The following is a 143507-nucleotide window of genomic DNA, read 5'->3' as shown; positions in this document are numbered from 1 at the left end:
AGCAGCTATTGAGTCTCATATTGGGTCATAAGATGTAGCAGCTATTGAGTCTCATATTGGGTCATAAGATGTAGCAGCTATTGAGTCTCATATTGGGCCCTAAGATGTAGCAGCTAGGGAGTCTCATATTGAGTCATAAGATGTAGCAGCTGTCAGGGGTTCACCTAGGGGTCATGATAGGGGTTGTACCACATGTTTGATGTATTATAGTAATTGATTATGCTTATGTTGTATTAATAGAAGGGGAGGGGTTATAAGACCCCTCCCTCCTTACATTTATAGCGTCCTAGACTACAGCATAACAATATATATACATTATGAGGTTTAATATTGTTCCACAGTACTTTTCTAGTTTCTGCCTCTTATAAAGAAACTGTCTGAGAAATGTGTGAATTCAGGGTGTCTGTGAGAAGAGCCTAAAAGATAAAAGAGATGCAGAGACACAGAACTTCCCAGGGAGTGTAAGAGATAAGAGACTAGTCAGACATTCCACTATAAATCAAATTGGGGAGTGGACATTTACTGCTAAGCTTTTAGATAACACTGAAACTCTATGTTTGTGTAGCTGTGGATGCATGGGCTTGGTCTCATGAGTAGAAGGTAATGATGTAGGCAGTGACATCACTAAGGCTGGACTTCGGGTTTAATAAAATAACTTGGACCCTTGACTATTTTGCAGAACTTACTCGGAAACATGTGTGCTATGTTCCTGTTGTCAACTTCTGTCTGCAATTGCATTAATAAAGGTTTTTGAATGATTTAATTAAAGATATTGTCATTTACATTTACATTTAAGTCATTTAGCAGACGCTCTTATCCAGAGCGACTTACAAATTGGTGCATTCACCTGTCACGCCCTGGCCTTAGTATTCTTTGTTTTCTTTATTATTTTAGTTAGGTCAGGGTGTGACATGGGGTAGTTGTCTTGTTTAACGTTTGTTGCTTGTCTGGGCACTTGCGTTATTTAGCTTCACGATCATTTGTTGTTTTGTTTGTTTGTAATAGTGTTTTCGTTTCATGTTCATCTTCGTTCGTTTAATTAAAAGAAGATGGCTTATTTTCCTCATGCTGCGTTTTGGTCCTCACTCTCTCAAGAAGACGATCGTGACAGAACTACCCACCACAACAGGACCAAGCGGATTGAGGAAGGAGGGAAGGAACTAAAGCAATGGAGAGAAGAGGAATGGAGTTGGGAGCAAATTTTCAATGGAGAAGGACCCTGGGCTAAGGTTGGTGTGAATCGCCGCTTGAGGGAGGAGAAGAAGGCAGCCACAGCCCAGGAGCGCTGGTATGAGGAGGCAGCACGTAAGAGAGGCTGGAAGCCCGAGAGGCTCACCCAAAAATTTCTTGGGGGGGGGGCTAAAGGGGAGTGTGGCGAAGCCGGGTTGGATACCTGAGCCAACTCCCCGGGCTTACCGTGGAGTAAGAGGGCGTCGTACTGGTCAGACACCGTGTTATGCGGTAAAGCGCACGGTGTCCCCAGTACGCGTGCTTAGCCCAGTGCGGGCTATTCCACCTTGCCGCACTGGGAGGGCTAGGTTGGGCATCGAGCCGGATGCCATGAAGCCGGCCCAACGTATCTGGCCTCCAGTACGTCTCCTCGGGCCAGTGTACATGGCACCAGCCTTACAGGTGGTGTCCCCGGTTCGCCTGCATAGCCCAGTGCGGGCTATTCCACCTCGCCGCACTGGCAGGGCTACGGGGACCATTCAACCTGGTAAGGTTGGGGAGGCTCGGTGCTCAAGAGCACGTGTCCTCCTTCACGGTCCGGTATATCCGGCGCCACCTTCCCACCCCAGTCCAGTACCACCAGTGCCTACACCACGCACCAGGCTTCCAGTGCATCTCCAGAGCCCTGTTCCTCTTCCACGCACTCTCCCTATGGTGCGTGTCTCCAGCCCAGTGCCTCCAGTTCCGGCACCACGCACCAAGCCTCCTGTGCGTCTCCAGAGCCCTGGACGCACTGTTCCTTCTCCCCGCACTCGCCCGGAGGTGCGTGTCCTTAGCCCGGTACCTCCAGTTCCGGTACCACGCACCAGGCCTACAGTGCGTCTCAGCCGGCCAGAGTCTGCCGTCTGCCCAGCGGCGCCTGAACTGCCCGTCTGCCCAGCGGCGCCTGAACTGCCCGTCTGCCCAGCGGCGCCTGAACTGCCCGTCTGCCCAGCGGCGCCTGAACTGCCCGTCTGCCCAGCGGCGCCTGAACTGCCCGTCTGCCCAGCGGCGCCTGAACTGCCCGTCTGCCCAGCGGCGCCTGAACTGCCCGTCTGCCCAGCGGCGCCTGAACTGCCCGTCTGCCCAGCGGCGCCTGAACTGCCCGTCTGCCCAGCGGCGTCTGAACTGCCCGTCTGCCATACGCCGTCTGAACTGTCCGTCTGCCATGAGCCTGCAAAGCCGCCCGTCTGCCATGAGCCTGCAAAGCCGCCCGTCTGCCATGAGCCTACAGAGCCGTCCGCCAGACAGGAGCCGCTAGAGCCGTCCGCCAGACAGGAGCCGCTAGAGCCTTCCGCCAGACCGGATCAGCCAGAGCCTTCCGCCAGACCGGATCAGCCAGAGCCTTCCGCCAGACCGGATCAGCCAGAGCCTTCCGCCAGACCGGATCAGCCAGAGCCTTCCGCCAGACCGGATCAGCCAGAGCCTTCCGCCAGACCGGATCAGCCAGAGCCTTCCGCCAGACCGGATCAGCCAGAGCCTTCCGCCAGACCGGATCAGCCAGAGTCGCCAGCCAGCCATGAGCAGCCAGAGTCGCCAGCCAGCCATGAGCAGCCAGAGTCGCCAGCCAGCCATGAGCAGCCAGAGTCGCCAGCCAGCCATGAGCAGCCAGAGTCGCCAGCCAGCCATGAGCAGCCAGAGTCGCCAGCCAGCCATGAGCAGCCAGAGTCGCCAGCCAGCCAGGATCTTCCGAAGCCGCCAGCCAGCCAGGATCTACCAGAGACACTGAAGCGGATATTGACAATGGTGGAGTGGGGGCCACGTCCCGCACCCGAGCCGCCGCCATATTAAGGCCCACCCCGGACCCTCCCTTTATTTGTCAGGTTTTGCGGTCGGAGTCCGCACCTTTTGGGGGGGGTACTGTCACGCCCTGGCCTTAGTATTCTTTGTTTTCTTTATTATTTTAGTTAGGTCAGGGTGTGACATGGGGTATGTTTGTGTTTTTGTCTTGTCTTGGGTGGTTGTAGTGTCTAGGGGGATTTGTTAGAGTGTATGGGTTTGTGTTGAGTGAATGTTTCTAGGGAAGTCTATGGTTGAGTGTATGTGTCTAGTTATGTCTATGGTTGCCTGAGTGGTTCTCAATCAGAGACAGATGTTTTTCATTTGTCTCTGATTGGGAGCCATATTTAAGGTGGCCATAGGCATCATGTATTTGTGGGTAATTGTCTATGTTCTATGTTGCATGTTTGCAACTAGTTTTTCATAGCTTCACGTTCGTCTGTTTGTTGTTTTGTTTCATTTTTCTTCTTATAATTAAAGAAGATGTATTTTGCACACGCTGCGCCTTGGTCATCTCTCTCCCTTTGACGATTGTGACACCACCTTATGATATCCAGTGGAACAACCACTTTACAATAGTGCATCTAACTCTTTTAAGGGGGGGGGGGGGGTTAGAAGGATTACTTTATCCTATCCTAGGTATTCCTTAAAGAGGTGGGGTTTCAGGTGTCTCCGGAAGGTGGTGATTGACTCCGCTGACCTGGCGTCGTGAGGGAGTTTGTTCCGCCATTGGGGTGCCAGAGCAGCGAACAGTTTTGACTGGGCTGAGCGGGAACTGTACTTCCTCAGAGGTAGGGAGGCGAGCAGGCCAGAGGTGGATGAACGCAGTGCCCTTGTTTGGGTGTAGGGCCTGATCAGAGCCTGAAGGTACGGAGGTGCCGTTCCCCTCACAGCTCCGTAGGCAAGCACCATGGTCTTGTAGCGGATGCGAGCTTCAACTGGAAGCCAGTGGAGAGAGCGGAGGAGCGGGGTGACGTGAGAGAACTTGGGAAGGTTGAACACCAGACGGGCTGCGGCGTTCTGGATGAGTTGTAGGGGTTTAATGGCACAGGCAGGGAGCCCAGCGTGGAGGCTAATTTCACCAATGAGCCAATGATTGACAAGGAACAAGGAAACAAACCCCAACACAGCTATGGAGTCTTATATTGGGTCATAAGATGTAGCAGCTATTGCAGTCGTGACTCTCTGAGAACAAAGTAGCACTACCATTTGACTGTTGTGTCTGTGGGTTTGTTGATATTAGGTAACCTCTCCTGCTGCTACGTCAAGAGTGACCCATATGCACGCAAAGCCTTGTGTCCAGACCCCAAACAGAACAAGAGAATGGAAGAGGGAGTGAGTTAGAGGGAAAGAGGGGGGCTAGAGGGAGAAAGGAGAAAGGGAGAGAGATGGTGAACTGAGCATTAAAGACGTTTATTTATACTACTATCTCCAAAGGGGCTCCTTTTCAGCTCCTTGTTGTTGGGTCACAAACAGGCACAGACTTGTATGGAGGCTGTTTCGATGAGTGCAGTGCAGTGTCTATTCACCCAGGGTTGCTGGGCACTATGGATGTTTCCATTAGGACAGCTGGGCTCTAAATGTAAACGGTCCTCCAGGAGGGGAGAACACCCAGGGACAGACGGGGTCAGGAATTACAGAGAGTGATACCTTCCACTGCTGCTACCAGCCAGCTCTCTGTGTATGCCCCACCATGGGAACCAGGAGGCATATGGGATGGCATACCTTAGCCTGGTCCCAGACCTGTTTGTGCTGTATAGCCAACTCGTCCTATGGTCAGCGCACACAGATCTGGGAGCAGGTGACATAGACAGACCTGGATTCAAATAGTATTGGTTTACTTTCAAAAACGTTGAGCTGTTTCCATTGTACTATTAAAAGGGTCGGGATTCAATCTGATCGCCACTTTTCGGCTATGCACCATTTAAAGGCAATTTAAACAACATTACCACAGTCTCTGAGATAGCATTCAAAGTAAACTTGGTCCGGATTGAATCCTTTCCATGGTCAATCAAGTGCAGCTCAATGATTGAAAAGAATACAGTCATGTAGTGACCTCACGGTAACGTCGGCAGCAGCATTCAGCAGCAGCATTCGGCAGCAGCATTCAGCAGCAGCATTCAGGAGCAGCATTCAGGAGCAGCATTCAGCAGCAGCATTCAGGAGCAGCATTCGGCAGCAGCATTCAGCAGCAGCATTCAGCAGCAGCATTCAGGAGCAGCATTCAGGAGCAGCATTCGGCAGCAGCATTCAGGAGCAGCATTCGGCGGCAGCATTCGGCGGCAGCATTCGGCGGTGGCATTCGGCGGCAGCATTCAGGAGCAGCATTCAGGAGCAGCATTCGGCAGCAGCATTCAGCAGCAGCATTCAGGAGCAGCATTCAGGAGCAGCATTCAGGAGCAGCATTCAGGAGCAGCATTCGGTGGCAGCATTCGGCGGCGGCATTCGGCGGTGGCATTCGGCGGCAGCATTCAGGAGCAGCATTCAGGAGCAGCATTCAGGCGCAGCATTCGGCAGCAGCATTCAGGAGCAGCATTCGGCAGCAGCATTCAGGAGCAGCATTCGGCAGCAGCATACAGCAGCAGCATACAGCAGCAGCATTCAAGAGCAGCATTCGGCAGCAGCATTCAGGAGCAGCATTCGGCAGAAGCATTCAGGAGCAGCATTCGGCAGCAGCATTCGGCAGCAGCATTCGGCAGCAGCATACAGCAGCAGGAGGTGGACGATGACGGATTAGAACACTGTGGAGGATACATGCTGTATTTTGTTGAAAATCTTCTTTTAAATGTAGAGAAATTAAAATTAAAATGTGGAGGGAGGGGGAGAAACGGCAGAAATCCAAGCTAAGCCAGTCACTATTGTACCCTTTTTGAACCGAACCAAACTGTGAAATCTTTCACCGTTGATGCCTTATGTATCAGTGATGTGGTTATTTAAGAGAATCAGGTCGGTGTGTTCTCACCGCGGCACCACCACTGTGACCACCACAACTCGCTGCGCCCCATCGACCCACAACACACCATGTGTGACAACCAACGCCAGTGACACCACCACATGGTGTGTTTCTCCCTGTCATGTCATGGAGGTGCTTTGTTTAATCCTAGTACGTCTGGTTCGTGCTGCCAGCCTGGCCTTAAACATCCTGGTTGTTTCAGTGAGTAGGCTGGTACTCTACTTGCACAACCCAGGGCCTGCAGCCTTGCACCACAACATGACTGTTAGATCAATAGGGGACAGTGTGGCTGCAGGACACGAATGGAAACACATTTATGCAATCAGGCAAAAATCCTTTTCTACTACTGCGTCAGTGAAACAAAGCCTGATGCAACAAAAATGGCAAATGAATAAGTCATACCCAGAATGTCCACATTTACATCCACAACTGAAGGAGAGAGTGTTTTTGCTTGATGACATTATGCCATACAGCATTATTCAATACCTCCATTGATAGCAAATGTGAAGCAAATGATGTGCTCTAATCATGTAGATTGTATTGGAAGGTATTTTGTATTTGTATAGATTTTATTGGCAGATATAGCCTCATGAGACCAAGCTAAAACAACTTTTGGAAGGTATTTTGTATTTGTATAGATTTTATTGGCAGATATAGCCTCATGAGACCAAGCTAAAAAAAGTTTTGAAATGTATTTCTTTTTAACATGACAGAAGTGTTAAGGTTGACAAAAAGATGCTACAAAGAAAAAAGTTTAATCTTATTTAATTTTATTGTACGTGCACTGTGGTGGACATCAGAGAACATGTGTACAGTACGTAAAAAATATAGTTAGCACATCCTGATGTCCACTACAGAGGGCATTCATTAACATGCTCTTATTTAGCTCTTATTTCATGTGAAGAAATTATCCCACTGCTCTGAACTCACCAAACTATTCCTGAGATTTACCTACTAGAAACTAGTAGGATTTTAAACTCAGAAAAAGGATATTTACAAAATGACACCAACTTACAATAGAATGTGCTAATTGTGATGGTAATTGTGATGGTAGTTGTGATGGTAGCCATTTTGAAGAACGAGGAAGAAAAGATGATCAAGGTGACATGCCCACACGTGTGATGTCATTGAAAAGTCCATAATGTCCTCTCAAAGGGACAACAGGACCTAACGCAGTGACATTTATTGTCTTAGAGATACGGGCCAATAACTAACGTCCATTACAGAGGACAAAAATGAATTGCTTAGTCTCAGGAGGATAGACAGCACAGAAGGTGAGCAGCGGGACCGGGGATCAAACCGCTGCCTCCAGGGTAATGTGCACTAGCACTAGACCAGCCCCTGGTAAAACCTAGAGGCATCATGAGGGCACTGTTTTGGGAAGAGCTTTACAGATTTTCTGATGTGCAAACCGACTAGCCAAAATCTGAAACTGACCCCAATTTAACCCTTAACCCTAACCCTAATCGTAACCTAACTTTAACCAATTCTGAAATTAAATCTCGGCTTGCATGTCAGAAAATTCGGTATAGCCCTTTCCCATTATTCATTCAGCAGTGGTGAGGAGGTGCAGCTGTTCTGCTCGTTAACCATCCTCCTCCATTACTCCTTCTCAACATAATACTCAATGAGACGATATTATATTTCACCTTCTTGGACCGTCTCGATTCTAAAATAATCCGGAAAATGTTCCAAGCTGCCTCGTAAACAACACACGTTTGGAACATCCTATATTTACCCTGTGCTTGTGTCACGTTTCTACCAGCTACCACCCTCCTCTCTTCCTTCCCTCCCTTATCAAGCTCTGGTGACCATTACACATCTCTAATTGGACCAATTATATTATTCTTGGCTCTGACACTCCAGCTCTCTCTCCCCCACCTTCCCTCCTCTTAGGCTGGTTGCCAATGGTTGTTGTCACATGTCAAAGAAATCCCTCCTAATTCCCCGGGAGGGTTTCGTGTATCTTCCATTGCCGTGCACAGTTCCCCATGTTAAACAGTGCCCAGCGCTGACGTTCACACACTCAACTGTGGTTGGTGTCCTGGTGTTTATGTAAAGGCGAATGAAGGCAGCAATGTAATTGATAGAACACAACTGGACTAGTTTTAAGAAGACAGCAAGAGCCCAAAGACCAGTTGTGTTTCTTTAGGGCTTGCAACAGAATATGTTTTAAAAAGTTTTACAACTGAAACGAAAAAGTGTGTTTCTTTTCCAAGTCCAAGTAGTCCTTTCCTGTTTCAGTCAGTTTTCTTCATTATGGTGCTTAATGAACATGACCTAAAATGGTAGATACACTATATATAGCTTTTTCTTTTTTCCCCTCTACGTTTCTTCCTAGGTTCCTGCCTTCTTAGGAGTTTTTCCTAGACACTGTGCTTCTGCCTCTGCATTGCTTGCTCTTTGGGGATTCAGGCTGGGTATCTGTACAGCAATATGTGACAACTGCTGATGTAAAAGGGCTTTATAAAATACATTTGATTGATTGATTGATTGATTTATTGATTGGTTGACATTACACCCTCTACAGCAAGTCAGATATTTCTGAGGCAGAATTTGGCACGTCTCTTAAGATGTCTCCATACCCTTTAGACAACATTGCAGTTAGCTTTTACTGTGCCAAGCTATCTAGATGTTTTATTCTGTCAGGGTGCTGAAATATACTGTCATCACATCTCTGGAAGGATGTTTCTATGGTGATTATCTGCTGAAGAGGGGATCCTGCCTACTCAGATGGCTCTCATCGATCTGTTTGTTTACAAACACAGTACCTGACACACACACACACACTCACACGCACGTACACACACACACGCAATCAAACACACTCATGCAATCAAACACACTCATGCAAGCAAGCATGCTCGCACCTACACACACATGCGCAAACACATACACACCCACAAGCACACACACCCACCTCCCTCTCATTGTGGCCTGTAGTAAACAGACAGGGACAGATGTCCTCCCTTGGCATGGTGATTTGTGGTGGGTGGCTGCCACCAAGGCATAATTACTGACTACGTCTTCTCTCCAGGCTCAGCTATCAAATCCACTAATCTCTCCAGGCTATCACTTTCTTTCACATCCACATTAAAACAGGGATTGTTTCTTTGAACCTTTGCAAATGAAGCCCAGAGCCTCTGTAATGAATGAAACAGCCTGTAAGACTAGACTATTTCCAGAAGTTTAATCAGGCAGACCACTTGAGACCCAGTTACACACAGGTATTTATTTACAACTTAGAGATCAAGCTATCAATGTTAAACAGCCAAGTAGTCTAGTCAGACTACACCTCTCTGGACCTGTCTTTCACCATATCCACGTACTCCTTGTTGGGCCCCAAACCCAGAGGCTCCAGTGCAGTAGGGCAGTGTACCAGTATAATCCCATCTGCCCTTTTCGGCTATGCAATGTTACCGCGGTCACGGAGATCGCATTTAAAGTAAAAGCTGCAGATGTCGGTTCAATTAGAAATTACCTTTAAATGTCAACCGCGCTGCAACGTGGATGTTCCACGGTCTGGACTGCATCCTGGACTTATACTTACATGTACACATATCAGAGGAGGCTGGTGGGGGGAGTTATAGGAGGACGGGCTCATTGTAATGGCTGGAATGGAATTAATGGAATGATATCAAACAAATTAACCAAATATTTGACACTGTTCCATTCATTCCATTCCAGCCATTACAATGAGCCCGTCCTCCTATAACTCCCCCCACCAGCCTCCTCTGAAACATATGGGTTACACCATGGCCAGGCTTGATGCATCTACTGAGACATTCAACCCTTTGACAGCCAGGAAATATCTCAAATAACTCTCCCACATGTTGTTTATGTAATGGCCTGATGTCGTCTCCCTGAGACGTCCTTTTGGTAGAGGACTTTCATTTATACACAGGGTTGGCTTTGTGTCCTAACCCTTTGATTTCAGAGGGACGGTACTCCCCTAGAGGCTTTGGAAATAAGGGATAACAGTTGGTAAGTACATTATACAAAGCCTATGGTGACCCCTGACCTTATTCCAACACATTTCAATGACATTACCATGGGCTTCTGTGGGAAAGCAAAGCAAAGACCAGTCCCCTCAAGGACAGTGGAAAATCTAAGATTTTGACTGTGAAACATTGACTGCACATAGGAACCTTTCCCACTGGAACAGCTTTGTACCACAATCAACGTGCCTGTATCACCTGCATGTGTGCATGTATCACCTGCATGTGTGTCTGTATCACCTGCATGTGTGTCTGTATCACCTGCATGTGTGTCTGTATCACCTGCATGTGTGCATGTATCACCTGCATGTGTGTCTGTATCACCTGCATGTGTGCATGTATCACCTGCACGTGTGTCTGTATCACCTGCATGTGTGTCTGTATCACCTGCATGTGTGTCTGTATCACCTGCATGTGTGTCTGTATCACCTGCATGTGTGTCTGTATCACCTGCATGTGTGCATGTATCACCTGCATGTGTGTCTGTATCACCTGCATGTGTGTCTGTATCACCTGCATGTGTGTCTGTATCACCTGCATGTGTGTCTGTATCACCTGCATGTGTGTCTGTATCACCTGCATGTGTGCATGTATCACCTGCATGTGTGTCTGTATCACCTGCATGTTTGCATGTATCACCTGCACGTGTGCCTGTATCACCTGCATGTGTGTCTGTATCACCTGCATGTGTGCCTGTGTGAATCTGCATGTGTGTCTGTATCACCTGCATGTGTGCCTGTGTGAATCTGCATGTGTGCCTGTGTGAATCTGCATGTGTGTCTGTATCACCTGCATGTGTGCCTGTGTGAATCTGCATGTGTGTCTGTATCACCTGCATGTGTGCCTGTGTGAATCTGCATGTGTGCCTGTGTGAATCTGCATGTGTGTCTGTATCACCTGCATGTGTGCCTGTGTGAATCTGCATGTGTGCCTGTGTGAATCTGCATGTGTGTCTGTATCACCTGCATGTGTGCCTGTATCACCTGCATGTGTGTCTGTATCACCTGCATGTGTGCCTGTGTGAATCTGCATGTGTGTCTGTATCACCTGCATGTGTGTCTGTATCACCTGCATGTGTGTCTGTATCACCTGCATGTGTGCCTGTATCACCTGCATGTGTGCCTGTGTGAATCTGCATGCATCAGTCAATTCATAAAGAACACTGACATTCAAATTCAAATTATTTTCAATGAGGAACATTTGGAATTTGATTTTTTTGTTTACTTTCTGAATTGACTGGAATGTAAATGGAATTGACCCCAACCCTGGCATGCAGCCACAGACATCATCAATCTAATGTATCTCTGCTCACTGATGACTACAATCCACCTGTCAGTTCTGGGAGGACGGTTGTTGACACCCAGCACTACTTCCTCTTCCACTCTCCTACTCTACTACTCTCTCTTCCACCCTTCTACTCCCTCTTCCACCCTCCTACTCTACTACTCTCTCTTCCACCCTCCTACTCCCTCTTCCACCCTCCTACTTCCTCTTCCACTCTCCTACTCTACTACTCTCTCTTCCACCCTCCTACTTCCTCTTCCACTCTCCTACTCTACTACTCTCTCTTCCACCCTCCTACTCCCTCTTCCACCCTCCTACTACCTCCTCCACCCTCCTACTACCTCTTCCACTCTCCTACTCTACTACTCCCTCTTCCACCCTCCTACTCCCTCTTCCACCCTTCTACTACTCTCTCTTCCACCTTCCTACTACCTCTTCCACCTTCCTACTACCTCTTCCACCCTCCTACTACCTCTTCCACCTTCCTACTACCTCTTCTACCCTCCTACTACCTCTTCCATCCTCCTACTACCTCTTCCACCTTCCTACTACCTCTTCCACCTTCCTACTACCTCTTCCACCTTTCTACTACCTCTTCCACCCTCCTACTACCTCTTCCACCCTCCTACTACCTCTTCCACCTTCCTACTACCTCTTCCACCCTCCTACTACCTATTCCACCCTCCTACTACCTCTTCCACCCTCCTACTACCTCTTCCACCCCCACTCTTCTACAACCTCTTCCACCATCCTACTACCTATTCCACCCTCCTACTACCTCTTCCACCCCCACCCTCCTACTCCCTCTTCCACCCTCCTACTATCTCTTCCACCCCCACTCTTCTACAACCTCTTCCACCATCCTACTACCTATTCCACCCTCCTACTACCTCTTCCACCCCCACCCTCCTACTCCCTCTTCCACCCTCCTACTCCCTCTTCCACCCTCCTACTCCCTCTTCCACTCTCCTACTACCTATTCCACCCTCCTACTACCTCTTCCACCTTCCTACTACCTCTTCCACCCTCCTACTACCTATTCCACCCTCCTACTACCTATTCCACCCTCCTACTACCTCTTCCACCCCCACCCTCCTACTCCCTCTTCCACTCTCCTACTACCTCTTCCACCATCCTACTACCTATTCCACCCCCCTACTACCTGTTCCACCTTCCTACTACCTCTTCCACCCCCACCCTCCTACTCCAAAACTCCCATTAATGGGCCCTGGTCAGAAGTAGTGCACTATATAGGTGAATAAGGTGTCATTTGGGCTGTAGATATAGATCCCCTGTAATCCCTGTTCCAAGTACATCCTGTGTCAGACTTGGCTGTCGATGCCATCCAGTGATGAAGTGCTGGTGAACAGAGATGCTTGCTCGGTAGATGAAGTGTTCCAGAAGGGTCTGTTGTAGCTCTGCCATCTAAGGGCACAGTGACACAAGGATAGGGGCTGCATTCCTTGGCAGGGCAGACTGAGAGGGAGGAGGCATGGGGAGAAACAGAGATCTCCCCAACTGCTGGCAGACAGACATGCTGACCATCCCCCTTGGGTGGAAGAATCTCTCTCTCTCTAACTACATTATTCCAATTAGTGACCTCTCTCATGTCCCTCGTTGTCTGTCCCCAAACCTCATCAGGCCAAGAGGTAATTACCGGAGGCACTGGGACCAACACTGGAACAAACACTGGGATGGGAAAACTGTCCTTTGTCTCTGGATCTAGTCTGTCTCTAATGAGTTGCTAGATCACATCCTAAAATAGAGCCTTCCAATGTCCCATGTTGTTGTTGTTGTAGTAAGGGGCAAAAGATCGTGAGACCTGGCATCAGATTAAGGCTCTAAACATGGAGTGTAACATATTGTACTTTGTCATACAATGTCCAATCCAGCTGAGTCTCTTATAGGGAGGTTCCCTGTTACTTTCAACCCCAAGCTCTGAGCAGGACTAGGCAGGATGAGACTAGCTTTGAGCAACACTAGACAGGATGAGACTGGTTCTAAGCAGGACTAGGCAGGATGAGACTAGCTTTGAGCAGGACTAGGCAGGATGAGACTAGCTTTGAGCAGCACTAGACAGGATTAGACTGGTTCTGAGCAGGACTAGACAGGATGAGACTGGCTCTGAGCAGAACTAGACACAGGATGAGACTGGCTCTGAGCAGGACTAGAGAGACAATAATCCTCTGGACTAATTTCTAATGCGGAGTGTAAATCATTAGGGGAAATGTGAGTTGAGCTGAACTTGAATCGGTAACACGTCGGACTGCCATCCCTCACCCCCACCCATTTACACCTGTTGTATTTGATGGCGTCATGAAAACAAGTTATTTTGAACCCACCCTCCCCTGACTGTCCCCCTGCATGTGATCTGGTGAATCTCTAAAGCCCAGGTCCAATCGTCTGGGTCATTAGGGCACGTAACAGAAAATGTGTTGAAGTGCTTTTGCAGCAGAAAATGAGCTCTTCTCATTGGACAAGTCCAGGTAGTCCCTCTCAGTTTCAGCCTGTTTTCTTCCATTTGGTGCCTAATGAAGACGATCCTGCAGCAATGTTCAGTAGGTTGCTGTTTATTACTTATTAACCTGCTCTCCAGGTGCCACCAGCACTCAACTCCATGACTTTACAGTGAATTATGGAGCACATATGTGCCCAAAACCTTCTCCCGTAGCCAGACAGATATGTTTGAAGGGAGAGAGAAGAGGGTGTGGAGGCAGTGGATGCTTTTTTCGACTCAATGTACATGAATAAAAACACAGGAAACACCTAGCAAATTCAGGAAATGATTTAGGGCCCGCTTCCTGTCTGTCTGCTGACTTTTTCCTATACAGATCTTGTCAATACAGAGCAACCATATATGGGGATACCCAACACACACTCACAGGTACACCTACATTTAGGCCTAAACACTCAATGCATCCTCTGGCAAGGCCTTAAACAACCTCTGTTATAAAACAGCGGTACCCTTCGGCACCAAGGTTACCTCTCCATTGAGGGATTTTTTTTTATTTTTTTTATTTTTTATTTAACCTTTATTTAACCAGGTAGGCAAATTGAGAACACGTTCTCATTTACAATTGCGACCTGGCCAAGATAAAGCAAAGCAGTTCGACACATACAACAACACATAGTTACACATGGAGTAAAACAAACATATAGTCAATAATACAGTGAAAAAAAAAAAATAAGTCTATATACAATGTGAGCAAGTGAGGTGAGATAAGGGAGGTGAAGGCAAACAAATATATGTATAAATAAATAAAAATATAAAAGGCCATGGAGGCGAAGTGAGTACAACACAGCAAGTAAAATAAAAACTAAAAAAAAACAATGGAATGGTTGGTTTGCAGTGGAAGAAAGTGCAAAGTAGAGACAGAAATAATGGGGTGCAAAGGAGCAAAATAAATTAATAAATAAATACAGTAGGTAAAGAGGTAGTTGTTTGGGCTAAATTGTAGATGGGTTATGTACAGGTGCAGTAATCTATGAGCTGCTCTGACAGCTGGTGCTTAAAGCTAGTGAGGGAGATAGGTGTTTCCAGTTTCAGAGATTTTTGTAGTTCGTTCCAGTCATTGGCAGCAGAGAACTGGAAGGAGAGGCGTCCAAAGGAAGAATTGGTTTTGGGGGTGACTAGAGAGATATACCTGCTGGAGCGCGTGCTACAGGTAGGTGCTGCTATGGTGACCAGCGAGCTGAGATAAGGGGGGACTTTACCTAGCAGGGTCTTGTAGATGACCTGGAACCAGTGGGTTTGGCGACGAGTATGAAGCGAGGGCCAGCCAACGAGAGTGTACAGGTCGCAGTGGTGGGTAGTATATGGGGCTTTGGTGACAAAACGGATGGCACTGTGATAGACTGCATCCAATTTATTGAGTAGGGTTTTGGAGGCTATTTTGTAAATGACATCACCGAAGTCGAGGATTGGTAGGATGGTCAGTTTTACAAGGGTATGTTTGGCAGCATGAGTAAAGGATGCTTTGTTGCGGAATAGGAAGCCAATTCTAGATTTGACTTTGGATTGGAGATGTTTGATGTGAGTCTGGAAGGAGAGTTTACAGTCTAACCAGACACCTAGGTATTTGTAGGTGTCCACATATTCTAAGTCAGAGCCGTCCAAAGTAGTGATGTTGGACAGGCGGGCAGGAGCAGGCAGCGATCGGTTGAAGAGCATGCATTTGGTTTTACTTGTATTTAAGAGCAGTTGGAGGCCACGGAAGGAGAGTTGTATGGCATTGAAGCTCGCCTGGAGGGTTGTTAACACAGTGTCAAAAGAAGGGCCAGAAGTATACAGAATAGTGTCGTCTGCGTAGAGGTGGATCAGAGAATCACCAGCAGCAAGAGCGACATCATTGATGTAAACAGAGAAGAGAGTCGGTCCAAGAATTGAACCCTGTGGCACCCCCATAGAGACTGCCAGAGGCCCGGACAACAGACCCTCCGATTTGACACACTGAACTCGATCAGAGAAGTAGTTGGTGAACCAGGCGAGGCAATCATTAGAGAAACCAAGGCTGTCGAGTCTGCCAATGAGGATGTGGTGATTGACAGAGTCAAAGGCCTTGGCCAGGTCAATGAATACGGCTGCACAGTATTGTTTCCTATCGATGGCGGTTACGATATCGTTTATGACCTTGAGCGTGGCTGAGGTGCACCCATGACCAGCTCTGAAACCAGATTGCATTGCGGAGAAGGTGTGGTGGGATTCGAAATGGTCGGTAATCTGTTTGTTGACTTGGCTTTCGAAGACCTTAGAAAGGCAGGGTAGGATAGATATAGGTCTGTAGCAGTTAGGGTCAAGGGTGTCCCCCCCTTTGAAGAGGGGGATAACCGCAGCTGCTTTCCAATCTTTGGGGATCTCAGACGACACGAAAGAGAGGTTGAAGAGGCTAGTAATAGGGGTGGCAACAATTTCAGCAGATAGTTTTAGAAAGAAAGGGTCCAGATTATCTAGCCCGGCTGATTTGAAAGGGTCCAGATTTTGCAGCTCATTTAGAACATCAGCTGTCTGTATTTGGGAGAAAGAGAAATGGGGAAGGCTTGGGCGAGTAGCAGAGGGGAGGGCAGTGCTGTTGTCCGAGGTAGGGGTAGCCAGGTGGAAAGCATGGCCAGCCGTAGAAAAATGCTTATTGAAATTCTCAATTATAGTGGATTTGTCGGTGGTGACAGTGTTTCCTATCTTCAGAGCGGTTGGAAGCTGGGAGGAGGTGTTCTTATTCTCCATGGACTTTACGGTGTCCCAGAACTTTTTTGAATTTGTGTTGCAGGAAGCAAATTTCTGCTTGAAAAAGCTAGCCTTGGCTGTTCTAACTGCCTGTGTATATTGGTTTCTGGCTTCCCTGAAAAGTTGCATATCACGGGGGCTGTTCGATGCTAATGCAGAACGCCATAGGATGTTTTTCTGTTGGTTAAGGGCAGTCAGGTCAGGAGAGAACCAAGGGCTATATCTGTTCCTGGTTCTAAATTTCTTGAATGGGGCATGCTTATTCAAAATGGTGAGGAAGGCATTTTAAAAAAATGACCAGGCATCCTCTACTGACGGGATGAGATCAATATCCTTCCAGGATACCCCGGCCAGGTCGATTAGAAAGGCCTGCTCGCTGAAGTGTTTCAGGGAGCGTTTGACAGTGATGAGTGGAGGTCGTTTGACCGCTGACCCATTACGGATGCAGGCAATGAGGCAGTGATCGCTGAGATCTTGGTTGAAAACAGCAGAGGTGTATTTGGAGGGCAAGTTTGTTAGGATGATATCTATGAGGGTACCCGTGTTTACGGAATTGGGGTGGTACCTGGTAGGTTCATTTATAATTTGTGTGAGATTGAGGGCATCAAGCTTAGATTGTAGGGTGGCTGGGGTGTTGAGCATGTTCAAATTTAGGTCGCCTAGCAGCACGAGCTCTGAAGATAGATGGGGGGCAATCAGTTCACATATAGTGTCCAGAGCACAGCTGGGGGCAGAGGGTGGTCTATAGCAGGCGGCAACGGTGAGAGACTTGTTTTTAGAGAGGTGGATTTTTAAAAGTAGAAGTTCAAATTGTTTGGGAACAGACCTGGATAGTATAACAGAACTCTGCAGGCAGTCTTTGCAGTAGATTGCAACACCGCCCCCTTTGGCCGTTCTATCTTGTCTGAAAATCTTGTAATTGGGGATGAAAATGTCTGAATTTTTGGTGGTCTTTCTAAGCCAGGATTCAGACACGGCTAAAACATCCGGGTTGGCAGAGTGTGCTAAAGCAGTGAACAAAACAAACTTAGGGAGGAGGCTTCTAATGTTAACATGCATGAAGCCAAGGCTATTACGGTTACAGAAGTCATCAAAAGAGAGCGCCTGGGGAATAGGAGTGGAGCCAGGTACTGCAGGGCCTGGATTCCCGTCTACATCACCAGAGGAACAGAGGAGGAGTAGGATAAGGGTACGGCTAAAAGCTATGAGAATTGGTCGCCTAGAGCTACTAGAGCAGAGAGTAAAAGGAGGTTTCTGGGGGCGATAAAATAGTTTAAAGGAATAATGTACAGACAAAGGTATGGTAGGATGTGAATACAGTGGAGGTAAACCTAGGTATTGAGTGATGATGAGAGAGATATTGTCTCTAGAAACATCATTGAAACCAGGTGATGTCATCGCATATGTGGGTGGTGGAACTGAGAGGTTAGATATGGTATAGAGAGCAGGGCTAGAATCTCTACAGTGAAATAAGCCAATAAACACTAACCAGAACAGCAATGGACAAGGCATATTTACATTAAGGAGAGGCATGCTAATCGAGTGATCAATAAGGGTCCAGTGAGTAGAGGTTGGTTGGGGTCGTGGCGATCCAGACAGCTGGCCGGGTATATGGCTATCGGTAGCAGCATAGGATGGAGGTCTGTTTGTAGATACTTCGTGCGTTTCCGTCGGTAGGTTAGTGGGGTTCCGTGTAGTGGGGTTCCGTGTGGTAGAGGGGATCAATCCAAATTGGCAAAATAGATATAGTGACCCAAGGAAAAAATTAAATAAATAAATAATAATAATAGTTGTCCAATATACTTATTCAAATAGCAGCCGATAAGACAGCTAACGATTAGCGGGCCTCAGATGAGCGTTCAGGTAACGTCGGGACGGAGGTGCCAGTTGGATAAATCCCTCGGGCAGATAACGTCGGCAGTCAGTCGCGGCAGTCAGTCGTGAAGGCCCGGTGGGGTTCCGTATCTGCAGCAGCAACAAAAGAAACGGGTCCGGATGGTGATGGAACTCCTCAGCTGGCTAGCTCCAGAATGATTAGAGTTTGCTCCGGGGTCGACGTAAGCCAATAGTCACACGGTTTGCAGCTAGCTAGCTGCGAAATCAAGGTACAAGTGTCCAGAGCCTGCGGCTGGAATCCGGGGAAACTGAGAGAAAAAGAGTCCCGGAATGCTCCGGTCCGAGTCGCGTTGCACAAAAGTGCCGGTAGATTATCGAGCTAAAGGAATAGCTGATGACCACTAAACGTGGGCAGCTGAAACACCAACGCTAGCCAGCAAACCGGCTAATTTCGGGGCAGCTACAGATTAGCTTCTGGCTAGCTATCGGAGTAGCTTCTGGTTAGCTTTCAGGCTAGCTTCTGAATTAGCCCCTGGCTAGCTTCCACGATGGATTTTCAGATTGAGGTAAATAATACTTTTTGTAATTGGTGAAGCGGGTTGCAGGAAAGCTTTTGCAGGAAAGCTTTTGTAGTTGAGTTCTTGGATAATAAAATAGATAAAAGATATGCGAAGAAAGGTGTAAATATATATATATACAGGACACGAACAATACGGAACAGAAAAAGACGTCTGAACTGCTAAGCCACCTTGGACGAGAGCTTTTGTAGTTGAGTTCTTGGATAATAAAATAGATAAAAGATATGCGAAGAAAGGTGTAAATATATATATATACAGGACACGAACAATACGGAACAGAAAAAGACGTCTGAACTGCTAAGCCACCTTGGACGATATTAACTCAAATGGACGTTGGCCCTTTTCTCCAGCAAAGCTCTTGAATTTCGTTGTCCTTATATAAGTGTTCGCTTTGGCAGACTTTTATTTTCCTAAAAAGAGTGTCTCCGCTTTGGCTGGTGGCCATGTCTTGGACCTCTCAACTCTTGAGCCGGGGGCTGCAGTCTCCTGGCATTGAGCTTCTGCAGTCTCCTGGCATTGAGCTTCTGCAGTCTCCTGGCATTGAGCTTCTGCAGTCTCCTGGCATTGAGCTTCTGCAGTCTCCTGGCATTGAGCTTCTGCAGTCTCCTGGCATTGAGCTTCCCCTTGGTGCCGTGAATAGATTGGATCTTTGACAGACACACATTCAGAGTGGAGTGGTCTGCACTGGACTGGTCAAGGGAAGTGATCATTTGTTAGATGTTGCATTGATAGTGAAAGAACTCAAGAAGAGCCACGGAAATGTGCTTTAGTGTTTCTTTTTATGAAGCCTCAAACTAATAGGCGTGCAACACAGTCCTCTTTTTGCCTCCATTAAGATGCAACATAAAGACAGACACCACTGCAATATCATCAGGTACATGCACATGTGTTATAATGAACAAGATAAATTAATATAACTAAATGGGGAAATTGGTGAACTCAGATTGAAAATTCATATCGCAGAGAACAATGAGGTTGTTCCCAAATCCTGTGTGTGTGTGTGTGTGTGTGTGTGTGTGTGTGTGTGTGTGTGTGTGTGTGTGTGTGTGTGTGTGTGTGTGTGTGTGAGAGAGAGAGAGAGAGAGAGAGAGAGAGAGAGAAGGGGCCCAGCTACCATCTTTCCTCTCCATCTTTGAAAAACTACATTTCATCGGGATGCATTCCTACAATACAGATATGAGCATGTGTAGACAACAACAGCACCCTATTTCCTGATCAAACATCCTATACAGCCTCTAGCAAGTACTGGAACACTGTTCTTCTTTAACATATCTAACCATTACAAATATTTATGGTACACAATGGAGAAGAAGAATGGAGCCGGCGGGACAAGTACACTGGAAAAGCACCACAGAGTGAGAGCAAGAGAAAGAGAGGAGAGTGAGAGGGGGAGAGGAGAGAGAGAGGGGGTGAGAAAGAGAGGAGAGAGAGGGGGAGAAAGAGAGGAGGGAGAGAAAAGGAGGAGAGGAGGGAGAGAGGGGGAGGAGGGGAGGAGGGAGAGAGGAGGATAAAGAGAGGAGAGGAGGGGAGAGGGAGAGAGGGGGATAAAGAGAGGAGAGGAGGGAGAGAGGGGGAGCGAAAGAGAGGAGAGCAGGGAGAGGGGGAGAAAGAGGAGAGGAGGGAGAGAGGGGGAAAGAGAGGAGGGAGAAAGAGAGAAGGGGGAGAAGAGAAAGGGGGAGAGGAGGGAGAGGGGGGATAAAGAGAGGAGAGGAGGGAGAGAGAGAAAGAGAGGAGAAGGGAGAGAGGTTAGAGAAAGAGAGTAGGGAGAAAGAGAGAAGAGGGGGAGAGAAAGAGGGAGAAAGAGAGAAGAGGAGGGAGGGGGAGAAGAGAAAGGGAGGAGAGGAGTGAGAGAGGGGGCAAGAGCGAGAGAGACTATTTCCTTACTTTATCTGAAGGATCAGACATCTTATATCTCTCCCATCTCAATCAAGGTGTGTGGTTTCAGGAAGGATGAACTTAAGTGGAACCCGTTAGTGACGCACAACTCAGGGTCAGGAGGCTTGAGCTTGATTGATGGAGGACCTGTCTCGATGGCAGGTCTAACGGTGACGGGCAAGACGCATGTTTAATTTAACCTTTATTTAGGCACGGAGTCCCATTGAGACCAAGGTCTCTTTTTCAAGAGTGCCCTGCATGACAGGACCAGCAGCAACTACACAATAAAAACAATTACACAATAAAAGTTAGAGACAGATACTTCAATCATGTATTGGAACAGTCACAACACTACTCTACTATTTATTGGACTACATGTGTACACTTCCTGGCAGTTTCCTGCAGGTCCTAGCATGAACTTCAGGTAACACTATACAGTAACAATATCCAATGCAGCCATTTTTATCTCAATATCAAATCATTTCTGGTTAACAATTAAGTACCTACCTTCAATTAAAATGGTAAAAAAATAAAATAAAATAGCTTCTAAGCAAAGAGTAATTTCTCAAGCAAGATTTTTGCAAGGACTGTCTGGGAGTTGTTGTGGGGAGGGGAAAACTGAAAATGTGCTGTTATTGGCACAGAGGTTTGGAACTCTTTTTTATTGGTCTATTGACTAATTGACCACATGGTGCTGTCACCAGGAAGGCCAAAACTCCCTCCCACCAAAACAGGCTGAAATGTCAGTTTATTGTATTATATATATTTTGTTAAACAGCTCTTACACTAAAAGGGCATTATATATTTCACAATATTATTCCAACCTCATAGTGTGTAAATATATATACAAAACAAATCTCATTGACTGCACTGTGTATTCATGTAGTGTATTCTTCACATAGCTCATAGTAATATATATATATATACTACTGTACATTGCATTGTATTTACACTTTATTTATACACTGGATTCTCAACATAGCTCACTGTAATATCTACTGCTGTACATACTCTTTGTATATATTTTGTGGTATAAACTGTTGCACAGTACACCAAAACCTGAACAACAGTCCAGTCCAGTAGTTGTACTTTCGGTTCGTCTATCAGATGTGTCTCACGTTTGGAAATCAACTGAATCTATTGAACTTATCAGAAAATGTGCTCAAGTTGATCATTATCTGAAGAGGCAACGGCACAGGAATGCCCGTCTGTGTGTGTGTGTATGTCTACCACCTTGTGTGGCCGTTAGCAATGCTAATGATAGGCTAACCTTTGTCAGGTAGATGGAAAGGGTTCCCGAAAAAAATTCTACATTAAAAGTTAACAAAGTAGCCTATACCTACCAGGCATAATCTTGATTATGTGCATCAATCCAGTGGCCCACAGAACCACCGCTAACTAAACAGTGCTAAGTGCATGTGCACTTTAATTAAAGGGAAACGTTTTTTTGGTGCCCTGACGTGGTTTAGGCATTGTTGCAGTTTCCCTGTGTCTGATGCCATTCTATTATTAGGAGCAGTCCTCCCCTCAGCAGCCTCCACTGGTATCGAGTATAATACACCTGGTATCCCCCTCAGCAGCCTCCACTGGTATCGAGTATAATAAACCTGGTATCCCCCTCAGCAGCCTCCACTGGTATCGCGTATAATAAACCTGGTATCCCCCTCAGCAGCCTCCACTGGTATCGAGTATAATACACCTGGTATCCCCCTCAGCAGCCTCCACTGGTATCGAGTATAATACACCTGGTATCCCCCTCAGCAGCCTCCACTGGTATCGAGTATAATAAACCTGGTATCCCCCTCAGCAGCCTCCACTGGTATCGAGTATAATACACCTGGTATCCCCCTCAGCAGCCTCCACTGGTATCGAGTATAATAAACCTGGTATCCCCCTCAGCAGCCTCCACTGGTATCGAGTATAATACACCTGGTATCCCCTCAGCAGCCTCCACTGGTATCGAGTATAATAAACCTGGTATCCCCCTCAGCAGCCTCCACTGGTATCGAGTATAATAAACCTGGTATCCCCCTCAGCAGCCTCCACTGGTATCGAGTATAATAAACCTGGTATCCCCCTCAGCAGCCTCCACTGGTATTGAGTATAATAAACCTGGTATCCCCTCAGCAGCCTCCACTGGTATAGAGTATAATAAACCTGGTATCCCCCTCAGCAGCCTCCACTGGTATCGAGTATAATAAACCTGGTATTCCCCTCAGCAGCCTCCACTGGTATCGAGTATAATACACCTGGTATCCCCCTCAGCAGCCTCCACTGGTATCGAGTATAATAAACCTGGTATCCCCTCAGCAGCCTCCACTGGTATAGAGTATAATAAACCTGGTATCCCCCTCAGCAGCCTCCACTGGTATAGAGTATAATAAACCTGGTATCCCCCTCAGCAGCCTCCACTGGTATTGAGTATAATAAACCTGGTATCCCCTCAGCAGCCTCCACTGGTATCGAGTATAATAAACCTGGTATCCCCCTCAGCAACCTCCACTGGTATCGAGTATAATAAACCTGGTATCCCCCTCAGCAGCCTCCACTGGTATCGAGTATAATAAACCTGGTATCCCCCTTAGCAGCCTCCACTGGTATCGAGTATAATAAACCTGGTATCCCCCTCAGCAGCCTCCACTGGTATCGAGTATAATAAACCTGGTATCCCCCTCAGCAGCCTCCACTGGTATCGAGTATAATAAACCTGGTATCCCCCTCAGCAAAACCTGGTATGGAAGTCAAAATTCTGGTATCGTGTCAACACTAGTATAGACGTATAGATTGCATTTGGATTACTGAGTGTTATTTGGGTTGTTAACTGGTCTCGTTCTGACATTTGACTTCTTGTTTGACATTTCTGCTGCACTGTTCGGAGCTAGTAACAAGCATTTGGCTGCACTCGCTATAACATCTGCTAAACTGTGTATGCGACCAATAAACTTTGATTTAATCACGATTCTACGATCCTGGTCAACGAATGATAAAACGGGACACTCAAGAAGTTTGGTGCGATAACAGTAATTGACAAGGACACATTTTATTTAAGAAGAAAGCATTTATTTTGTCTTCCCACAGTTCAAGTTTGTCATGCCACTGCGTCATTGGGTGGTTCTGTAGAGTGAATGAGAGAGGTAGACCATCAGTTCCATCCACCCAGTCATCCGCCTGTACAGTTCCATCCACCCAGTCATCACCCTGTACAGTTCCATCCACCAAGTCATCAGCCTGTACAGTTCCATCCACTGTCATCAGCCTGTACAGTTCCATCCACTGTCATCAGCCTGTACAGTTCCATCCATCCAGTCAGCCTGTACAGCTCCATCCACCCTGTACAGTTCCATCCACCCAGTCAGCCTGTACAGTTCCATCCACCCTGTACAGTTCCATCCACTGTCATCAGCCTGTACAGTTCCATCCACCCAGTCAGCCTGTACAGTTCCATCCACCCTGTATTACTCAATCTTCTCAACACATAAGGAATCAGTGTGTTGTGAGGAGCCTCTGTACTATTTGGAATAATCCCGCTCCACATCTAGATCCTTAAGCTTCACAAACTACAAAGTAACCCATAAAGAACTAACACCTTCAGTCGGATAGCCATGAACACATTGTGAATGGGCCCATCAAAAGGCCCATCAAGCTATGTTCTAATGTGTTGTTCACTGCTCTAGTCTGCTTTACGGAACTAAAAAGTGGAACGGAACTTTTCCGAGGATTACAGTGGCCCATTTTTAAGATGGCCGACAAGAAGAAAAAAAAAGGTCAAATCACAGCAGCTCTTTATTTGCTTTCCCTTCTTTACTCACATATTATAAATACTCCTCATCCACCAACTTTGATAAGAAGCCCACTACAATGTATGTCAGAGAGGCTGAGAGAAGACCGGATAGGCTTACCAGTTACAGACCAGGGCTGCGTCTGAAATGGCACCCGGTTCCCTAGAAAGAAGAGATAGGAAATAGGGCATCCTTTTGGACGCACCCTAAAAACACTAAGGGCATGTGTCACCACTACCACTGGTGGTCACATGGCAGGATTCTCATAGTCCTGATCAAAGGGCCACTGCATAGCAGAGTCCAGAGGGTTGAGTTCCAGATCAACCCAGAGCCTCCCTACTCCCTAGGGCACTTCTATAAAGTATGGAGTGGAAACTTTAACCAATATGGTGATCGCTTCACCTTGTTATAGTGCTCATACCTCCAAATCGGTCTCAGACCTAGATGATTGTCTAGGGATTAGGGGGTCGATTTGGGATTCAAGCCTAGATGGCAGGTACCCATTCACAGCCTAGCATGATCTCACACATAAGTAGTCTTCCACCATAAAGGGTTGCGTTCATTGGGGCATGCAACGGGAAGCGTTTAGCATTTTGCAACGAGGAACCGAACATTAGCGTTTCTTATTCGGACCAAGTCCAGGTAGTTCCTCACTGTTTGTTTTCTTCCGTTTGGTGCCTAATGAACACAACCCAGCGCTGAAGAGAGGTACAACATGGTGGGGAAATAAACATGGCCGCCTCCGCTGACTTAAAGCAGGGCATTGAAACCTGAGAGGTGGCTGCAGCAGATCGATCAAACAGACAGATGATTACAGGAGGAGTCAGCGGGCTGCGTTTGCCTCTCACACACCGACTGCATTAAAACCAACGAGTACACATCAATCAGCCGCATAGCACACGACTACACGTCCACTCTGCCGCCACGTTGCCAACGTTACATTTAAAAAGAGAAAAAGTTGTCCAAAATAGTATTTACATCTTCAACACACATAAATTATTTCCCCTAACATACTGTACGTGTAAGGCATGAGGCTTCGTAGACCTCTCTGTGCTTCGGGGATGAAACACGATACTGACATGCTCCTGTCCAGCACTCGGGAAAAGGAAATTGAGAAAAATATAAAATTAAAAAGTTAAAATGGGTCAAACAGCAGCCCCCAACCACATCCAGGAAACCAAGTGATAATAGTCCTAATTAATCATGAAAATACAGCTTTTAAAATGGCTCAGAGGGACTGGAAGATACAGTATAGTCTGGATAGTTAGATTATCATTCCCTCAATTACAAGTCCATGTACTATATGAGAATACACTGTTCACATACTCTTCACAACACTCTTGGTGACAGAGCAGTCAGCAAGGGGCGGGGCAGAGGGGCGTATACAGATGGGTGAGGGGGTTGTATATAGGGTCAGATGATAACAGATGCCTCGCATTCCCATGCCACCAAAGAGACCTAGGTAGGACTTGCAATTCCTTTTGTACAGGGCCCCCAGTCACACTTTCACCTTTGAACTTCCCCCTACAAAAGAAACTTACTTCGTCTGACCCCTCCAGAGCCTCCCAAAACCCTGCCCGACGACAGCATCTGCCGTCCCATTACTGACCAATCACCAGAAGGCGAGAGGAGAAATGTAGGTCACCTCTTCCCCTCATGATACGATTCAGAAAGAGTAAAGACACTCCCTTAAATTCATATTTGATGAAAATATACAGTATTACAAACTGTATCACAAAAACAAAAACGCATAAATGAAAAATATATATCTTTTCAATTCATTATACAGAGACGTACACATTTCACCGAATTCTTTTTCACTTTCTGTGTAATTCAGAATGATGGACATACAGTATGTGTAAAGAGAGATTCTCTTCCTGCTGACAGACACGGTCCAATCAGAAATCAGAAAAGTGGTAGAGTGAGGAGTTTGATTCAGTTCAGTTTGTAGGAGTAGAGTGAGGGAAAGGTTTGTTGGACCTGTGGGCGAGTCTCCAGTTTGGGTGGACACCATCAACATCTTGAGTTCATATTACAAGCGCTTTCCCACGTGGCCTCTGGGAGCTGTAGTCAGTCTTTGGGGAAACCCTGTGGGAGTAGGTAGGGGGACCGGAAGTTGGAGTTGTGTGGCAGATTAATTCCAGTGAGCTTTCTGAAAGGCCTTGGATTGGTGGGTGGGTGGAGAAGTCCCTACCTCCTACCCTGGTGGGTGGAGGGGCGTGTCAGTCTGCCAGGATGATCTTGACAAAGCTGGCTACGTCCGTCTCTTTGGAGTCATGCAGGGTGAAAAAGCGGTGTTGCTGTAAAAAAAACACACATGAGAAAACACCATGAGTCAACAATTCCTAAAATAAACACTAGTCCAACAGAAAGTACACATTTACACACAATATTTAAATACAAGAATACATCATCATCATGGTTTGACTAAACACTTGGGTAAGCCTGTCCTCTTGTGGACACATAACAAAGAGGAAACAGAGACAGGAAGTGAGCCTTTACAAAGACGCTGTGAATGAAGAGAGAAAAACAACACCTACAATCCAACAACATTACACGTATTCACCGGTCAGATTTAAACAAATGCTTATGAGGATCTAAAACCAACCATTAATTCTGTGTAGGCGGGTCTCTCGTTGGGTTTCTTTCTTAAGCTGCAGAGAGAAAACAAAACAAAGAACTGAGAAACATACCTCAATACTGGACACTTCTTAAAATATACCTTTAGTAAGAGCCCCCAACACATCAAGCCTGTTTGAGGACAACATTCTGATAACTTTCCCAGATATCCCGGTTAGGAGATTCCCAGAATCAGGAAGGAATAAGCAGGAAATCCAGAATCCTCCAACCTGAGAAGGTTGCCCTAATTGTGCAACACTAAGTACACCAAAACACATTTACACCAGATAAGTCTACATGAAAGCTACAGCACGACATTTATAGAGCGGGCCAAGGCGGGACTAGGTCAGGACAACTGGGTCATCCCCAAAAATGTAGGTGGATTCATTTCCAGGTCATTTCCCCCCAGGTTGCATTCACACTGGGCAGATAAACAGATCTGATCATGTCTGGAGAAGGTTAAAATGCTTTTATTTAACCAGGAAGTCCCACAATCAGTCTCACCAACCACATATGTTGTAGCAGTCAGAGATGCACAGGCTGAAGGTGACCCAGTGCCCAGGCCTGGACCCACAGGAAGGGGACAGCAGGGCAGTGCCCAGGCCCGGACCCACAGGGAGGGGACAGCAGGGCAGTGCCCAGGCCCGGACCCACAGGGAGGGGACAGCAGGGCAGTGCCCAGGCCTGGACCCACAGGGAGGGGACAGCAGGGCAGTGCCCAGGCCTGGACCCACAGGGAGGGGACAGCAGGGCAGTGCCCAGGCCCGGACCCACAGGGAGGGGACAGCAGGGCAGTGCCCAGGCCCGGACCCACAGGGAGGGGACAGCAGGGCAGTGCCCAGGCCCGGACCCACAGGGAGGGGACAGCAGGGCAGGGCCCAGGCCCAGACCCACAGGGACGGGACAGCAGGGCAGGGCCCAGGCCCAGACCCACAGGGAGGGGACAGCAGGGCAGCGCCCAGGCCCGGACCCACAGGGAGGGGACAGCAGGGCAGCGCCCAGGCCCGGACCCACAGGGAGGGGACAGCAGGGCAGCGCCCAGGCCCGGACCCACAGGGAGGGGACAGCAGGGCAGCGCCCAGGCCCGGACCCACAGGGAGGGGACAGCAGGGCAGCGCCCAGGCCCGGACCCACAGGGAGGGGACAGCAGGGCAGCGCCCAGGCCCGGACCCACAGGGAGGGGACAGCAGGGCAGCGCCCAGGCCCGGACCCACAGGGAGGGGACAGCAGGGCAGCGCCCAGGCCCGGACCCACAGGGAGGGGACAGCAGGGCAGCGCCCAGGCCCGGACCCACAGGGAGGGGACAGCAGGGCAGCGCCCAGGCCCGGACCCACAGGGAGGGGACAGCAGGGCAGCGCCCAGGCCCGGACCCACAGGGAGGTGACAGCAGGGCAGCGCCCAGGCCCGGACCCACAGGGAGGGGACAGCAGGGCAGCGCCCAGGCCCGGACCCACAGGGAGGGGACAGCAGGGCAGGGCCCAGGCCCGGACCCACAGGGAGGGGACAGCAGGGCAGGGCCCAGGCCCGGACCCACAGGGAGGGGACAGCAGGGCAGCGCCCAGGCCCGGACCCACAGGGAGGGGACAGCAGGGCAGCGCCCAGGCCCGGACCCACAGGGAGGGGACAGCAGGGCAGCGCCCAGGCCCGGACCCACAGGGAGGGGACAGCAGGGCAGCGCCCAGGCCCGGACCCACAGGGAGGGGACAGCAGGGCAGCGCCCAGGCCCGGACCCACAGGGAGGGGACAGCAGGGCAGCGCCCAGGCCCGGACCCACAGGGAGGGGACAGCAGGGCAGCGCCCAGGCCCGGACCCACAGGGAGGGGACAGCAGGGCAGCGCCCAGGCCCGGACCCACAGGGAGGGGACAGCAGGGCAGCGCCCAGGCCCGGACCCACAGGGAGGGGACAGCAGGGCAGCGCCCAGGCCCGGACCCACAGGGAGGGGACAGCAGGGCAGCGCCCAGGCCCGGACCCACAGGGAGGTGACAGCAGGGCAGCGCCCAGGCCCGGACCCACAGGGAGGGGACAGCAGGGCAGGGCCCAGGCCCGGACCCACAGGGACGGGACAGCAGGGCAGTGCCCAGGCCCGGACCCACAGGGAGGGGACAGCAGGGCAGTGCCACCTGGTGGTGTTTGGTTCAACTGCCTCATCAGTAAGGCCAGACAGGCAGCACCCTATACAGTGCACTACTTTTGACCAGGGCTCTAAACCCTACTCCTATAGGTCCTGGTCAAAGGTAGTGCACTTAATAGTAGGGACGGGCATTCTACTTTTTTTTTTTTTACTGTTCGAGTACTCGCAGGATTTTTACTCGCAGTACTCAGAATGGAGAAAATATATATTTTTTAAAACTTTTAGAACACAAGGATAAATATGTGCGCGTATATCTATGCCAACAGTGCCTAATATATCATAACCATTACAGATTTTATATATATATATTCAGTCAATAAAACAATTGCCATTTAAGATTCATTTCTTGAAACCATAATATCAACTGGTTATATTATATGGTGAAACACAATCTTCTAAAAGGCAGTAACCTCAGCAGGGGCGCTTGCATGTAGAAGTCTATGGCTTTGCAATGGCATAGCCTTGTTCTGTTCATTTCCTGAGCACTCATCACAGTCAAGACACCTATTGTAGAGCAAAAACATTAGCTAATATAACAAGAAAACACAACAGAATCTTTTTCCAAATGAAAAAAAGTTGCCAGTGTGAAGTGACGTGCATCTGGGACAGTTATTCTCAACCAGGGCTCAGTTTGAAACAGGGCTCAGTTTGAAACGTTGAAATACAATTTCTTCAGGGTTACAAACCAAAATCTGTCTTTTCGATATAGGCCTACAGATGTTCCATTTAGTTTATTCTGCCTGTTCTTTGGAATTTTCAAAATGGATTCACAACGTTGAACAATGCTCACAGTGATGAATTACGGCCACGACATCAGTTTGGTTTAGTAGGTTTAGGCTTAATAATTCTTATGAAAACACGCTTGTCTTTTTCAAACTAATGTTTCTGTATATTTTCAGCGTGGAACCATTCCACCAAATACTTTCACATTATTTGGGGGGAAAAAAGGTGACCTCTGGTTAAAAAGGTTTGATGTTGAGTTGTCATATCCATCCGTACTAAACAGAGATGGTGCCATTTGGAATGCAGACAGAGAGAGAGAGAGATGGGCTCACCACTGGGAGCTGAAGTCCACAAACTCGGGGGAGAAGCGGTCCGAGGGCAGCTGTGGAGAGGGCTCATCCACTACCTGCTTCAGTTGCTGGAAGGGTGTACCCCACGAGTCATAGGGGAACTTCAGGATGGCCAGCTCAATCTGGGGCAGAGGACCAGACAGAGGTTTGTTAACCCACAGAGAGAGGCAGGCAGAAGCTCATCTTTCAACTATGGAGACTGGTATTTACCGTCATAAAGAAACATGTGACAATACAGTAGAATCGTCACTCAGAACAGGGTTGTATTCATTAGGACACACCGTTACAAACTAACGTTGCAACAGAAAACAATCACATAAATTCAGGTAGCCCCTCTCCGTTTCAGTCCCATTTTCTTGTTTGGTGCCTGATGAACATGACCCTGCTGTTGAAAGAATTGGTGTGGTTGTTCCTGGTAGAAAACCGATTTGAGATGAATGGATGTCATTTGACGTTAATGCACAGTTCACATGATCTCAATCCAGGATTTGGTCCCAATCATGTCTGTGACTCACCATTGTGATTCCTAGACTCCAGATGTCTGACTTGACGCTGTAGCCTTTCTGGTTGAGGTCGGGGTTTATCCGTTCCGGCTGAAACCCAGGGAATGAAAACACTATCAACACCATGACATAATGACACCAACGCCATCACATAGACATCACTGTAACATAACCACATCAACACCATGACATAATGACACCAACGCCATCACATAGGATAAGAATACCACCGTAACATATAACAACCACATCAACACAACAAGCACCAATCCTATTTCATTCAGGCAGTGCGCTCCCAACCACAACTAGACCAGGGTCGTGTTAAGTCTTTTTGTTGTGTTGGACGTTTTCCATGCGCTGCCTACTGAGCGTGGCCCAGACGGTGTCAGAGCCACCTCTCCCCAGTCCTCCTCACTCTATCACTGTTCAACACTCTCTCCCTGTTGTTCTGTTTAGTCTCTCTGGCATCACTGTTCAACACTCTCTCCCTGTTGTTCTGTTTAGTCTCTCTGGCATCACTGTTCAACACTCTCTCCCTGTTGTTCTGTTTAGTCTCTCTGGCATCACTGTTCAACACTCTCTCCCTGTTGTTCTGTTTAGTCTCTCTGGCATCACTGTTCAACACTCTCTCCCTGTTGTTCTGTTTAGTCTCTCTGGCATCGCTGTTCAACACACTCTCCCTGTTGTTCTGTTTAGTCTCTCTGGCATCGCTGTTCAACACACTCTCCCTGTTGTTCTGTTTAGTCTCTCTGGCATCACTGTTCAACACTCTCTCCCTGTTGTTCTGTTTAGTCTCTCTGGCATCACTGTTCAACACACTCTCCCTGTTGTTCTGTTTAGTCTCTCTGGCATCGCTGTTCAACACACTCTCCCTGTTGTTCTGTTTAGTCTCTCTGGCATCGCTGTTCAACACACTCTCCCTGTTGTTCTGTTTAGTCTCTCTGGCATCGCTGTTCAACACACTCTCCCTGTTGTTCTGTTTAGTCTCTCTGGCATCGCTGTTCAACACACTCTCCCTGTTGTTCTGTTTAGTCTCTCTGGCATCACTGTTCAACACACTCTCCCTGTTGTTCTGTTTAGTCTCTCTGGCATCGCTGTTCAACACACTCTCCCTGTTGTTCTGTTTAGTCTCTCTGGCATCACTGTTCAACACACTCTCCCTGTTGTTCTGTTTAGTCTCTCTGGCATCGCTGTTCAACACACTCTCCCTGTTGTTCTGTTTAGTCTCTCTGGCATCACTGTTCAACACTCTCTCCCTGTTGTTCTGTTTAGTCTCTCTGGCATCACTGTTCAACACACTCTCCCTGTTGTTCTGTTTAGTCTCTCTGGCATCAGTGGTTTCTTTCATCAGGATTATTCAGAAATTAAAACAAATACATCATCTGCACAGAGGTGATCGTCACGTTTAGCATCTCAGGAACCACATCAATATGATGAAGCAATCTTCTGAGAGGCACAGCTTGACCACGAAAAAGAACCTGGAATCTGGCCAATGACTGAAGAGGCCTTACGCTGCGGCTGCAACCAGGGTCGTGTTCAGTCGGCACAAAATGGAAACGTAGGAGGTACCACATGAACTTGTCCGATATGGACGTTTCATTTTATTTCTTACGTGTCAAACTTCTCTAAATTCAAATTTATTTATAAAGCCCTTCTTACATCAGCTGATGTCACAAAGTGATGTACAGAAACCCAGCCTAAAACCCCAAACAGCAAGGAATGCAGGTGTAGAAGCACGGGGTTTCCCTTCAGGAAAATGTGGCGCAGGACATTTGACCAGCAGCATTTTAATTTAAACAGACAGTCACGAAATGTAGACATTGGGTGTGTAATCTGATTAGGGAGTCCACCCATTGAAGTCACTTTTACATGATGGTTATTCATTTTAACAGAACATGCCACTCCAGGATATAACGGTGTGCCTCCTTATAATTCTGATGAACACTTTGAAGATGTTAGAGTGACTGTCATGTTTCCTTCTCCTCAGCCAAGAGACGAAGACGAGACGAATAACAAACAGCTACATCACTAGCCTATGTCAATCTAGTACCCCCCATAGCAGAAATGTTGACCTATTCTATTGGTCAGTTTATCGTTCTGTGCGAGAAAGAAATGGCCTTTTCCAACCAGATTCTGGGACGAAGGATCCCTAATTCATACAACCAGTAGACTTAGGCTACATAAAAACAAATAACGAGGCTGATGCTACAGAGCCGAACGTTAACTTAAAATGTGGATAAACTTTTATTTCTTCACATTATAAGCGCAGCAATGAGCACATGGCAGTAGGTTATACGCGGAAGTTCATTCCATAATGCAATTAGCACGAAAACACCGTTGTCAAATCGCACCGCACACACAATTTAGAAAGAGGGGAGAACTAAAGATGCAACAACTAGCATGGGTTGCTAACATGACGAGGATTGTGCCTTTGGCTACTGGACAATGAAAGAAAGTCGAATATGCTACTGGTTTCAATGGCATATGGAAGTCTATAAAATAATTGCCACCACGTTTCTATGGTCGGGTTTTACTTTGAAGGAAGGTAAGACATGTCTCATAATATGAAGTAAAACATTCAGGTTTCAAACAATTACATGTAAGTATGTTTTCAAAATGCATACTGCCTCCAGCTCATTTCAAAGTGGTGTGTGACGCACTGAAGCCTACACATACCGTTGCATATATAAATGGGAAACACAATTTACCACAAGTGGACTCCAATCAAGTTGTAGAAACCTCTCAAGGATGATCAATGGAAACAGGATGCACCTGAGCTCAATTTGGAGTCTCATAGCAAAGGGTCTGAAAGCTTATGCAAGTAAGGTATTTCTATTTGTAATACATTTGCAAATATTTCTAAAAAAATTAATGAATTGAATCCATTTTTAAATAAGGTCTGAATACTTTACGAATTTACTGTAAGCATGACCGGTCAAATGCATTTACGTCGACTGGTATTTCCACCAATGAATAGGCTAAAAAGTATTATTTTGCAATAGGATTTTTTATTTTGTCCCTCGGCAGCTACATTTTTTGGGCTTTTCAAATTTTTTCATACCAAAAGCCGTCTATTACTGGCTAACAGAAACCTTGGTGCCTACTGAACATGGCCGAGAAGGTGTCAGAGCTCACCCACCTCTCTCTCTCCCCCATTCCTACTCACCGCCATGTAGGGCTTGCAGCCGGCGTCCATGGTCTTGGCCACAGAGTCCACCAGGTGGCCGCTGATGCCAAAGTCACACATCTTCACCTGGCCCTGTGTGTTGATCAGCACGTTGGACGGTTTCACATCTGCACAAAGGTTCGATTTTAAAACAATTAAGAATATTTTTCATAATAAGGAATAGTTTAGTCCCAACAACTGTGGTGAAGGTAAAAAAAAAATACAAATAAAATAAAGGACCATTTCAGATCAACATGGGTAAAGGAGGTGGTCGAGTGATGAGTAACTGTGCCCAAGACATGAAGACTTGTGTTAACTTGGGGAGCTATGTTTGCCTTGGTTTTAGCTCAGCAAGCTAACAAAATCGTATCCTTCATTTACCTCGGTGTATCACTGAAAGTTTGTTATGCAGATGCTCCAAAGCCTTGACGATCTGGAGAGAGAGAAAGAAGCAGTTACACACTGCATTTTAATGACATAATTCCAGATAACCTGAGGGAACTGTGTGACTGTTCCTTATACAGCATCACAACAAGCTGGTGTGGACACTTTTTACAGATGACAATATAAATCATAACAGGACAGTGTACTTCACTATTGTGCATGTTTTTCTGTTCTGTTCTCTCTCTGGCATCAGTGGTTTCTTTCATCAGGATTATTCAGAAATTAAAACAAATACATCATCTGCACAGAGTTCAGTGTGACGTTATACTGTACCTATAAGCATTACTCAGTAACCCTGCAGGGTTGTGCTCATTAGGCACCAAACAGAATAAAAACTGAAACAGGGAGGGACTACCTGGACCAATAAGAAACTCATTTGTTTTCCATTGCAAATCATTTTTTAAATGATCTCCATTGCGTGCCCTGATGAACACGACCCAGGTGTCCACTCACCGCGACAGTGATCTTCCCCAGGATGTCTTCAGGGATGGTCATGCCTTTATCTATCACCTGCTTGTAGAACTTATCCAGAGACGTGTCCATCAGCTCCATGCAGATCCACACGTCACCCTGGCAACGCAGAGACAACGCCTATTACTATAGAACTACCTCTTTAAATACTCAGCCTGTTTGTTTCTCTCTCTCTGGCATCAGCGGTTTCTTTCATCAGGATTATTCAGAAATTAAAACAAAATACATCATCTGCACAGAGGTCAGTGTGACACACACAAAAACACACAAAGAAAACCAAATAAGTCCTTCCATGACTGATACAGAGGAGACTACTTTTAATCGTAGTTTGAAAACCCAACTGAATTGAAAATGTATTTGACGGCAGAAAGAAGTGGCCAAGTGCTGGTCCCCCCCCATCTCGTTAGTCAGCACGTGTTACACCTGTGCTGGTTCCCCCATCTCGTTAGTCAGCATGTGTGACACTTGTGCTGGGTCCCCCCATCACTCTAGAATAACAATCCTTTATCTGATCTTCCCTGATTTAGTTTTGTTGCACCTTTTTTTGTTTGCTTCCCGTCTTTAAGTTTGGTGATTTCGTTTGCCTCCTCTTGGGCAAATATAGTGTGTCTCATAGGTGCCAGTTGATGCTGCTAGTCAACTTTCAGTGGACACCCCCATGAGAGTCCTTCAGAACCCCTCCTAAAACCCCACCCGTTTCCTTTTGGTTGTTCTCAGTGACTCTTGGTTCCCCTTTCGGTTTGAGTGACAATTTTTGGTTTTCTTGCTGAGGAACGTAACAACCTGTTAAGTCTTTTCCAACCAGTTGATGAAGGGAATGAGACAAGGACAGTTTTTTTTTTTTTACCAATTAAAATGAAGTCCAGATAACTCCATCTTAATTTGACAAACTAAGAGCGAATGTGACGGTGTGCCATCTATGGCTGTTTACACAAGTAACCCAATTCAGATTTGGCCAATAATTGGTATTTTGAACAAATCAGAACTTTTGCCAATAAATGGGTAAAATACAATAATTGGGCTGCCTGTGTAAACCCAGGCTGTGCTACAGATGTGGTGCTGAGTGACAGTGTCCAGGCAAACCCAGGCTGTGCTACAGATGTGGTGCTGAGTGACAGTGTCCAGGCAAACCCAGTCTGTGCTACAGATGTGGTGCTGAGTGACAGTGTCCAGGCAAACCCAGGCTGTGCTACAGATGTGGTGCTGAGTGACAGTGTCCAGGCAAACCCAGGCTGTGCTACAGATGTGGTGCTGAGTGACAGTGTTCAGGCAAACCCAGGCTGTGCTACAGATGTGGTGCTGAGTGACAGTGTCCAGGCAAACCCAGGCTGTGCTACAGATGTGGTGCTGAGTGACAGTGTCCAGGCAAACCCAGGCTGTGCTACAGATGTGGTGCTGAGTGACAGTGTCCAGGCAAACCCAGGCTGTGCTACAGATGTGGTGCTGAGAGCTGACCTCTCTGAAGAGAGCGCCGTAGAAGGTGACCGTGAAGAAGCAGTCCACGGTCCTCATGGAGATGTCCAGGTCCATCAGCAGTCTCTTCTGCTCCAGGGTGTTCACTGTGGCCCGGATCCTCTGGGGGGGGGCAGTCACAGAAATACAATCACTAGAAGGAACAAAGCCCTGTGGCTCAGACCACGGCAATTTGAATGGACTCAGGAATACTAATTAGCTCTTCCATAATGTATCTATTTACAATTTGTGTGTAAATTAAATATAGTTCAGGGCTCACTTGTTAAACATTATGACTTCCCAGTGAAAATAAACTTTACATTTGGTATGACATCTGCATAGGACACCGTTACCTCATCCATTACTGTTAAACTACCTGTTTAGTTTCTCTCTGGCATCAGTGGTCTCTTTCATCAGGATTATTCAGAAATTAAAACAAAATACATCATCTGCACAGAGGTCATTCATTGCCACGTTTGGCTTGACAATAAAAAATAAAAAAACATATTTAACCTTTATTTACCTCGGCAAGTAAGTTTAGAACAAATTCTTATTTACAATGACGGCCTACCCCGGCCAAACCCTAACCTGGACAACGCTGGGCCAACTGTGCGTCACCCTATGGGGCTTCCAATCACGGCCGGTTGTGATACAGCCTGGAATCGAACCAGGGTCTGTAGTGACGCCTCTAGCACTGAGATGCAGTGCCTTAGACCGCTGTGCCACTCGGGAGCCCAAAATGACCATAGGAGTTGTCAAAACAGCACAGGTCTGTGTTGGTCAGGAGTGTTGATGTTGAGATAGAGCTGTGTGGCTTGTCTTTAAAATATGACACGCACACTTATCTAATCAACATCTCAGATATATAAATAGAAAATGTACGTTTTGACTTTTGAAAACATATCTAATATTATCAAATATCTAATAAACATCTCTGATAAAGTGCCGTCAGAAGGTATTCAGAACAGTTGACTTATTCCATATTGTTACGTTACAGCCTTATTCTAAAATCTATTCAATACCCCCCCCCACACATCAACCTAGACACAATACCCCATAATGACAAAGCAAAAACTGGTTAAGACATTTTTGCAAATGTCAAAAAAAGAAATACCTTATTTACATCAAGGGGTCTGAATACTTTCCGAATTCACTGTACAGAAAACTAAAATGTCTGTTTCAGTAGAACGCAACATTTTGAAACATTCAGATACAAATATTCTATGTAGAACAAACATGCCTCTAACATGTAGAATAAGGAATTGTTTTGTCTCTATTCATGGCATTTCTATCTGCAACATTCCATAATGTTGGCTCATTTAACATGCACCCTGGAGCTAACTGGAGCACTCCACCCACCTTGACGGCCATGATAAGCCCACTGGGCACATGTCTCATCTTGTCCACCACGCCATACGCTCCTCTACCCAGCTCCCCAATCTGCGCCAAGTCATCTGCCTTCACAACAAAGTTCTGGCCAGAGGGAGAAACACAGTGGAGAGAGAAAGAGGTCTATCAGCCAATCACATCAAGTTCAACCAATACATGCAAAAGAGTAAACCCTGAGTCGTGTTCATTAGGACCCATCAGAAAACTAAAATAAATATTTCTTATTGGACGAGTGCAGGTAAACCTGGGTGGTATAGTTCTGGATTTCTGAGTCAGGTAATGACATTTTGACACCAAAACCATACACTTATCCTTGACTACATTACAACTCTCTTGAACGCTCTACCTGTCTTTTTGTTTAGTTTCTCTCTGGCATCAGTGGTTTGTTTCATCAGGATTATTCAGAAATTAAAACAAAATACATCATCTGCACAGAGGTGATCGTCACGTTGGTCTGAGATGCACAGCGTGAGAAAAGTCTATCAGTCACATCAGTCACCCAGTAAATGCATTAGAGAAAACGCTAAGGTCGTGTTCATTAGGACATGCAACAGAAAACATTTTCAAAAAGCTTAGCAACGCAAAACAAAAGTAAGTGCTTCTTATTGGACAAGTCCAGGGGTGTAAACATTAGTCCAAAGTTACAGAACATGAGTTTCTATTGGACAAATTCAGGTCCGTCCCCATTACGGGTTAAGAAATGTTTTCCAACAGAATCGGCGTAATGAATACACCCCAAGCAGTCCCTCCCCGTTTCAGTCCGTTTTCGTCTGTTTGGTGTCTAATGAACATGACCCAAGTAAAACCACAAAAGGTGATAGAAAGTGAAGTACTACATCCTGAACACAACGTTCCTCCCTACCTTTTCTCCAATGGTAACACAGGTTTTGGAATCCAGTTCTCGAGGGGGGCTGAGGAGAGAGGATAGGTAGTGGGATTAATACCATGCATTCCTTTAAAAAGGTGACATCGATATCAAACTTACCACCAACAACTAGTGCTCTTTCTCATTGAACATCACACTGACTGTACTGTGACAAGATGCTCTGTGAAACCTGGGGGGTAGAGTTTAGGGTGTGAACTGTATGACTGTACTTTGACAAGATGCTATGTGAAACCTGGGGGGTAGAGTTTAGGGTGTGAACTGTATGACTGTACTTTGACAAGATGCTCTGTGAAACCTGGGGGGTAGAGTTTAGGGTGTGAACTGTATGACTGTACTTTGACAAGATGCTCTGTGAAACCTGGGGGGTAGAGTTTAGGGTGTGAACTGTATGACTGTACTTTGACAAGATGCTCTGTGAAACCTGGGGGGTAGAGTTTAGGGTGTGAACTGTATGACTGTACTTTGACAAGATGCTCTGTGAAACCTGGGGGGTAGAGTTTAGGGTGTGAACTGTATGACTGTACTTTGACAAGATGCTCTGTGAAACCTGGGGGGTAGAGTTTAGGGTGTGAACTGTATGACTGTACTTTGACAAGATGCTCTGTGAAACCTGGGGGGTAGAGTTTAGGGTGTGAACTGTATGACTGTACTTTGACAAGATGCTATGTGAAACCTGGGGGGTAGAGTTTAGGGTGTGAACTGTATGACTGTACTTTGACAAGATGCTCTGTGAAACCTGGGGGGTAGAGTTTAGGGTGTGAACTGTATGACTGTACTTTAACAAGATGCTATGTGAAACCTGGGGGGTAGAGTTTAGGGTGTGAACTGTATGACTGTACTTTGACAAGATGCTATGTGAAACCTGGGGGGTAGAGTTTAGGGTGTGAACTGTATGACTGTACTTTGACAAGATGCTATGTGAAACCTGGGGGGTAGAGTTTAGGGTGTGAACTGTATGACTGTACTTTGACAAGATGCTATGTGAAACCTGGGGGGTAGAGTTTAGGGTGTGAACTGTATGACTGTACTTTGACAAGATGCTCTGTGAAACCTGGGGGGTAGAGTTTAGGGTGTGAACTGTATGACTGTACTTTGACAAGATGCTCTGTGAAACCTGGGGGGTAGAGTTTAGGGTGTGAACTGTATGACTGTACTTTGACAAGATGCTCTGTGAAACCTGGGGGGTAGAGTTTAGGGTGTGAACTGTATGACTGTACTTTGACAAGATGCTCTGTGAAACCTGGGGGGTAGAGTTTAGGGTGTGAACTGTATGACTGTACTTTGACAAGATGCTATGTGAAACCTGGGGGGTAGAGTTTAGGGTGTGAACTGTATGACTGTACTTTGACAAGATGCTATGTGAAACCTGGGGGGTAGAGTTTAGGGTGTGAACTGTATGACTGTACTTTGACAAGATGCTATGTGAAACCTGGGGGGTAGAGTTTAGGGTGTGAACTGTATGACTGTACTTTGACAAGATGCTCTGTGAAACCTGGGGGGTAGAGTTTAGGGTGTGAACTGTATGACTGTACTTTGACAAGATGCTATGTGAAACCTGGGGGGTAGAGTTTAGGGTGTGAACTGTATGACTGTACTTTGACAAGATGCTATGTGAAACCTGGGGGGTAGAGTTTAGGGTGTGAAAGAGGAGATTCGGGTAATGACATCTGCATATGAAACCATAACCTCATCATCTATTAGTGTACAGCTACCTCTTCAGTACACTCTCCCTGTTTCTTTTGTTAGCTTCTCTCTGGCATCAGTGGTTTTCCTCTTCACCATTATTCAGAAATTAAAACAAACACATCATCTGCACAGAGCTCATCGTCACGTTTGTGACAAACACATCTGCACAGAGGTCATCGTCACATTTGTGACAAACACACAGCAGTGGCTAATTTCCAGGGCATCTTTTTTAGAGTCATGCTGCACAGATGATGAGATCTCACAATATCTGGAGGAGTGTTTAGGCCACCATCTCAGAAAGCACGTTAATATGATGTAGCAATCTTCTGAGATGCACAGCGTGACCACGAAAAAGACAACCTGGAATCCGGCCAACCAATGACAGAGAAGAAGCCTTACGCTGCGGCTGCAGGTGAGGGCTGATCAAAGACCTCTTTGGAGAGCTTGAGGCCTGGGTTCTTCTTCATCCCTATGAGAGGATGGGGAGAGGAGAGATCAGCCTAGTTCTTTAAGAAAACTCATCTATACCAAGACCTGTCAATTTTCACTTTCAATAAACCAGAACAGAGAAACACCCCAGTTGAACCATGTGTTGTGAGAGTGCTTGGTGTTGATTTTCAGTGGGGTAGCTGTTCTGTTTTTGTGGACTTCCGACTTGTACTGTTACGTGTTACTGACTGTACAGTTCCATTTGTTATCTACTCAGAGATTGCTTAACAATAGGAAACAGGTGAATGACTCGCTCATAAAATCGGAACGATGACACAGAGAGCGAGAAAGCAGAAACAGATTACCTCACTCATTAACACTGTTTTGTCTAACCCTATTGTTATAAAAGCAGCAATTTAACCACTTTGGTTTGTCCAAACCAAAGTCTCAACCAGAATCAGAAGAATACTCACTGAACAGTGACTCATGTTAGCTCCTGCAGTAGGTCTGCTGCTGCCTACACAATGGAGACCAGAGACCTCTTCCTGTGTGAAATGCACACTACAGTGCATTCATAAACACTGTTCACAAGCAACAAGCGGGGACTTCTCATCCAGGCTAGGGCAACGGTGCCATGCTGGTGTAAAACAACAACCCCAACTGAAGGAACGTGGGATTCAGACGATGGCTGCGCCTCAATAGTCTAAACATGAACCCTTTTCTCCTCTCCTCATCTGCACAACATTTGATGAGTGGGAGTGATACAGTAGAAAGACATTTAGGATCTGCTCTCATCCGGGGCCTGAGGCAGGTTGATTTCTGCCAGCTATTGGCAGGTACATCTGCAGAGGTCCCGTTAAATGTAGAATTATGTGTTTTCGCGCAGACAAAAAATGAAAATGAAAAATCTTGCTGCGTTTTGTAAAATTCTGGTTTAAATGCTTTTTTGGTTGTTGCCGAGACTCATTTTGTGCTTCAGCTGCACTTCACTCAGACGAGAATTCACAAAACAGGCATTCTATCAGCAGACAGCACTCTGACGTGGAGTTACTCCATCATTCTATCAGCAGACAGCACTGACTAACGTGGAGCTACTCCATCATTCTATCAGCAGACAGCACTGACTGACGTGGAGCTACTCCATCATTCTATCAGCAGACAGCACTCTGACTGACGTGGAGCTACTCCATCATTCTATCAGCAGACAGCACTGACTGACGTGGAGCTACTCCATCATTCTATCAGCAGACAGCACTCTGACTGACGTGGAGCTACTCCATCATTCTATCAGCAGACAGCACTCTGGACTGACGTGGAGCTACTCCATCATTCTATCAGCAGACAGCACTCTGGACTGACGTGGCGCTACTCCATCATTCTATCAGCAGACAGCACTCTGGACTGACGTGGAGCTACTCCATCATTCTATCAGCAGACAGCACTCTGACTGACGTGGAGATACTCCATTATTCTATCAGCAGACAGCACTCTGGACTGACGTGGAGCTACTCCATCATTCTATCAGCAGACAGCACTCTGGACTGACGTGGAGCTACTCCATTATTCTATCAGCAGACAGCACTCTGGACTGACGTGGAGCTACTCCATTATTCTATCAGCAGACAGCACTCTGTTTTACTCTTCTCTGGTAAAATGCACGATTAGCTTCAGCCAAAACATCAGGAAATGTAGCTGGTGACATTCTTTCTATGATAAACAGAAATATGATGATCATGTATTGTTGTTGCTAAAAAAATATATATATAGCTTTTTCATTGTAAGCTCATTTACTTGTGTGGCTGATTGCCAAATAGTGTTGCACTTTATTGTCATCTGATGAATTAAGCTATTTCTGCCGAATGTGTTGCACTAATGTATTTTCTGTGAAGGTAAACTATATTTTTATGCCGCTGATCACTACCGAAGCAATATATATATATATATATATATATACAGTGGGGAGAACAAGTATTTGATACACTGCCGATTTTGCAGGTTTTCCTACTTACAAAGCATGTAGAGGTCTGTAATTTTTATCATAGGTACACTTCAACTGTGAGAGACGGAATCTAAAACAAAAATCCCGAAAATCACATTGTATGATTTTTAAGTAATTAATTAGCATTTTATTGCAAGACATAAGTATTTGATACATCAGAAAAGCAGAACTTAATATTTGGTACTGAATCCTTTGTTTGCAATTACAGAGATCATACGTTTCCTGTAGTTCTTGACCAGGTTTGCACACACTGCAGCAGGGATTTTGGCCCACTCCTCCATACAGACCTTCTCCAGATCCTTCAGGTTTCGGGGCTGTCGCTGGGCAATACGGACTTTCAGCTCCCTCCAAAGATTTTTTTATTGGGTTCAGGTCTGGAGACTGGCTAGGCCACTCCAGGACCTTGAGATACTTCTTACGGAGCCACTCCTTAGTTGCCCTGGCTGTGTGTTTCGGGTCGTTGTCATGCTGGAAGACCCAGCCACGACCCATCATCAATGCTCTTACTGAGGGAAGGAGGTTGTTGGCTAAGATCTCGCAATACATGGCCCCATCCATCCTCCCCTCAATACGGTGCAGTCGTCCTGTCCCCTTTGCAGAAAAGCATCCCCAAAGAATGATGTTTCCACCTCCATGCTTCACGGTTGGGATGGTGTTCTTGGGGTTGTACTCATCCTTCTTCTTCCTCCAAACACGGCGAGTGGAGTTTAGACCAAAAAGCTCTATTTTTGAATCATCAGACCACATGACCTTCTCCCATTCCTCCTCTGGATCATCCAGATGGTCATTGGCAAACTTCAGACGGGCCTGGACATGCGCCTGCTTGAGCAGGGGGACCTTGTGTGCGCTGCAGGATTTTAATCCATGACGGCGTAGTGTGTTACTAATGGTTTTCTTTGAGACTGTGGTCCCAGCTCTCTTCAGGTCATTGACCAGGTCCTGCCGTGTAGTTCTGGGCTGATCCCTCACCTTCCTCATGATCATTGATGCCCCACGAGGTGAGATCTTGCATGGAGCCCCAGACCGAGGGTGATTGACCATCATCTTGAACTTCTTCTATTTTCTAATAATTGCGGCAACAGTTGTTGCCTTCTCACCAAGCTGCTTGCCTATTGTCCTGTAGCCCATCCCAGCCGTGTGCAGGTCTACAATTTTATCCTTGATGTCCTTACACAGCTCTCTGGTCTTGGCCATTGTGGAGAGGTTGGAGTCTGTTTGATTGAGTGTGTGGACAGGTGTCTTTTATACAGGTAACGAGTTCAAACAGGTGCAGTTAATACAGGTAATGACTGGAGAACAGGAGGGCTTCTTAAAGAAAAACTAACAGGTCTGTGAGAGCCGGAATTCTTACTGGTTGGTAGGTGATCAAATACTTATGTCATGCAATAAAATGCAAATGAATTACTTAAAAATCATACAATGTGATTTTCTGGATTTTTGTTTTAGATTCCGTCTCTCACAGTTGAAGTGTACCTATGATAAAAATTACAGACCTCTACATGCTTTGTAAGTAGGAAAACCTGCAAAATCGGCAGTGTATCAAATACTTGTTCTCCCCACTGTATATATATATATATACTTTCAATATAAAATGCAGGTGAAATGGTTTAAAAAAGGCAGATTTGATGGTCTGCGTTTTGAAAATGCAGCTTTATGAACTCTAAAGCAACCCTTGCATGTCTTCTGCACCAGCCACCTTGGCAGGTAGCCAATTATAGGCTCTGCTCTCTGTTGGTAGATCTGTGTTGGAAAGAACACGAGGAAAGGATGACACTTGAGACTATTGAGATGCATCCTGGTACATGTGTGTCCTGTACAACAACGGTCATTGACCTGGAGATGATGTTCCCTCTAACCCAGACAGGCCATTAGGCAAGGAAGGGAAAAAGGAAGCACCTTCACTCAGAGATACAGCACATACTTTTGGCTATGTGGACACCTGCTCATTCCAAAATCATGGGCATTAATATGGAGTTGATGCACCCTTTGCTGCTATGTTACCAAAGCCCCTTATACTACCCACCACTGCGACCTGTATGCTCTAGTCGGGGCTGGCCCTCGCTACATATTCGTCGCCAGACCCACTGGCTCCAGGTCATCTATAAGTCGATGCTAGGTAAAGCTCCGCCTTATCTCAGCTCACTGGTCACAATAACAAAACCCACCCGTAGCACGCACTCTGGCAGGTATATCTCACTGGTCATCCCCAAAGCCAACACCTTCTTTGGCCGCCTTTCCTTCCAGTTCTCTGCTGCCAATGACTGGAACGAATTGCAAAAAAATATATATATAAAAAATAAAAATAAAATCGCTGGAGACTTATATTTCCCTCACTAACTTTAAACATCAGCTATCTGAGCAGCTAACCGATCGCTGCAGCTGTACATAGCCCATCTGTAAATAGCCCAACTAATCTACCTACCTCATCCCCATATTGTTTTTATTTACTTTTCTGCTCTTTTGCAAACCAGTATTTCTACTTGCACATCACCATCTGCTCATCTATCACTCGTGTTAAATTTGCTAACTTGTAATTACTTCGTTACTATGGCCTATTTATTGCCTTACCTCCTCACGCCATTTGCACACACTGTATATAGACGTTCTTTTTTTTCTATTGTGTTATTGACTGTATGTTTGTTTATTCCATGTGTAACTCTGAGTTGTTGTTTCTGTCACACTGCTTTGCCTTATCTTGGCCAGGTCGCAGTTGTAAATGAGAACTTGTTCTCAACTAGCTTACCTGGTTAAATAAAAGGTGAAATAATGTTTATTTATTTTATTTTTAGGCGTTCTACTAGATGTTGGAACAATGCTGCAGGGACTTGCCTCCATTCAGCTAGCCAAAAGATCATTAGTGAGGTTGGGCACTGATGTTGGGTGATTACGCCTGGCTCGCAGTCGGTGTTCCAATTCATCCCAAAGGCGTTCATTGGAGTTGAGGTCAGGGCTCTGTGTAGGCCAGTCAAGTTCTTCCACACCGATCAACAAACAATTTCTGTATGGACCTCGCTTTGTGCACAGGGGCATTGTCATGCTAAAACAGGAAATGGCCTTCCCTAAACTGTTGCCACAAAGTTGGAAGCACAGAATCGTCTAGAATGTCATTGTATGCTGTAGTGTTAAGATTATCCTTCACTGGAACAAAGGGGCCGAGCACGAACCATGAAAAACAGCCAAACCCAGATTTGTCCATCTGCCAGATGATTCAACACTCCAGAGAACGCATTTTCACTGCTCCAGAGTACAATGGCGGCGAGCTTTACACCACTCCAGCTGACGCTTGGCATTGCGTATGGTGATCTTAGGCTTGTGTGCGGCTGCTTGGCCATGGAAACCATTTCCTGAAGCTCCCAACTAACAGTTATTGTGCTGACGTTGCTTCCAGAGGCAGTTTGGAACTTGGTAGGGAGTGTTGCAACCCATTTTCAGCACAAGGTCCCGTTCTGTGAGCTTGTGTGGCCTACCACTTCACGGCTGAGTCATTGTTGCACCTAGACATTTCCCACTTCACAATAACAGCACCGAAGTTGACCGAGGCAGCTCTAACAGGGCAGAAATCTGACGAACTGACTTGTTGGAAAGGTGGCATCCTATAACGGTTCCATGTTGAAAGTCACTGAGCTCTTCAGTACGGGCCATTTTACTGCATCTCTATGGAGATTGCATGGCTGTGTGCTAAATTTTATATACTTGTCAGCAACGGGTGTGGCTGAATTAGCCAAATCCACTAAATTGAAGGGTTTTCCACATACTTTTGTATATCGTGTACATTGGCTCAGAGGTAACCAGACACTTAAACACCACTTGCTGTTTAAAGCTTCCATTGGCTCTCTGTACCACGAACAACTGGAAATAAGGCTGCAGAGAGCAGAGACACCATTCATAAAGGCAATGCAACGTTTTGCAATGTTTCAAGTGAAGCATTTAGGTTGGGTATAGTGTGTTGGCCGGGTAATACAGTGCAGCCTAATCGTGGGTGGATTATCTGCAGTACATACACAGGAGGCTAAATGTTAGCAAATAACCTCCATATCCGGATGAAAGCAAGTTCGTATAGACTGGACAGGTAGCATCTCATGCTCTCCTCAGATGAGCGACTGCAGATGTCCAGCTTCCCAGTAAGAAGAGATTCATTGACTTCCCAGTGAAATACAGTGAGGGGAGATTCATTGACTTGTGCTATGCTCACATGCACCCAGCAGAGTAAAAATAGATGTTCATTTCCTCCGTCGAGCTAAAAAAGGAGCATTCAAAACCTTCTTAAAATGACCTAGAACAACAGTATAAAAACAGCCTTTGTCCCAACTGAAGTAGCATGGCAAGAAATTGCCTTTTTCCCTTTCGGTTATTTGAAATGAAATCTCCAAAATATCGCTATTTGAAGAAGAAAAAAAGCCATAGAAAGCTGGTTGCAATTTCAGTTTAATCCACCAGAAAAGACTGAACAAATATTACAACAAATATGGTTAAAATAAAATATACTAATTGATTAAAAAAACGTTTTAAAAAAATAAGTTAAAAATGGTTTAATCTTTCTAAATTATATAAAACAGGATTGGTGGAATTGCTAACAAAAATATGGAAATGTCTGCTATCTTCAAAATTACAACCAACTGATTGCAGCATCACTGCAAAAATGGAGGCGACAAGTGGAAAGGGGAGAAGGTAAGGATACACAAAACGACGCTGGATTCAAAACCGAGTTTATCAAATTAAAATTATAAACCATTTTTGCAACCAATAGCATGTTATATATACACACCATACCAGTCAAAAGTTGACACCTACACATTCCACGATTTATTTTCTACATTGTAGAAAAATTATGAAGACATCAAAACTATGAAATAACACATATGGAATCATGTAGTAAACAAAAAAAAGTTAAATATAAAATATATTTTGATTTGTTTGAGATTCTTCAAAGTAGCCACCTTTGGCACACTCTTGGCATTCTGTCAACCAGCTTCATGAGGTAGTCACCTGGAATGCATTTCAATTAACAGGTGTGTCTTGTTAAAAGTTAATTTGTGGAATTGCTTTCCGTCTTAATGCGTTTGTGCCAATCAGTGGTGTTGTGACAAGGTAGGGGTGGTATACAGAAGTTAGCCCTATTTGGTAAAAGACCAAGTCCATACTATGGCAAAAAGAGGTTAAATAAGCAAAGAGAAATGACAGTCCATCATTACTTTAAGACATGAAGGTCAGTCAATCCGGAAAATTTCAAGAACTTCTAAAGTTTCTTCAAGTGCAGTCGCAAAAACCATCAAGCGCTATGATGAAACTGGCCACAGGAAAGGAAGACCAAGAGTTACCTCTGCTGCAGAGGATAAGTTCATTAGAGTTAACTACACCTCAGATTGGAGCCCAAATACATGTAAAAGTGACAGACATCTCAACATCAACTGCTCAGAGGAAACTGTGTGAATCAGGCCGTCATGGTCGAATTGCTGCAAAGAAACCACTACTAAAGAACACCAATAAGAAGAGACTTGCTTGGGCCAAGAAACACAAGCAATAGACAGACCAGTGGAAACCAAATTTGAGATTTTTGGTTCCAACCGCCATGTCTTTGTGAGATGATCTCCGCATGTGTGGTTCCCACCGTGAAGCATGGAGGAGGTGTGATAGTGCTTTGCTGGTGACACTGTCTGGGATTTATTTTGAATTTAAGGCGCACTTAACCAGCATGGCTACAACAACATTTTGCAGCGATATGCCATCCCATCTGGTTTGTGCTTAGTGGGACTGTCATTTGTTTTTCAACAGGACAATGACGCAACACACCTCCAGGCTGTGTAAGGGCTATTTCACCAAGAAGGAGAGTGATGGAGTGCTGCATCAGATGACTTGGCCTCCACAATCACCTGACTTCAACCCAATTGAGATGGTTTGGGATGAGTTGGACCGCAGAGTGAAGGAAAAACAGCCAACAAGTGCTCAGCATATGTGGGAACTCCTTCAAGACTATTGGAAAAGCATTCCAGGTTAAGCTGGTTGAGAGAATGCCAATAGTGTGCAAAGCTGTCAAAGCAAAGGATGGCTACTTTGAAAAATCTCAAATATATTTTGATCTGTTTAACACTTTTTTTGGTTACTACATGATTCCATGCGTTATTTCATAGTTTTGATGTATTCACTATTATTCTACAATGTAGAAAATAGTAAAAAATAAAGAAAAACCCTTGAATGAGTAGGTGTCCAAACTTTTTACTGGCACTGTACATGGGGATACAACCATCCCAGCTCTGCAGATTTTGCAGCTTAGAGACAGAATCATTAGATCACTTGTTTTGGTACTGCCCATATGTAGCTTATTTATAGTCGCGGGTTCAGAAATGACTGATAAATGTCAACATTTACTTGGCGCTAACTCTACAAATAGCACGGCTGGGGGGTTTGAAAAGTTCTAATCAATAATACAATTAGCCAAAAAATCTATATTTAATTTACAATCTGTAGAAACCAGGAGAATAGAAAGGTTCAGAACTTTTGTGAAACATCACAGCGGGAAAATATATGGCAGCTAGAAATCCAAACTGGATGATCTTTAGAGATTGATGGGAGGGGTTGAGGGTAGCTGAAGGCTGGGACTGAAAACAAAAAAAGGTAACTCATGTAAAATATACTGTGTCTGTAAAATGTATATAGTATTTATAAGCTGGAAGTAAAAGTATTGGTATTGTTGTCCATTTGTTTACTCCAATTAGGGGTGGTAGGGTTAGGGGAAAATATATTTTTTATATTTAAGATACACTTAAAAATATAAAGGCAACATGTAAAGTGTTGGTACCATGTTTTGTGAGCTGAAATAAAAGATCCCAGAAATATTCCACGAAAACAAAAAAAAATCTCACATTTTGTGCACAAATTTGTTTACATCCCTAGCAAGCATTTCTCCTTCACCAAGATAATCCATTTCCCATGACAGGTGTGGCATATCAACAAGCTGACTAAACAGCATGATCATTACACAGGTGCACTTTATGCTGGGGGCATCTGTGGCATTGTGTCACGCAACACAATGCCACAGATGTCTCAAGTTGATGGAGCATGCAATTGGCATGCTGACTGCAGGAATGTCACCAGAGCTGTTGCCAGAGAATTGAATGTTCATTTCTCCACCATAAGCCGCCGTCAACGTTGTTTTTGTACGTCCAACCGGCCTCACAACCGCAGACCACGTGTATGGCATCGTGTGGGCGAGCGGTCTGCTAATGTCAACGGTTTGAACAGAGTGCCCCATGATGGCGGTGGAGTTATGGTATGGGCAGGCATAAGCTACAGACAACGACACACAATTGCATTTTATCGATGGCAATTTGAATGTACAATACCGTGGTGAGATCCTGAGGCCCATTGTGAGGTCCATTTAAAAAATAAATAAAAAGGTATCTGTGACCAACAGATACATATCTGTATTCCCAGTCATGTGAAATCCAAATGCATTTCAATTGACTGATTTCCTCACTGCAATTCAGTAAACTCAATGAAATTGTTTATATATATATATATAATTATTATTATATATTTTTTTATTAATAATAATAATAATATGGGGGATTGGAAATGATGCAGACAATTACATTGTTAGAAGCCATAATCTGCTATATTAAAGCTGATCCACAGCCCAACATTGTTTTAAGCATGGCAAGAAACTATGTAGTTTGGCTAAATACTGCCCTTAGCTCCCAATGCATAGCTAAAATGCATGGCAGAAACGGATCTGACGCGGCACTCTGTTTCAGATGAACTCCCTGACATACAGTATACCTTGAGCGTCTGAGGTCACATATTTGACTAGTTGACAGCTAGGCCCACATCAGGCCTCATATCAATGAAGGAGCTATTAAAAATCCTACAACTCTAAGCATTTCAGGTATGGGACTATGCAGTATCCAACACTTTCTTTGTGGGAATGTCTGACGTCGACGAATCCAAGTTAGAAGTTCTCATGTTACAAATGGTAGCCCATATGGACGATGCTTACTGCGTTAACTTCCTCAGGGTTTGGGGGTCGGGGCAGGTGCGCACTCCCCTCTACTGCCTGTGTCCAGGCAAGAGAGGATGACTCCCAACCAAACAAGACATCCTTTCTGAATAGCTGTCACGAGATCCTTTGGGAAGCATGATGTCATTGGGCATAGCTCTCCTCCAGCTTTCTGAACCTCTGGTACATCCACCTGAACCCTAAACCCAGCCTAATAAGCTTACTGCCCTACAACCCTTTGGTTATAGTGGAGTGTAAGCCCACTGTCTACACGTGTTGCTTTGACATCAGCATCGTGTCAATGTGACATTCTACCTGCTACACAGAGCGTGTTGTAAAGCCTTGTAAAGTAACCAGTGGTGTGTATAGTCAAGGCCATATGTAACCACAATCAACTTTATTTCTCATTCAATTCACAAGATGGAATGAATGCGCACGTCAGCCATTGATTCTTGGACATGACACAACTCGAGCAATAGAGCAGATTCACAAGGAAGCGTTCCCTCAACGGCCTGAACCACGCACAAAAATAGCCTATAGGCATAGGCGGTAAACTAAAATAATTGATGCTGACTAATCTAGCTACAGCCGTAGCTGTGGTGTGTGTGCATCTCATGTTACAGGTGATTCACTACCTTCTAGAGGAAAATAACCCCACCCAGCTTTAGTCACAGACAGGTGCACTGGTTTGAAGACTCCTGTACAAGGTATGCTATGTCTTCTGTGTGAAGCCTGTACAAGGTATGCTATATCTTCTGTGTGAAGCCTGTACAAGGTATGCTATGTCTTCTGTGTGAAGCCTGTACAAGGTATGCTATGTCTTCTGTGTGAAGCCTGTACAAGGTATGCTATATCTTCTGTGTGAAGATGAATACTCAGAATTCTTGGACAGCCCAATGGATGACGGCGTGAATAGCTGGGTCACGGGCCACCATCACAGCCACCATCGACCCGCTTAAACCGGCAACGATGAAGCTACCAAGTAACAGGTTATTTTTCACTCTGGACAAGCAGCAGTGCTCTCTCACTGTTAGAGTTTCTGTGCACGTGCACAGGTTCACGTAACACTGCTACAACGTGGTAGGTACGGGACCAAAACAGCAGAGAAGTTTAGCCTTGTGCTTCACCGTTCTTAGTTGTTGTTGAAATCGGCCCGATATTGCTGCGTGGAACTCATTTCCATCTCAAATGACTGAAGCAAACAGCAAAGTTAGCTTAAAGAAAAAACAGAATAAAACAACACATCACAATGCCTCTCCCCTGTCTGACCCAAATAACTCTTGGGCATAGGTACATGTACTGATGTGTGGGTAACTCAGTAATGTGTGTAACTGTCAGTAGGACCTTTTTAGGGTTCTATTGTTATTTAAGATGTGTAGTTCAGTCGTTGAGCTGTTCTTGTCTATTGACGTTCTGGGATTATGTCATGTTTTTTGTGGACCTCAGGAAGAGTAGCTGCTGCCTTAGCAACAGCTAATGGGGATACGAATAAAATACAAATACATTTACCTCTAAACTTAGTTTTGGACTACAACGCACTTTCAATGGAGATAAACCATTGAGATTTATTTTTAATCCATAACTAGGCTTAATCTGTGTCCAGGATGGGACTGGCACACCGGTCAGACCGTGTTAACCCACTGTGCTAAAGCCTAGCACTGTCTCTAAATCAGTCTGGATAAGAGCATCTGCTAAATTATTAAAAGGTCAATGTAAAACCAAAAAAACGGGGTGCTTGAAAATGTCTCACATTGCAGCTGACATTTCTTGTGTGGGCAGGGCAAACACCATTGTAGAAGAGTGCATTATTTGTTGTATAACCTCCTTAAGCAACAGCAACTTGAAATGAACAAACAAGCATTGCAAAGCCCTTAAGCCTACTCCACCCAATACCTTAAACAAAGTGAAAATGGCTACAGGGGTCAAGAAAAGTCCATACACAATGGAAAACCCAGGGCTCATCCTACACTTTTACTATAAGCAAACAGGCCGTTGCTGCTCCCGAAAGAAAGGTGAGCACGAATAACGTCAGCATAGCGCAACAGTGTAGCAGCTGTACAACCCCAGGTTGCAGAAGTCACTGGAAGTCAACACATGCATTCAGGTAGCTAGGCTATAGAGGGGCTGCCTGTGATAATAGTCAGTGAGCAGGCCTCTCACAATCCTGCTGGTAATGCCAGTAGGATTGTTTAGATCAACACTTCCCAAATTGTTGCTGGGTTCTTCAAGGGGTGCACGTTTTGGTGTTTGCCCTAACACTACACAGCTGACTCAAACAATGGATGCTTGATAATCAGTTGATATTTTGAATCAGCTGTGTAACGTTAGTGTTAGGGCAAAAACCAAAATGTGCACCCCTTGGGATCCCCAGGATAGAGTTCGGGAAACGATGGTGTAGCATAATATTACATCATCAACAACATAATGTCCCCATGTGTGACGTTGGAGGGCCTTGATTTATTTTCCACCAGGTGTTTTTTATTCAACATTGCTTGTTGCTAGCTAACTACACATCACTTAGTGTCAGAGGGAGACCAACTGTATAATAGATCAGGCATTTGTAGAAAATATGCGAGACAAATATAAGTGAACAACTATTGCAAGAATGCGTGAGAGACGACGTGAACACTCACACGGTAATATTAGACCAAGTAACGCTGTCGGGAAAAATACATGACTCATGTTTTCCCATCAAACGACAAGTCGCGAGGCATGGCATGCGTGCTCCAAATAAAATAACGCACGCGATATAGCTAACGTTACATCGATACCGGTGTGGCTAGCTACGCACTTTTCGTTTGGTCGAATAGACAATGCTATAGGTAACGTTAGCTCGCTAGGTAGCTAACTAGCAAGCAACAGTTGCAACTTGCAGCCCCAAGTAGCCTAACTAACGTTAGCAACGTTATCGCGTGTTCACAAACAATTGTTTAAATTTCCAGGAAATGACAGGAAACAACCAACCACGGGGAATCCGCATAAATGTTATGGTTTCTAGCCAGGTTACAGAGAAATGCTATCAGGCACCACAGTACAACTTGTACTGTAGCTAGCTGAAGTTAGCTAGCAACTTTGTACAAGGGCAGACCCTAACGTTAGTTAAGCCGGAAACGAACTGATATTTAAAAAACGTCAATAATGCAATGACGCCGTAAATAACCCTGACTTCCAGCAATGCATTTTTGTCCGAAATGCAGTCTTGTTGCACGAGATTAACATTACTGTTAGAATTCTTACCTCCTCCAGAAAGAGACATTTCCCCCTTTGCTTTGATGAGGGGGAGGGGAAGCACAAAGACTGTTTTACTCCCTCCCTCCCTGCATCTACCCCGCTCAGAAGCTGCGGCTTGTCCTGCAACTACGATGCAAGTCTGTTTCAATCTTCATGCATGTTGCGTTAGTTTGTCTTCGTGTCGCAGGGCTTCTTGTTTTAAAAAAAGTTATAAACCGAAAGCATATATGAATGCCGGTGAATTTAACTCAATAACGTTACATTACCAAACGTTACACTTTTTAGATAGCGAAAGAAGTGGTCGGATTAGTTTTGCATAGCCCGGTGCCCCGGGTGTGTGGAGATTTTTTCATGACCAATGGAATGGTCTAAAATGAGTAAACTCTGTTCACCCGGGGCACCGGGCTATACATCTGAAAGCTCGAGCGTCAAATGCGTTATGACGTTTTTCCTCCCTGTGTTGTACATAGTTGTGGGAGATGTAGTCTCTGCTGTCATTACCAACAAGCGTGGACATGTCCAAGACCAGTCCATGGTCACAACAATCATGATTGAAAAATATATATATATATTCTAAGAATGTCATTGTATAATTTGTGGTTTTCAATGGCTTCAAAGCATTTTGATTTCAGAAAAATATCCCCATACAAGGCATGTGAAATTCATTTTGATAGGTCTACCTTGTTTGTTTTTGATTAAAGCTTAATTTATACCATACCTACAGTACTGTGAAATACAAGAGCTACAAATAGCTATGAAAAATGTCAATGCTGTATTGTTGAGTAGCAAAAACACACACACGTCTGCAGCCCCACGATTATAAATGTAATGCCAGTTTGCAGGGTTGCCATTTTGTGTTTGCATTACTTTGTTGCATATGTACAATATAAATTAGGCTTAAGTCACAATTGTCCTCTGTATCACATTGTGTTCTGCATATTAGGGTGAATCAAGTAAACAGACCAATTACAGACTGGGTAAAATATCATTTTATTCAGGTTATAGGAAGAGGACATAGAGAGATATGGTAGCTACATGAACTAGTAACATTCTAAAGACCCGGAAGTATAATTTAGACCAACAATGTCGTCCATAGGCCCGTGCATAATTCATTATATAAGCACTACTCACAACAACACAATCCTTCTAATAGCACTAATACTGCAGGTTGGCTTAAAGATTCAATAGAAATGCTCCTCAATTGCAAAAGAGTAGGGCAACAGCAAAATGGCTTCTAGAGAAACTCTGGTATAGGAATTGTCGTCACTGAGTATCAGCATGGCTATAACATATAGGCCCGTAAACTTATGTGTGTGATTGTGTCTAATGGTATGAATGCATGCTTTTAAAATGGCCTGTACTTATGGTGTTGGCAGTGTGCAAAGCGACGAAATAAGCTTCACTTGATCCTGTGAGGTTTGGTTAGCACCAACAAAGTGAGAGTTCAGCTAATGGAAACAATACCAATAACTGACACTTTGATTTACTAGTAGTATCCTATAGCTATGCAGATAACATCATACAGTTAAATATGTCATAAAGAATGTGCCTTTCCTCTAATCAGGGGCAATCAAGGAAATATCCAACTATTGACATAATCATATCTCAAACAGATACAGTGCAGTCGTGTTTGCCCCTACCATGTGTGTAAGATTTGGGGGGAAAACAATGTGGAGGAACTGTTATTATCTGAAACTCTTTCATTGACTTCTTTAATAGATGCAGTACAGTTAAACCTGGCTCCAGACACCTCTTTTCAGAGCTAAAACAGTTTGGAGACAAACTTAACCACTACTGCAAAAAGTACCATGACCTTATGTAGAACAGAAGTGCCCAGTACCAGGCCAATAAACAGGAGTTGTGATATGAGTGTGTGCATGTGTGACTTTGTCTGCAGGCTAGGGGGGGTGGGACTCAGCAGGGAGGGCGGTTGGTTACGGTCATCACTGTCTGGGCAAGTTCCAAAGTCATAAACCCAGCCTATTTCTACAATTTCTGTTCTTGAAATATAAACTCAACCACACTGCAAACCTTATGTACCTTAAATTAAGACCAAAAAGCACATGTTTTGTTTTCATAATTTTTTATGATATAGCCAATTTTTACTCTGTAACTTGACCATCTAATGGGAACCGTTGGTTACTAAGGCAACAACAACCTCTTGGCCTATTTCCTGGCAACGATGAGGCTGTGGTAAAGGGGCTTTACCACGACGTGCAGGTAGAGGGAGCTGTCGATGAGGTATTCAGACGCCCGGCGGTGAAGGTCGGCTTCCACCAGGAAATCCCCGGCCTCCTCAGTGCTCTGGTGGAAGTTGTAGACGTGACGAACCACCATTTTACCCCCCTGCCTCGCCGTCACAATCACCGTCTTCTGGAAGCTCACACCGGCGAAGTCGGGGCTGGAAGTGGCTGGGGTGACGATGATGCGAGGACGACCGCCGTCAGTGCGTGTGGCCTGCATCTCGTTTGTATAGGCAGAGCGCACGCTGAGCGGGAGCCAGCGCGGGGAGAACAGGGCGTTCCAGGTCACCCGCTTGCTGGCGTCGCTGCCGCTGGGGCCCAGCTGGGTCTGGAAGCTGAAGCTGCGGTCGTCGCGCGTGGGGTTGTTGATGACCCACGGAGAGCCCCAGGACGGTGACAGGTAGTTGCGTGGCGTGAATATGCTGCAGTTGACGTCAAAGTATTTGGCCAGCTGGACGGGCGAGGCCGAGTGGAACTGGAAGGCCAGGAAGAGCAGGTCACGGATGGACTCGTAGTATTTCAGCATGACTGGTGACTGCTTCTGCAGACGGAACAGGTGCTGCGGGGGGATCATGCCATAGCGCACCTGCCTCAGGGCATTCTCCACCGTTAGGCCGGCCGGCTGGTTCTGGCCAATCCAGGCTTCCAGGGCCTCGTAGAGCTCCAGCTCGCTCTGCAGGATGAGGTCGGAGCGCTGCATCAGGGACAGCAGCAGGTCGTCGCTGATGGAGCCCCACTCGCCGCTCTGCAACACCGACGACAGGTTCCAGGAGAGGTACTGGAGGCAGCTGTCCCTCAGGTTGGCGTCGCCGATCTGCATGGCGTACTGGTACCAGCCAACCACGTGGCCGGTCGGGGAGTCGCTGGACAGGTGCCCCGTCATGTACTGGCTCAGGCCCTGCTGGAGGCTCCACACACGGTACTTGCTGGCCAGCTTGTGCAGAGGGATTGCCTGGTCCAGGCGCACGGAGATGTCACCGCAGTAGAGGTACCTGCAGAGATAAAACAAGGCTAGATCGGTCTGCAGAAACATTGGCAGTCATTACTGAACTTGAAAGGAGGTCACTTTTTTAAATTCAAAAACATGAAACACCACTAGCCCATTTTTGTTCCTCCCCCATCCTCTTGAGGTGTACACTCATTCTCCCCCCCCCCCCCCCCCCCCCCCAGGTCCCCTCACCTGATGAACTTGTCAAAGACAGCAGCACAGTCGGCAGGCTCCCTCAGGACCAAGGTGCTGGTGTTGTGGCTGAGCAGCAGCTCCTCAAACACTTCGCTCTGCAGCGAGAGCACCAGCGTGTGCGCCTGGATCACCTTCACCTCATCCGTGTTTACCGTCTGCACGCGGAGGGCCACATCGCTGCCGTTGCCTTGGGCCAGCAGACTCTCCATGCGCTGCACCATTGCCATGGAGTGGTTCAGCGTTGTGGCGCCATTCTCCAGTGCCACCTCCTGCTTCAGCGCGGCTGCAGGAAGAGAAGATGAAGGGATCCCGTTCAACACCAGGTCAACTGCAAGTGAAAACACCTCTTTCTCAATTCATCTGTCCTCGATTCCTCACAACCTCATTCTATTCACCGTTCTCTCTATTCTATATGGCATCCTCCCCTTGGACCTTCTCCTCCAATACGGCTGTGAAGGAGGTGAGGAATTGCGGAAAGACAAATTGAGATAGAGCCCTTCTTCTCCAGTCATCACTCACTTTGACACTGAATGTTGAGTTGACAGTTGAGCCTTCTGCCAATCAACACCGACTCAGCCAACAGATACTCAGTCCATGTGAGACCTGCCTTGATCAATGTATCGACACCTGAGTGTCTCTGATTGGCGTCCTGTCCTACCCGACAACACTGGCACATCCATCAAGTCCCATCCAACTGTCTAATCAACACATCTTCCTAAAACATAAACACCCCTATCCAGCCAATCAACACCTCCTTCTAAAACATACACCACTACCGAGCAACTCAACACATCGTTCTAAAATGTAAAAGCCCTGCTGTCCCTATAAACCCACCATGGCTCTCACAATGAATTACAACCGCTAATCAATCATTAATTATGACAAGCTGTCTACCAGCCTTAACACTCTTCACTCTCTCCTTCAAAGCTTAATTAACAGTGCAGTGATGAGATAGCCATAAACTTGAAGAGTTGCCGAGTTCGTCTGCAGTTCAGAAGTGACTGACCCAGTCGCTAATGGGGAAATCCTACCCGTGGTTTGGGTTTAGGGTCAGCATCTTGGAGCGTAAAACACATTGTTAATAGACAGATAATAATGGATGATAATGGATGGTAATAGTGTAGGCTGTGAAACCAATAGGCTACTTGTCTTTAAGTACAATTATGCCTAGGCTGTACTGTATAAGCACCAGACATGTCGAAAACATTTTTTATCCCCTGACTAAACTACTTTTTAAAGTTTTTAAATCCATATTTGCAGATTATTACATGAATAGACTGTATTAAATTGCTCGGTGTCTACATCACTGAGGACTTAACATGATCCTCTCACACCAGCACAGTCGTGCCTCTTCTCCCTCAGGAGGCTGATACGATTTGGCATGGCGCCTCAGATCCTTAGGAACTTTTACAGCTGCATCATCGAGAGCATCCTGACTAGTTGTATTATCGTTTGGTATGACAACTGCAACCCCCTCAACCGGAAGGCCCTACAGAGGGTGGTACGGACGGCCCAGTGCATCACTGGGGGTGAGCACCCAGCCGTTCAGGACGTAAATGCCAGGCGGTGTCTGAGAAAGGCCTGAAAAATTGCCAAATGGACTGTTCTCCATGTTCCCATCTGGCAGGTGGTACTGGTGCATCAAGGTTCAGACGAACAGACTCCTAAACAGTTTAAATCTCCTGGCCATAAGACTGTTAAATGGCTAACTACTGCACACACCTACACTGCTGGTAAAATTATTATTAATTAGATGTATTACTAACACTACAGGGTCCCTGTGAGGTTGAACATAAGATGTCTCCTTCTTCACTACAGGGTCCCTGTGAGGTTGAGCACAAGATGTCTCCTTCTTCACTACAGGGTCCCTGTGAGGTTGAGCACAAGATGTCTCCTTCTTCACTACAGGGTCCCTGTGAGGTTGAGCACATAATGTCTCCTTCTTCACTACAGGGTCTTCTTGAGGATGAGCACAAGTGGCACATGCACACTGTAGAGTCACATGAAAGAAAGTCTCAGCACGACAAGCTGCACGCTCACTCTCTTTAACGCCCTCCTTCCTCTGCCTCCATTGACACCAGCTGCTTCCTCCTGCTACTGTAGGTTTAATGAGACACAGAGGGAGAAAGACTCCTGCCCCCCCGCCTCCCTGTCACCACTGTCGGCTAATCATGCACCTCCACTTCAAAGCAACCTTTGTTCAGTTCATTAGACACAACTAGCCTATAGCCTACATCTCCATGACGGCAGCTGATGCTTGTGGGTTATTGACAAATAACTTTGACATTTGCATATTGCATTTGTGTCATTTGTGTCATTCACCCAGCTCAAACAAAATTGGACTTCAGAAGTTCAATTTGTCTTTTGCAAGCATATTAATTGTGATCGGTTGACATGCCATTTAATTGTGACAGATTGATTTGTTCCGGCTAATTACTTCCTAGTTTAAATGTGCTGCATTCAAGCATTCCATTTGTTTCCTTTAAAATGCTGTGGTGAATTCGTTGCAATAGTTTGAAGTGAGAACTTCAGGGAAATTGATACAGCTGAGGATGATGCTATTAATAAAAGATTAAGAATTTTCTCCTCTAGTCAAGCACAGTGATTTTTAGAAGCTGGGGGGTTGAATCCCCTAAATTAAACATAGATATGCGTGTGTGTGAGCACACAAAACGAGCACACAAACGCATGAGGGAAAAACTGCCATGCAAGATGAAGGCGTTATAGCCTGAAATAAAGTGTAATTCAATTGATGCTTCCCCGGTCAAGTCCTTCAATATAGGAAAGAGCATTTTCTTCAGTCTCTAAAATAGCATCCTCATCGATTCTGACTCACAAAGGCCACACAAAAACAAACATCTCAGGCTCTCCCTGCAAAACACCACAGACAGACAGAGATAGGATGTGGGAAATGGAACTGGTGGGACAGTGCTGCTATTCCAATACTCAACCTAGTGCCTCAGGGCTTAAAGAGAGCAACCCACATGCAACGTGTTCCACCACCGTTTCCCCAACACACTGAGTGGGGCGATATTCCTCTAAAACAGAGTTGTATCTCTTTCCTACCCTTCTTTAGGATAAGAAGTGTAAATAGAATAGGAAATATAACTGATGTTGTTGATGCACTGTAGTGAGAGAGGAAAGTGGCAGAGTGACTAAAATAGACAAGCTAAACAGTTGATCACTATGCAGAGCAGTCTGTCACACAGTCACCTTACCTCCTCCAACGGAGATGGGGTGGAAGCAAAGAGCCACGAGCAGGGTTCCCAGATAGACCCGGGCAGGGATTCCTCCTTCATAGGTGTGTGCCATATCTAGTCATATATATCCCCTCTCTCTCTCTCTCTCTTCTCTGTTCCTTCTTTTTCTTCGTTTCACTCTTTCCGTCTTCCTCTTGGTGCTTAATGTCTTTGTGTGTGTGTGTGTGTGTGAATGAGTGTGTGCAAGAGGTGGGTTGCCCCGTTGTGGCGCCCTGACTCCCCGTCCCGGACTCTTTATGTAGGACGCCTGGCCTTTTTCCCCGCCTGGCGCCTCTCACATCGCCTTGCGGACTCCATTGATTGGTGGAATCTGGCAGGGGCCGTTGCCATGACGACGGCTTTGATTTTGAATTTCTCCCTTTTCCATGTTAACATGGCATTGATCTGTGGCCCAATAGGGACTCTCTCTTCATTTTTTGAGTGTAGGCGGATGAGAAAGGGTTATTAAACACTATATTATGGAGTCAATATGAATCAACTATTTTATGATAAAGTACACTGTTATAATATAATTAGGGTATTGTATGTGAGGGTTTTATTTATGTTAATTAGAAGTAATGAGACCAATATGTGAAATGTGTGACAATGGCACAATTAAGTAATTAACCACAGAGTTAATGAGTGAGGTGATATCTATAACGCCATATCAACAACAATCAATTTGAATACAAAATCCTATAACAGCATGTCTGCTGGAAATTGACAACAGTTCTCAGTAACGGCCTGATAATCTCAGTAATTGAAAGATTAGTGCATACCCATTAGAGCAGGGCTCTCCAACCCTGTTTCTGGAGCAACCGTCCTGTAGGTTTTAACTCCAAACCTGTTCCTGGAGAGCTACAGTCCTGTAGGTTTTAACTCCAACCCTGTTCCTGGAGAGCTACCCTCCTGTAGGTTTTAACTCCAACCCTTTTCCTGGAGAGCTACCGTCCTGTAGGTTTCAACTCCAACCCTGTTCCTGGAGAGCTACCCTTCTGTAGGTTTTAACTCCAACCCTGTTCCTGGAGAGCTACCCTCCTGTAGGTTTTAACTCCAACCCTGTTCCTGGAGAGCTACCCTCCTGTAGGTTTTAACTCCAACCCTGTTCCTGGAGAGCTAACCTCCTGTAGGTTTTAACTCCAACCCTTTTCCTGGAGAGCTACCGTCCTGTAGGTTTCAACTCCAACCCTGTTCCTGAAGAGTTACCCTTCTGTAGGTTTTAACTCCAACCCTGTTCCTGGAGAGCTACCCTCCTGTAGGTTTTAACTCCAACCCTGTTCCTGGAGAGCTACCCTCCTGTAGGTTTTAACTCCAACCCTGTTCCTGGAGAGCTACCGTCCTGTAGGTTTTAACTCCAACTCTGTTCCTGGAGAGCTACCGTCCTGTAGGTTTTAACTCCAACCCTGTTCCTGGAGAGTTACCGTCCTGTAGGTTTTAACTCCAACCCTGTTCCTGGAGAGTTACCGTCCTGTAGGTTTTAACTCCAACACTGTTCCTGGAGAGCTAACGTCCTGCAGGTTTTCGCTCCAAACCTAATCTAGCGCACCTGATTCTAATAATTAGCTGGTTGATAAGCTGAATCAGGTTAGTTAAAACTGGGGTTGGATTGAAAACCTACATGATGCTAGCTCTCCAGGAACAGAGTTGGAGAGCCTTGCATTAGAGCGATGGTGACTCTCCAAATTTTAATGTGACAATTTCAGTGCACTGCTCTCTGATTGGGTTAGTGAACATATCTGGCTAGCAACATCTGGGACTTCGTCTACTTCACTCATCTGTTTGTACTCTTCGAAAATAAAATACATTCACATGGATGTACACCACAGGAGGTTGGTAGCACCTTAATTGAGGAGGACGGGCTCGTGGTAATGGCAGGAGCGGAATCAGTGGAATGGTATCAAATACATTAAACGCATGGTTTCCATGTGATTGATGCCATTCCAAACGCTCCATTCCAACCATTTTTATGAGCCGTCCTCCCCTCAGCAGCCTCCACTGATGTACACACCTGTCTTCTTGCTCATGCCTTGCTTTTATGACAAATGGCTTGATATGAATTCAGTATGGACAATGCTTCATGTCCAAATCATTCTAAAATATCTAACATTGATTGTGTAGCTCAATAGATGGTTTGGACATGAAGTGTGACACATTTCAGTACTATTGACTTGCATTGGATTTGTGCCACAAATGAAAAACAAAGTTAGCATTTGGAAACAGTGGCCAAGTAAATAAAACCAAAGCATGGCACCGCTACAAAGATTCTAGTGGGTTGGTCAAAAGCCACTTCCACCATCAAAGACCTTGGTTAGGTACCCCTCATGTAGTATTATCTCTCAATTCTTGTATCTTGAACTGCTGTATCAACCCCCCCCCCCCCCCCCCCCTGGTTTTGCTCATGTTTTGTTGCTGCGGTAATCATGTGATTGCTATATCTTATTGATTGACATTGATAAAAACACCAAATTATTAAAATATTATAAAAAATGTAAATGGATGCTGCCATCATACCTTGTCCATAGACTGCTTACAGGGTAAGGAAACCAATATGTAATGTAGTCATTTGGGTGAACTATCCCTTTAATGTTTACTTATTGTATCGAATTGCAAAAATCGCTGAAGTTAGAGGCTTTTATTTCCCTCACCAACTTTAAACATCTGCTATCTGAGCAGCTAACCGATCGCTGCAGCTGTACATAGTCCATCTGTAAAAACAGCCCACCCAATTTACCTACCTCATCCCCTTACTGATTTTATTTATTTACTTTTCTGCTCTTTTGCACACCAGTATCTCTACTTGCACATGATCATCTGATGATTTATCACCCCAGTGTTAATCTGCTAAATTGTAATTATTCGCTCCTATGGCCTATTTATTGCCTACCTCCTCATGCCTTTTGCACACAATGTATATAGACTCATTTTTTCCCCCTACTGTGTTATTGACTTGTTTATTGTTTACTCCATGTGTAACTCTGTGTTGTTTTCTGTTCACGCTGCTATGCTTTATCTTGGCCAGGTCGCAGTTGTAAATGAGAACTTGTTCTCAACTAGCCTACCTGGTTAAATAAAGGTGAAATAAAATAAATAAAAAATTGTGTTGAAAAGGATTGAAATGTGGTGAAGAGACAAACCACAATAACAAGCGGTAACTGAGTCTGTGCATGCAGAGTGATTGTGTGTCTGTGTGTTCTGTGTTCTGTGTCACTGTGTTCTGTGTTCTGTTCCACTGTGTTCTGTGTTCTGTTCCACTGTGTTCTGTGTTCTGTTGCCGAGCGCAAAACGAATGTGCGTGATCCTCAGCGACAAAAGAAACAGCTGGTCAAAGAGTTCACAGGTTGCTGCTGCAGGCAGGGAACATGCTAATTGCTCTTACGGGGAACCATGAAATCAATACTGCGCATACTATCCACTCTGGTGAGTGGTATCAAGCTACATGGCCTCCTAAAAACTCTTACTCAGCCTTATTGACGAGCGTGAAGGTTACTGCCTGGTGCATTGTGGTCCCGGCAGAGAGAAGCCGCCCGTGACATTGGCAAATGAGAATGTGGTGATGACCTAAAAAGGACAAATGAATGTTGAAGTAATTGACCAATGAACAAGGTGTTCAATTGACCCTTTCTCTGCCGTGCAGTTTGGATATCGATTTCTTGTCTCTGGGGTAATGGGGAGTCAATACCGAATGGTTTTGATGATCTCTTCTTCAGGGAAAGATGAAGAGATGTTCTCAAAGTGTGTTGGACCGCTGACTGAGATGAAAGCAAATGAAGGAGCCTCTCAGACTAATTAAGCAGGTTGATGTTTATTGGGATGAGTCTTGTACTTGAGGCAGAACTGAGCGATTACAGCTAGATGGACCAGCTGCAAAGACAGAATTGGCTATATTGTAAACATTATTGAAAACAAAAATGTGCTTTTTGGACTTCATTTAAGGTCAGGCATTATGGTCAGCAGTGTGGTCAGGGTTAAGGTTATGTTAAAAATCAGATGTGATGACTTTGTGGCTGTGCCAGCTTGTGACCACTCTGCAGAACTGCCCCCAGAGCAAGATTCATGCCAAAAAACCCTTATCTGCACTAATTAGTCTTCAGTCTAAACTCTCATTAACAAACGTCTATCGAGCATCTGAACAAATTAAGCAAGATTTTAGTTCTGTGTTAAATGAGATTACCTTCAGTCGAGTCAAATCATCTCTGTTGAATAACCACCACATAATACAGATAAATACATCTGTAGAAAGAATATGGGGTTTGTTCATTATGGTATCCTACGTAGTCCACCAAAGATAGCATAAAACCTTGTTTCAGACGGAATTGGGTTGCTAGTAAGAATGCAGTTCTGTAGTTACCTACAGATGTCCTAGGAGATCCATACCTAGCCTGTGTGCTATGAATAGCATGACATGTTCTCTGAGGAGAGCTGGGCTGAGGTACTCTCTAATGAGGTCTGAGACAGGAAGGAAGGAATTGGGATGACTACTGGAGGACAGGGGACAGGAGACACTGCATCCCCTTGAGAAGTGATAGCTTGCCCTGGTCTTATGTAAATGTGTTGTGAATGAAAGTAAATCAAACTTTATTTAAAGTGCATTCAAAATCGCAACACACTTTACATTAAAACAATCAAATTAATAAAGTTAAAGCTAACAGGTAGTATGAAGGATTAATAAAATAACACAACACTGAGGATGTTTAAAACAATTACTGACTAAAAGGCATGCTAAAAAGGTGGGTTTATTAAATGTGATTTAAAAACCTAAAATGGGGCCTGACCCTCTTACCTGACAGGCTGTAGCCAACTATTGTTGCCATGGAATGACAATGAAGAAACATAGAGAGGCTGTATTTGAGATGATGATACATGATGCAAAGCCATCACTCTACGTCCAGTCAATTACAGACACTGACCGATCCCATCCAATACGTTTAATTCAGGCTGCTTTTTCAGGCACAGTGAGATTCAAAAGGAATATTTCACTACCTGATCTAAACGTGTTGTCTCTCCTCTCTCCTTAATAATTCTGAATCGCCTGAGGGTATCCAATACATTTTCTGCCAAACTGGCATCTTTTCTTCTGGAAATGTTTAAGCACTCTCTCGACCAGTCTGTCAAAGTCTGAAAGAAGTTCAAACTTTTGTTAAAGCATTGCAAAGACGTGTCTAACTGTTACTCTTTTAGACCAATTTTGCTTTTGAATCAAAACATTCAAATACCAGCAAAATGTCTTGCTTCTCTGTTGTGAAAGACATCTGCTTTGATATACATAATATTGGATTAGACAGGGTTTATTAACCAATGTCCAACACTCCCCTGCATATTGGGACGTTCCTGAGCATCCTTAGATTCAGATGTGTTTGACAGGAGAGAATGGGACTATTTATTCTGGGGCGGCAGGTAGCCTAGTGGTTAGAGTGTTGGACTAGTAACCGAAAGGTTGCAAGATCCAATCCCTGAGCCGACAAGGTATAAATCTGTCATTCTGCCCCTGAACAAGGCAGTTAACCCACTGTTCCCAGGCTGTCATTGAAAATAAGAATTTGTTCTTAACTGACTTGCCTAGTTAAATAAAAAAAAGTATCTGTAAATGTGGCTGCTCAGAAGTTAATTTCCTTGAATCATCTTTTGGACTTGTCACCCAAGCACAGGAGGCTACTGAGGGGAGGACGGCTAATAATAATGGCTGGAATGGCGTGAATGGAATGATATCAAACACATGGAAACCGTGGAAACAATGTGTTTGATACTATTCCGTTATTCCGTTCCAGCTATTACTATGAGCTGTCCTACCCAATTAAGGTGCCACCGGCCACATGTGCACCCAAGGCATCAGTGCTTACAAACTAAGTTCACAGTGATTTCCACTTTTAAGGGGCATGCGCCAAGGATGACCAATATCTACTCTGTTCTTTGTCTGTTGTTCGTCTTCTAATCCTCTGGCGGTGAGTAGATCAATCCTGAACTGTAAAACTGTTCAGTATAGGTTCACTGTGAGCCGAAATGCAACAAATCATTATCTTAGAATTAGAACTCTGGGTGACTTTCAGAGCCTTACCAAGGTAATTTCTTCACCAAGACCAGTTCTAAGAAGAACGTACTGACAGGACAGTGGTCACAGGGTTCAGAATCCGATTGACACCCTGCCAAATCTCTAAAAGCACCCCTGGGGAGGACTGAATGGTAGGATCAATGAGACCACGGGGGGCCTTGCCTGGCCCGACCGCAGCCGTGTTAAACACCTTAGTTTAACGAGTGGTAAATGGCAGTGCCAACACCAGAAATGTGTCCTGAGTGACCTCACGCTGGGTGTTTGGTCCACAGGGTATCAACCAGTTGATTGGCTCCCTTGGAGACTTCCAAAACGTCACACCAATCTAAACACTCAATACTGTACTTAACTGAAAGCACGGCCTGCACATTCCTCCGTGATCTAAAATACAGGCTGTGCTTTCAGTGATCTAAAATACTATGGTGTTCTTTTAGAGGACAAGCAAATTAAACATTTGGTGCACTTTAAAAATATCTGCATAATCTTTTATTTTCTCTTAGTAATAAGAGAGAGAAGATCAAACAGTCAAACAGAGTAATGTGGCCCCATCCGATAATACCCCTAGACAGGGCCAAACAGGCAGGATATAACCCCACCCACTTTGCCAAAGCACAGCCCCCACACCAACTTATCATCCTGAGACAAGGCCGAGTATAGCCCACAAAGATCTCCACCACGGCACAACCCAAGGGGGGGCGCCAACCCAGACAGGAAGACCACGTCAGCGACTCAACCCACTCAAGTGACGCACCCCTCCTAGGGACGGCATGGAAGAGCACCAGTAAGCCAGTGACTCAGCCCCTGTAATAGGGTTAGAGGCAGAGAATCCCAGTGGAGAGAGGGGAACCGGCCAGGCAGAGACAGCAAGGGTGGTTCGTTGCTCCACTAGTGTAACCAGGAGGTGAGGCCTCATTTAACACAGTAAATTCATCAGGCTTAAGCCATGTTTCATTCAGGCCAATCACATCAAGATTATGATCAGTGATTAGTTCAGTGACTATAACTGCCTTTGAAGTGAGGGATCTAACATTAAGTAGCCCTATTTTGAGATGTGAGGTATCACGATCTCTTTCAATAATGGCAGGAATGGAGAAGGTCTTTAATCTAGTGAGATTGCTAAAGCGAACACCACCATGTTTAGTTTTGCCCAACCTAGGTCGAGGCACAGACACAATCTCAATGGGGATAGCTGAGCTGACTACACTGACTGACAGACTCCACTAAGCTGGCAGGCTGGCTAACAGGGTGCAGGCCAGGCAGCAGGCTATTTCATTGTGGAGCTAGGGGAGTTAGAGCCCTATCTATGTTGGTAGATAAGATGAGAGCACCCCTCCAGCTAGGATGGAGTCCGTCACTCAACAGGCCAGGCTTGGTCCTGTTTGTGGGTGAGTCCCAGAAAGAGGGCCAATTATCTACAAATTCTATCTTTTGGGATGGGCAGAAAACAGTTTTCAACCAGTGATTGAGTTGTGAGACTCTGCTGTAGAGCTCATCTCTCCCCCTAACTGGGAGGGGGCCAGAGACAATTACTCGATGCCGACACATCTTTCTAGCTGATTTACACGCTGAAGCTATGTTGCGCTTGGTGACCTCTGACTGTTTCATCCTAACATCGTTGGTGCCGACGTGGATAACAATATCTCTATACTCTCTACACTCGCCAGTTTTAGCTTTAGCCAGCACCATCTTCAGATTAGCCTTAACGTCGGTAGCCCTGCCTCCTGGTAAGCAGTGTATGGTCACTGGATGATTCGTTTTAAGTCTAATACTGCGGGTAATGGAGTCGCCAATGACTAGGGTTTTCAATTTGTCAGAGCTAATGGTGGGAGCCATTAGCTCGGCCTCTGACTCCGACTCGCTGCTTAATGGGGAGAACCGGTTGAAAGTTTGTCGGCTGAATGAGCGACACCGGTTGAGCATTCCAACAGCATTTCCCTCCAGAAGCCATGAGAAAGTTGTCCGGCTGCGGGGACCGTGCGAGGGGATTTATACTAACGTTACTATCTGTACTTACTGGTGGCACAGACGCTGTTTCATCCTTTCCTACACTGAAATTACCCTTGCCCAACAATTGCGTCTCAAGCTGGGCTTGCAGCACAGCTATCCTCGCCGTAAGGCGATCGTTCTCCTGTATATTATGAGTACAGCGACTGCAATTAGAAGGCATCATGTTAATGTTACTACATAGCTTCGGCTGGTGGAGGTCCTGACGAACCACGTCCAGATAAAACGTCCGGAGTGAAAAAGTTGAATGAAAAAAAGTTGAGTGAGGGAAAAACTAAAAATATAAACGGTAATTAAAAAGTAAAAACCGTAAAGTTGTCAGGTTGGAAAATGAGGTTGGCAACAAAATGCACAGCAGCACGTAAACAAGTCTGCAAGTTGTGACCGGAAATGACAAGCAACCTCCTCCCCTAAAGGTTCCAGTTTGCACATCATTGCATAGGTTAAATGAAAACAGCATAGTTTTAAAACAGAAATATGGAAATCAAAAGGGCAAGAATGGATCAATAAATAATGCATAAATACACATAAAATAGTAACACATGCCAAACAACCGAAACAGTGATCACAGAAAAGTCAGAAACAAGATATTAGGACAGTAGACCTCAGTGGCCCTCAGTAGACCTCATTGGACCTCAGTGGCCCTCAGTGGCCCTCAGTGGCCCTCAGTGGACCTCATTGGACCTCAGTGGCCCTCAGTGGCCCTCAGTAGACCTCAGTAGACCTCAGTGGCCCTCAGTAGACCTCAGTGGCCTTCAGTGGACCTCAGTAGACCTCCGTAGACCTCAGTGGCCCTCAGTGGCCCTCAGTGGACCTCAGTAGACCTCAGTAGACCTCAGTGGCCCTCAGTGGACCTCAGTAGACCTCAGTAGACCTCGGTGGCCCTCAGTAGACCTCGGTGGCCCTCAGTGGACCTTAGGGCAATGAGTTCTGATGTCTTAGAACTTCCATCTGTCCATGTCAGCAGTGTGGAGACCTTGGCCTTGTTCATCCTAGCGGTGGACAACTCTAACATCACAATGTCCTGAAACTGTCTGAGTCAGTATAGAACACAAAGCTCAGGTGGAGGAATTCACAGCTAGGCCAGCCAACAATGATTTGATGTTGTTTGTCCACCAGGCCAATTTGGAATCATCATTAAGCAACAATACTACAGGGTGCAGGAGTATGTCTCATTCCAGCATGTCTGTTAATAAAGATGGAACTTTTCCACAGAATACGAACCTACTGATACAACTTAAACACAGAGACCAGAAAAAGGTTGAAAACGCTCCAAATAAATGGCAGTGACTCGATAGCTTTCCTATCAAATAGTTTCTAATTGACATAGCCTTTATAGCAGATCGATAACTAACTGAGTCCATCTGTTTGACAATACTATTTGATTTAATTGAGTCAGTAAAACATTGGGCAGTGTTCAAAATGCTCTCAATATTCAATCTAGGACATGTAGCCTGATGTAACAGAGGTGGTTTGTACTACACTGACGTGGTGTGTAACCTTGCCTGAGACCTGAAGACTTCAGCTCAGGGTAACATAGTTGTGTGGTACGCTGGCAGGCTTCAGCTCAGGGTAACATAGTTGTGTGGTACGCTGGCAGGCTTCAGCTCAGGGTAACATAGTTGTGTGGTACGCTGGCAGGCTTCAGCTCAGGGTAACATAGTTGTGTGGTGCGCTGGCAGGCTTCAGCTCAGGGTAACATAGTTGTGTGGTGCGCTGGCAGGCTTCAGCTCAGGGTAACATAGTTGTGTGGTATGCTGGCAGGCTTCAGCTCAGGGTAACATAGTTGTGTGGTACGCTGGCAGGCTTCAGCTCAGGGTAACATAGTTGTGTGGTATGCTGGCAGGCTTCAGCTCAGGGTAACATAGTTGTGTGGTACGCTGGCAGGCTTCAGCTCAGGGTAACATAGTTGTGTGGTGCGCTGGCAGGCTTCAGCTCAGGGTAACATAGTTGTGTGGTGCGCTGGCAGGCTTCAGCTCAGGGTAACATAGTTGTGTGGTACGCTGGCAGGCTTCAGCTCAGGGTAACATAGCTGTGTGGTGTGCTGGCAGGCTTCAGCTCAGCGTAACATAGCTGTGTGGTGCGCTTGAAATCTGGTTTTGAACACAGTCAGTCACAAAAAAAAGAGATCTGAAGTGATGTGTTGTATTACAGTGATAAAAAGGGCTACATGAGGTCTTATCATTGAAAAAACACAGATGATGTGATAATCAATCTGATGAAGGTCCTGGCATATTGCCAAGTCTTGCTTCATTATCCTGTATCGACATCCCCCACCAGATGGCTCTACAAGACCAACTACGTTTGGTTGGTTCCTTTGTTAGGGGTTATAGGCTACTATTCCATAACACAAGGCTCTCCAACCCTGTTCCTGGAGAGAAACCCTCCTGTATGTTTTAACTCCAAGCCTGTTCCTGGAGAGCTAACCTCCTGTAGGTTTTAACTCCAACCCTGTTCCTGGAGAGCTAACCTCCTGTAGGTTTTAACTCCAACCCTGTTGCTGGAGAGCTAACCTCCTGTAGGTTTTAACTCCAACCCTGTTCCTGGAGAGCTAACCTCCTGTAGGTTTTAACTCCAACCCTGTTCCTGGAGAGCTAACCTCCTGTAGGTTTTAACTCCAACCCTGTTCCTGGAGAGCTAACCTCCTGTAGGTTTTAACTCCAACCCTGTTCCTGGAGAGCTAACCTCCTGTAGGTTTTAACTCCAACCCTGTTCCTGGAGAGCTAACCTCCTGTAGGTTTTAACTCCAACCCTGTTCCTGGAGAGCTAACCTCCTGTAGGTTTTAACTCCAACCCTGTTCCTGGAGAGCTAACCTCCTGTAGGTTTTAACTCCAACCCTGTTCCTGGAGAGCTAACCTCCTGTAGGTTTTAACTCTAACCCTGTTCCTGGAGAGCTAACCTCCTGTAGGTTTTAACTCCAACCCTGTTCCTGGAGAGCTAACCTCCTGTAGGTTTTAACTCCAACCCTGTTCCTGGAGAGCTAACCTCCTGTAGGTTTTAACTCCAACCCTGTTGCTGGAGAGAAACCTACAAGAGGGTATTCGCTCCAACCCCAGTTGAAACTAACCTGATTCAGCTTGTCAATCAGATAATTAGGTGAGTGAAAACCTCTCCAGGAACAGGGTTGGAGAGCCCTGCCATAACAGCATCATAAGAGATGTTCACACCCCCATCCCCTCCGGCTCAGGGTCCAATCGCCAGTGGAAAGAAATAAAGGCAAATATTTTATGCACTTATTATACTAGTACGCTCTCAAAAATATGGGTACGGTTAGGGTTCAGTATTGTTCCCTTGGGTACAAAAAGGTCAAAAGTACACAAAGTATCTTCAGAGGTAAACATACTGTACTGTTCGGTACCTTTTAGGGTACATGTGCAGATAATCTAGTATAATGGTACATTTCTATACACAATATTGTGAATATAAGGTACAATCATCACTGCGTTTTTTTTCATGTTTGTGTGGGCAATGTAGCTGAGGGGGCTCATTAGCATATTGTATGGCCGTGGTTTCCACCGTGTTGTATTTGTGCCACTGTCATGCCCTGACCTTAGTTATCTATGTTTTCTTTCTTATTTTGGTTAGGTCAGGGTGTGACTAGGGTGGGTTTGCTAGTTTGTCTTGTCTAGGGTTTTTGTATATCTAGGGGTTTTGTAGGTCTAGGTATATATATGTCTATGGTGGCCTGATATGGTTCCCAATCAGAGGCAGCTGTTTATCGTTGTCTCTGATTGGGGACCATATTTAGGTAGCCATTTTCCCTTGGGTATTTGTGGGTTCTTGTCTATGTGTAGTTGCCTGTCAGCACTCATTTTGTATAGCTTCACGGTTCGTTTTGTTACTTTGTTAGTTTTGTTCAGTGTTCATTCTTATAATAAAGAAGAATGTACGCATACCACGCTGCGCCTTGGTCTCCTCCTTTTGACGGCCATGACAGAAGAACCCACCATAAAAGGACCAAGCAGCGTGTTCAGGAGGAATGGACCTGTGAGGAGATTTTGGACGGAGCAGGACCCTGGATGCAGGCTGGGGAGTATCGCCTTCCAAAGGTGGAAATAGAGGCAGCAAAAGCGGAACAGCTATATTGTGAGGAGAAATACAAACAAGGCAAGCACGAGAGGCAGCCCCAATATTTTTTTTAGGGGGGGAACACGAGGAGATTGGCTGAGTCAGGTTGGAGACATGAGCCAACTCCTCGTGCTTACCGTGTGGAGCGTGTGACTGGTCAGGCACCGTGTTATGCAGAAATGCGCAAGGTGTCTCCAGTTCCGTTCATAGCCCGGTGAGCTCTATTCCAGCTCCTCGCATTTGCAGGGTTAGAATGGGCATCCAGTCAGGATGCATTGAGCCAGCTCTACGTTCCAGATCTCCAATGCGTCTCCACGGCCCAGTGTATCCTGTGCCTCCTCCCCGCACTCGCCCTGAGGTGCGTGTCCTCAGCCCGGTACCACCAGTTCCGGCACCACGCATCAGTTCTCCAGTGCGTTTCCACAGTCCAGTACGGCCTGTGCCTCTTCCCCGCACTCGCCCTGAGGTGTGTGTCCTCAGCCCGGTACCACCAGTTCCGGCACCACGCATCAGGCTTCCAGTGCACTTCCATAGTCCAGAGCTTCCGGCGACAGTACCCAGTCCAGAGTTTCCGGCGACAGTACCCGGTCCAGAGCTTCCGGCGACAGTACCCGGTCCGGAACTTCCGGCGACAGTACCCGGTCCGGAACTTCCGGCGACAGTCCCCGGCCCGAGGTCTCCGGCGAGGGCCCCCGGTGCGGGGCCTCCGGCGATGATAATAAATAAAGAATAATAAAGAAGAATGTACGCATACCACGCTGCGCCTTGGTCTCCTCCTTTTGACGACCGTGACAGCCACCCGTTAATGGAAGTTTTGTACCAGTTTAGGTGGTCAATGGTTATGTTCAGGTTGATCACTATTATTGTCCAACGGCAGTTCTAAAGTCTTTGTAAAGGATTATGTAAGAGTATGTGACAACAAAGAGGTCTTGCTAATATTCATTTATTTTATTTTATTTAACCTTTATTTAACCAGGAAGGGCTCATTGAGATTTAAAATCTCTTTTTCAAGAGCGTCCTGTTGTTGAATCAACATTATATTACATTACATATTGTAAATGCAGAGAGGTTTAGAACGTCTTACTGGAGCTTTTTGCAACTTAAAGGAACAAATGTCTTTGTCATTGAGGTGGTACCTTAAGATGGCAAATGTGTACACTTTTAAACTTTTAAAGGTACAAAAAAACTGTTGAGAAGCCTTTTTGTCCTGGACATGGCACTCCGGTACGGCTTGCCATGCGGTAGTAGAGAGAACAGTCTATGATTGGGGTGGCTGGGGTCTTTGACAATTTTTAGGGCCTTCCTCTGACACCTCCTGGTGTAAAGGTCCTGGATGGTAAGCAGCTTAGCCCCAGTGATGTACTGGGCCGTACGCACTACCCTCTGTAGTGCCTTGCGGTCGGAGGCCGAGCACTTGCCGTACCATGCAGTGATGCAACCAGTCAGGATGCTCTCGATGTTGCAGTTGTAGAACCTTTTTGAGGATCTCAGAACCCATGCAAAATCTTTTTAGTTTCCTGAGGGGGAATAGGCTTTGTCGTGCCCTCTTCACGACTGTCTTGGTGTGTTTGGACCATTCTAGTTTGTTGGTGATGTGGACACCAAGGAACTTGAAGCTCTCAACCTGCTCCACTACAGCCCCGTCGATGAGAATGGGGGCGTACTCGGTCCTCCTTTTCCTGTAGTCCACAATCATCTCCTTAGTCTTGGTTACGTTGAGGGATAGGTTGTTATTCTGGCACCACCCGGCCAGGTCTCTGAACTCCTCCCTATAGGCTGTCTCGTCGTTATCGGTAATCAGGCCTACCACTGTTGTGTCGTCTGCAAACTTAATGATGGTGTTGGAGTCGTGCCTGGCCATGCAGTCGTGGGTGAACAGGGAGTACAGGAGGGGACTGAGCACGCACCCCTGGGGGGCTCCAGTGTTGAGGATCAGCGTGGCAGATGTGTTGCTACCTACCCTCACCACCTGGGGGCGGTCCGTCAGGAAGTCCAGGATCCAGTTGCAGAGGGAGGTGTTTCGTCCCAGGATCCTTAGCTTAGTGATGAGCTTTGAGGGCACTATGGTGTTGAACACTGAGGTGTAGTCAATGAATAGCATTCTCACATAAGTGTTCCTTTTGTCCAGGTCGGAAAGGGCAGTGTGGAGTGCAATAGAGATTGCATCATCTGTAGATCTGTTTGGGCGGTATGCAAATTGGAGTGGGTCTAGGGTTTCTGGGATAATGGTGTTGATGTGAGCCATTACCAGCCTTTCAAAGCACTTCATGGCTATGGACGTGAGTGCTACGGGTCTGTACTTTTGTATATATAGTGTACCTTACAGGGTACCACCCCAGTGACAAGCATTTGCACCTCAATTACACTGAACAAAAATATAAATGCAACATGTAAAGTGTTGGTCGCATGTTTCATGAGCAGAAATAAAAAATCCTATACATTTGCCATATGCATAAAAAGCTTATTTCTCTAAAATGTTGTGCACAAATTTGTTTACAAGTATGTTAGTGAGCATTTTTCCTTTGCCAAGACAATCCATCCACCTGACAGGTGTGGCATATCAAGAAGCTGATCAAACAGCATGATCATTACAAAGGTGTACCTTGTGCTGGGGACAATAACATGACACTTTAATAAAGCCCCTTTGTGGGGAAAAAATGATTCTGATTGGCTGGGCCTGGTTTCCCAGTGGATGGGCCTGGCTGCCAAGTGGATGAGCCTATGCCCGCCTGCCCATGGCTGCACCCGTGCTCAGTCATGTGAAATCCATAGATTAGGGCCTAATGGATTTATTTCAATTGACTGATTTCCTTATATGAACTGTAACATGTTAAAAAAAAATGAAATTGTTGCATGTTGCCTTCATATTTTTGTTCAGAATACTGTAATGAGTTTGTAATTCAATTCGATACATTTTTATTTGAGAGTGTACAGCACAGTGAGGACTTCAGGAGCTATACAACAAGAGGCATGCCCTAGTAACACTTTGAGTAAAGCAAATCTCACACGTATGACAATTCATAGTATTAGTAAGAAATGACATTGGGCTTGCATCCCAAATGGCACCCTTTTCTCTATATAGAACCCTATGAGCCTTGGTCAAAGTAGTGCACTAAATTGGGAATAGTGTGCCTTTTGGGATGCATTCCATGTATTCCCCAGCAACACTTGACGCAAACATGACATGACAACTTGGGAATGTAGGTTATCTGACCACCAGGGTTAGTGTGTTTGATTTAGATAGTGGAAATGCACTACAGGATTGTTTTTTATGGTTCACTGCACAAAAGATAAAGCCTCTCTGAATTCTTGCACACTTGGAATCCATGGCAACTGTCTTGTGAAGGTTAGGGTCAGTTTACTTTGTGCAAAAGGAAACTTTACTTTGTACAAATAACTAATTTTGCAGACAGAAATACATTAAAGGAGTATCAAACATTCAAAGAAAAGGGTAAACCGCAATCAAACAAATTGGTCAGATTTACAATTGAGCTGTTAAAGTTTTGTATGTATGTTTTTATTTTGTTCACAGTTTTGCAATGGACTCAAATGACTTCAAAGGACTTCTTGATAGTAACACATTAAATACATTTTATAGACATGGCTGTTGGCTAAAGGTAGGTTTGGATTAAAGGGGTTGGCTGTGGTTTTACTGGAATGTACAAACTGTCTTTGTGTTCATAACCCCCAAGGTTGTTCTATTATATAGGGAGGTTGTGTCCATATTATTGACAAGTCCTATGACTAAGTATATTGACACAAGGATTTCTGACAAAGAGTTGTTTTATTCATCTGTCAGGTTAGTTTCTGTTTGGATTTAAAAGTGATGAATAAGTAACTCAATGCCGGTAATCACAATATAAATGTTCTTTATGGTCACATGAGGTGTCCTAGGAAACAGTATAAATGGAGCTCCCAGGTGAAATCCAGAACACACGTCCTCTGAGTGGTAAGTCAACGATGGAGGTCCTGGAAGACTTGACCATTCTAGCAGACTAAAACTACATTGTTGGATTTGGTTTCAATTATGCTTTATTTTATTTGTAATTCCTAGTAACACTTTATGTGAATTGCTTTCTAGATGTTTAACTATATACAGTATCACTCAATTGTCCACTAACTACCCACTACTAACTCTAAACCTCTTCTCAGGTGTGTTTTGGATCTGAATGATGGTGTTCTTAATGACGTCCTCAGGGGCTCCGCTGCTGCTCCTGTTCATTCAGGTCACCACTGGTCATAGCTCAGGTAACAGCTGCTGCTCCTGTTCATACAGGTCACCACTGGTCATAGCTGAGGTAACAGCTGCTGCTCCTGTTCATTCAGGTCACCACTGGTCATAGCTCAGGTAACAGCTGCTGCTCCTGTTCATACAGGTCACCACTGGTCATAGCTCAGGTAACAGCTGCTGCTCCTGTTCATTCAGGTCACCACTGGTCATAGCTCAGGTAACAGCTGCTGCTCCTGTTCATTCAGGTCACCACTGGTCATAGCTGAGGTAACAGCTGCTGCTCCTGTTCATTCAGGTCACCACTGGTCATAGCTCAGGTAACAGCTGCTGCTCCTGTTCATTCAGGTCACCACTGGTCATAGCTCAGGTAACAGCTGCTGCTCCTGTTCATACAGGTCACCACTGGTCATAGCTCAGGTAACAGCAGCTGCTCCTGTTCATTCAGGTCACCACTGGTCATAGCTCAGGTAACAGCTGCTGCTCCTGTTCATTCAGGTCACCACTGGTCATAGCTCAGGTAACAGCTGCTGCTCCTGTTCATTCAGGTCACCACTGGTCATAGCTCAGGTAACAGCTGCTGCTCCTGTTCATTCAGGTCACCACTGGTCATAGCTCAGGTAACAGCTGCTGCTCCTGTTCATACAGGTCACCACTGGTCATAGCTCAGGTAACAGCTGCTGCTCCTGTTCATTCAGGTCACCACTGGTCATAGCTCAGGTAACAGCTGCTGCTCCTGTTCATACAGGTCACCACTGGTCATAGCTCAGGTAACAGCTGCTGCTCCTGTTCATTCAGGTCACCACTGGTCATAGCTCAGGTAACAGCTGCTGCTCCTGTTCATTCAGGTCACAGCTCAGGTAACAGGGTTGATGGTCTTGGTCATTTGTTATTATGTGTTTCAGGTCCTTGTGTTTAAGATCTGTGCAGAGTTACATTTTCATCATAGTAGTTGACATTTTTCCTGAAGGTCTTGTAAGTCATACATAATTACGGTACATGATACTGTGGCTAGTAGCCGATGCTTCATCAGAAACTCAATTGAGAAACAGACGCCTCACAAGTCCTCAACTGGCAGCTTCATTAAACAGTACCCGCAAAACACCAGTCTCAATGTGTCACGTTCTGACCTCAGTTCCTTTGTTTTGTCTTTTGTTTTGTATGGTCAGGGCGTGAGTTGAGGTGGGCAGTCTATGTTTTCTGTTTCTATGTGGGGTTTCTTGTTTGGCCTGATATGGTTCTCAATCAGAGGCAGGTGTTAGTCATTGTCTCTGATTGGGAACCATATTTAGGTAGCCTGTTTTGTAATGAGTTTTGTGGGTGATTGTTCCTGTTTGTGTGTTCCTGTTTTTTCTGTGTTCACTAGTTCGGGACTGTAGCTTAGTTGGTTTTCGTCAGTTTATTGTTTTTGTTTATTATTGAAAAGTATTCTAATAAATATGTATACGTACCACGCTGCGCATTAGTCCTCTGATCCTTCAAACTTCTCCTCAGACGAGGAGGAAGACGAAAGCCGTTACACAATGTCAAAAGTGAAGAGGCGACTCCGGGATGCTAGCCTTCTAGGCAGAGTTCCTCTGTCCAGTGTCTGTGTTCTTTTGCTCATCTTAATCTTTTATTTGTATTGGCCAGTCTGAGATATGGCTTTTTCTTTGCAAATCTGCCTAGAAGGGCAGCATCCTGGAGTCAAATCCGGAGTCACCTCTTCACTGTTGACGTTGAGACTGGTGTTTTGCGGGTATTATTTAATGAAGCTGCCAGTTGAGGACTTGTGAGGCATCTGTTTCTCAAACTAGACACTCTAATGTACTTGTCCACTTGCTCAGTTGTGCACCGGGGCCTCCCACTCCTCTTTCTATTATGGTTAGAGCCAGTTTGCGCTATTCTGTGAAGGGTGTAGTACACAGCGTTGTACAAGATCTTCAGTTTCTTGGCAATTTCTTGCATGGAATAGCCTTCATTTCTCAGAACAAGAATAGACTGATGAGTTTCAGAAGAAAGTTCTTTGTTTCTGGCCATTTTCAGCCTGTAATCAAACCCACAAATGCTGATGCTCCAGATACTAAACTAGACTAAAGAAGGCCAGTTTTATTGCTTCTTTAATCAGGACAACAGTTTTCAGCTGTGCTAACATAATTGCAAAAGGTTTTTCTAGTGATCAATTAGCCTTTAAAAATGATAAACTTGGATTAGCTAACACAACGTGCCATTAGAACACAGGAGTGATGGTTGCTGATAATGGGCCTCTGCATGCCTATGTAGATATTCCATAAAAAATCTGCCGTTTCCAGCTACAATAGTCATTTACAACATTAACAATGTCTACACTGTATTTCTGATCAATTTGATGTTATTTTAATGGACAAAAAATTTGCTTATCTTTCAAAAACAATTACATTTCTAAGTGACCCCAAACTTTTGAACTTTTTTATATATATCCTCAGCTTTCTTATATCTCCTAGATACAGGACAGACACTTCAAAACCTTTTTGCTTATGATACATTTTTTGACTGTCTTTTTTTGCCATTTATGAATTTGTTATTCAATGAGTTTCTATGGGCTATGGTATTAAATTCAATATTTAATCAAATAATTGTATACCTACATTTTTTAAAATCAAATAACGAAATGATCCATGGTAGGACCATCTTAAAACAATTCCATATGACAGCTTAGAACACTTTTTTGGGCCTTCTTCTGACACCGCCTGATATAGAGGTCCTGCATGGCAGGGAGCTTGGCCCCAATGATGTACTGGGCTGTTCGTAAGGTACCACCCTCTGTAGCGCTTTGCGGTCAAGAGCGGTGCATTTCCCATACCAAGTGGTGATGCTATCGATGGTGCAGCTATACAACATTTTGAGGATCAGTACATCACTTTCTACACACTTGTAGAAAAGTGTGCATTGAATTTGAAAAGCCGAAATTAGTTAAACATCCTGCCATTTAAACCATACTCGATTTTAGAAAATTCACATAATATAAAACATTGTGGTTTGGAATACTGAGAATGCTTCATGCGTGATTGCATTGTTTCTGCTATTCGTTCCTTTCGCTGGCGCATCCCCATATCCAATTGATCAGCTGTTGTCAAAGCAGAAATTAGCATCCGGGCATTTAAAATATACTTGATTTTTGAAGTGTTGCATACTAATAAACTTTTTCAAACAGTAGGACTCAGTATGAGCATTCGGACACAGACATTGAGTTTTTTTTTCTCGCATTCTACCCTTTTTATCTGTAGAAAATGTGCTCTTCTTGTGTAAAATGCCCCTACAAATCCAACAAAGTTGTAACTTGACTGAAGGTAATTCATTTCTTTGTCAGATGCCCTGATTAGATTGGTCAATGGTCCTAACTCCTGCTCTGGGAGAGTGGAGGTCTACCACAGCGGTCACTGGGGTACGGTGTGTGACGACTCGTGGGACTTGAGTGACGCCCAGGTGGTGTGTAGACAGCTGGGCTGTGGAAGAGCTCTGTCTGCACCACACCAAGCCCACTTCGGACAGGGGAACGGGACAATCTGGCTGGATGACGTTCTCTGTTCTGGAGGGGAGTCTTCTCTCACGCAGTGTGGCCACCTAGGGTTTGGGTCACACAACTGTAATCATGGTGAAGATGCGGGTGTTGTCTGTTCAGGTAGGAGTATCGTTCTTTAACTAACCTTCTTTTTAATTTTGTACTCTGAGTTCATGGATACAGTCAGATTACCATCCTTCTTGTGCCCTATGATTTGATTACAGCCCAATGTTTTTTTCTGATTACATTACACTCTGGGCCCTGGTTATAACTCTGGGCCCTGGCTATAACTCTGGGCCCTGGCTATAACTCTGGGCCCTGGCTAAAACCAGGGGCCATTGTTGTTGTTTTGGCCCAACCTCCACTAGAGCCTGTAGTTTGAAGTAAGTTTGTTCTGAACTTTGGTCTTTAGCTTCAGCAGGTGGCAGCAACACCACAGCAGCACCACCAATCTACTGGAACACTACAACAGAGACACGAGGACCAATCTACCCAACAACCCCATCGGTAGTTAACTCCACGCCAGGGTGGCAAGGTGAGAGAAAAAAAAACATGCTTTTCTGCATTTCATTCTTCTATTTTTAGAAAGTGCTATCTTGTTTTTGTGTAAAATAACACTTCCAGACAAATTACACTCGACATTGCACTTTTATTTATTTTACCTTTATTTAACTAGGCAAGTCAGTTAAGAACAAATTATTATTTACAATGACGGCCTAGGAACAGTGGGTTAACTGCTTTGTTCAGGGGCAGAACGACAGAGTTTTACCTTGTCAGCTCGGGGATTCAATCTAGCAACCTTTCGGTTACTGGTCCAACACTCTAACCACTCGGCTACCTGCCGCCCCACTTAAAGACAGGGTTGCGCGAACAGGTTGTGCTTTGGCACACAGATAGTATGTGTGAAATGCTCATTAACATCTTAATGCAAAGTATCACCTCACTTTTATGGTTTGTTAATTTAACAAATGTGTTAAAATACCTTCACCTCAAACAATGCAGAGCCCAAGAATGAATCAAAGGGAGAATTTAGGGACTCTAAAGCCTCATATTCAATCCCATTCATTCTACCCCTCTCCCAGCAGAATAACTGCATTTTACAACCACCTTTGTCTTTGAAGATCTACACACTATTTCAAATAAAATCTCTGCGTACATACATGACCATCTCCAGTGTATCACAACCTTATATTTTATTAGCCAAGCGACTAATAACAGCCTCGGCTGGACTTCAAACCTAGCATAGATGACAGACGAGAACATCAGCTTTTTTTGTTGACTCCTACATGATCTTGCTGTCATGAATTTTAATATTCTTATAAATAACATTGATTTGTGGTTTTCAAACTGGGGTCCGTGGCCCGAGGTACTGTAATTTTGGGGGGTATCTTTTTGTAAAACATATTTATTTTATGAATATTGCTAGCTACAACAGAATACCATGGTGGATACCATTTGTATGTCTCTGTGTCCAGTATGAAGAAAGTTGGAGGTAGGTTCAGCCAATGTTCAGCCAAACGTGCATGTGTCAGCATATGGTCTCACAAGGGCTCTGAGGATCTCATCTCGGTACCTAATGGCAGTCAGGCTACCTCTGGCGAGCACATGGAGGGCTGTGCGGCCCCACAAAGAAATGCCACCCCACCCCACACCCACCGCCAAACCGGTCATGCTGGAGGATGTTGCAGGCAGCAGAACGTTCTCCATGGCGTCTCCAGACTCTGTCACATGTGCTCATGTGCTCAGTGTAAACCTGCTTTCATCTGTGAAGAGCACAGGGCGCCAGTGGCGAATTTGCCAATCTTGGTGTTCTCTGGCAAATGCCAAACGTCCTGCACGGTGTTGGGCTGTAAGCACAACCCCCACCTGTGGACGTCGGGCCCTCATACCACCCTCATGGAGTCTGTTTCTGACCGTTTGAGCAGACACATGCACATTTGTGGCCTGCTGGAGGTCATTTTGCAGGGCTCTGGCAGTGCTCCTCCTGCTTCTCCTTGCACAAAGGCGGAGGTAGCGGTCCTGCTGCTGGGTTGTTGCCCTCCTACGGCGTCCTCCACGTCTCCTGATGTACTGGCCTGTCTCCTGGTAGCGCCTCCATGCTCTGGACACTACGCTGACAGACACAGCAAAACTGTTTGCCACAGCTCGCACTGATGTGCCATCCTGGATGAACTGCACTACCTGAGCTACTTGTGTGGGTTGTAGACTCCGTCTCATGCTACCACTAGAGTGAGAGCACCGCCAGCATTCAAAAGTGACCAAAACATCAGCCAGGAAGCATAGGAACTGAGAAGTGGTGTGTGGTCACCACCTGCAGAACCATTCCTTTTTTGGGGGTGTCTTACTAATTGCCTATAATTTCCACCTTTTGTCTATTCCATTTGCACAACAGCATGTGAAATTTATTGTCAATCAGTGTTGCTTCCTAAGTGGACAGTTTGATTTCACAGAAGCGTGATTGACTTGGAGTTACATTGTGTTGTTTAAGTGTTCCCTTTATTTTTTTGAGCAGTGTATATTTGCTGCTCAGGATCACCTGGCCCTCTCTGCTCTGGCTGAAAAAGATTGTAATGTAAGTTGTTCAGGAAATTAAGATGGGCAGTGTTGTATGGTCCAAGGGTGGCATGGCGGTAGAGGACCCCATTGTGGCTCATAGCTGCGCATATGGTGACATTTCCCCCCGCGCTGGCCAGGTACCTCAATGATGGTGCATTGACCAATGATGTTCCTTCCTCTCCTCCTCGTCTTCGCTAAATTGAATCCAGCCTCATCTATGAATATGAGTTCCTGGGGGATGGGACTTGCATCCAACTCCATGAGTCTCTGAAATGACGGTAATTGCTGTATAGTCAAGTTCACTGGCAACATCACTGAGTCTCTAATGTTTTAAGAGTGTAATACTAGTACATTACTTACGTACATATATTTGTATTGTTTATCCTTCACTCTGGGAATTCCTTTCAAATGAGACTGTAGATTTGCTTAATCTGGAATTGGTGTTTCTTAAGGATCCTGGCTATGATTGATAAGCTTACTATGATGTTATGGAAGATGGCAGGGTTTTCAATAATCTGTTGTTGGATTTCTCGCAGTCTTGTGGCATTATTTTCAACAACCATTTGCATAATGGTAGCCTCCTGTTAGTCTGTAAATAGACGTGTTCTACCACCACATGGTGGTCGTCTTTCAGTTCTACAAAAACAAAATAGCATACAGTACAGTAAACACTACAGTTATACAGTATACAACATAAACATGTTACAAAATAGTATAGCTCCACCAGGAGCTGAGGCCTGGTCCCAAAAGTCTCAAGAAGCTTTCTCTCCTCGTCTCCTTAACGTTGTCGTTCCTGTTGTCTGGGAAACAACAGGAAGCTGTGGTGTAAGGTGGGATAATTAGTAAAAAATAGTATAGCTCCAAATTTCATACATGAAACATGTACATTGTTTCCCCTTCCAGTATGTATTGCAATCTACCGTCTTTACTGTGCTTTATGTTGTTCTACTGTCAAGTAGTAAAAGTAGTAGAGGTCCAATGTCTGCAGTACAAACCTCTTCTCATTGTGGAACGTCTGGAGGATGGATGCTACGGTGAAGCCGCTCAGATTGGGCTGCACTCTCTGCCCAGACTCTCTCAAAGTCAAACCACGGTTGACCACATGGTCCACCGCAGTCGCCAAAATTTGATCAGAGATTACTCTCCTTGTTCTTGGTCTTCCTCCACCTCCACCTCTACATTTCTCTGCTAAGTTTGCTTCCATTATTCTCCAAACACAGGAGTCATCGCCTGTAGCCTTTTTATCCAGACCAAAAGTCTGATTGCAAAGTGAACATTTACGCAATTAGTGTTTACACATGTTAGTGTTTACACATGTTAGTGTTTACACATGTTAGTGTTTACACATGTTAGTGTTTACACATGTTAGTGTTTACACATGTTAGTGTTTACACATGTTTGTTTACACATGTTAGTGTTTACACATGTTAGTGTTTACACATGTTAGTGTTTGCACATGTTAGTGTTTGCACATGTTAGTGTTTACACATGTTAGTGTTTACACATGTTAGTGTTTACACATGTTAGTGTTTACACATGTTAGTGTTTACACATGTTAGTGTTTACACATGTTAGTGTTTACACATGTTAGTGTTTGCACATGTTAGTGTTTACACATGTTAGTGTTTACACATGTTAGTGTTTACACATGTTAGTGTTTGCACATGTTAGTGTTTACACATGTTAGTGTTTACACATGTTAGTGTTTACACATGTTAGTGTTTACACATGTTAGTGTTTGCACATGTTAGTGTTTACACATGTTAGTGTTTACACATGTTAGTGTTTACACATGTTAGTGTTTGCACATGTTAGTGTTTACACATGTTAGTGTTTACACATGTTAGTGTTTACACATGTTAGTGTTTACACATGTTAGTGTTTACACATGTTAGTGTTTGCACATGTTAGTGTTTGCACATGTTAGTGTTTACACATGTTAGTGTTTGCACATGTTAGTGTTTGCACATGTGAAAAGGGAAAGTGATCAATTGGTAATTGAGCTTAGCTTGTTGAAGAGTGTTGCTTTCCATTTGCACACAAGATATTTTAGTTGTGAATGTTGTTCCTAAGGTAAAGAATTGTGTGTTGTGTTTTGACAAATGCTTCTCATAGAATAGCAATCTGAGTGTAAAGCAAAACATGTGCCAGTAGTATTGCAGTGTGGGTCATTGTGCCTCACGGGCCAGTTTATTCTTCTGACAAATAATGGGGGTCCTTGGGTCGCCGGTTTCACTGGGCAGGTGTCCCTGGGTCGCCGGTTTCACTGGGCAGGTGTCCCTGGGTCGCCGGTTTGCCTGGGCAGGTGTCCCTGGGTCGCCGGTTTGCCTGGGCAGGTGTCCCTGGGTCGCCGGTTTGCCTGGGCAGGTGTCCCTGGGTCGTCGGTTTGCCTGGGCAGGTGTCCCTGGGTCGTCGGTTTGCCTGGGCAGGTGTCCCTGGGTCGCCGGTTTGCCTGAGCAGGTGTCCCTGGGTCGCCGGTTTGCCTGGGCAGGTGTCCCTGGGTCGCCGGTTTGCCTGGGCAGGTGTCCCTGGGTCGCCGGTTTGCCTGGGCAGGTGTCCCTGGGTCGCCGGTTTGCCTGGACAGATGTCCCTGGGTCGCCGGTTTGCCTGGGCAGGTGTCCCTGGGTCAGAAAATTTCTTACATAGATCATCTATTATTCTGTTTCTGCAGTTCAGAAAATAGCCACATAATGTTAGCTAGTTAAGCAAAACAACAGGGAGTACTGTCATTTGTCATCAGGAGCTGAGGCCTGGCACCAAAAGTCTCAAGAACTTTCTCTCCTCGTCTCCTTAAAGTTATGGTTCCCGTTGTCTGGGAAACAACAGGAAGCTGTGGTGAAAGGTGGGATCATTTCCTCTTCTATTCTTCTTCCTCCCAGGGGCTAGGTCACAGTGGGTGGAGGTGGAACCAGAAGTGATATCATATCCTGGCCAGACGGTTAACCTGCGGTGTGCCTTCATAGGAACGCAGGTCATACAGCTCACACAGGTCAGTCACACAGGAAGTTGTGTGGACTAATATATATATATATTGTTACAATATGCTGAGAAAAATATACTTTGTCCTTGATCATCCAAATTCCAACATGGATGAAGTCAGATAGTATTTGATTCAAAAATGTTTTACCTACAGTATAATAGACTGTATAATAGTTCAGGTAGTAGTAAATTATTTACCTATAATAGTTCAGGTAGTAGTAAATGTTTTACCTATAATAGTTCAGGTAGTAGTAAATGTTTTACCTATAATAGTTCAGGTAGCAGTACATGTTCAAGAAAATACAGAAAGTAAGAGTAGTCATACATAGAGTTCCAGTCAAAAGTTTGGACACCCCTACTCATTCCAGGGTTTTTCTTTATTTTTACTATTTTCTACATTGTAGAATAATAGTGAAGACATCAAAATAGTACACATAGAATCATGTAGTAACCAAAAAAGTGTCAAACAAACCAAAATATATTTTAGATTTTAGATTCTTCAAAGTAGCCATCCTTTGCCTTGATGACAGCTTTGCACACTCTTGGCATTCTCTCAACCAGCTTCACCTGGAATGCTTTTCCAACAGTTTTGAAGGAGTTCCCAGCATATATGGGAACTCTTTCAAGCATATATGGGAACTCCTTTTCCTTCACTCTGTGGTCCAACTCATCCCAAACCATCTCAATTGGGTTGAGGTCGGATGAGGCCAGGTCATCTGATGCAGCACTCCATCACTCTCCTTCTTGGTCAAATAGCCCTTACACAGCCTGGAGGTGTGTTAGGTCATTGTCCTTCAAGGCAAACCAGATGGGATGGCGTATCGCTGCAGAATGCTGTGGTAGCCATACTGGTTAAATTTGCCTTGAATTCTAAATAAATCACAGACACTGTCACTAGCAAAGCTCCCCCACACCATCACACCACCGCCTCCATGCTTCACGGTGGGAACCACACATGTGAAGATTATCCGGTCACCTACTCTGTGTCTCACAGAGACACAGCGGTTGGAACCAAAAATCTTACATTTAGACTCATCAGACCAAAGGGCAGATTTCCACCGGTCTAATGTCTATTGCTCGTGTTTCTTGGCCCACACACATCTCTTCTTCTTGTCCTCTTCTTGTCCTTTAGTAGTGGTTTCTTTGCAGCAATTTGACCATGAAGGCCTGATTCACACAGTCTCCTCTGAACAGTTGATGTTGATGTGTCTGTTACTTCAACTCTGTGAAGCATTTATTTGGGCTGCAATTTCTGAGGCTGGTAACTCTATTGGGCTCACCGAGTGGCGCAGCGGTCTAAGGCACTGCATCTCAGTGCAAGAGGCATCACTACAGTCCCTGGTTCAATTCCAGGCTGTATCACATCCGGCCGTGATTGGGACAATGCCCAACGTCGTCTGGGTTTGGCCGGTGTAGGCCGTCATTGTAAATAAGAATTTATTCTTAACTGACTTGCCTAGTTAAATAAAGGTTAAATTAAATTAAAATTAAATAGGTAACTGCGTCTTCCTTTCCTGTAGCGGTCATGAGAGCCAGATTCATCATAGCGCTTGATGTTTTTTTGCGACGGCACTTTCAAAGTTCTTGAAATTTTCCGTATTGATTGACCTTCATGTCTTAAAGTAATGATGGACTGTCGTTTCTCTTTGCTTATTTGAGCTGTTCTTGCCATAATATGGACTTGGTCTTTTACTAAATAGGGCTATCTTCTGTATACCAACCCTACCTTGTTACAACACAAGGAAAGAAATTCCACGAATTAGCTTTTAACAAGACACACCTGTTAATTGAAATGCATTCCAAGTGACTACCTCATGAAGCTGGTTGAGAGAATGCCAAGAGTGTGCAAGGCTGTCATCAAGGGTGGCTACTTTGAAGAATCTTTGTTTGTTGAACACTTTTTTGGTTACTACATTGAATTGAATTTATTTGGGGTAACAGACATATACAACAAAATGTACAATGTGGACCCAGAGGATATCACTTGAAAGTATAGAGGACCACCAAAGTGGTCCTCGATGGTAAAAACAATAACACATATAATGATTCCATGTGCGTTATTTCATAGTTTTGATGTCTTCACTATTATTCTACAATGTATAAATTTGTAAAAATAAAGAAAAACCATTGAATGAGTAGGTGTGTCCAAACATTTGACTGGTACTGTATATGGATGTTTACTTGTTTCCCCCCCCCCCCCATTCCCCCTCCATTCCCCCTTGCTGTGTGTTATTAATAAATACTATACAGGTGTCCTGGATTTTTGAGTCCAGGAAGGGCGAGATGCTCAACATAGCCGTGTACCACCCCAATTTTGGGGTAATGTACCCCGCGTCACCCCTGAAGGGACGAGTTAGCTTCCCCACGCCCTCCCTCAGCAACCCTTCAATCCAGATCTCTGACATCAAGATGACTGATGAAGGGAGATACATCTGTGAATACGCCACCTACCCCAGCGGCAATGAACAGGGCATCACCTCCCTCGTTATACTAGGTACGGTGTGTGTGTATCCCTGTTTTTTTAGGATGTGTGCGTCTACTAAATCAAAACAATGTGTCTAGTGTTTAGTCTGTCGGTGTGTGTGTGTTTGTTTTCTGTCCAATTATGTAGTAGGGGTTTCCCTGGGATGTGTAGGTATCTTGTGTATGTTTAGGACGTGTGTGCTCGTGTTCTGTTGTGTGCTGTTGTGTTCTGCTCTAAATCTGTCTCTTTCACTGTGTGTAAGTGCTCTCGTGCCTCACCTTCCTGTATCCCACTACCTCTGAAGGTTAAAACCTTGTCTGATGCAGCTTAATTGGTATTATAAGTGGTATTGTCAGATTAATGGTGTTCTTGTTAATGCATTGCAACCATAGATTAGGGCACAGAGGTTTTCCTGATCAAATGACGTGACCGGGACAAACTGAACAATTCAGAACCATATAAAGTACATGTGTACTGAACTCCTGTCTTTAGCTCTGTCAACATCACCACCTTTCTACTGGAACACCACAACAGAAACAGCAGGAACAACCAACCAATCAACCACACTGGCTGGTAACACCACAACAGTTACACCAGTGACAGCGTGGCAAGGTGAGTGTTAAGAAAGTGTGCTGTCTCATTGTTGTGTAAAATGCACTTACAATTCAATTGTAACTTGGATAAGTGTTGAAAGGGGCTGAAGTCTCTGAGAATATTACACTGGTTTGAGTAGGCAGAAATATGGAGATTGTACTCCTTCCTATTAGAGAGACGGTGGGAGACAGTTCCTCCGTTTAGAGTTCTTTAATGTTGATTTTCGATCAACACAGGTTCACATTCCTATGCCATTATCACCCAGCTATGATTATCCAATGAACTATCCTTTAATCCATACAGCATGTGGTCTGGAAATAATAAACACAAATACAATGGCATCAATACTAGGATAAGGCACATATTAATTTAGCAATAACAAAACAAGATATTGCTCATCTGTGACAATAATACGATGACTGAAAGGAAAATACAGGTAGCTAGCTATAAGACTACCCAGCTGACAATGATAGGCAAAAATGTAGCCTACATTGTCACAGAGCTAGCATGAAAACGAGATATATAAATGCTATAATAACTACGACAATATGATTTAACTATTGACAACTTTGTCAGTAAAACATTGAGAAACAAGTACTGCACTCACAGTTTGGTATTCACGCACAGTGATGGATAAAATAGAGGCCAGAGCAGCAGATGGCGAGCTGCACTTGGTAATGAATTGAACACTGCAGGCCCGTGCTAGCTGTGACGTCTAGCTGTTACAATAAGTCATTTGTTTTGATTTTGATTTCTTTGTCAGATGCCCCGATCAGATTGATCAACGGTCCTAACTCCTGCTCTGGGAGAGTGGAGGTCTACCACAGTGGTAGCTGGGGGACAGTGTGTGATGACTCGTGGGACTTGAGTGACGCACAGGTGGTTTGTAGACAGCTGGGCTGTGGGAGAGCTCTGTCTGCACCACACCAAGCCCAATTTGGACAGGGGAACGGGACAATATGGATGGATAATGTTGGATGTACAGGCAGCGAATCTAATCTCACAAGGTGCAGTCACAATGGGTTTGGGAGACACAACTGCAATCATGGTGAAGACGCTGGTGTCGTCTGTTCGGGTAGGAGTATCATTCTTTAATGATCCTTATTCATCATTTTTATAATTCAATCAACATCTTCAGTGAAGGCTTTATGGATATAGTTAGATCACCATTCTGGTGTCCTATTTTTAGACTCTGGGCCCTGTATGAATACCTTTTTTCTCCTCTCTCTCATCCCCACTTTCTTACCCTCCTCCCATTTTTTTTTCTCAGACTCAGAGCGTCCTTCCAACTTAGGCCCAGAGCTGGTGTGTGGTCGGCGCCTCCTAGAGGTGGGTCTCAGCCGGTCTGCTCTGGAGACTGCAGGTCTGAACGCGTTCTCTGCTCACCTGGCCGACCTCGGCTGCTCCTCCCACCAGGAAGCTAACGGCACAGTGTGGTACCAGGTGGAGCGCAGGGAGGGACGCTGTGGAAACACACTGACGGTGAGGAGTGACAACACTGACTTCTCAATCTTTTCAATATTCTCTCTTCTTACGGTCAATTCACTTCAACTGAAGGGCAGCTCATACTGTATCTGTCAGTTGTTCAATAATATTTAGAAAACGGTCAATTCTGATCCGGGATGCTGAATGGTTGATAGCTGTTAGTTATTCCTGATAATCCTGGGGGGGAAATCCTGTTAACAGTTCCATTTGAATTATCAATGCGCATCCACTGTCCCACAGCCCGGCTAGGCAATTCATAAACTTAATCTCCACTGGAAAAAAGCGTCTAGACATTATTTCCCCATGCTTCTAGTCTAGCATTTTGTTTGCAACTGTGGGAGTGTGTCTAAACCTTGCTGCCTGCCTCTCTGAAACTGGCATTGTGGTCTGGACAAACTCCTGGCTCTACACATGAACAATGTGTAATGTGAATAACAACTCCAGGCTCTGCACATGAATCAAATCAAATCAAATGTATTTATATAGCCCTTCTTACATCAGCTGATATCTCAAAGTGCTGTACAGAAACCCAGCCTAAAACCCCAAACAGCAAGCAATGCAGATGTAGAAGCACGGTGGCTAGGAAAAACTCCCTAGAAAGGCCAAAACCTAGGAAGAAACCTAGAGAGGAACCAGGCTATGAGGGGTGGCCAGTCCTCTTCTGGCTGTGCCGGGTGGAGATTATAACAGAACATGGCCAAGATGTTAGGAATACCTAGGATAGGATAAAGTAATCCTTCTAACCCCCCCCCCCCCCCCCTTAAAAGAGTTAGATGCACTATTGTAAAGTGGTTGTTCCACTGGATATCATAAGGTGAATGCACCAATTTGTAAGTCGCTCTGGATAAGAGCGTCTGCTAAATGACTTAAATGTAAATGTAAATGTTCAAATGTTTATAAATGACCAGCATGGTCAAATAATAATAATCACAGTAGTTGTCGAGGGTGCAGCAAGTCAGCACCTCAGGAGTAAATGTCAGTTGGCTTTTCATAGCCGATCATTAAGAGTATCTCTACCACTCCTGCTCTCTCTAGAGAGTTGAAAACAGCAGGTCTGGGACAGGTAGCACGTCCGGTGAACAGGTCAGGGTTCCATAGCCGCAGGCAGAACAGTTGAAACTGGAGCAGCAGCACGGCCAGGTGGACTGGGGACGGCAAGGAGTCATCATGCCAGGTAGTCCTGAGGCATGGTCCTAGGGCTCAGGTCCTCCAAGAGAGAGAGAAAGAAAGAGAGAATTAGAGAGAGCATACTTAAATTCACACAGGACACCGGATAAGACAGGAGAAGTACTCCAGATATAACAAACTGACCCTAGCCCCCCGACACATAAACTACTGCAGCATAAATACTGGAGGCTGAGACACATTACACATGAACAATGTGTCATGTGAATAATAACTTCTACACATGAATAATGTGCCATGTGAATAATAACTCCTGGCTCTGGACATGAATAATGTGTCATGTGAATAATAACTCCTGGCTCTGGACATGAATAATGCTTAACACCCCGGCAGTCCTACAATCCAAGCTTGATGCCCTCAATCTCACACAAATCATCAAGGAACCCACCAGGTACAACCCTAAATCCGTAAACATGGGCACCCTAATAGACATTATCCTGACCAACCTGCCCTCCAAATACACCTCTGCTGTCTTCAATCAAGATCTCAGCGATCACTGCCTCATTGCCTGTATCCGCCACGGGTCCGCGGTCAAACGACCACCCCTCATCACTGTCAAACGCTCCCTAAAACACTTCTGCGAGCAGGCCTTTCTAATCGACCTGGCCCGGGTACCCTGGAAGGATATTGACCTCATCCCGTCAGTTGAGGATGCCTGGTCATTCTTTAAATGTTACTTCCTCACCATATTAGACAAGCATGCTCCGTTCAAAAAATGCAGAACCAAGAACAGATATAGCCCTTGGTTCACTCCAGACCTGACTGCCCTCGACCAGCACAAAAACATCCTGTGGCGAACTGCAATAGCATCGAAGAGCCCCCGCGATATGCAACTGTTCAGGGAAGTCAGGAACCAATACACGCAGTCAGTCAGGAAAGCAAAGGCCAGCTTTTTCAAGCAGAAATTTGCATCCTGTAGCTCTAACTCCAAAAAGTTCTGGGATACTGTAAAGTCCATGGAGAACAAGAGCACCTCCTCCCAGCTGCCCACTGCACTGAGGCTAGGTAACACGGTCACCACCGATAAATCCGTGATAATCGAAGACTTCAACAAGCATTTCTCAATGGCTGGCCATGCCTTCCTCCTGGCGACTCCAACCTTGGCCAACAGCCCCGCCCCCCCCGCTGCTACTCGCCCAAGCCTCCCCAGCTTCTCCTTTACCCAAATCCAGATAGCAGATGTTCTGAAAGAGCTGGAAAACCTGGACCCATACAAATCAGCTGGGCTTGACAATCTGGACCCCCTATTTCTGAAACTGTCCGCCGCCATTGTCGCACCCCCTATCACCAGCCTGTTCAACCTCTCCTTCGTATCATCTGAGATCCCCAAGGATTGGAAAGCTGCCGCGGTCATCCCCCTCTTCAAAGGGGGAGACACCCTGGACCCAAACTGTTACAGACCTATATCCATCCTGCCCTGCCTATCTAAGGTCTTCGAAAGCCAAGTCAACAAACAGATCACTGACCATCTCGAATCCCACCGTACCTTCTCCGCTGTGCAATCCGGTTTCCGAGCCGGTCATGGGTGCACCTCAGCCACGCTCAAGGTACTAAACGATATCATAACCGCCATCGATAAAAGACATTACTGTGCAGCCGTCTTCATCGACCTGGCCAAGGCTTTCGACTCTGTCAATCACCATATTCTTATCGGCAGACTCAGTAGCCTCGGTTTTTCTAATGACTGCCTTGCCTGGTTCACCAACTACTTTGCAGACAGAGTTCAGTGTGTCAAATCGGAGGGCATGTTGTCCGGTCCTCTGGCAGTCTCTATGGGGGTACCACAGGGTTCAATTCTCGGGCCGACTCTTTTCTCTGTATACATCAATGATGTTGCTCTTGCTGCGGGCGATTCCCTGATCCACCTCTACGCAGACGACACCATTCTATATACTTCCGGCCCTTCCTTGGACACTGTGCTATCTAACCTCCAAACGAGCTTCAATGCCATACAACACTCCTTCCGTGGCCTCCAACTGCTCTTAAACGCTAGTAAAACCAAATGCATGCTTTTCAACCGTTCGCTGCCTGCACCCGCACGCCCGACTAGCATCACCACCCTGGACGGTTCCGACCTAGAATATGTGGACATCTATAAGTACCTAGGTGTCTGGCTAGACTGCAAACTCTCCTTCCAGACTCATATCAAACATCTCCAATCCAAAATCAAATCAAGAATCGGCTTTCTATTCCGCAACAAAGCCTCCTTCACTCACGCCGCCAAACTTACCCTAGTAAAACTGACTATCCTACCGATCCTCGACTTCGGCGATGTCATCTACAAAATAGCTTCCAATACTATACTCAGCAAACTGGATGCAGTTTATCACAGTGCCATTCGTTTTGTTACTAAAGCACCTTATACGACCCACCACTGCGACCTGTATGCCCTAGTCGGCTGGCCCTCGCTACATGTTCGTCGTCAGACCCACTGGCTCCAGGTCATCTACAAGGCTATGCTAGGTAAAGTGCCGCCTTATCTCAGTTCACTGGTCACGATGGCTACACCCACCCGCAACACGCGCTCCAGCAGGTGTATCTCACTGATCATCCCTAAAGCCAAAACCTCATTTGGACGCCTTTCCTTCCAGTTCTCTGCTGCCTGCGACTGGAACGAATTGCAAAAATCTCTGAAGTTGGAGACTTTTATCTCCCTCAACAACTTTAAAAATCTGCTATCCGAGCAGCTAACCGATCGCTGCAGCTGTACATAGTCCATCTGTAAACTACCCACCCAATTTACCTACCTCACCCCCCATACTGCTTTTATTTATTTACTTTTCTGCTCTTTTGCACACCAGTATCTCTTCTTGCACATGATCATCTGATGATTTATCACTCCAGTGTTAATCTGCTAAATTGTAATTATTCGATTTATTGCCTACCTCATGCCTTTTGCACACATTGTATATAGATTCTCTTTTTTTTCTACCATGTTATTGACTTGTTTATTGTTTACTCCACGTGTAACTCTGTGTTGTCTGTTCACACTGCTATGCTTTATCTTGGCCAGGTCGCAGTTGCAAATGAGAACTTGTTCTCAACTAGCCTACCTGGTTAAATAAAGGTGAAATAAAATAAAAAGAATAAATAAAAAATGTGTCATGTGAATAATAACTCCAGGCTCTGGACATGAATAATGTGTCATGTGAATAATAACTTAAACACATGAATAATGTGCCATGTGAATAATAACTTAAACACATGAATATTGTGTCATGTGAATAATAACTTAAACACATGAATATTGTGTAATGTGAATAATAACTCCTGGCTCTGGACATGAATAATGTGTCATGTGAATAATAACTTAAACACATGAATAATGTGCCATGTGAATAATAGCTTCATGTGAATAATAGCTTCCACACTTCAGGGAGACATGACAGCGGCCTTTACTATATTATGTCAAGAGGTAATTTTGTTCATGTCATCCCAACTGTCATCCTCTCTTCTTCTATTCTCCAGACCAACAGCAGCCATGCCATCTACTCCAACAGTTTATTCATCTACCAGGTGCACAATGTCTCCTTCACCCGACCCGTGAGCATACCTTTCTCCTGTGCCTATCCGCTAGACACAGAGAGCAGCCTAGATGTGGCCGTCGTACCCTACCTGCCGTGAGTGGAGACGTCACATTACAGAAACAATACAAACGCCACACCACAACACAACACATCACACCACATAACACAACACACCATAACACAACACACCACAACACAACACAACACACCACACCACAACACAACACACAACACACCACAACACAACACATAACACATCACAACACATCACACCACATAACACATCACACCACATAACACATCACACCACATAACACAACACAACACAACACACCACACCACAACACAACACAACACAACACAACACAACACAACACAACACAACACAACACAACACAACACAACACACCACACCACACCACACCACACCACACCACACCACACCACAACACAACACAACACAACACAACACAACACACCACACCACACCACACCACACCACACCACAACACAACACAACACAACACAACACAACACACCACAACACATCACACCACATAACACAACACACCACAACATTGTAGTCCCACCCCATCTGTGTTACACCCTGATTAGTTCAGGATTCTAACAATAGTCAGTCAGATATCTGGAAATATTACAGTATAAAGTTTTTTTCATGGCATTTTATACATCCAGTCTTGACAGTTGTTGTTATTAAATGCAGACAAATATGCACATAACAAGCTACAGCTTTGTAACTTTGTCATAAATTGACTGCATGTTTGTTTATTCCATGTGTAACTCTGTGTTGTTTGTGTTGCTTTGCTTTGCTTTATCTTGGCCAGGTCGCAGTTGTAAATGAGAACTTGTTCTCAACTAGCCTACCTGGTGAAATAAAATACATTTGTCTTGGCTTGTTCTCTTGGCACCAGGGTGGAAGGTGGAGTTTCAGGTATTGGCTCCAAGGCATCAGCCTCCATGTCTCTGTACCACAACTCCAACTACACAGAGCCTTACCCAGCGGGTCAGAGAGTCACTCTGCCACTGGGCTCTGCTCTGCATGTGGGTGTGTCCGTCAACGAGACGGAGACGGAGCGATTTGTGGTTGTCCTGGACAACTGCTACGCCTCTCACTCCCCCAACCCTGATGACCCTATGAGATATTTCATCATTCAGAACAAGTATTTATGCTTCTTTATAGTTTATAGACTGAACCAGGCAAGTCAATTCAGAAAGTCAGTTAAGAATAAATTACTATTTACAATGACGGCCTGTAAGTGTTGTGTTTGTTCTTGGCTATATGTCTGTGTATTTTTGTAAGTGGACTTGTCCGAGCCAGAACGGCCCATGGGACAGGAGCTTACTTCCTGTTTCTGTAGCATGAGGCAACTTAATGTACAAGTACACCCCATGGGCCTTACATCCAATAAAAAAATTATGCTGATATGAATGCAAAGCAGAGAGGCATCAGGTCCCATTTTTTTGTTTGTGTATTTTTGTAGCAGTGTACAAGTTAAACCCTGGTCCTCCCTCTCTGTTCCCCAGATGTCCTAGTGATCGTACCCAGGTGAGGGTGGAGGAGAGTGGCTCATCACTCGAGGCTCGCTTCTCTGCGCTGCTGTTTGTGTTCCAGAGGGACTACCAGGACGTCTTCCTGCACTGCAGACTCAGCCTGTGTGACCAGAGGAGCTCCTCCTGCACTCCAGTGAGTCCTGGGCCCACATTCACAAAGCGTCTCAGAGTAGGAGCGCTGATTTCGGATCAGTTTGGCTTTTTAGATTGTGGTGAATTAGAGGTGTAACCTGATCCTTGATCAGCACTCCTCAGATCCTTTGTGAATACTGGCCATGGACTATGTCTGTCTTCCACTTTCCCTCTCTCTCTCTCTTTCTCCCTCTCACTCTCTTTCTCTCTCCATCTAGTCTCTCTGGTACAGTACTCTCTTACCCTTCTAAAACAATTTTGTTTCTTTCCACAGTTGTGTTCCAGACGAAGGAGATCCCGTTCCATCTCCAGTTCCGATCCCCTTAATCGCGTCACCATCGGTCCAATCAGCTGTGCGTATTATGCCTCTACCAACAACAACCTGGCTGCCAATCACACACACACACACACACACACACATACATAATGGTAACAGTTTCTCTCTGTTTGACTTCCAGGGACTTGGAGTCTGGACTGAGCCTTGGGAGGTACTGCAGTGAGCCGTATCTGATTCATTGTCCTTATACTATTAAATGTACTTTTTCACATATCTCTCTGGTTGTGTTTTGTGACTATTGTATATTGTCTTTGTGTTTCATTGTTGCAGTAAGTATCCATACCCAGACATTCAGCTGTCTTAGATGTGTTTACCTTTTTCTGCAGCCTTAAAGGCCCAGTGCAGTCAAATTTCAGTTGTTCCTAATTTTTGTATCATATTATACAACAGCTCATAAAACTAACACTGTTAAAGTATGAAAAAATTGTATCACTGTTATTTCCTGATAGTTGGTGGTTGAAAAAACAATCTACACAGGACCTTCTAATCAGCAGGTTTGCATTTGTGGGAGTTTCGGCTTTCCATGGTGACATCACCATGCGGAAAATTTTGTTAATAGACCAATAACAAAGAGAATTCCAAACCTCTCTGTCAATAAGTTCGTTTTCAGTTTTCCCATCTCTACTCAGACCACTCCCAGACAGTCCTAGCAAAATTCTTGCTTGAGAAATAGTTTTTTGCTTAAAAGCTATTTTTGCCCATTTGAATGGAAGGCTATTATAGTAAGTTGCTTAATTGTTACCTAGAAATGATTTGATATTGATATAAAAAACGGCTGCATTGGTACTTTAAAACCACAGCCTTACATTTTTTAGATTATTGCTTTGAAGCTGTTTTTTGAATTTATTTGATGGTGATTTTATAGATGTGTATCCTTCCATTATTTGTGTGATATATTGATTCTTATAAACTGGGTGATTCAAGCCCTGAATGCTGATTGGCTGAAAGCCGTATTCTGTCATACAGTAAATCACGGGTATGAAAACATTACTTTTAACTCTTCTAATTACGTTGGTAACCAGTTTATAATAGCAATAAGACACCTTGAGGGTGTGTGGTACATGGCCAATATACCACGGCTAAGGGCTGTATCCAGACACTCCCTGTTGTATCGTGCATAAGAACAGCCCTTAGCCGTGGTATATTGGCCGTATACCAAACCCCCTCGGGCCTTAATGCTTAATTAATTACAGTCTCTTTGCTTTTGATGGTGGGTAAATGTTTTGATTTTATTTCATGTTTATTTTTTTACTTAATTGAACTTTTAACAATTATTGATTTATTTGAACCTTCATTTTGAACCAGATTATTGACTTTGATTTTGAGTGAACGTTGAAAAACATTCTGTAAAACTGACTTAAGACAAATAAAATAACATAATAATCTTAAAATCACTGGCCATTGCACCTGTGGCTGTTGAGAACTGAAATTGAAGGGGAGAATGTAATTAAAGCTTGTGTGTAATTTGGGGCACAGCTAATAAATGTGGTTAAATAATAATGTATTTTTGTTGTGTAATCTGAGTAATTGGTTTAGGTTGATTAAAAATGTAGATGTATTTAATTTTCCAATTCTGTTTAACTATGCATGTTTCTTGTGATGTAGCCTAGTACTGATTGTATTGCATTGATGAAGATTAATATATATACAGTACCAGTCAAAAGTTTGGACACCTACTCATTCAAGGGTTTTTCTTTTTTTGACTATTTTCTACATTGTATAATAATAGTGAAGTCATCAAAACTATGAAATAACACTTATGGAATCATGTAGTAACCAAAAAAGTGTTAAACTAATTGTATATTTTAGATTCTTCAAAGTAGCCACCCTTTGCCTTGATGAATGCTTTGCACACTCTTGGCATTCTCTCAACCAGCTTCATGAGGTAGTCACCTGGGATGCATTTCAATTTAACAGGTGTGCCTTGTTAAAAGTTAATTTGTGGAATTTCTTTCCTTCTTAATGCGTTTGAGACAATCAGTTGTGTTGTGACAAGGAAGGGGTAGTATATAGAAGATAGGCCTATTTGGTAAAGACCAAGTCTTATATACAGTTGAAGTCGGAAGTTTACATACACCTTTGCCAAATACATTTAAACTCATTTAATTCAGTGCATTTAGTTATTGCATGCTTTTCTAGTCTACCAACCTTACCACCAGGCATGCTAGCTAAGATAGTTAGACAAGCTAACTACTCTAACTTGATTGATAGCCTGAAATGTCTTCTTGGTAGCTAGTTATGAGGTAGGTGGCTAGTAGTGTGTGTGTATACAGTTGAAGACGGAAGTTTACATACACTTTAGCCAAATACATTTAATCTCAGTTTTTCACAATTCCTGACATTTAATCCTAGTAAATATTCCCTGTCTTAGGTCAGTTAGGATCACCACTTTATTTTAAGAATGTGAAAGTCAGAATAATAGTAGAGAGAATGATTTATTTCAGCTTTTATTTCTTTCATCACATTCCCAGTGGGTCAGAAGTTTACATACACTCAATTAGTATTTGGTAGCATTGCATTTATATTGTTTAACTTGGGTCAAACGTTTCGGGTAGCATTCCACAAGCTTCCCACAATAAGTTGGGAAAATTTGGGCCGAATCCTCCTGACAGAGCTGGTGTAACTGAGTCAGGTTTGTAGGCCTCCTTGCTCGCACATGCTTTTTCAGTTCTGCCCACACATTTTCTATAGGATTGAGGTCAGGGCTTTGTGATGACTACTCCAATACCTTGACTTCGTTGTCCTTAAGCCATTTTGCCACAACTTTGGAAGTATGCTTGGGGTCATTGTCCATTTGGAAGACCCTTTTGCGACCAAGCTTTAACTTCCTGACTGATGTCTTGAGATGTTGCTTCAATATATCCACATAATGTTCCTTCCTCATGATGCCATCCATTTTGTGAAGTGCACCAGTCCCTCCTGCAGCAAAGCACCCCCACAAAATGATGCTGCCACCACCGTGCTTCACGGTTGGGATGGTGTTCTTCGGCTTACAAGCCTCCACCTTTTTCCTCCAAACATAACGATGGTCATTATGGCCAAACAGTTCTATTTTTGTTTCATCAGACCAGAGGACATTTCTCCAAAAATAATTATCTTTGTCCCCATGTGCAGTTGAAACCGTAGTCTGGCTTTTTTATGTCGGTTTTGGAGCAGTGGCTTCTTCCTTACTGAGTGGCCTTTCAGGTTATGTCTATAGGACTCGTTTTACTGTGGATATAGATACTTTTGTACCTGTTTCCTCCAGCATCTTCACAAGGTCCTTTGCTGTTCTGGGATTGATTTGCACTTTTCACACCAAATTACGTTCATCTCTAGGAGACAGAACGCCTCTCCTTCCTGAGCGGTATGACGGCTGTGTGGTCCCATGGTGTTTATACTTGTGTACTATTGTTTTGTACAGATGAACGTGGTACCTTCAGGCGTTTGGAAATTGCTGATGTCAATTAGCCTACCGGAAGCTTCTAAAGCCATGACATCATTTTCTGGAATTTTCCAAGCTGTTTAAAGGCACAGTCAACTTAGTGTATATAAACTTCTGACCCACTGGAATTGTGATACAGTGAAATAATCTGTCTGTAAACAATTGTTGGAACAATTACTTGTGTCATGCACAAAGTAGATGTCCTAACCGACTTGCCAAAACTATAGTTTGTTAACAGCAAATTTGTGGAGTGGTTGAAACACTTAGGTTGGAGTCATTAACTCGTTTATGTAAACTTCCGACTTCAACTGTATATCGCACATTCAACTTTTTGTAACATATAAATCAAAACGTTTTTAATGGCAATTATGAACTCAATCTTTTTCACAGTCTCAACTTTTGTGACATCACAACACTGCAGTGTGCAACTGTAGCCTCAGTTCTCCAGTCTGAGAATTCCCATCTGACAGTCTTGGACCTGAGCCACAACAACCTGGGCGATGAAGGGGTGATCCGCCTCTGCTGTGGGCTGCGGAACCCCAACTGCAAGGTGGAAACCCTGAACCTCAGACACAATCATGTGGGACATCGAGGTGTCAATGAGCTCTGCAAGGTTCTGACTGTTTCCACCTCGAAACTTCTGACCTTGGACCTCAGCTGTAATGACCTTACGGACCTGGGGGTGGCGTTTCTCGCTTGTGCTTGTTGTAAGCTGCAGGCACTGAGGTTTGTAAAGAAGTACCAAATAAAGCAATATGACACATTTGAAGGGTTTGCCTCATTAAACTGTTAGTTTTATTTGTTGAATTTGTTTCTGGTATTTTTCTAGACTTATTTTTCCTATTGTCTTTTGCAGGCTATCTGGATGTCTGATCACAGAGAAAGGGTCTTCATTTCTCACCTTAGTTTTAAGGTCAAACACCTTTCAAATGAAAGAGCTGGATCTGAGCTACAATCCCTTAGGAGACGTTGTGGATTTACCATCTGAGCTGGAGAACCTGAAGTGAGTTAGAGTGAAAATACTAATATGCTATGAAATACAATATTAACAATGAATCAAAAGACGATTGATTAGACCGTCTATTTTATAATACCATAAGCCACTTTACTGCGGACAGATCTCCTACTACAATTTTCCAACGATTTCCTTCATTTTAGCCTCAAAAGAAGCATGTCACCCTGTTTCATGCCACTGCCCACTTTATATTTAGCTGGTTTTTGTATTATTATTTTCATTTTTTGTGTGTTTTGGAGTGTCCCATATCCCTGGGATACAATGCATTTGTAGGCCAATTTGGGGATGCGTTCATAAATCGCCTCCAGTGTGTCAGAGTGCGTTCTGGGTCATTCTTAAATTCAAAGTGTTGTCAGATTGTCCGTATGTAAATTCAGAATGTTTTGCTCTTTGAGTTCAGAATACACTCCGGACCCTCTGTCCGGGGAGTAGGGTTACTCTGAGCATTCTGACCTCACAACCGCAGTCAAGCACCCAAGCTGACTGGCTAGCTACTACATTGACATTACATTTGATTCATTTAGCAGAGGTGAGTGCATGCATTTCCACACTGGTCCCCCGTGGGAATCAAACCCACAACCTTGGTGTTGCAAGTGCCATGCTCTACCAACTTAACCACACGGGAGCTACTACCAGAAACAAATGAAAGAACACCTCACTCTGACCATTTTACTAGCAGAGCTGGTTGGACAGTTTAACGTTATCTAGAGCAGTGGTTCCCAACGCCGGTCCTCCAGTACCCCCAACAGTACACATTTGTATTGTAGCTCTGGACAACCACACCTGATTCAACTTGTCAACTAATCATCAGGCCCTCAATTAGTTGAATCTGGTATGTTATATGTCATAATAAATGCATGATAATGCTTTTGGTAAAAACCTCAAAGACCAAACTGTATGGCTCTGCAAAACGGGTGTAGAAGATCAAAGGTGTCCACTTCACATATCAACAACTGCATTTCACATGTAGCTGCCCACTAACCCTCAAATCCTTTCACATAATGATGTCCAATAAAGCAAGGCTCATAAGGAATCGAATAAGCAGTAGGCCTCAAGCATAGCAACAAACGTGAGCTGGTAGATTAATCAGCCCACACTGGAGAGGGGGCAATATAGCCTACAGTCCCACTTTGGATGTGATAAACTGACATGCAGGAACAAAAACAATTCTTAGCCTGCCCTAGCCTACTATACGTTTAGATAACAAGGGTCCATGTTAGGCCGATGTCAAAACATTTCCAAGGGAAAGCAGGTCCTACAGGAAATATGGCAGTTTTACAAATGCTTCGGAATTGAGGTTATTGGTGGTATATCCCGAGGCTGAACAGATAAACACACTTTTGATTTGCAGGAAGGGGAATCAAATTATTCATTTTCAATGATTTACTACCCGCAAGAGCGGGTGCTGCTAGTTCTAATCAAATCAAAGTTTATTGGTCAACTACACAGATGTGCTTTGTGTTTTCCAGGGTGGACTACCGAGGAGAGAACAGAACGAATCAAGGTCTGAGGAAATGTGAGTAATTAACCATGGATAATTACCGATGAAACTTTCCTGAACATTAAGCCTATGTAATAACAAATGTGGTACTACCACCTGTACAAACACAGTTGTGTTACATTAGAATACTTGGCTGCAAACTAAAGCTTTTTCTTTCGGATATGAGGAGAATTGAAATGATTTATTTTTCTGATTATAATCTAAAGACATTTCAGATGCCAGTGAGCTCACACTAGACCCCAGCACAGCAAATTGTTTCCTGTCCCTGTCTGAGGGAAAAAGGGAGGTGACGCGCCAGAGGGAGATGAAGCACTATCCCAGCACCCAAGAGAGGTTCGATAAATGCAACCAGGTGCTGTGCAAGGAGGGACTCTGTGGGCGTCATTACCTGGAGGTTGAGTGTCTACACGACGTACATATAGGCATGGCCTACAAGCAGTTAGAGAGGAAAGGAGCCGGTGACAATGTAAAGCTAGGACGGAATGCTGTTTCTTGGACTTTGTGCGCCTCAAAGGATAAGTTTCATGCCCAGCATAAAAACAATATTCACAACTTACGGCTCCCTGAAATCAAATCAAATGAGTCCTATAGAATAGGGGTGTTTCTGGACTGGCCGGCCGGCATCCTGTCCTTCTACAACATCTCCTCGGAGTCTGACAAACTGATCCACCTGTACGCATTCCACACCACATTCACTGAGCCCCTTTATCTTGGGCTTAGACTTCAATCCCCAACATCAACCATTTCTCTCATAGTCAAATAGCCTACAGTACATCTAAGCATTGTCTTTCAGAAAGTATATGTGCCACTGGGTGGGGAGGGAGAGGGGTTATAGAAAAGTTTGTGGTCATACTTAGGTGCTAAGCTAATGTAGTATACTTGAGAACAGAATGGCCCACGGGTTTGCAATACTGTTATGTTGTATCTCCACTTTATTCCTCTTGTTATATTTTGTGAACAAAGAATGTAAAATAATGTCCTGTATAGCCATACTGACCATAACTTAATTTTAAAAGAATGTCAAAAGCTGGCTAATGATCAAACAATAGAACAAAACTGTCTGTGCTTTCAGAAGGTATTCACACCCCTTGACTTTTTCCACATTTTGTTGTGTTAAAAGTAGGATTAAAATGGATTTAATTGTCATTTTTGGTCAATGACAATAAAAAAAACTCTAATACCAAAGTGGTTGAAAAATTCAAACATTTATTACAAATGAAAAATAAAACACATATATCTTGATTAGATCAATATTCAATACATGTTAGAAACACCTTTGGCAGTGATTACAGCTGTGAGTATTTTTGGGTAAGTCTCTAAGAGCTGTGCACACCCGACTTGTACAATATTTTTCTTATTAAAATTCTTCAAGCTCTGTCAAGTTGGTTGTTGGTCATTTCTAGACAGTCATTCAAAAATCATGTTAACCACTATTGAGCACAGAATGAGTCCATGCAACTTATGTGATTTGTTAAGTGCATTTTTACTCCTGAATTAATTTAAGAGTAAAAATTTGGGCTGTAACCGTGAAATGCTTACTTACAAAGCACTTAACCAACAGTGCAGTTCAAGAAGAAGAAAATATTTACCAAGTAGATAAAAATAAAAACTAATAATAAAAGTAACACAATAAGAATAACAACGAGGCCATATACAGGGGGCACCGGTACCGAGTCAGTGTGCAGGGGTACAGGCTAGTTGAGGTAATCTGTACATGTAGGTGGGGGTGACGTGAATATGCATAGGTAACAAACAAACAGCGAGTGTCCGGTGGCGGTTTTATGAATTGTTCAGCAGTCTTATGGCTTGGGGGTAGAAGTATCTGTATCTATGTCATATTTTTGCACCATGCACATTAGGGACGACAATGTAAATAAGTCTTACTTTTTAGGTGATATCCTTGTCACGTTTCTTAAAATGTACAGTATGTACTGCGTTTTTAAAAAAACTGTCAAATAAAATCCATTTCATTAATGCATCCTCTCCTACCTTGCTGTTGAGCCCATCCTCTTTATTACAAAGCCAGTTGAAGCCAGTCCCTGCCCTGTTACAGGCATCATTTATGGATGTGTATATTACTAGAACATATTATATAGCAACCTGTTTTCCACCATTACCACATGTCATTGGAATTGACTGAAGACTAAAGAATTGAATCTTACATTCATTTTTCTTTTTTTTAACTAAGTTTCTAAATGAAATAATAGATTTAGTATTTTAAAATGTTGTTGAATTGTAATATATCTAATTGTTTTCATGCATTTTGAGGTTTACTTCTGAAGGCCTCTACACTATGTAATGTTAGTACAAGGTAAGACATGGAAGCAACTTGAAATGTGTAACTCAAGACTTTTCTAACTGACAGCAGTACATGTCAGAATGAATACTAATAATAAGTCCACTTCCTTTTGGAGAATAGAATTGAACTAATGACCAACTGAATTGACCTACTTCTCACTTATAACAGTTTTTGTGTTTAATTCAAGGAGAGATTGGGTTTACCCCTGGAGGTGAATCATGTGACTTCTGCCATGTTTCTGGAACACTGGCCTTTTCTCAATTGGATTTTCTCAACTCCTGCGTCCTCTCTCACCTCCTTTTGAAAAAGGTCAAAGGTAATCGAGGAGAGGCGGCAACGATTGGGAACATGGACGAAAATGCACTTGCTGAAATGAGACTCCTTCTCCACATGGATTTAATAAATAGTTGCATTTTTTTTTTTAACACGGAACAAAAATTTAAACGCGACATGCAGCAATTTAAAAGATTTTTACTGAGTTACAGTTCCTATAAGGAAATCAGACAATTGAAATAAATGAATTAGGCTCTAGTCAATGGACTTTACATGACTGGGAAGACTGATATGTGTCTGTTGGTCACAGATAGCTTAAAGAAAAGGTAGGGGCGTGGATCAGAAAATCAGTCCGTATCTGGTGTGACCACCATTTGCCTCATGCAGCGCAACACATCTCCTTTGCGTAGAGTGGATCAGGCTGTTGATTGTAGCCTGTGGAATGTTGTCCTACTCTTCAATGGCTGTGCGAAATTGCTGGATATTGGCGGGAACTGGAACACGGATACTTGTCGATCCAGGACATCCCAAACATGCTCAATGGGTGACATTTCTGGTGAGTATGTAAGCCATGGAAAACTAGGACATTTTCAGCTTCCAGGAATTGTGTACAGATCCTTGCGACATGGGGCCATACATTATCATGCTGAAACATGAGGTGATGGCGACAGGTTGAATGGCATGACAATGCGCCTCAGGATCTCATCACGGTATCTCTCTGCATTCAAATTGCGACATGGGGCCATACATTATGCTGAAACATGAGGCGATGGCGACAGGTTGAATGGCATGACAGTGGGCCTCAGGATCTCATCACGGTATCTCTATGCATTCAAATTGCCATAGATAATATGCAATTGTGTTCATTGTCCGTAGTTTGTCAGCCCATACCATAACCCCACCGCCACCATGTGGCACTCTGTTCACAACATTGACATAAGCAGCCTGCTCGCCCCAAACGTCTGCCATCTGCCTAGCACAGTTGAAAACGGGATTCATCCATGAAGAGCACACTTCTCCAGCACGCCAGTTGCAATCGAAGGTGAGCATTTGCACACTGAAGTCGGTCACAACGTCAAACTGCAGTCAGGTCATGACCCTGGTGAGGAAGACGAGCACGCAGATGAGCTTCAATGAGACGGTTTCTGACAGTTTGTGCAAAAATTCTTCGGTTGTGCAAACCCACAGTTTCATCAGCTGTCCAGGTGGCTGGTCTTAGATGATCCCGCAGGTGAAGAAGCCGGATGTGGTGTTCCTTGTCTGGCGTGGTTACACGTGGTCTGCGGTTGTGAGGCCGGTTAGACGTACTGCCAAATTCTCTAAAACAACGTTGGAGGCAGCTTATGGTAGAGAAATTAACATTAAATTATCTGGCAACAGCTCTGGTGGACATTCCTGCAGTCAGCATGTCAATTGCACACTCCCTCAAAATGTAAGTAATCTGTGGCATTGTGTTGTGTGACAAAACTGTACATTTTAGTGGCCTTTTATTGTCCCCTGCACAAGGTGCACCTGTGTAATGATCATGCTGTTTAATCAGCTTCTTGATATGCCACACCTGTCAGGTGGATGGATTATCTTGGCAAAGGAGAAATGCTCACTAACAGGGATGTAAACAAATTTGTGCACAAAATTGGACTGAAATAAGCTTTTTGTGCATATGGAAAATGTCTGTGATCTTTATTTTAGCTCATGAAACATGGGACCAGCACTTTACGTTTTTATTTTTATTCAGTGTAGTATCCTCAAATAAATGTACAGTGGATTGAACTTAACCAATGTCTTATTGAGGATTTGAATGTGCTCTCTAGCAACTTCATATGTGCAAGGCTTATTGGGGGCCCAATGCTAAGAAAACTAAGAAAACCAAACATGACTAGGTTATAATGACCTAAATACGAGAAACAGCATCTCTGTGTTTACAACAAAACATCTGCAAAAAAATAAAAACAAAAATAAGTGGAGACTTTTGTTGTTTATTAATTCTGACATGCAATGCTGTCAATTGGAAAGGTATGGGAGTTACATTTCAAGTTGCTTCCATGTCTTATCTTGTGCCAACACACGATCTTTGATTGTAACAATATTCAAAAACAAAACCTCAAAATGCATGACAAAATAAGACAGTTCAACAAAATAAAACCAATATTTAAAAATGCTAAATTACTTATTTAATCTATAAAGCAAAAAACATTCAATTGTCTTCGGTCAATTCTAATGACGATATCATATTCTAGTAATACACACATCAACAAAAATTATGCATTTAACAGTGCAGGGACTGGTTCAACTGGCTTCTGCCAAAGAATCGACCGGCACGAGGAATATGTTGTAAATTCCCACCAGCCATGCTTGCACCAAACCAATGCTTTTACATGCATGAGAGGGAGTGAACAAGTGCACACCTCCGGGGAGGGGCAGAGAACCAAAACGCTGCCTCAGGCTCTCATATAGAGGGGACATTGTGACTTTGGGGGAGGGTTATAACTCCCCCTTTTCATCTTTGCCATTCTTATCCCCCTTCACCTGGGCATTCGGGGCCCGTTTAACACCCAGGTTTGGGCTTGGTTTTGTGCCATCCTCATTGGTGACCTCTGACCCTGGACAGGGCTGCATGGACTGAACGATGTGCTGCAGTGTCCAGTGTTCCTCCTGCAGCGTGTGGTCGTCAAGGGTAAACTGACCCTGTTTGGTACGGATCAGCTTCCTCACGTGGGCACACGACGAGAGTGCTTTTCCCAGGTCGTCCACCAAGCTTCTGATATAAAATCCACCACCGCATTCAACATCAAGAGTGAAGAGAGGGGGAGTGAAGTCCTGCAACGACAGGTTATACACTGTGACCGGCCGTGCAGGTTTGGCTTCCACCTCGTGGCCTTGCTTCAGCAGGACAGAAAGACGCTTGCCATCCTTTTTCAGCGCAGAGTACAGTGGAGGAACCTGCATGATGTCCCCAGTGAACTGCTTCAACTTCTCCTCAAAGGCTTCTCTGGTAATGTGATCATAGAGCTTCTCATGAACCACCTTGCCTGTGGCGTCAAGGGTGTCTGTTGCTTTTCCCAACTCTCCAACAGCCATGTATTTCTTTGAACCAGCAAGCATAGTACTAAGCATCTTTGTTCCATTTCCAATCCCAACAACGAGCACACCAGAGGCTGCGCTGTCCAGAGTCCCGCCATGCCCCATTTTCAGAGCTTGCTTCTTTCTTTTTCTGGGATTAGGATCTTTCACACCTGCCTCTTTGAGGAGTGCCTCTTTTAATGAGTTTAAAACATCAGCAGACGTAGGTCCTTCCTTTTTATAAATGGCAAACAGTCCATTTAAAGATTGTAGTTTTGATAAAGAATGTTTAGGCACAGCTACGCCAGTTACTGTACCAGCCATGCTTGCTTTCCAAAACAATGAGGCGCGAGTTGATGACGCAATTTTAACTGAAAACACTTCCGTTTACAAATGCGTCATCATCAATGACTACCAGAAATGTATCAAAACATTATCTAGTTAGTTGGCTACGCACTAGCGTATCCTCCCAGCTAAAATAATACTACAGATTACACTATGTAAAATAGTATCAATTGATTATACACATGTTTGGATAGCTGTGCTTTTCGTTATCGTTAGGCAGTTCGCTAGCTAACGTTAGCTATATTACAAAATATTCAACTGTCTGCGTTGGAAGAGGTAACGTTAGACAGACGAGCTGTGTGAGAGGAGGCCAAAACCAGGACGAGAGCGAAGTCGGAGAGGCCGCTTGACACCTGAGGGGAGGGCATCGAAACGGTAACAGGCTAGCTAGCGTTATGCTTGCAGCTATTTGGAAGCTTGCCAGCTAGCTAGAGTTGACTGTTTTTCCTGTATCTTTACTTCAGTGCAACTGTCAAATCAAACGATGTAGCAAGCTTTCCCCTGTTGTTTTATCCAAACATTGTGCTAGTTAACTATAAATTAGCTACAGGTTGGGAAACCAGCAACACACCTCAGTCACTGTTTATAGTAGTAGGCCGGCAACACCCCATAATCACTGTTTATAGGAGTAGACCGGCAACACCCCTCAATCACTGTTTACAATAGAGTAGACCAGCAACACCCCTCAATCACTGTTTACAGTAGAGTAGACCAGCAACACCCCTCAATCACTGTTTACAGTAGAGTAGACCAGCAACACCCCTCAATCACTGTTTACAGTAGAGTAGACCAGCAACACCCCTCAATCACTGTTTACAGTAGAGTAGACCAGCAACACCCCTCAATCACTGTTTACAGTAGAGTAGACCAGCAACACCCCTCAATCACTGTTTACAGTAGAGTAGACCAGCAACACCCCTCAATCACTGTTTATAGTAGTAGACCGGCAACACCCCTCAATCACTGTTTATAGTAGTAGACCGGCAACACCCCTCAATCACTGTTTATAGTAGTAGACCGGCAACACCCCTCAATCACTGTTTACAGTAGAGTAGACCAGCAACACCCCTGAATCACTGTTTATAGTAGTAGACCGGCAACACCCCTGAATCACTGTTTACAGTAGAGTAGACCGGCAACACCCCTGAATCACTGTTTACAGTAGAGTAGACCAGCAACACCCCTCAATCACTGTTTACAGTAGAGTAGACCAGCAACACCCCTCAATCACTGTTTACAGTAGTAGACCGGCAACACCCCTCAATCACTGTTTATAGTAGTAGACCGGCAACACCCCTCAATCACTGTTTATAGTAGAGTAGACCAGCAACACCCCTCAATCACTGTTTACAGTAGAGTAGACCAGCAACACCCCTGAATCACTGTTTATAGGAGTAGACCGGCAACACCCCTGAATCACTGTTTATAGTAGTAGACCGGCAACACCCCTCAATCACTGTTTATAGTAGTAGACTGGCAACACCCCTGAATCACTGTTTATAGTAGAGTAGACCAGCAACACCCCTCAATCACTGTTTATAGGAGTAGACCGGCAACACCCCTGAATCACTGTTTATAGTAGTAGACCGGCAACACCCCTCAATCACTGTTTATAGTAGTAGACCGGCAACACCCCTCAATCACTGTTTATAGGAGTAGACCGGCAACACCCCTCAATCACTGTTTATAGTAGAGTAGACCAGCAACACCCCTCAATCACTGTTTATAGGAGTAGACCGGCAACACCCCTGAATCACTGTTTATAGTAGTAGACCGGCAACACCCCTGAATCACTGTTTATAGTAGTAGACCGGCAACACCCCTGAATCACTGTTTATAGTAGGAGACCGGCAACACCCCTGAATCACTGTTTATAGTAGTAGACCGGCAACACCCCTGAATCACTGTTTATAGTAGTAGACCGGCAACACCCCTGAATCACTGTTTATAGGAGTAGACCGGCAACACCCCTCAATCACTGTTTACAGTAGAGTAGACCAGCAACACCCCTGAATCACTGTTTGTAGTAGTAGACCGGCAACACCCCTGAATCACTGTTTGTAGTAGTAGACTGGCAATACCCCTGAATCACTGTTTATAGTAGTAGACCGGCAACACCCCTCAAATGAAACTCCTCCATCTGCTTCCCCCACCCAAACTATTGATGTCTTGGAACTTGTGCATTCTCCCCCCAGCCAGCCGCAGCCCGGCCTGAGACACGGGTAGCAGGATAGGGAAGCAGAGCGGAGAGGCCGCCGCCACAGCGGGGCCGGCGGACAAGATGGCGGGCAGCCCCGAGAAGAGTGTCTCGGCGCAGGAGTGGAAGGAGCAGGGCAACCGCCTCTTCCTCAGCCGCAAGTACCAGGAGTCGGCCGCCTGCTACAGCAAAGCCATTGTAAGGACAAGGGGTCGGGAGAAGGGGGGAGAGAGATAAAGAGAGTGTGGAGTGTGTGTGGGTGGAACTGAGGTAGTGTCCCAAATTGTAACTTTGCATGATGAGTAACCTCACTCCGAGACATAGAAAGTCAGCTGTCGCTTGTAGCGAAGAGTGTGTGTGTGTGTGTGCAAGCGTGGCATACTTAGGAATGGGATAAGGGTGTGAGAAAGGGGGATAGAAATAGTGAATAATGTGTTTGTCCCCAGAAGCGGAATCCCTCAGTGTCTGTGTACTACACCAACCGGGCACTGTGCCACGTGAAGCTGCAGCAACATGACAAGGCCCTGGCCGACTGCAAGCAGGCGCTGGAGCTGGACCCCCAGTCAGTCAAGGCCCTCTTCTTCCTGGGTCAGTGTCACCTGGAGATGGAGAACTACGACGAAGCCATCGGCAACCTACAGAGAGGTGGGCTGGTTACCTAGGTGGCAATCAAGGGTCCAGACACAGAGGGTGCATCTCACTAGTCGAAATAGGCCTCCTATCCCGTAGTCCCCCTGTCCCATAGGCCTCGTGTCTTCTCTCCTTCATCTGTACTCATTTTAAAGAGCTGGACAAGTGTCAAAAGAAATTCCCAATATACATCTACCAGGTAGTGTTAACCAGTCTTTGGATTTCAGATCGGTGTAGATTAAGGAGAGGAAATTAAAAGAGGTAGCTACTAGACTATTGAGATGGAGGAGATGAGATGAGAGGAAGCTACTCGACTATTGAGATGAGGAGAGGAAGCTACTAAACTATTGAGATGAGGAGAGGAAGCTACTAGACTATTGAGATGAGAGGAAGCTACTAGACTATTGAGATGAGGAGAGGAAGCTACTAGACTATTGAGATGAGAAGAGGAAGCTACTAGACTATTGAGATGAGGAGAGGAAGCTACTAGACTATTGAGATGAGGAGAGGAAGCTACTAGACTATTGAGATGAGGAGAGGAAGCTACTAGACTATTGAGATGAGGAGAGGAAGCTACTAGACTATTGAGATGAGGAGAGGAAGCTACTAGACTATTGAGATGAGGAGAGGAAGCTACTAGACTATTGAGATGAGAAGAGGAAGCTACTAGACTATTGAGGAGAGGAAGCTACTAGACTATTGAGGAGAGGAAGCTACTAGACTATTGAGATGAGGAGAGGAAGCTACTAGACTATTGAGATGAGGGGAGGAAGCTACTAGACTATTGAGGAGAGGAAGATACTAGACTATTGAGATGAGGAGAGGAAGCTACTAGACTATTGAGATGAGGAGAGGAAGCTACTAGACTATTGAGATGAGGAGAGGAAGCTACTAGACTATTGAAATGAGGAGAGGAAGCTACTTCAGACTATCAAGATGCACCCATCCCGGACACACTCCCATTCAGGAGTCTAGATACACACATCAAAATATATTTATAAGTTACTTGCCTAAGTCTTGACAGAACATTGGATTAAGTCAGCTCTACCAGCTAATACAAAGCTTCATTTTCACCATTAGATCATTAATAATAATAGTTGTCCTTCATTTGGCCCTCAGCATATAACCTGGCGAAAGAGCAACGGTTGAACTTTGGCGACGACATTCCCAGTGCCCTCCGGATAGCCAAGAAGAAGCGCTGGAACAGCATCGAGGAGAAGCGCATTAACCAGGAGAACGAGCTGCACGCCTATCTCACCAAACTCATCCTGGCAGAGAAGGAGAGGTGAGAGATTCTTTCTGTGCTCACCTATAGTTTGTTTCCGGTTGTGTGTTCTATATATGTTGTGTATCAGTGGACGGCTCATAGTAATGGCTGGAGTGGAGTCTAGTGGCTGGAATGGAGTTCAATGGAATGGTATCCAGCATGTGTTTGATGCCATTCCAATCACACCGTTCCAGCTTTTATAATGACCCGTCCTCCCCTCAGCAGCCTCCACTGTTGTCTGTGTGTGTATATAATGTGTGAGCTGTGCTAAGGTTCTCCTCTTGTAGAACAATAGAGACTCATCTGAATCTGTTCCGGCCACATGGTGGGAACACTGTAGGGTTTGGGAGGGGGATTTACACAACATGAATTCACTTTGTGAATCAGAGAATAGCCATTTTTTTTATTATTTTTTTTTATTTATTTTTTTATCCCCTTTTCTCCCCAATTTTCGTGGTATCCAATCGCTAGTAATTACTATCTTGTCTCATCGCTACAACTCCCGTACGGGCTCGGGAGAGACGAAGGTCGAAAGCCATGCGTCCTCCGAAGCACAACCCAACCTAGCCGTACTGCTTCTTAACACAGCGCGCATCCAACCCGGAAGCCAGCCGCACCAATGTGTCGGAGGAAACACCGTGCACCCGCCCCCCTCGGTTAGCGCGCACTGCGCCCGGCCCGCCACAGGAGTCGCTGGAGCGCGATGAGACAAGGATATCCCTACCGGCCAAACCCTCCCTAACCCGGACGACGCTAAGCCAATTGTGCGTCGCCCCACGGACCTCCCGGTCGCGGCCGGCTGCGACAGAGCCTGGGCGCGAACCCAGAGACTCTGGTGGCGTAGCTAGCACTGCGATGCAGTGCTCTAGACCACTGCGCCACCCGGGAGGCCCCCGAGAATAGCCATTTTGATTTAGTTTGATTTGATTTAGTTTTTCCACAACACTCAAGTTGAAATGAAACAACCATAAACGTGTTGCGCAATCAATTCCCATTAGTCAATGGGAAACCATGGCATTCTCCAAGCCTTGTTGGTAGAACGTCTCTTACAGTTGGGGGCATTAATATAATAATAATATATGCCATTTGGCAGACGCTTTCAACCAAAGCAGGCATATACTTTTCATGCCCGGTGGTCTCGGGAATCAAACCCACTATCCTGATGTTGCAAGCACCATGCTCTAGATGACTGTTAAATAACTGTGTGCTTGGCGTCACCCTGTGAGAGTTTTTTAAATATATTTTTTTATGCCCCCAACTGTGGTTGGTGTGTAAAACCAGTTAGTCCATCAATTTATAGGCCTACAATCCATACTATCCATTTATATTGCAATACGTTAAGCCTTCATTGTTGAAAGTTACTGAAGTAATCCATACTATCCATTTATATTGCAATAAGTTAAGCCTTGGTTGGCTGAAGTTAGCAGAGTGATTTGGATGACTTTGGTTCTATCCTCAGGGAACTGGATGACAGCAGAGAGGAACAAGACGCCAAGTCGGAGGAATGCAGAAGCCGACACGACCTCACTAAGTTCCACTCCAAACACGTGAGTCCTAAACCAAGTGTACTAACATCCAGCAAACGTCCATAGACGCAGGGTATAAACAAATAACAATGGGACAATAAGGACTTACCCACATTCTGTTTAGAATGCTCTCGTAGCCTAGGTTACTAGAAATGGTTAAACAACAAAAGGGTTTTCATCAGCTAAACCAAAGACATGTTAACACAACCTTACTAATCAAGATCTGTTTTTTTCCTCATAAGGATGTGCAACAGAACAGGGGTGTTATGCTCCCAAAAACTCTTAGTGGGCACAAAGTACGTGAGGATGGCAGGGGGTGGTCTGGAGGGGGGGTTAGGAGAATTTAGCAGTTGTGCTTAATTCTATGTCAAATTATAATTTTTTGCAAAGATAAGAATAACTCTTGAGCTGTCTGTATCCTCCTGACTAGTGGTAAAATAAAATATATAAATATGCTTCTCTGCATCCCTGCTAAAATCTGGGTAAAAGATTGAGAGGAACGTGAGTGTTATTCAGTACATTTAGTTATTGCTTGCTTTTCTAGTCTACCAACCTTACCAGCAGACAAGCTAGCTACTCTAACTTGATTGATAGCTTGAAATGGCTTCTTGGTAGCGAGTTGTGAGGTAGGTGGCTAGTAGTGTGTGTATATATAAAAAAAAAAAAATTTAAGATTTGTATTTGTAATTTTTTTTTACAGGACAAATCTGAGTGGGCACGTACCCCTGTGTCCCCTATGGGCATGATGCCTCTGCAACAGAACATGTTTTAAACCTGTTTAAATCGTGTTTGGCCTTACTCTAGCTTATTGCATGTATGTGTGTCTTTCGGAGGAGTTGGGATAAAGCGGAAGTAACATTTTGGTTGGACCTTGTGTACAATTGATGAATAAAGTGGTTTTAATTTTGTTGTCACATTTCTCTACAGGACAAGCACCTGTCAGACATGGAGGAGCTCTTCTCTCAGCTGGATGAGAAGAGGAAGGTGAGTGCTCTACTGCCTCCTGCTGGATACAGGATCAGGGGGAGAATCTCTGTTGCATTTCCTTGATTCTTCCTCTCCCCTTTCCTCGCCTCTGTCCGAAAACCCATTGGATGAGAAGGTCAGAGGTCCCGCCCCTCTAACCTTCCCATCCAATGGTTTTTGAGAAGGAGGCGAGTAATAGGGAGATATAAATACAAGTTTCATCTTGTCTTCTGATTGGCTGGGTGAAAATGATTCCAAATTGCTTCCACCTGTCCAATCCTCTCAGATCTAGAGGAGCGGCTAGTCTGCTGTGGAGTAGGGGCTAGGGGTTTGGAACTCATCACTAGCCCATACATAATCAATGGTTTGTATTTGATGGCTATCACTCTGGCCATACTAGAAACAACTCTATTCCTAAACCCTTAAACAAACTTACCCCCTTCATTAATAACAAATACCAGGTCAGAATGTACAAGACACTAAAATATGTAACTACAGTATACATCTGTTCTATCATGGCTATTTAGTGATAACCTCTGTTTGTTTAACAGAAGAGGGAGATCCCAGACTACCTGTGTGGAAAGATCAGCTTTGAGTTGATGAGGGAGCCCTGCATTACACCCAGTGGGATCACTTATGACCGCAAAGACATTGAGGAGCACCTACAGGTAAGGATTAGTCTCATCAAACCTGACCCTAGGCAACAGCAGTGACTGGGTCAGGTTTGAAAGATGGGCTCTTAAAAATTCTGGGGTGGGTCCTCTTCAGACAGACAACTCTCCCAGCAAATCACGAGGCAGACATGCCAGAACGTCATGATTTGAAACTAAAGTTTGAAGGCGCAACCTTTGCAATGGTTTTAGTGAAGGTAGTTGATGCAAACTAGACACTTGCAAAATGCACTCATTAAAAATAACCTCAGTGATCGCCATCTTGCTAGCTACTATTTAGTATTGTATTCAAGCGGATAAAGTAGTGATCAGGTATTGATGTAGGCAGTGAAGTAGTTCCTCTATGCCAAACTGACGTTCTGGTACGTACATGTTAAACTGGAACAATTGTGGGAGGTAACCTGGATGTTGCCTCCCACAACCCATGTAAAAGAATAGTTACACATCATTTCTGTGGTAGTATTATTAAGTATTAAGCAGGGGTGAATGTAAGGCGGTATGGTCCGGTACGGTGTCCCGGCAAAATATATCGTGGGGGTACGTTGTACCGGTAAAACATGACCCTATCTCAACAATAATTAAAACAAGTCAAGAACTGTATGCCATTACACCACTATCATTACAGCATGTCAGAGACATGAAACATGAAAACGGCTCCAAAATGCGATGTGGTTGGACGAAAACACAGACATTTTGCCAAAGTAGAGATGAGTGGTCAGCAGTGGACGCATATGTCCTAATGACGATGGGCGAATGTCATCAGACTTTCTGGTGTTTTTATGTCCCAGATGCTTCTTTCCATTCACCACTGTGTTTGGAGGCTGGAATTGAAATATACTGTGAGTGGATGAACGCAGGCTGGTAGCCTATTAGTAAAGCAGCCCTTTTGAAGTGACAGCTTGACAATCAGATGAAAACATCATGACTGGTTGTGTTTATGCCACAATAAAAGGTCATACATGTTAAATGACAAATCTTTACGACTAGGCCCACAGAGATGCTATTGAATTAATAGGGATTCAAATCAAATTTTATTTGTCTCATCCGCCAACAACAGATGTAGACCTTACAGTGAAATGCTGAATACAACAGATGTAGACCTTACAGTGAAATGCTGAATACAACAGATGTAGACCTTACAGTGAAATGCTGAATACAACAGATGTAGGTAGACCTTACAGTGAAATGCTGAATACAACAGATGTAGGTAGACCTTACAGTGAAATGCTGAATACAACAGATGTAGACCTTACAGTGAAATGCTGAATACAACAGATGTAGACCTTACAGTGAAATGCTGAATACAACAGATGTAGACCTTACAGTGAAATGCTGAATACAACAGATGTAGACCTTACAGTGAAATGCTGAATACAACAGATGTAGACCTTACAGTGAAATGCTGAATACAACAGATGTAGACCTTACAGTGAAATGCTGAATACAACAGATGTAGACCTTACAGTGAAATGCTGAATACAACAGATGTAGACCTTACAGTGAAATGCTGAATACAACAGATGTAGACCTTACAGTGAAATGCTGAATACAACAGATGTAGACCTTACAGTGAAATGCTGAATACAACAGATGTAGACCTTACAGTGAAATGCTGAATACAACAGATGTAGACCTTACAGTGAAATGCTGAATACAACAGATGTAGACCTTACAGTGAAATGCTGAATACAACAGATGTAGACCTTACAGTGAAATGCTGAATACAACAGATGTAGACCTTACAGTGAAATGCTGAATACAACAGATGTAGACCTTACAGTGAAATGCTGAATACAACAGATGTAGACCTTACAGTGAAATGCTGAATACAACAGATGTAGACCTTACAGTGAAATGCTGAATACAACAGATGTAGACCTTACAGTGAAATGCTGAATACAACAGATGTAGACCTTACAGTGAAATGCTTACTTACAAGGCCTTAACAAACAATGCAGTTCTAAGAAAATACCACAAAAAAAAAAGTAAGAGATAAGAATAACAAATAATTAAAGAGCAGCAGTAAATAACAATAGTGGGGCTATATACAAGGGGTGCCGGTACAGAGTCAATGTGCGGGGGCACTGGTTAGCCGAGGTAATTGAGGTAATATGTACATGTAGGTAGAGTTATTAAAGTGACGATGCATAGATAGTAACAGAGTAGCAGCAGCGTAGAAGACGGGAGGGGTGTAATTCTCTGATCAGGCTCATACATTCGGTTGGTCAGGAGGTTCTGTACCAGGAAGAAATGAAATGTACTTTCAGCCCTGGTATTAAGGTGTTATGTCTCCCATAGGATCCTAACTGTCTTTGTTCTTATGTTTGCAGCGAGTGGGCCATTTTGACCCGGTGACACGCAGCTCTCTGACTCAAGACCAGCTGATCCCTAATCTGGCCATGAAAGAGGTCATCGATGCTTTCATCATGGAGAATGGATGGGTGGAGGACTACTGAAGGAGGGAGGGAGGGAGGGAGAGTAGGAATCATCATTCCAAAAGAAGAACCAGACATAAAAAGACCACAACAAACCAAACAAGTATGATCTACATTTTAAAGCCGAGGCCACACCACAGAGTGACATACCTTCACTAGGACTGGGACTACACCACAGACTGACGCCACTTCACTAGGACTGGGACTACACCACAGACTGACATACCTTCACTAGGACTGAGACTACACCACAGACTGACATACCTTCACTAGGACTGAGACTACACCACAGACTGACATACCTTCACTAGGACTGAGACTACACCACAGACTGACATACCTTCACTAGGACTGGGACTACACCACAGACTGACATACCTTCACTAGGACTGGGACTACACCACAGACTGACATACCTTCACTAGGACTGAGACTACACCACAGACTGACATACCTTCACTAGGACTGAGACTACACCACAGACTGACATATCTTCACTAGGACTGAGACTACACCACAGACTGACACCACTTCACTAGGACTGGGACTACACCACAGACTGACATACCTTCACTAGGACTGAGACTACACCACAGACTGACATACCTTCACTAGGACTGAGACTACACCTGAGACTACACCACAGACTGATACTAGGACTGCCATTAAATCTCCTGTTGATCTATACACCTCTCTCTCTGTTTCCATCCTTGTCCTTTTCCCCCCTTTTCTTTTATTGTGTCTCTCAGCTGCTCATACTAGTCAGACCCAACAATCAGGACACGCTACCAAACATTGCACCGAATCAGAGCACATCATCCAACAACAGGACCCAATCAGAATATAGTACCCAACACCTTGGGCCAATCGCTTGAACGTTACACTCAGAACAACCAATCACATTGCAGACTCCTAAACCCAGCGGCCCAATCACATCCTAGACCTCGAGTCTACAAGTGCAGCGATTGGTCAATCAGGGCTAAATGTACTCTACTTGTGGTGATGCTCCACAACTTGTCTTCTATTTTAAATCTCCTTTTCTATGGGGAAGAGGACTGTCTGAGGCGCCGCCATGTTTTCGCCACTCTCCCATTCTAGTCCTCTTGAGTGGCTTGTAGATGGTCCAATGTAGTCCTCTTGAGTGATGGGCCAATTTGAAACCCAACCTGATCTCTTACCACCACAATGCAGCACTTCTCTATATCCTCTTGGAGGGCTGAAAAGACTGTATAAGCATGAGTTGTATAATTTAGAAAGAAACCCTAGCCCTCATCTTCAGTGTTTTGCAGTATGTAGGGAAGCAATATGTGTAACCAATATGATGGAAGGGTCCGGGAAGAGCATTCAAGGCTTTGCGCAAAGGGTTATTGTTTGACCAAGGACGTCTCTAATTTTGGCTAGCTGAGTTTCCACTCATCTGGCTCATACAGAGCTGAGCGTTAATGAATGGGGAAGTGCGTAGCAGTAGGGGTCAGGGTCAATTAATTAAACCCAATTCCAAATTTTCTTTGAAAAGATTGGTTTAAAATTGTGTGAGTCACAGGTGTGTTTTTGATGGCTGTGTTTAATTGTAATGTGTTTTCTCTGGTTTACATGTCACTGAATGTTTTCAGGTGGTGTCCTGTGTGCCTCAAGTGGAGCTTGAAGTAGAATATGGAAGTCAGTCATCTGATTGGCTTTGAGAAGGGCTGTCTTCTCTTCAGTATAACTTACTGCTTGTGGTCTCTTTTGTTTTAATGATTCCACGTTTAGAGCCTTAGTCCAATGGCTGCAAAGCATGGTTGGGGTCGATGACATTTTTCAATTGACGATTTTAGAATGCAAATTCATGGATAAAAAATAAAGGGGTCATTTTCAATTCGACCCCTCAACCCTGCTGCAAACAGATAATCAGTTTCCTCTTCTCTTCATTTCAGAAATCATACATTCCTCTCAGCCATACGAACCTGTTTGACTTACCAACTGAAAATGATTGAATGTGAAATGAACCTGTATATTCCTACCCTCTGCTGGATATGAGGATGCACAGTTATGTTGTGTTAGTCTGTCATGTGTATCAATATTATGTGTACATGTAGGGGTGAGGACATTCTCCCCCTAGGCCCTGATTCCTCCTAAGAGAGGGGTGGGAACAGTCAAGTTTCTCTGGAGCCTCATTGGGGCTGTGAATGTTCTTTATTTCACTGTCGTGCTGTTATGTCTACCAGTGTTCCAATAAAGGCTACAACAGAGGCTGCAGTGTTTACGTTGATAATCATGATACAAATGGTCATCTTATTTTCAAGTACTTTATTTTATTTTTTTAATTAATGTAAAATATATTAGCTGCATTTGACCTAGTTGGCCCGGTACCATGGAACCGATGGGAAAAGTCCCAGAAGTGGAAACGGGCTGGAAAACCAGTGAGTGACTTCCAGGGAATACAGTCAGAACAAGCCACACTTATCTCCTATTGGTCAGTAGACGTTCCAATAGTCTTTGATCGCTTTGTTTCTTTGTCTCTGAACAGATGGACCACTGATCTACATCGTAGTTATGACGACAGAGCGGCAATACAGCTTTTGGTTGACAGGAGCGGTGTGTTGCCATTTCAGTTGACATGATACTTTTGAAAGTGCATCCTTCCTGCTCCCCCTCACTAATCAGTAACCACTGTGTGTGTGGGATCTGTGCTGTCTGAGGGGGGTTGAGAACTGTGCAAGAAATCTGTGATTTCCTCAGAGGGGAAGAAGGAATGATGCATGTTGAAAGTATTCAAACAGGGCTTTGGTCACAGGGCAATGACCCTTATGACCTTTAGTCTGTTGCAGGGTCAGGGGTCAGCCCAGGAAGGTGGATATGAAGACACTGGTGTCCAAATTGAGCGTGGCGTGCCACCAGCGGTCAGGGAAATACAGCACCTATCAGCAACAACACAAAAAGTCAGTGACATTGGAATGACAAGTTATTAATACTTGATATTATTATCTTCCTGCTTTGCCTTGGTAAGGAAAAAATACGTAAGAAATAATCTGAATGCAGCCTATCATTCCAATTCAGTGAAAACAATGGCTCAAAAGTAATGTTTGCCTGAAGCGTAGTGACCCCATGGTTGTTTTAAGTGTTTAAAAGGATATCCCATAGTTGAAACATCAGAAAGGAGAACGGCTCCTACTATCCCTATATGGTTAAATGCCTCAAAAGTAATGTTAGCTCATGTTAGTGACTCATGGTTGATACATGTGTTTAACATTTCATGGTTGAAATTCTTCCAAATGATGATGACTCTTGATTGTTATCCTCATTCTTTTGGAAAATGCATACAACATTGTTTTAGCTGATGTTAGTGATCTGTGTAGATGGAGGGAAGGGTGACTGTTAAAGTATTCCGATATTCAACCAGTCGGTCTAATCTATTATGGCTGCGTTGGCACAGGCAGACCAATTCTGATCTTTTGACCAATTATTGTAAAAAGAGCTGATCTGATTGGTCAAAAGACTAATTAGTAGAAGGAAGGAGAGATCTGAATTGGGCTGCCTCTGAACACAGCCTTAATGGTAGTTCTCTGACCTCTCCTGGCCGGATGGTGCACTCTATGGGCTTCTCCTCCTCAAGCAGGTAAGGGTATGTGTCTTTGACCCAGGACAGGGTGGTGTAGTTGGGGTGGAAATGGGGCGCCTTGTCCGGGGGGTACAGGAACCAGCGCTGTGGTGGTTGGAGATTAAAAAGGTATCTCATACTGTTGTGTTTAACAGACGTGCATCAATTACAACAAGGTAGTGTAGCGTTTTAAGGCTAACAGCATCAATGACAAGGTAGTGTAGCGTGCTAAGGCTAACAGCATCGATTACAACAAGGTAGTGTAGATGTTGAGGCTAACAGCCGACAGGGCTGACCCTGGATTCAGGCTTACACCAGCCTACCTACTGGTGCTGGACCAATGTTAACATTAACCAGGTGTCATTAGGGACGCTGGGACAGCTGTAACCTGGTGTCATTAGGGACGCTGGGACAGCTGTAACCAGGTGTCATTAGGGACGCTGGGACAGCTGTAACCAGGTGTCATTAGGGACGCTGGGACAGCTGTAACCAGGTGTCATTAGGGACGCTGGGACAGCTGTAACCAGGTGTCATTAGGGACGCTGGGACAGCTGTAACCAGGTGTCATTAGGGACGCTGGGAGAGCTGTAACCTGGTGTCATTAGGGACGCTGGGACAGCTGTAACCTGGTGTCATTAGGGACGCTGGGACAGCTGTAACCTGGTGTCATTAGGGACGCTGGGACAGCTGTAACCAGGTGTCATTAGGGACGCTGGGAGAGCTGTAACCAGGTGTCATTAGGGACGCTGGGACAGTTGTAACCAGGTGTCATTAGGGACGCTGGGACAGCTGTAACCAGGTGTCATTAGGGACGCTGGGAGAGCTGTAACCAGGTGTCATTAGGGACGCTGGGACAGCTGTAACCAGGTGTCATTAGGGACGCTGGGACAGTTGTAACCTGGTGTCATTAGGGACGCTGGGACAGTTGTAAACAGATGTCATTAGGGACGCTGGGACAGCTGTAACCAGGTGTCATTAGGGACGCTGGGAGAGCTGTAACCAGGTGTCATTAGGGACGCTGGGACAGCTGTAACCAGGTGTCATTAGGGACGCTGGGACAGTTGTAACCAGGTGTCATTAAGGACGCTGGGAGAGCTGTAACCAGGTGTCATTAGGGATGCTGGGAGAGCTGTAACCAGATGTCATTAAGGACGCTGGGACAGCTGTAACCAGGTGTCATTAGGGACGCTGGGACAGTTGTAACCAGGTGTCATTAGGGATGCTGGGAGAGCTGTAACCAGATGTCATTAAGGACGCTGGGAGAGCTGTAACCAGGTGTCATTAGGGACGCTGGGACAGTTGTAACCAGGTGTCATTAGGGATGCTGGGAGAGCTGTAACCAGATGTCATTAAGGACGCTGGGAGAGCTGTAACCAGGTGTCATTAGGGACGCTGGGACAGTTGTAACCAGGTGTCATTAGGGATGCTGGGACAGCTGTAACCAGGTGTCATTAAGGACGCTGGGACAGCTGTAACCAGGTGTCATTAGGGACGCTGGGACAGTTGTAACCAGGTGTCATTAGGGATGCTGGGACAGCTGTAACCAGGTGTCATTAAGGACGCTGGGACAGCTGTAACCAGGTGTCATTAGGGATGCTGGGAGAGCTGTAACCAGATGTCATTAAGGACGCTGGGAGAGCTGTAACCAGGTGTCATTAGGGACGCTGGGACAGTTGTAACCAGGTGTCATTAGGGATGCTGGGACAGCTGTAACCAGGTGTCATTAAGGACGCTGGGACAGTTGTAACCTGGTGTCATTAGGGACAGCTGTAACCTGGTGTCATTAGGGACGCTGGGACAGCTGTAACCTGGTGTCATTAGGGACGCTGGGACAGCTGTAACCTGGTGTCATTAGGGACGCTGGGACAGCTGTAACCAGGTGTCATTAGGGACGCTGGGAGAGCTGTAGCCAGGTGTCATTAGGGACGCTGGGAGAGCTGTAACCTGGTGTCATTAGGGACGCTGGGACAGCTGTAACCTGGTGTCATTAGGGACGCTGGGACAGCTGTAACCAGGTGTCATTAGGGACAGCTGTAACCTGGTGTCATTAGGGACGCTGGGACAGCTGTATTTGAAACATGTTCATTTTGTTTGTCGTTTCCCCATTACTCCTCTTTGTTCAAGGTCCTGTTGTTGTTTTATTGATGTAAAGTGTGTTGTGACTCATGTGAAATGCACTTTAAATAAATCTGACTTGATTTTAAGATAGTCTTAGGAGAAATGATCAAGCATTAACCATGATTTGATAGGCAGTTGTTAATGTGTTGTTTACCTTCCTGCCATAGATGACCTCAGAGTAGCCAGGTCCATGCCAATGGAAGGGTACACCTGTTCCTGGGCCTGGTTGGGTGGGTAGATAAAGGCACAGGAGATAAGCTTCAACAGAGGATGACAGCCTGTTCTTTAGTCACCACAGTAACTGGCTGTATGTATGACACACTAAGATGTCCTCTTCTCACAGATGCAGCAGTGTGCATGGAGGTTTGTTCAGCTCTCTGTCAACCTGATCGCTGCAGGTGGCAGTTAATGCATCGCAGTTTAGCCTCTTGCTTCGTACTCTGTGTCCCGTACAAGTCGCCCTGCTACTGATGGTAACGCCATATCGTTGAATCTACCCTGAACACCACTGCAGCTGTAAGACATGATTCTGATATACAACCCTTAACCCTGGTATAGTATAATCCACAACATATTAATAATAATATTATACACTGTGTACAAAACATTAGGAACACCAGCTCTTTCCATGAGGAACTGACCAGGTGAATCCAGGTGAAAGCTATGATCCCTTATTGATGTCACCTGGTAAATCCACTAAAAATCTGTGTAGATGAAGGGAAGGAGACAGGTTAAAGAAGGATTTTTAAGCCTTGAGACAATTGAGACGTGGATTGTGTATGTGTGCCATTCAGAGGATATTTAAGTGCCTTTGAATGGGGTATGGTAGTAGGTGCCAGGTGCACCGGTTTGTGTCAAGAGCTGAAACACTGCTGGGTTTTTCATGCTCAACAGTTTCGGGTGTGTATCAAAAATAGTCCACCATTCAAAGGACATCCAGCCAACTTGACACAACGGTGGGAAGCTGTACTAACTGAGCCATACAGGTCCACAGATCCACTGACCTGCGATCCCGAAGCTGTAGGCCCCCGTGGTGTGAGGCAGCATGTAGTGTGGTGCCTTGTAGTTCTCAAACAGAGAGTGCCACTCAGTGAAGTTGTTGTCCCCGAAGAAATACAGAGTGTCTGTCAAAGAGAGACCGGGTGAGATACAGGATGTCTGGCTGTGTGAACTTTAAATTGTTTCTGTTAATGCTTTGACTTTTCAGTGTGATCACATAACATGTTGTATTATGTTACGGATCATGGTTTGCCTGTTGAGCTCATGTACTGTACAACGACCATTAGGTGTTCCAGACACCAAACTCACCACTGCCCAGTGTGTCCAAAGACTGAGGCCTCAGCAGCAAGTCCACAAACTCCTCAAACCGGACATCCACTAAATGATAATGAAGAGGCAAAGTAATGTACTACAAAGAGAGAACACTGAATAGCTTCTAGGATGACTACATTGTGTGTGTGTGTGTGTGTGTGTGTGTGTGTGTGTGTGTGTGTACCTTTCCTGTAAGAGTAGGTGTTGGCAGTGCTGAGCCTCACTATCCTCTCTCCATACTGCTGCAGCAGGCTCGACTTGGAGCACAAGAACTGGAATTTCTGAAAACAAAACAATTACGTTCACCAGAGCCCATTGCTGGACTGATAGTAAGGCCTACGAGACAAGTTTATTTTTGTAATTGCTTTTTTTGATTGACATGTACCGTATTGTCAGAGAAACCTTTCAGGATGACTGGTTTGGAGTAGGCATATCTAGGAATAAAATGAGTTGTGTTACACATACTGGTGCAAAATTAGATAGAACATAGGTGTTTCCAATGTATGGGTGCAGAACACAGAGAGAGAGAGAGTAATGATTTACAGAGACTACAAACACACCCAGGCTGAACACATGAAATAGACTACAGTACGTACTGCTGGATAAACTGGCGATGTGATAACGAAGCTTTGTCCCAGATGTCAATGTTGCAAGGACCCTCATCAGTCAAACTGTTTTCTGAATTTGACGACCTGCATGCGAGGGGGAAAATACGCTTTTTGGGCTACGAATACTAGTATTATTGAATGAATGTAAGAGTTAGATATTGATTAAAAGTTCAAATCATTGGGGGAAAATAATAAAAGTAGTCGTAATTTATAGATGGTCAAAGACGTAGCCTAAAATAAACACTCACCACCCTCCGTCATTCTCCGACACCAGTGCATCTAAAGCCGATCTCCAAAACAATAGGAGAAATACTTGTATTCCGAATTTATATTCCATATGGAAATAGCTTTACAGTGCGTCGTAAATACGCCTCATGTCCGTATACCTTTATGGAGTTACGTGTTTCTAATAGAAAGGCTTTAGATTGCTCCTGCCGGTTGTGCCAATGCCCATTGGCTATTGATTTCCTTCTTCCTGAAGTGTAGTGTTCATATGGACCAATCACATTTGACCAACGAGCTGTCTATGGAGGGATCCACAAGAGGTACAATTTGTATTGTTTTTGGCTAGACAGGCTGCAGTTTATGTCAGAAGGGACTTTTCGTAGCAGGTTAGAAGAATTTACACACACAAAAAAACATTCTTTTTTAAAAAGAATTTACACAGCAGCAGCAGATTAGGTAATTAACGTACCAGGTAAGGAGAATTAGGTTGAGGTTAGGAAATGGGATAGGGTTTGCTAAAATTCTCCCTGACGTGCACATTTTGACGTTACTTTGACATTAGCTGCATCCCTTCTAGCCATGACCATTTGAATAGCACAAATTTAATTGCACACGGTACATTTAATTTGTATTTTTGTTTAAAAATTCAACTGATGAAAGGGCATACATTTTCTCCACAACTCTTTCTAATTGTCCTTCACAGACTTTGACAATATTTATTTTGGCAGAATTATATACTAAAATAGCCAGGTATAATGTTTGCTTGGTATAGTATATTTCTCTTTGTATACCACAGTTCACCTTTTGATTAATACATGTAAACTCAGCAAAAAAAGAAACGTCCTCTCACTGTCAACTGCGTTTATTTCCAGCAAACTTAGCATGTGTAAATATTTGTATGAACATAACAAGATTCAACAACTGAGACATAAACTGAACAAGTTCCACAGACATGTGACTAACCGAAATTGAATAATGTGTCCCTGAACAAAGGGGGGGTCAAATTCAAAAGTAACAGTCAGTATCTGGTGTGGCCACCAGCTGCACTAAGTACTGCAGTGCATCTCCTCCTCATGGAGTGCACCAGATTAGCCAGTTCTTGCTGTGAGGTGTTACCCAACTCTTCCACCAAGGCACCTGCAAGTTCCCGGACATTTTTGGGGGGAATGGCCCTGGCCCTCACCCTCCGATCCAACAGGTCCCAGACGTGCTCAATGGGATTGCGATCCAGGCTCTTCGCTGGCCATGGCAGAACACTGACATTCCTGTCTTGCAGGAAATCACGCACAGAACAAGCAGTATGGCTGGTGTCATACTGGAGGGTCATGTCAGGATGAGCCTGCAGGAAGGGTACCACTTAAGGGAGGAGGATGTCTTCCCTGTAACACAGTGTTGAGACTGCTTGCAATAACAACAAGCTCAGTCCGATGATGCTGTGACACACCGCCCCAGACCATGACGGACCCTCCACCTCCAAATCGATCCCGCTCCAGAGTACAGGCCTCGGTGTAACGCTCATTCCTTCGACGATAAACGCGAATCCGACCATCACCCCTGTTGAGACAAAACCGTGACTCGTTAGTGAAGAGCACTTTTTGCCAGTCCTGTCTGGTCCAGTGACGGTGGGTTTGTGCCCATAGGTGATGTTGTTGCCTGTGATGTCTGGTGAGGACCTGCCTTACAACAGGCCTACAAGCCCTCAGTCCAGCCTGTCTCAGCCTATTGCAGACAGTCTGAGCACTGATGGAGGGATTGTGCTTTCCTGGTGTAACTTGGGCAGTTGTTGCCATCCTGTACCTGTCCCGCAGGTGTGATGTTCGGATGTACCGATCCTGTGCAGGTGTTGTTACACGTGGTCTGCCACTGCGAGGACGATCAGCTGTCCGTCCTGTCTCCCTGTAGCACTGTCTTAGGCATCTCACATTATGGACATTGCAATTTATTTACCTGGCCACATCTGCAGTCCTCATGTCTCCTTGCAGCATGCCTAAGGCACATTCACACAGATGAGCAGGGACCCTGGGCATCTTTCTTTTGGTGTTTTTCAGAGTCAGTAGAAAGGCCTCTTTAGTGTCCTAAGTTTTCATAACTTTGACCTTAATTGCCTAGCGTCTGTAAGCTGTTAGTGTCTTAACGACCATTCCACAGGTGCATGCTCATTAATTGTTTATGGTTCATTGAACAAGCATGGGAAACAGTGTTTAAACCCTTTACAATGAAGATCTGTGACATTATTTGGATTTTTAGTTTATTGACAGATTATAGAGATATGGATTTAATGCATTGCAATTTACGCATTGTTACGAAATTATCTTTTATTTAAAAAATGTCAGCATTCCATATAACATATTTTAATAAAGTTCAAAATACTGTATCAAGAAACCTATTGAAGAGGCTAGGTGGCTTTTGGAATGGGGCTTGATGGCAGGAAACGTTTGAGGCACATATAATGTACCAATCATTATAGAAAACCTTTCTTATACAAAGTCACCAAACAATTGGGGCGGCAGGTAGCCTAGTGCCTAGTGTTGGGCCAGTAACCGAAAGGTTGCGAGATCGAATCCCCGAGCTGACAAGGTAAAAATCTGTCGTTCTGCCCCTGAACAAGGCAGCTAACCCACTGTTCCTAGTCCGTCATTGAAAATAAGAATTTGTTCTTAACTGACTTGCCTAGTTAAAAAGGTTCAATAAAAAATAAAAATAAAGTAGATCTTAAAACAGGAAGGATGTTTTACTATTAAATACATTTTATTACACAAGTGAATAATTCCAGTTTGACATTTTCACAGAAAGACAACTCATTGTGGGTCTTCTGGTTGGTCAGTAAAGCAGAGAGACATGCAGTCTCAGCAGCTCCTTACTGCTGTGTGTGTGTGTGTGTGTTAGTAACCAGGCAGGTGCTGATGGTTTTGTTGTCATAGTGGCCTAGACCTATCTGCTGCATTCGACACCATAAACCACAAGATCCTCAGGCTGCGCACACTGCATTGCATCCTACCTAGCAGGTCGCTCCTACCAAGTGATTGTGGAGAAGGTCTGTGTCTTCACCACAAGGTTGTGCTACTGTTGTCCCCCAGGGCTTTGTACTAGCTCCTCTCCTGTTCTCTCTGTACACTAAGTCAATTGATTCTGTTAGGTATGTGAACCAGACGTCATTGTGCTGTCGACAGTATAGCTTCCTCCGCTGTCCCTGTAACATACTGGGCTAGAAATAGTGATCCTCTGCTCCTAAACACACGTGACCGTCCTCCTTGATAACGTACGAACCGATTGAACTATAGAAATCTCATTTGATATGTCCATTGGCGACATTTCAAGCTAGCTGTGGAGTTAGCTTACGGCACCTTTTTAACTCTGTTGCATATGCTCACATGGTGTCTTAACGTTGTTATGTGGATGACACTCAACTCTTTTCCCCCTTCCTCCCCTCTGACACCCATGTGGTGACACGTATCTCGGCTGGGTTTCTGGCCTACCTACCACTTCAAGCTCAGACTTGACAAGACGAGGAGAGAGCTGCTCTTCCTCCCGAGGAAGGCCTGCCCACTCCAAGACCTCTTAATCACAGTTGACAACTCCGATTCTATGTACAGTATACTGTATATACCAGTGGAGGCTACTGAAGGGAGGACGGCTCATAATAATGGCTGAAATGGAGTGAATGGAATGGTATCAAACATGAGCTAGATACCATTCCATTCACTCCACTCCAGCCATTATACGCCACTCCAGCCATTATTATGAGCTGTCCTCCCCTCAAGAAATACCGTTTACATTTGTTCCAAAAGCCAGTGAAAACGAGACTTGGTAGTGCAAGACTATGATTGGGTTGACACATTTCAGACCCGTTCTTCTTCCTTAAAGCTGGAATCCTTATTGATGAAACTGCCACGCCCGTTTGGGATATTACAACAACAAAGAAATTACTTGCAAACGACAAATACTGTTATTTTCCCCCTTGGGCATCATTGCACCAGCGATAGAATAGCAACATATGTAATGGCCTCAAAACAATACCACGATGTGCAACGCTCCCCAGCTCTGCTTTATCAATAAAACAATACCACGATGTGCAACGCTCCCCAGCTCTGCTTTATCAATAAAACAATACCACGATGTGCAACGCTCCCCAGCTCTGCTTTATCAATAAAACAATACCACGATGTGCAACGCTCCCCAGCTCTGCTTTATCAATAAAACAATACCACGATGTGCAACGCTCCCCAGCTCTGCTTTATCAATAAAACAATACCACGATGTGCAACGCTCCCCAGCTCTGCTTTATCAATAAAACAATACCACGATGTGCAACGCTCCCCAGCTCTGCTTTATCAATAAAACAATACCACGATGTGCAACGCTCCCCAGCTCTGCTTTATCAATAAAACAATACCACGATGTGCAACGCTCCCCAGCTCTGCTTTATCAATAAAACAATACCACGATGTGCAACGCTCCCCAGCTCTGCTTTATCAATAAAACAATACCACGATGTGCAACGCTCCCCAGCTCTGCTTTATCAATAAAACAATACCACGATGTGCAACGCTCCCCAGCTCTGCTTTATCAATAAAACAATACCACGATGTGCAACGCTCCCCAGCTCTGCTTTATCAATAAAACAATACCACGATGTGCAACGCTCCCCAGCTCTGCTTTATCAATAAAACAATACCACGATGTGCAACGCTCCCCAGCTCTGCTTTATCAATAAAACAATACCACGATGTGCAACGCTCCCCAGCTCTGCTTTATCAATAAAACAATACCACGATGTGCAACGCTCCCCAGCTCTGCTTTATCAATAAAACAATACCACGATGTGCAACGCTCCCCAGCTCTGCTTTATCAATAAAACAATACCACGATGTGCAACGCTCCCCAGCTCTGCTTTATCAATAAAACAATACCACGATGTGCAACGCTCCCCAGCTCTGCTTTATCAATAAAACAATACCACGATGTGCAACGCTCCCCAGCTCTGCTTTATCAATAAAACAATACCACGATGTGCAACGCTCCCCAGCTCTGCTTTATCAATAAAACAATACCACGATGTGCAACGCTCCCCAGCTCTGCTTTATCAATAAAACAATACCACGATGTGCAACGCTCCCCAGCTCTGCTTTATCAATAAAACAATACCACGATGTGCAACGCTCCCCAGCTCTGCTTTGTCAATAAAACTATACCACGATGTGCAACGCTCCCCAGCTCTGCTTTATCAATAAAACAATACCACGATGTGCAACGCTCCCCAGCTCTGCTTTATCAATAAAACAATACCACGATGTGCAACGCTCCCCAGCTGAGCTTTATCAATAAAACAATACCACGATGTGCAACGCTCCCCAGCTCTGCTTTATCAATAAAACAATACCACGATGTGCAACGCTCCCCAGCTCTGCTTTATCAATAAAACAATACCACGATGTGCAACGCTCCCCAGCTCTGCTTTATCAATAAAACAATACCACGATGTGCAACGCTCCCCAGCTCTGCTTTATCAATAAAACAATACCACGATGTGCAACGCTCCCCAGCTCTGCTTTATCAATAAAACAATACCACGATGTGCAACGCTCCCCAGCTCTGCTTTATCAATAAAACAATACCACGATGTGCAACGCTCCCCAGCTCTGCTTTATCAATAAAACAATACCACGATGTGCAACGCTCCCCAGCTGAGCTTTATCAATAAAACAATACCACGATGTGCAACGCTCCCCAGCTCTGCTTTATCAATAAAACAATACCACGATGTGCAACGCTCCCCAGCTCTGCTTTGTCAATAAAACTATACCACGATGTGCAACGCTCCCCAGCTCTGCTTTATCAATAAAACAATACCACGATGTGCAACGCTCCCCAGCTCTGCTTTATCAATAAAACAATACCACGATGTGCAACGCTCCCCAGCTGAGCTTTATCAATAAAACAATACCACGATGTGCAACGCTCCCCAGCTCTGCTTTATCAATAAAACAATACCACGATGTGCAACGCTCCCCAGCTCTGCTTTATCAATAAAACAATACCACGATGTGCAACGCTCCCCAGCTCTGCTTTATCAATAAAACAATACCACGATGTGCAACGCTCCCCAGCTCTGCTTTATCAATAAAACAATACCACGATGTGCAACGCTCCCCAGCTCTGCTTTATCAATAAAACAATACCACGATGTGCAACGCTCCCCAGCTCTGCTTTATCAATAAAACAATACCACGATGTGCAACGCTCCCCAGCTGAGCTTTATCAATAAAACAATACCACGATGTGCAACGCTCCCCAGCTCTGCTTTATCAATAAAACAATACCACGATGTGCAACGCTCCCCAGCTCTGCTTTATCAATAAAACAATACCACGATGTGCAACGCTCCCCAGCTCTGCTTTATCAATAAAACAATACCACGATGTGCAACGCTCCCCAGCTGAGCTTTATCAATAAAACAATACCACGATGTGCAACGCTCCCCAGCTCTGCTTTATCAATAAAACAATACCACGATGTGCAACGCTCCCCAGCTCTGCTTTATCAATAAAACAATACCACGATGTGCAACGCTCCCCAGCTCTGCTTTATCAATAAAACAATACCACGATGTGCAACGCTCCCCAGCTCTGCTTTATCAATAAAACAATACCACGATGTGCAACGCTCCCCAGCTCTGCTTTATCAATAAAACAATACCACGATGTGCAACGCTCCCCAGCTCTGCTTTATCAATAAAACAATACCACGATGTGCAACGCTCCCCAGCTCTGCTTTATCAATAAAACAATACCACGATGTGCAACGCTCCCCAGCTCTGCTTTATCAATAAAACAATACCACGATGTGCAACGCTCCCCAGCTCTGCTTTATCAATAAAACAATACCACGATGTGCAACGCTCCCCAGCTCTGCTTTATCAATAAAACAATACCACGATGTGCAACGCTCCCCAGCTCTGCTTTATCAATAAAACAATACCACGATGTGCAACGCTCCCCAGCTCTGCTTTATCAATAAAACAATACCACGATGTGCAACGCTCCCCAGCTCTGCTTTATCAATAAAACAATACCACGATGTGCAACGCTCCCCAGCTCTGCTTTATCAATAAAACAATACCACGATGTGCAACGCTCCCCAGCTCTGCTTTATCAATAAAACAATACCACGATGTGCAACGCTCCCCAGCTCTGCTTTATCAATAAAACAATACCACGATGTGCAACGCTCCCCAGCTCTGCTTTATCAATAAAACAATACCACGATGTGCAACGCTCCCCAGCTCTGCTTTATCAATAAAACAATACCACGATGTGCAACGCTCCCCAGCTCTGCTTTATCAATAAAACAATACCACGATGTGCAACGCTCCCCAGCTCTGCTTTATCAATAAAACAATACCACGATGTGCAACGCTCCCCAGCTCTGCTTTATCAATAAAACAATACCACGATGTGCAACGCTCCCCAGCTCTGCTTTATCAATAAAACAATACCACGATGTGCAACGCTCCCCAGCTCTGCTTTATCAATAAAACAATACCACGATGTGCAACGCTCCCCAGCTCTGCTTTATCAATAAAACAATACCACGATGTGCAACGCTCCCCAGCTCTGCTTTATCAATAAAACAATACCACGATGTGCAACGCTCCCCAGCTCTGCTTTATCAATAAAACAATACCACGATGTGCAACGCTCCCCAGCTCTGCTTTATCAATAAAACAATACCACGATGTGCAACGCTCCCCAGCTCTGCTTTATCAATAAAACAATACCACGATGTGCAACGCTCCCCAGCTCTGCTTTATCAATAAAACAATACCACGATGTGCAACGCTCCCCAGCTCTGCTTTATCAATAAAACAATACCACGATGTGCAACGCTCCCCAGCTCTGCTTTATCAATAAAACAATACCACGATGTGCAACGCTCCCCAGCTCTGCTTTATCAATAAAACAATACCACGATGTGCAACGCTCCCCAGCTCTGCTTTATCAATAAAACAATACCACGATGTGCAACGCTCCCCAGCTCTGCTTTATCAATAAAACAATACCACGATGTGCAACGCTCCCCAGCTCTGCTTTATCAATAAAACAATACCACGATGTGCAACGCTCCCCAGCTATGCTTTATCAATAAAACAATACCACGATGTGCAACGCTCCCCAGCTCTGCTTTATCAATAAAACAATACCACGATGTGCAACGCTCCCCAGCTCTGCTTTATCAATAAAACAATACCACGATGTGCAACGCTCCCCAGCTCTGCTTTATCAATAAAACAATACCACGATGTGCAACGCTCCCCAGCTCTGCTTTATCAATAAAACAATACCACGATGTGCAACGCTCCCCAGCTCTGCTTTATCAATAAAACAATACCACGATGTGCAACGCTCCCCAGCTCTGCTTTATCAATAAAACAATACCACGATGTGCAACGCTCCCCAGCTCTGCTTTGTCAATAAAACTATACCACGATGTGCAACGCTCCCCAGCTCTGCTTTATCAATAAAACAATACCACGATGTGCAACGCTCCCCAGCTCTGCTTTATCAATAAAACAATACCACGATGTGCAACGCTCCCCAGCTGAGCTTTATCAATAAAACAATACCACGATGTGCAACGCTCCCCAGCTCTGCTTTATCAATAAAACAATACCACGATGTGCAACGCTCCCCAGCTCTGCTTTATCAATAAAACAATACCACGATGTGCAACGCTCCCCAGCTCTGCTTTATCAATAAAACAATACCACGATGTGCAACGCTCCCCAGCTCTGCTTTATCAATAAAACAATACCACGATGTGCAACGCTCCCCAGCTCTGCTTTATCAATAAAACAATACCACGATGTGCAACGCTCCCCAGCTCTGCTTTATCAATAAAACAATACCACGATGTGCAACGCTCCCCAGCTGAGCTTTATCAATAAAACAATACCACGATGTGCAACGCTCCCCAGCTCTGCTTTATCAATAAAACAATACCACGATGTGCAACGCTCCCCAGCTCTGCTTTATCAATAAAACAATACCACGATGTGCAACGCTCCCCAGCTCTGCTTTATCAATAAAACAATACCACGATGTGCAACGCTCCCCAGCTGAGCTTTATCAATAAAACAATACCACGATGTGCAACGCTCCCCAGCTCTGCTTTATCAATAAAACAATACCACTAGTGCAACGCTCCCCAGCTCTGCTTTATCAATAAAACAATACCACGATGTGCAACGCTCCCCAGCTCTGCTTTATCAATAAAACAATACCACGATGTGCAACGCTCCCCAGCTCTGCTTTATCAATAAAACAATACCACGATGTGCAACGCTCCCCAGCTCTGCTTTATCAATAAAACAATACCACGATGTGCAACGCTCCCCAGCTGAGCTTTATCAATAAAACAATACCACGATGTGCAACGCTCCCCAGCTCTGCTTTATCAATAAAACAATACCACGATGTGCAACGCTCCCCAGCTCTGCTTTATCAATAAAACAATACCACGATGTGCAACGCTCCCCAGCTCTGCTTTATCAATAAAACAATACCACGATGTGAAACGCTCCCCAGCTCTGCTTTATCAATAAAACAATACCACGATGTGCAACGCTCCCCAGCTCTGCTTTATCAATAAAACAATACCACGATGTGCAACGCTCCCCAGCTCTGCTTTATCAATAAAACAATACCACGATGTGCAACGCTCCCCAGCTCTGCTTTATCAATAAAACAATACCACGATGTGCAACGCTCCCCAGCTCTGCTTTGTCAATAAAACTATACCACGATGTGCAACGCTCCCCAGCTCTGCTTTATCAATAAAACTATACCACGATGTGCAACGCTCCCCAGCTCTGCTTTATCAATAAAACAATACCACGATGTGCAACGCTCCCCAGCTCTGCTTTATCAATAAAACAATACCACGATGTGCAACGCTCCCCAGCTCTGCTTTATCAATAAAACAATACCACGATGTGCAACGCTCCCCAGCTCTGCTTTATCAATAAAACTATACCACGATGTGCAACGCTCCCCAGCTCTGCTTTATCAATAAAACAATACCACGATGTGCAACGCTCCCCAGCTCTGCTTTATCAATAAAACAATACCACGATGTGCAACGCTCCCCAGCTGAGCTTTGTCAATAAAACAATACCACGATGTGCAACGCTCCCCAGCTCAGCTTTGTCAATAAAACAATACCACGATGTGCAACGCTCCCCAGCTGAGCTTTATCAATAAAACAATACCACGATGTGCAACGCTCCCCAGCTCTGCTTTGTCAATAAAACAATACCACGATGTGCAACGCTCCCCAGCTCTGCTTTGTCAATAAAACAATACCACGATGTGCAACGCTCCCCAGCTCTTTGTCAATAAAACAATACCACGATGTGCAACGCTCCCCAGCTCAGCTTTGTCAATAAAACAATACCACGATGTGCAACGCTCCCCAGCTCTGCTTTGTCAATAAAACAATACCACGATGTGCAACGCTCCCCAGCTCTGCTTTATCAATAAAACTAAAACAATAACAGCATCTGTGGGGTGGACAGTGGCACTATTTCCCCTACGGCAGATTTCCATCTTTAAAAGTGAACAAAGGGGCTTTCACCTGTACAGTCAGTTCCATTCAGAGCCTACTTAAATGATGTGAGGATTGCTGATGGCACTTTTAAAATAGTTTTAAAAGGGGCCATGCATTTGTGTGTACGCCTGTTTGCATTTCCATAGCCATGTTCAGTAGTTGAAAAATATGTTTTTATGTGAAATAGGGAAGTAGATATGCCTGAACTAGATGTACATTTTCCATTGCAAAATGTTTCGCTTTAGTGTGCCCATATTGAACACATCCCAGCAAGGAAATAGATCTTCGGCAGGAACATAAACAAATAAAGATAAATATTTATACCCATCATTGTGAAACATAAGGTTGTGATGCAGTTATGCCCTCAGAAACCCGTGTTATGATGCTGGTTCTTTGTTGACACTGACAACTAAAACAACCAAAGCGTTGTCATCAGACAACTGGAGGTGTGAATATCCTTCTTCGTTGAGGTTTAATGGCGGTTTACATCCATATTATATTGCATTACCGCCACCAAATGCACTATATATAAAAAGTATGAAAAGTATGTGGACACTCCTTCAAATTAGTGGATTCTGCCATTTCAGCCACACCTGTTGGTGACAGGTGTATACAATTGAGCACACAGCCATGAAATCTCCATAGACAAACATTGGCCGTAGACAGGCCTTACTGATGATCTCAGTGAATTTCAATGTGGCACCATCATAGGATGCCACCTTTCCAACAAGTCAGTTCATCAAATTTCTGCCCTGCTAGAGCTGCCTCGGTCAACTGTAAGTGCTGCTATTGTGAAGTGGAAACATCTAGGAGCAACAACGGCTCATCCACCGGCCACACAAGCTCACAGAACGAGACTGCAGAGTGCTTTACGGTTGCAACACTCACTACTGAGTTCCAAACTGCCTCTGGAAGCAACGTCAGCACAATAACTGTTCGTTGGGAGCTTACTGAAATGGGTTTCCATGGCCGAGCAGCCGCACACAAGCCTAAGATCACCATGCGCAATGCCAAGCGTCGGCTGGAGTCATGTAAACCTTGTCACCATTGGACTCTGGAGCAGTGGAAACGTGTTCTCTTGAGTTATAAATCAAGCTTCACCATCTGGCAGTCTGACAGACTAATATGGGTTTGGCGGATTCCTGGAGAACGCTACCTGCACCAATGCATAGTGCCAACTGTAAAGTTTGGTAGAGGAGGAATAATGGTCTGGAGCTGTTTTTCATGGTTCGAGCTAGGCCCCTTAGTTCCAGATACGGAAATCTTAACACTACAGCATACAATGACATTCTAGACAATTTTGTTCTTCCAACTGTGTGGCAACAGTTTGAGGAAGGCCCTTTCCTGTTTCAGCACGACAATGCCCCCATGCACAAAGCAAGGTCCATACAGAAATGTTTTTTTTAAAGATTGGTGTGGAGGAACTTGACTGGCCTGCACAGCGCCCTGAACTCAACTCCATCGAAAACCTTTGGGATGAATTGGAACGCCGACTGCGAGCCAGGCCTAATCGCCCAACATCAGTGCCCGACCTCACTAATGCTCTTGTGGCTGAATGGAAGGAAGTCCCCACAGCTATATTCCAACATCTAGTGGAAAACCTTCTCAGAGAGTGGGAAGGCTTTCCAACTCCCCATTAATGCCCATGATTTTGGATGTTCGACGAGCAGGTGTCCACATACTTTTGGTCATGTAGTGTATATAGGGTTAGATGACAGTGCAATTTCATAAATATAAAAAGCAATCTACCAGCCACTAAGATTTTCTACCATCCAAAATGTTTTTTCTGCAAAAATTACACCAACAAAACACGAAACAATTGATGAGCATGCTTTGTAATGTATCTAAAACAACAAATGTATTACTAGTAAGAAGTAATGTGGTATATTGTTTACAGTGGTGATTTTAGCATGTAAATCTTGGTGTGGCAGGTCACTCCTACCAAGTGAGGTGGAGAAGGTCTGTGTCTGCACCACGTCTGCACCACGTGGTCACACTACTGTTGTCCCCCAGGGCTCTGTACTAGGTCCTCTCCTGTTCTCTCTGTAACACCAAGTCAACTGATTGTGTTATATGCTGATTATGCTCACATGGTGTATCTTACCACTGCTACGTGGTATACTGTATATACCATTTATTCTCGTGGCACATTGACTTATTGTCCCCCACAAGGTTAATCGAAGGTGGGACTATGGATCTGTTTCTGTCCGTTCGTACGTTAGTCACACAATATCTCAGATACCACTGGTCTGATTTTGACGAAACTTGGGTGAATGATGTGTCTTGCCATAGCGATCCAGCATTTACAAAATTACACTGATTGGCCCAAGGGGGGCACTATAGTAATCAACTGAAATTCCAAACTTTGAACAAGTAGGCCTAAATCTTCTGTCCAGTTTGAACTTGAATTGTTGACACTAATTTGACATGTTTACTCTTGCCTTGTTATAAAGTGTACTGCCCCTCACACTACATTTTTATATGGATTTGGCAAATCTCCATTTCTGAATTTCTCATGTTCCTTAATTGTTTGTTCCAAAGACAAAGTGAAAATGAGACTTGGTAGTTGAAGACTTATTCCTTAAAAGTGCATCCATCCCTCCTCCCTTCATTTAATTCAACTGTTCTGCCTGTGGCTATGTTCACCGGATGTCTACCTGTCCCAGACCTGCTGTTTTCACCTCTCTAGAGACCGCAGGAGCGGTAGAGATACTCTTAATGATCGGCTATGAAAAGCCAACTGACATTTACTCCTGAGGTGCTGACTTGCTGCACCCTCGTCAACTACTGTGATTATTATTATTTGACCAAGCTGGTCATTTATGAACATTTGAACATATTGGCCATGTTCTGTTATAATCTCAACCCGGCACAGCCAGAAGAGGACTGGCCACCCCTCATAGCCTGGTTCCTCTCTAGGTCTCTTCCTAGGTTTTGGCCTTTCTAGGGAGTTTTTCCTAGAAAAACCGTGCTTCTACACCTGCATTGCTTGCTGTTTGGGGTTTTAGGCTGGGTTTCTGTACAGCACTTTGAGATATCAGCTGATGTAAGAAGGGCTATATAAATACATTTGATTTGATTTGAATCACTGATTTGACAGGTGAACGAAAGTGCTCATTCACTTCCAAATAGTGATTAGGTGACATTTTTTGTCATTTAGCGGACACTCTTATCCAGAGTGACTTACAGTTTTCTTAGTACTGGTCCCCCATGGGAATCAAACCCACAATCCTGGTATTGTAAGCACCATACTCTACCAACCTGCCAACTGAGCTACACAGGACTAGAGTACTTAAATGAAGGGAGAATTATAAGTAATTTGAATGTTGTGTGTGTACACCTATGTGTATTTCCAAAGCGTAGTTCAGTTGCTGGAAAATGTTCAGTAATGTGAAATGGGTAAGTAGCCCAGATATGCCTACGTGGACAGATGTTCATTTTCATTGCAAAATGTTTTGCTTTCGTGTGCCTTTACTGAACACATCCCAGCCAGGGACTCGATCTTTGGCTATGCAGAACATTAACAAAGAAAGACAAGTACTGATTTGTAGAATGTTTATTGTGAAAGCAAGTTTGCATGGCAGTTATGCCCGCTGAAAGCGGCTGTTTAAATCCTGATGGCTGGCAGTGAATTGAGTCTTTGTGCTGGCAGATGTTTGGAATAAATATGTTATGGGTGTTGTCTGATAGCAGTTGGACCCGTCTTGAACGGTTGAAAAACAACTGAAAGACTCTTGATGAACCTGAACGCGGGGGTTTTTGTGGGAAAGGACACGAGAAAACGAAGGGAAAAAATGAGAAGGGGGTCAATTGGGGACATCAGGTGGATGTGCAACAACAAAGAAACTCCACCTCCTTATACAGTATGCGGGCAATTTGTCTGGAAAATGATTTGCAGGAGACAAAGACAGGTAGGCAACTTTTCTGAATGCTTAAAAGAACATGCACCTCTAAGGGAAATAGGCTACCCTACTGTTAATCCATGTGTTTACAGATATATATGAAGTTAAAATGCAATAAAGTACAGCTAACTGCTAGGGCTGTGATGACACTGCAGGGATGGATCAAAAATCACAGAAAATAGATGTGACGCCAGCTGCAGCAGCCTGGTCTCATAGACTAGACGTAACATAATACATGAAAATCCAGGACACTGAAATTAGTATGTATTACATTTGGTATGGTTACACAAGACACATGATAATTTAAGGCAAAAATGGAAGTAGGGTAGATGGTTTGGTGTATAACGCGAATGTCTAGCAGCCCAAAGGATGCGCGTACAAATCTCATCACAGACAACTTTAGCTAATTGGTAACTATTTTTGGCTGTAATAAAGCCCTTTTGTAGGGAAAAACGAATTCTGATTGACTGGGCCTGTGCCCTCCCAGGCCCACACATGCCTGCGCTCCTGCCCATGAGAAATCCATAGATTAGGGCCTAATGAATTTATTTCAATTGACTGATTTCCATATATGGACTGTAACTCAGCAAAACCTTTGAAATTGTCCCATAAATTTTTTTGTTCGGTATACTTAGCATGTAAGCTAACCCTTCCCCTAACCTGAACCCTTTAACCTAACTCCAAAACTTAACCTTAACCCCTAGCCTAGCTAATATTTGCCAGTTAGTTAATGCTAGCCACTTAGCTATAATTCGTAACATATCATACATTTTGCAAATTGGTAACATATTGTACATTTTCCAGATTCGTAGCATATTATACAAAATTGGTGATGGACATCCTTAAAATAATACATACCGTACATACCGTAGCATGTCACACTAATTACTGTCTCATGTTTACGTACAGAATAATATGAAATGTTCTGAAACCAGGTTGGCTGAAGAGAATTACTTGGTTGTATGAGAGTTGACCAGAAGAGTAATATGTTTCTAAACCCTTCTACATTAATGTGGATGCATTATTATGATCCATTATTACAGATAATCCTAAATGAATCTTGAATAATGATGTGTGAGAAAGTTATATACTCTACATGACCAAAAGTATGTGGACGCCTGCTCGTCGAACATCTCATTCCAAAATCATGGGCATTAATATGGAGTTGGTCTCCCCTTTGCTGTTATTACAGCCTCCACTCTTCTGGGAAGGCTTTCCACTAGATGGTGGAACATTGCTGCGGGGACTTGCTTCCATTCAGTCACAAGAGCATTAGTGAGGTCGGGCACTGATGTTGGGCGATTAGGCCTGGCTCGCAGTCGGTGTTCCAATTCATCTCAAAGGTGTTCGATGGGGTTGAGGTCAGGGCTCTGTGCAGGCCAGTCAAGTTTTTTCACACCGATCTCGACAAACCAACGCTAACCTTGCGGGAGGTCCAGAGAAACTGCATTACGCCAGTGGCAACTATAGGTTTATAATGGGCTGCAGAATAGCAGTGTGGTGTTGTGGCAAATTTGGAGAGCAGCTTGACATGGGACACATACATACACATAGCCCCCGGTCTCCAGGATCCTAAGATCATGTGTTTTAATGGGTGTGCTCACGTAGCTTACTAGCCTATAGTCGTTAGAAGGATATTTGCCATATGGGGGAAATAAATACTACTCTTTGTAAAGCACCATGGATAAGGTCATTTATAGTTGCTATTATGCACAGATTATTTTCAAAGTTTTGTCCTAAACTACGCAGCAGAACGTTGTTGCGAAATTAAGACAGCAGACTGACAGGGACTCAACCCCAGTTCTCTTCACATTCAGTGATGAGAAAGTTTTTTGTTTGTGCTCATACCACACAATGGCCGTTAGAAGAGAGTGTGTGTGCAAGTTTTTAGATCAGTAGATTAATAAACGTGTGTGTGCACATTGACGCCTGTTTAAACAAGTGTGTTAGATCGTTAGATTGATGCCCATTGGTTTTGTTTTGCCCCTACTTTTTACCACCTACACACACACACCACACACACACACACATCTGCATACACACACACACACACCTGCATACACACACACACACACACACACACACACACACACACACACACACACACACACACACACACACACACACACACACACACACACACACACACATATACACACACACACACACACATACACACACACACACACACCTGCACACCT

At 44.7% G+C, this 143507-nt stretch overlaps 7 protein-coding genes across 13 annotated transcripts; 3 read left to right on the top strand and 4 right to left on the bottom strand.

The window, feature by feature from the left end:
* Positions 1-24498: 24498 nt before the first annotated feature.
* LOC139578359 (dual specificity mitogen-activated protein kinase kinase 6-like) lies at positions 24499-54331 on the bottom strand. Of its 3 annotated transcripts, XM_071405966.1 has the most exons (13): positions 53992-54331; positions 40733-40802; positions 38624-38672; positions 37732-37845; positions 36376-36495; positions 34903-35019; positions 34387-34438; positions 34006-34133; positions 30852-30929; positions 30319-30458; positions 27121-27166; positions 26707-26812; positions 24499-26600 (listed from the first exon to the last, which is right to left on the bottom strand). In XM_071405966.1, the coding sequence occupies exons 1-12, from the start codon at positions 54008-54010 to the stop codon at positions 26735-26737; spliced, it is 1011 nt and encodes a 336-aa protein (XP_071262067.1). In that variant the 5' UTR covers positions 54011-54331; the 3' UTR covers positions 24499-26600; positions 26707-26734. The 3 variants fall into 3 exon arrangements, with proteins under 3 accessions (XP_071262067.1, XP_071261977.1, XP_071262153.1); XM_071405876.1 differs by having other exon boundaries at positions 24499-26812; positions 53992-54330; XM_071406052.1 differs by lacking the exon at positions 40733-40802 and having other exon boundaries at positions 24499-26812; positions 53992-54329.
* Positions 54332-54956: 625 nt separating this feature from the next.
* Positions 54957-61630, bottom strand: LOC139577602 (BTB/POZ domain-containing protein 17-like). 3 transcript variants are annotated; one of them, XM_071404766.1, is made up of 4 exons: positions 61430-61630; positions 60630-61078; positions 57409-57739; positions 54957-57220 (listed from the first exon to the last, which is right to left on the bottom strand). In XM_071404766.1, the coding sequence occupies exons 2-4, from the start codon at positions 60721-60723 to the stop codon at positions 56152-56154; spliced, it is 1494 nt and encodes a 497-aa protein (XP_071260867.1). In that variant the 5' UTR covers positions 60724-61078; positions 61430-61630; the 3' UTR covers positions 54957-56151. The 3 variants fall into 3 exon arrangements, with proteins under 3 accessions (XP_071260867.1, XP_071260941.1, XP_071261011.1); XM_071404840.1 differs by having other exon boundaries at positions 57409-57694; positions 61430-61626; XM_071404910.1 differs by lacking the exon at positions 60630-61078 and having other exon boundaries at positions 57409-57694.
* A 4879-nt stretch (positions 61631-66509) lies between these two features.
* LOC139576879 (scavenger receptor cysteine-rich domain-containing group B protein-like) lies at positions 66510-98919 on the top strand. Of its 2 annotated transcripts, XM_071403481.1 has the most exons (15): positions 66510-66589; positions 76664-76718; positions 76922-77017; positions 80326-80637; positions 80930-81052; positions 85953-86062; positions 88303-88546; positions 89009-89128; positions 89874-90185; positions 90381-90592; positions 95249-95400; positions 96240-96488; positions 96853-97012; positions 97286-97364; positions 97470-98919. In XM_071403481.1, exons 3-15 carry the CDS (start codon positions 76939-76941, stop codon positions 97487-97489), a joined length of 2172 nt encoding a protein of 723 aa, XP_071259582.1. In that variant the 5' UTR covers positions 66510-66589; positions 76664-76718; positions 76922-76938; the 3' UTR covers positions 97490-98919. The 2 variants fall into 2 exon arrangements, with proteins under 2 accessions (XP_071259582.1, XP_071259669.1); XM_071403568.1 differs by lacking the exon at positions 66510-66589 and having other exon boundaries at positions 76634-76718.
* Positions 98920-101134: 2215 nt separating this feature from the next.
* LOC139579437 (stonustoxin subunit alpha-like) lies at positions 101135-104897 on the top strand. Its single transcript, XM_071408148.1, has 4 exons — positions 101135-101498; positions 101629-101775; positions 103257-103303; positions 103495-104897. Exons 2-4 carry the CDS (start codon positions 101702-101704, stop codon positions 104049-104051), a joined length of 678 nt encoding a protein of 225 aa, XP_071264249.1. The 5' UTR covers positions 101135-101498; positions 101629-101701; the 3' UTR covers positions 104052-104897.
* A 2919-nt stretch (positions 104898-107816) lies between these two features.
* On the bottom strand, positions 107817-109279 carry trub1 (TruB pseudouridine (psi) synthase family member 1). The gene has a single exon (XM_071406914.1). It carries the CDS (start codon positions 109242-109244, stop codon positions 108342-108344), a length of 903 nt encoding a protein of 300 aa, XP_071263015.1. The 5' UTR covers positions 109245-109279; the 3' UTR covers positions 107817-108341.
* Positions 109280-109305: 26 nt separating this feature from the next.
* LOC139578878 (E3 ubiquitin-protein ligase CHIP-like) lies at positions 109306-119442 on the top strand. 2 transcript variants are annotated; one of them, XM_071407103.1, is made up of 8 exons: positions 109306-109640; positions 111461-111660; positions 111912-112107; positions 113212-113377; positions 114819-114906; positions 115813-115869; positions 116403-116519; positions 118853-119442. In XM_071407103.1, exons 2-8 carry the CDS (start codon positions 111547-111549, stop codon positions 118976-118978), a joined length of 864 nt encoding a protein of 287 aa, XP_071263204.1. In that variant the 5' UTR covers positions 109306-109640; positions 111461-111546; the 3' UTR covers positions 118979-119442. The 2 variants fall into 2 exon arrangements, with proteins under 2 accessions (XP_071263204.1, XP_071263128.1); XM_071407027.1 differs by having other exon boundaries at positions 109308-109640; positions 111909-112107.
* A 1789-nt stretch (positions 119443-121231) lies between these two features.
* Positions 121232-127045, bottom strand: jmjd8 (jumonji domain containing 8). The gene is made up of 9 exons (XM_071407421.1): positions 126823-127045; positions 126563-126658; positions 126352-126400; positions 126151-126247; positions 125964-126032; positions 125660-125779; positions 124810-124877; positions 122508-122642; positions 121232-121857 (listed from the first exon to the last, which is right to left on the bottom strand). The coding sequence occupies exons 1-9, from the start codon at positions 126909-126911 to the stop codon at positions 121777-121779; spliced, it is 804 nt and encodes a 267-aa protein (XP_071263522.1). The 5' UTR covers positions 126912-127045; the 3' UTR covers positions 121232-121776.
* Between the last annotated feature and the right edge of the window lie 16462 nt (positions 127046-143507).

This window comes from Salvelinus alpinus, chromosome 1 (genome assembly GCF_045679555.1).
Source record: "Salvelinus alpinus chromosome 1, SLU_Salpinus.1, whole genome shotgun sequence".
NCBI lineage: Eukaryota > Metazoa > Chordata > Actinopteri > Salmoniformes > Salmonidae > Salvelinus > Salvelinus alpinus.
This window is presented reverse-complemented; position numbering and strand designations above follow the sequence as displayed.

Excerpts from the sequence above, each read along its gene's own strand:
- jmjd8 (XM_071407421.1), bottom strand. The coding sequence starts at position 126,911 with ATGGAATATAAATTCGGAATACAAGTATTTCTCCTATTGTTTTGGAGA. Across the intron at positions 126,659-126,822 it reads TCGGAGAATGACGGAGGGTG|GTCGTCAAATTCAGAAAACA; the intron begins GTGAGTGTTTAT and ends CCTCGCATGCAG. Across the intron at positions 124,878-125,659 it reads CTACAGCTTCGGGATCGCAG|GCCCAGGAACAGGTGTACCC; the intron begins GTCAGTGGATCT and ends CCACCCAACCAG.
- LOC139579437 (XM_071408148.1), top strand. The coding sequence starts at position 101,702 with ATGAAAGAGCTGGATCTGAGCTACAATCCCTTAGGAGACGTTGTGGAT. Across the intron at positions 101,776-103,256 it reads TCTGAGCTGGAGAACCTGAA|GGTGGACTACCGAGGAGAGA; the intron begins GTGAGTTAGAGT and ends TGTGTTTTCCAG. Across the intron at positions 103,304-103,494 it reads GAATCAAGGTCTGAGGAAAT|ACATTTCAGATGCCAGTGAG; the intron begins GTGAGTAATTAA and ends TATAATCTAAAG.
- LOC139576879 (XM_071403481.1), top strand. The coding sequence starts at position 76,939 with ATGATGGTGTTCTTAATGACGTCCTCAGGGGCTCCGCTGCTGCTCCTG. Across the intron at positions 80,638-80,929 it reads TGCGGGTGTTGTCTGTTCAG|CTTCAGCAGGTGGCAGCAAC; the intron begins GTAGGAGTATCG and ends TTTGGTCTTTAG. Across the intron at positions 89,129-89,873 it reads ACCAGTGACAGCGTGGCAAG|ATGCCCCGATCAGATTGATC; the intron begins GTGAGTGTTAAG and ends TTTCTTTGTCAG.
- LOC139578359 (XM_071405966.1), bottom strand. Across the intron at positions 34,134-34,386 it reads ACTTTCAGTGATACACCGAG|ATGTGAAACCGTCCAACGTG; the intron begins GTAAATGAAGGA and ends ACCTTTGTGCAG. Across the intron at positions 30,930-34,005 it reads GCTGCAAGCCCTACATGGCG|CCGGAACGGATAAACCCCGA; the intron begins GTGAGTAGGAAT and ends CCTGGGTTTCAG.
- trub1 (XM_071406914.1), bottom strand. The coding sequence starts at position 109,244 with ATGGCTGGTACAGTAACTGGCGTAGCTGTGCCTAAACATTCTTTATCA.
- LOC139578878 (XM_071407027.1), top strand. The coding sequence starts at position 111,547 with ATGGCGGGCAGCCCCGAGAAGAGTGTCTCGGCGCAGGAGTGGAAGGAG. Across the intron at positions 111,661-111,908 it reads CCTGCTACAGCAAAGCCATT|AAGCGGAATCCCTCAGTGTC; the intron begins GTAAGGACAAGG and ends GTTTGTCCCCAG. Across the intron at positions 115,870-116,402 it reads AGCTGGATGAGAAGAGGAAG|AAGAGGGAGATCCCAGACTA; the intron begins GTGAGTGCTCTA and ends TTTGTTTAACAG.
- LOC139577602 (XM_071404766.1), bottom strand. The coding sequence starts at position 60,723 with ATGGCACACACCTATGAAGGAGGAATCCCTGCCCGGGTCTATCTGGGA. Across the intron at positions 57,740-60,629 it reads CCCCATCTCCGTTGGAGGAG|TTGACCTGGTGTTGAACGGG; the intron begins GTAAGGTGACTG and ends TTTCACTTGCAG. Across the intron at positions 57,221-57,408 it reads GTCTTTGACAAGTTCATCAG|GTACCTCTACTGCGGTGACA; the intron begins GTGAGGGGACCT and ends TTATCTCTGCAG.